The sequence below is a fragment of the Pollicipes pollicipes genome, unplaced genomic scaffold (genome assembly GCF_011947565.3).
Source record: "Pollicipes pollicipes isolate AB1234 unplaced genomic scaffold, Ppol_2.1 Scaffold_7261;HRSCAF=8764_pilon_pilon_pilon, whole genome shotgun sequence".
Taxonomy (NCBI): Eukaryota; Metazoa; Arthropoda; class Thecostraca; order Pollicipedomorpha; family Pollicipedidae; genus Pollicipes; species Pollicipes pollicipes.
Genome location: NW_023597054.1, coordinates 31067180 through 31211358, shown reverse-complemented (window position 1 = coordinate 31211358; position 144179 = coordinate 31067180). Strand labels below are relative to the sequence as shown.

Sequence of the window (144179 nt, the reverse complement as noted above, 5' to 3'; positions counted from 1 at the left end):
CTACCCAACATGCTTGCGTTTCAGTGCCTCGTGCCTTTCACAGTTCTTTGGGAACGACTACCGTACTAAACAATACATCAATACCAATGCAGCAGTATTCTCGGTTTAGTTGCTAGCCTAGCAAATATAGGTAGCCAATTTTCGATCAAAGCGCGCTCGGAGAAATTTTTAAATCGGGGGAGATCTTTACCAGCATAGTAATGTTTTTCATTGATGCCTAGAAAACTGTTAACATTTCAGGCCATGCAGGCGTATATTTGGCTTCTGCCCATGAAAGCTTATCTTTAACCCCACGGGACACTCGACATTTTGTGCAAATTTCGAACTTCTTGACAATGCTACACGATTATCTACGGAAGTCTCCCTGTTCGCACTGCATTCCCGAAGCGTTGAAGCATGTCAGCGCCTTGGGCACGTCGAGAGTGACACTGACAGCTATTGGGTCTTGGACGTTTCAGAGAGCCGGGTCATTTGGCTGGTTATGCAGGCATCCAGCTCGCTCACCTTTTAAAAGATGACTGAGTGGGGGCTGAACGGTCAACGGAGTTTCTCTGCCGATCTACTTGTACACTGCCGTTAACTCACGAAGTTGTCGGAGGCATTTATTTTGTATCATGGAATGCACCCCTGGAAACATGTTCAGAATTCAAAAGAGATAACTGGGCATTCACTTCTAAAGTCAAAGTCAACGTAATCCCTCCAAAGATTTGCATTTGCACACCTTTGTTTTCAGCTAGCGAATGCCGACAATTTATTAAGTTTTGATCGTTTTGGAAAGGAGGCTGGTTAGGAAGCACGTTATATATTTTATCTGTTAATAACAAGAACGTCCAAACAATTTTCGCGCCCTGCAGGGACTTTTCATCCAGTCCGGCAAACTTGGCCAAAAAGGGACAATTTTTTAGTGGAAACATCTAGCACCCTTGGAAGACAAAACGCCTCTTTGCAATGTGAACTGTGAGGGGTTGGGTGTTTCGGTAAAATGGGCTTTGGGCACCCTCAGCTTAAACACCTGCTGGAGCATGTTTCCCTTCACGCTGAGATCGGGTCCGCGATGGGCAGCTTCCCCAGCTTGCTGACAAGATTTGTGAGGTGGGGGCTCGTAATGGCTCTCTGCTGCTAGTCCTCTTTCACTTTGTCCCTTTTTGTGATTTAAAGCCAATTCTTTTCAAGAAATATTTTTGCCCCCATAATTTCACACGGCTCAGAAAGGGCCCTCGCGTATATAATACTTGCTTCTTGTGTTACCAAAGTAAGCGTAGAGGGCCCATGTCTGGTCCGCAAAGTGTCCATCTTAAGTTCAGGGAAGGATCGTTTTGTGTTCACAAAAGGCCCATCTTGGGCTGGAAATTATCCATTTCAAGACGGGATACACTCATGTCACTTGCAGGAACTGTAGAGGCCCCTTTCTGGTCTGGACATGACTCATCGTAAGTTCAAAAAGGGCCCGTCTCAGGTATGGAAAAGGGCCCATCGTAGGCTCAGAGAGGGCACCCTCAAATCTGGAAAATATCCACCATAGATTCAGAAATAGCTCGTCTCAAGCCAGGTTGGGACCAGGCTGAGAAACGGCAAAATCTAGGCTAGGAAAGGGCTATTATTTTGGGCCTGAGTCTCTGGTCTGGAGTTGGCCCATCTTGGCTCAGAAAGCCAGTGGCGGTGTATAGGCGGGCAAACTGTCCCCCATGTATGAGGTAAGGGCCAACATTCTTTCCCCATATTGCAGGTGACCCAAGTGGAGTCTCAGGCGGATTTGTGGAAGAGATTCGTTCACTGTGTGTCATCAAAGTAAGCGTAGAGAGCCCATCTCAGGTCCGCAAAGAATCCATTTCAGGGCAGGGAACCCCTATAACAGTTTAAGGCAAGGGAAGGGCCCCTTCCCGTCCAAAAATAATCAATTTTAGACTCAAAAGGGTCCGTTTCTGATTAGAACAGGCTGATCGCAAACTCAGAAAAGTCCGTCCCAGGTCTTGTTAGAACCCATTGCGAGCACCGAAATGACCCTCTCAGGTCTGGAAGGGCCCATCGTAAACCAAAGACGGCCCTCCTTAAATCTTGCAATGGTACGTTTTAGACTAAGAAAGTGAGCATAAGTCCGGAAAGGGCAATCTAAGCGCTTAAGTTTGAGAAGAGCCTATCTCAGACCCAACAAATTCCATATTATGCAAGTGAAAGGTCAAATATTTGGTACGAAAGGGTGGGGGTGGCAAAAGAAGACCCATCGCAGACTCAGAAAGGCCTTTTTGGTCAGGAAAGGGCTTCTAGTGGTTTTAAAAAGGACCCGCTCAGGTCTGGAAAAGGCCATAGTAGACTCAAAAATAGCGCTTATTAATCATGGACTATCCGTTTTTGGTCGAGAAAGTAAGCATCTATGAGCCGAAGGCACGACCCATTTTTTTGGACTCGGTATGGACCCACGCTCGGTTTCACTCAGAAATGGCCCACGTTAGGTCTGGGAAGCGTCATTTCTTATGCCTAGAAAAGGCACAGGTCAGTCCGGAAGGAATACATTTTTCATCTTAGACCTCAGAACATTCTCTCCCCAGCCTCCAAAGACATGGGAGGGGATGATCCCATCTCATGCCCAGAATGGAGATGGGAGTGGGCCTCATCTTGGACCCAGAATGAGCTATCACTAATCGGGAGGGAACCCACGATGTCACACACACCTACAAAACACATCGGTAGCATAACCGGAGTTTTTTCTGCCACCAATACTTTGATGATTTGGTAGCATTTCGGAGCTCTAAAATCATCTCTTGCTTCTGCTTCTGAAGCAGTAGCGCAGGTAGAGGGGACACAGAGAGCACGTGACTCCCTAGCTTCCGAGGGATTCGGGCCCCTCAGGATCTACGATTAGGGGCCCGAAAGGCCGGCCGGAGGTCGTATTCAGGGAGGATCCCAGCCCATAGGGTCGGGCACTCCAATGCCAGCCAAAGGGCCCTGCGCGCTAATCCAGCGTTCATGAGTCGATAAGGGCCTATACATCGGTCCAGACACCATCAGCAACACGCAGTCGGCTCCGTGTCTCCACACCCGCGTAGTGCCGGTCGGTCCTATCCCTGTCCCTGCCGGTTCCGTCCTGTTGTGTCCCATTCATATTGGTTACATCCCTTGCAGTCCGATGCCATCTCATCGTATCAGGTCCGGTAGTCCGTCAGGTCAGGTCTCAATCACGCTCCTGTCTGGTCCTATCGGGCTCTGTCTAGCTCCGCCTGGTCCCGGGTCTCCTCCGGCTCCATCCGACATCCGGTTCCTCCGGTTCATTAGTTTTAAAACTTTGTGCAAAATCAGTACAAAGTTGCTATAATCCCAAAAGTAAAACCCATATAACCTGAGAAATATGGCTCATGAGTCATAATGCAACGAGTCAGAACTGATCTCCATAACTATCTCAAGCACTTCGCACAGCTGTACAAATGCATCATGATTTTTTTTAAAGAGTGTGAAATCTGCTCTAAGATCTAGGAAACTGCTCTAGAAAGTATTGATTAAAGAATCCAAGAAACATAAGATCTTTCTGTAAAATTAGGATCAGATCCAGGTTCTAAGAAGACATACTGACAACATTTCGAAAAACATCCAAGATCACAGAGGCTCCGTCAACAAAATTTCGAAAACGATCCAGGATCTCAGAGACAGGGGTGAGAAAAGTGCCATTTCTCTCGCCGACGAAATTTGGGACCTTGTAAATTGTCACCTGGAGCCATATCTATCAAACACCGTCGCAGTGTAACTCTAAATGAAATAAACCAAAAAGACAGCAACACGGTTGATACAAAGTGGTATTACCATTAGAAACATTTTCGCTTCGGGAATTCATTTGCACTTAAGTATCATTTGCATGTCATCAAACACTGACTGACGGCTGAAATAAATTACCGAAATTATCAGCATATCCAGCGTACAGGCGAATACTCTATTTGTAACTATGACTGACTATGTGACTATTTGTGACTACTCTATTTGTGACTCTGACTATGGATGTAGTTTCCTATTTCTATTCATCATTTTTAAGAATTATTTTGCATTAATCACTTTTTTAGGGTTCAACCCACCAACTTATTTAAAAAAAACTGCACCTCTGCTCCAGACTGTGAAAAGGAAGTGCATCAAATATGTGCAGAAAACTGTTTAAAGTGCATATCGGAGGAATTCCCAGCTTTTTTCCTGCCCCCCCCCCATCCCTCAAACCTACGTTTTTTTGTGCATAACTGCATCTCTGTAGCCCTACATTTACCGATAACATGGTCCCACAAGCTCTTGACGACAATACCACTTTTGGTTTTGTGACGTCATCGTACAATTAGCTGGAAGCGTTCCCAGCTTTCACCATCTTCGCATAATCATTACCGGTGCAGAACTCACTCTTCCCATCGTGGTCCCAATCACTTAGAGTAAAACCCATGCAATATTGCTACCAACAGACGTAAACCACATTTTTGAACACCTCCTGCACCTTCACATAGTTTTATATGGAATGCAATGACAATAAAAGCTCACGCCTGTCCACCGATCAGAACACTAAATCAGAGGTGCAAAGGGGAATGTAAGAAGCTTACACCAGCGATGCTCGGCCTCTTACCACAAAGTCATTGTTCTTCACAGCATCAAAAAGTCCTGGATGAATCCTTGACATGTGTCGCTCCAACGTCCTCTGTTTACCTCTGACAATTAGCGCATTCTTCTAGCCAGTCAGCTTCTGACGACATGAACACAACCAACAGCATTCCATAGTCTTAGACTGGATCCAGTTCATTACCACGTGATGAGCCTAGTAATATCGTAATAAGCCTAGTTATTTGATGTTTTATGCTGCTTAGTATGTGAAGTGAATCTTGGCAGAAACATCTGTGAAACATCTGATCTGAGGGGCATTGGAAAATCGCTGTGTCACCACCAATCTGTGATCTGTAATTTTTCAGAAATAAATATACATTTACACACATGCATATATATATATATATATATATATATATATATATATATATATATATATATATATATATATATATATATATATTCCCCATCAGAAAATGCCGTCTGCATATGAACCCGTTCTGTCACTTTCCAGGATATCCCGATATGCACACAGCCTACTCACCGGTTATACATGCCCCGCGTATCGTACACACACACACACATATATATATATATATATATATATATATATATATATATATATATGTAGAATCTCTCCCTCTCTCTCCCCCCCTCTCTCTCTCTTTCTCTCCCTCTCTCTCTCTACAACACAATGTATATCGGCAAAATGCTCAGAGCGTTGCTGGAAGCGAAGAGGTCGCGGCTCCCCAAACCGAAATATCATCAGTAAATTCATATTTAGAATAGACTTATGTCGGACGTGCAGACGAAGGTCATTATCATTCCAGCCATGCAGCGCGATCGATCCTTTCAGGCGCACGGCATGGACGTACCAGCCATGAAACATGATTATGCTCGACCTCGGTGCAATATTTCCAAGCATGCGACAAAACGCACACGCTATTCTCAGGCGCACAGCACGAGCATTTTCGCGTATGCACACAGTTGCTCATATGGACGCCGTGCAATCAATCCTAGACCACTGGCAGAACATTATCACCAACACGAATTATGGCCTCGCCGGTGGCCAGGAGCGAGAGAACGATCCTAGTGCGGCACATTCATCACAGTCAGCAACAGGCAACCAGGCAATAATCCCACAGCACGGCTCCCAGGGGCCCGCCCCCTCCCAAATCCGCAGCCGTTTGGCCGTGTGTGGGGAGGAGTGACCTCTGGCGACCCCACCTGTCGCCGCAGGGGAGCGCCTCCTCTCATCAAAGGTCGCGGCTTCGGCTCCGTCGCCGCGTATTGATTGGTCGCCTCGGCCTCGGCCGGCGGCCACCGCTGCCCCCAGTGTGGCGGCGGGGCATGGTCTGCCAGATACCGCCGGCGGCCCACGGCCGGTCGGTTACTTGCTTTTGATCACAGATCGGGTGGTTGGCACAGTTGTGCTTCCGTATCTGACGAGGGCTGCTGTCTTCTATCGCACCTTGCTCCTCTCCGTTCGCATCAGCAATGCGTGTAGTGAACTCGTGCGGCCCTGACGTGACGTGAAAAATGTCTGGCGCCCCAGGTCCGGTCTTGGGCCTCTCAGTTCGCCTCCGTTTCCAGAGTTGGTGCGCAGCGGTGCACTCCCAAAATACGCAGTTACGTCTGCGAACGGTACGCGCGCGAATAAGCCTACCAATTTTTTCGATTCGACCTCGGGGGTGCTGGATGACACACTGAACACGGATATAGATGCACCCTTGCACATGAAAATGATCCAAATTTAACAGAAGTCCAGGAACGAGATAAGCTATCCAGGATTGGGGTCTCAGAGACACTTTGAGTCGCTCCTTTCCAAGCACCACCGTAAACTTAGTGCGACCTTTTTCCGAATAAAGGCATCAAGGCCCCCTTCCCCATAACGCAATAGTTTCCGTGCCTATGAGCGGAATGGACCGAAATAGAAAGCAAATGGGCTTGACTAGCCATATTTTTGCGTTGCAATAGCCAGCAGCTATCTGCTACTGCTAATTTGTGAGGTTAGCCACTGAAACCCAATAGCGAGATAATATGAACAGCACCGTCAGGCCGGGCCCAGGGCCGGTGTGAGGTCGGCCCGTGGTCAGACTGATTAGCGGCAGTCCCCTCCCCCTGCCGTATTACCCTGACCATCGGGGGGGGGGGGGGGGGGGGCGTACCGGGTAATCAGACCACCGCCGTCCCGGCCAGTCTCTAACCAAGTCAGCCATCGCAAATCACGCGGATCTGATCCCAGAGGACATCGTTGGACGCGACCCTGCTACATTCTTGCATCCTGGCATCGATCTGCCACCCAAGGTCAATAGTGTACCAGCTGGCCGAGTTCAAATTAGGCTTGTGAAATGCAGTATCGGATGGGAGTGCCATTTACATGTGCATTTATTGCTTTTCTTGCGAGTAGACCACTTACAGGTCATCGAAACCCAGTTACGATGGCCCTCAGTTATAGCTTACAAAGAGCATAAGGACAAATTCCATTCACGTTAAAGCCATACAGCGCTAACAACAAGACTCAAAGCTGGAACAAAATAGGGAAAGCACCATCAGCGTGGTATCCATGAAAATTCATGTCAGTTCAATCCCTCAAAGTATGGGACCACGACTAGTCGCGGGCTTAATCGTCTACCTTGTCTGTTGCATTCTACTCTCACTGTCGGTACAGCCAACCCCATTCAAGAAGGGTCAAAGTGTCAGTCGCAAAGTTAGCAGAGCTTTTTCGAGCAGCATACCGCGCTGGCAGTAACAGGCACGTAGTTATGACGACGATCCTTGTTTGAAAATAAATGCTCTTATTTCTCAACGCTTACTTCTTTATATTGCCAACTCTGGAACATCTCCAGTAGCTTCCGAGGTGGCATACAAATGGGCGACTAAGGCCCGACCTTCGCACATGCTAGGAAGTGCTTAAGAATGTGCCTTGAACCTCGCCCCCACCAAACTGAGTTGCGTCATTCCAGTACAATGGGTACGTCGCCTCCCGTCTTTGTTTACCAGACGGGAGCGTGGAGAGACCTTCGTCGTGTTTAGGATGGCATGACGCATCCATGCCTGTGCCAATCTGTGACCCCCTTCGGCCGGTCGCCAGCAGGCCGCCATGGTCGGGCAAACGTATCGATTTTTCTTGAAACCAGGCGAATGAAAAGCTAGTCGTCCATCCCGTCCACTCCACCACGTGGGGGACGGCTGATCGCTGATGAGATAGGTCTGCAATCATGGAAGGATCGTCAGGAGCTTTCCAAATATGATACGCTGCAGTTTAGAGGGCAGGATTGCCCTTCATAAGAAATTCCGATGAAGTCGAGATTGCCAGAGATGGAAGTCTAAAACAAACCACAATACTGTGCTCTGTCATAAAATGCTAAGTTTGGGCGGAAAAGTGCTGTGTCCACTCGCAAAACTCCCGTGTCACAATCAAAGCCCCAATTCAAAGTCTGCAAAGCGCAACGACCATAAACAGAAATCAAACTCCACATGTTGCTGAAACTACAACACTCTGCCTGCGGGCAAAACGGTTTGATGACGTCATATGACTGCGGTGCATGTGGCGTGCGGTTCGTCGAGCATCAAAGCCATGCATCTGTTTTTGGCAGATCATTTTTCCTGATCGGCGAGAAAGTTATGTCTCAAAACACGCTCTTTTATTAATTTGGGAGCAAAATCTGAGTCATCGCAAGCCAAACCTCAGAGCTATCGTTGAAAAACGAAGTGAAAAGTGACGCGTCAAGCGCGACGGCACCTTCTTGATTGCCGTTATGTCCCTCAGACGTAAAGCATAAACAATTGCTTCGATACTTTTGCAAAGGATGAAAGGCATGAATTCTTAAACGTGTATGGGGTAGGTTATTTGTCTAACATACGGCTTATAAGTTACTTAATTTTTGCACTTACTGCGAGATGTTTGCAGAGTGTAAGGGGGTACGCAAAGGCTACATTTGCTGCTTCACACAGCGATGAGGTGGATTTGCGAGCGCTACGACCGCGAAGTGAGTTTGTCGGCTCGGCGCTGTAAATCACAGCCCATCTGCAGCGCACCCAAGGCCAGGATGCAAATAGGACTTCCTGAAACCGGTCAACTTGTCCTTGCACGTGCTCAGATTGCGTCACTTTACGGCGCCACCACTGTGTCAGTGATAAGTTCATGACTGTCGTTTTGGGACTGCAAGCCACACCGAAGGGGCACTCGCTGGCGACGCAGTGCTTGGGGTCCCCACTTCGAAGGCGGAGAAGGGTGTCTGAATAACGCCATTCAGATGTTTAGACGCATGACAGTATGGTTTAATAGCAGGCCAAGATGCACCTATAGCTGTAAGATATGCCGACAAAAACACAGAATGATGACATTCTCGCCCGTTGCAGAACTGTGCCAGATGGAGTGCAGCCCGGGACGCTGTTAAATTCAGTCAGGTACACGTAAGTGTTGGTGCCCGTCCGACATAAAACATTCACTCCTCTACTTCCATTTCACTCTCGTTGATAGCTCATTTGATCTGGTACTATATATGCCGCCAGGAACGCAGCCAGAGTCTTGGCAGGGGCGGGGGGAAGGGGGCACAGACCAAGGGCACCCTGATGGTGACCACCCCCAAAATGATCTCCTGATTTGACCCAGTTCATTTCGAGGGACATATTTCTCTTTTCTGCCTTTTTATCTTTAACCCTTTTTACCCGCCCAGGGACCAGAAAACGCACGAGATTATGCAATTATGTTTTAAACCGATAGAACTCAGAGACTTTGTCAGAACTTTATATGGCTTCGACAGCGATTCAGAGTACCCGTGCACCTTGATTCTAGATGAGAAATGGGGTTAAAAATTGGCATCACCACGGTCAACCGATGTTCATCTGGGAGTGTTCAGCCATCAGTCAGAATCGATTAGTGTCAAAATATGCAGCATAGCTTTAAACATGTGCGCTTGCAACTCTTACAAACAGAAACCAGGCGCGTGATGTTTCAGTCTCCTCAGGCCGCGCGGCGTGGGCCCCGCGGCTAACATCGGGAGGCTAGCAACAAGCGGACACAAGTGATGAGTATTTTAAAGAACCTTTGAGTGCTGTAATCAATCATGTGTTTGTAAGGCAATGTCGACGGTCGTTTTACCAGCGCGATTTTCACATCAATAATAGGCACTGAATAACATTTACATTAACGCGAACTGGCGCTGGAATCTGGTGGTGGAACGGATGGTATCTCTATTCCTCATGTTGCTATAACTGTTGATCTAATCAGAGGTCTATCTAAAAATTATGAAGGTGGCATATACGCTCTAATCTTACCTTCAAACGGCAGGAATCGATTTTGAAAGACTTTCGGAAGCGCCATTTCAGGACAGCCGTTCTCGCGTGCCCGGTGCCCGCTGCCTGATGTTATCTGCACCGCCCAATGCCGTTCAATTTTACGGAAACTCCAAACCCGGCCACAGCTATTCTTGCTCGCGCGCAGGCTTCTTGTCGATTGCTGGCACTCAGGCTCAAAACTTCTTATGCAGTTTGTTTCAGAAGTCGATTGTGCAAAAGGGTGGATGCTCTCAGGTGCACATGGGCTGGCCTTTTCTTCATTTTTGACCTTATTTCTATCCACTCTATTGAACACTAATGAGACGCTTTATTTTTTTCCGGGTTAAGGGCCACGTGGTTAGAACACTGGGAGGCGCATTATCGTTCCAGACCGAGGGCTGAAGGGCCATACCATCCCAGCACGGGGTGCCTACTTGCTGTCATTGAAGCGACATGAGCTAGGGTGAACTGGTGGATCCAGAGGCCCTTACAGGGATGCATCATACAATTGTCCCCTAAATAACGCTGGAAACCCCCTGACCAAGATAGTTGACCCCAGCTCAATACAGGAGCCCCCATTGGCGCAACAAGACCCCTTATCGCGGTTGGTGGTCCAATCATTGGCACAGAGGTTCCAGTTCGGCTTAACGGGCCCTTTGCTGAAGTGGGGTAGAGGGCCGTTGTTCTGTACCGGAGGCTCTGACTGACACAGGACCCTTCCATTGTCTTCTTGAGGGCCCTGACCAACGCAAGATACCCCTTACATTTGGGGGCCCAATCCCTGTGCGTGTTCAGGGAATGCTTTCCTGGCCGACTCGGGATCCCCCGCCAACACAGAATCTTCTGTTAGATATCGTGGGCTTCTGATTGATACAAGGCCCCTCAGCTCTTTGGTGGGATGGGGTGGGGTGGCGGCTGTGCCTTCCCTGCCTGCAATACTACGTGGACCTGACCTGCTATTTGGTTTGAAACAATCAGTCTCTTTGGTGGGAGGGGAAGAAAAATAATTGCTTGCTCACGGAAACAGCTGTCGCATCCAAGATTCATCGAATAACAGCATGACCATGGGCGACGCAGGATCATTTAATAACCGTTCTTATATTCATTACCAAGAACCGGCCCAGCTCCGCTTACCTTGCTCGACATGAGAATGCCGACGGCCAGGATATTGAGGATCAGCAGGCTGGCCAGGAAGGCGGCGCTGGCCAGTACGGCCAGCTTGCTTCGACTGACCACGCCGTAGATGAATGTCAGCACGACCAGCACAGTCAGCAGGCCGACGGCTACGATGTTGAGGAAAGCCGAGTTGACCTGCTTCTCCGATTCGAACAGCGGCAGGTGGGTGTACGTGTAGAGGGAGGTGGTGGTGAAGTACTCGGTGGCCGCTTGCAACACCACCCACGCCACAAACGCCGCGTAGAAGAGCGCGCGAAACCAGAGCGGCGGCGCGCTGGCCCGCAACAGGCGCGTCGTCACCGACACGTTGCGGTGCATGGCGGCCCGGGCGGCCGCGCCACCCGCGGCTACCAGCTCAGCCGCGTCAGCTGCCGGCGGTCACCGGCGGCGCACTCAGCATCTTCGAGTGCGGCCGTCCCCGGCCGCCTCGCGCGCCGGCTGGACACGGCGCGGCGCTCGGCGCGAAGGCTGCGGGCCGCGCCGCGCCGGGCGGGTCAGCTTCTGGCGCTCGGCGGCCGCCGTCTGGCTGTGCCCGTGGCCCGTTCGCCGGACGGGACCGGGCCGGGCCGCCGACGCAGCCGCCGCTCACCTGCTGCCGGCGGGCGCACCTTCCGCGGTGGTGGCGTCGGAGCCGGCCAGGCGCCGGCCGCTTGCTGAGGCGGGCCCACCAACGGCGCGGTCCACTGCCGCTGCCGCTCAGGCGCGGGTGGAGGCGTCTGCCGTCGCTTCATGCGGGCGCGGACAGAGTAGTGTGCCGATGCCACACGCAGACGGATTTGCGAGGCAGGACTCTGCGACCATGTAAAAATGAGATCTTTGCCTGGGGCAGGAGATTCGCATAAATACGCCCGTTTTATGACTCTTCAAGTAAGAGTACGTCTGCTCCACTCAGACTACTCGAGGATTACCCGAACTTGCTTTTCTAGAAATGCTCGTATCTCAACGAGTTTCTGAGCTGTTCAAGAAGGTTACCTGACCCTCTTTTTGAATTTGTTTCTAGTGTGTTTGTCTGTACACAAGGTTTAGGCCAGTTAACTCAACGGCCGTCGCCAGCTGCTATGGAGCCCTGATAACGACTGTAGGATGTTTATCAACCGTGTATGCGTCACAACTCGAATTCTCTCCTTAAAATCGCTGAGATCTAAACCTGGATTTTCTTGATTGCGAGACCAGTGCTCAACCAAGCTAACTGGGAAGGACACTTCACTCCAGTGGACAACGGTCGAGGAGCCAACTGGCCGAATCGTTGTGTACGAACTAACACACCAGACAAAGACGATGGTCCGAACAATGATTTCATCCGCGAGATTAACGTCTCGTCTCAATCCCTCTGTAGCGATGTTTATTGGAAGTCATGCGATTTTTGTTGACGGAGCTTGACACAGTACTTCTTTTGCTTGGATTTGTGCGTGTTTTGCGTGATGTCAGATGACCAGCTATAATCTTCACTGCATGATAACCCCCTGACTTTTGCTGTACGGCATGTATTGACAGAGCAAAGCATGTATGCTCGAAAGGAGTGATCCACACGTAGTCGAGGGGAAGTCTGGCATTTTGCAGATTGTCGTGGATATGGTTATGGGTTCCAGATCAATGCTTTCCACACTGACATATTAGCAAAAGATGACATGCAACCATTTCAGAAGTAAATGAATGTGGAACACGCCATTGCCAGAACTAAAAACTAAAAAGTCCAACAATGCAAAAACACTTCAAAAACAATCGACCGGAATACCACTTCTTTGCCGCCATCAATCACTGGTGGTCAGCTACAAGCTGGCTCCGGTGGCGCCGGCAGAGTAGCAGCCAGGGTCGGGTGAAACGTGAAATCCACAGTGTTCGTCTGAGCACTTACACACTCCTGCAGTGGCACTCTGCTTTCTGAAACCCACACCTCTCTTCATTCATCTCCGTCCCCGCCGACGATGACAGGCCCAAACGAGAGCGCCGCCTATAAACTTAGCCGAGCGCGTCGTGACGTGACGAAAATGCCGAAAATTACCATAATCACCGAAAGGTGAGCAAAAACTGCGGACACAGCTCGACAACGGAGTCACACCGAAACGCGATCAGTGTATTTTGGATTAAAAAGAACGGACCATTCCGCTGGCAAGAGCGCAGATAAAAAACACGTATGGCTGGTGACTGGCAGCCGGGAATCGAAGCCATATGGGACCAGACCAACCCGACCAAGGTGAGAGCATGTAAACATACTGGTTATGCATGCGGGTTTCTGTGTGCTGGTGACCCAGCCCTGCCGCGCGCCGTACATGAGTGGATCAATGCAATCACGTACGATTTGATGTTTTTTCAAGATTTATTCTGTTTGTCCTGCATGGTGCAGGGTTTGCCAAAGCGAAATGCACTTTGCGGAGGGAAGGAGGACATCTCTGAGGGAGACCTGCTGAAAATACGAGATCACCGTGGAAATAAAGCAGTCCCGACTGATCCCCGCAGCCTCACCGAGAGCGTTTGGTTCGTCATCACCGTCAACTTGTAGTTCGCAGCTTACGTAGCCTGCTGACTGCAACTTTTGGATCTATATCCAATGTTTGGTTAACCTCATATATCGAACCGGATTTTTACACGGGTGTCTGCGTACATAGACAGATGTCGGAAGAGGTGACTCAAACAAACTTGAACAAAAACACTTATAAAGCATATAATTTGAAGCTTAATGACAATTACAGTAACGAGAAAACACATCGTGCGTGAGAGCCCCTCCTACCGCGATCGTGAATCACATGCTTTCGTATGTACAAAAATACAGCCATACGTTACACAAAGCTAAATAGTAGAAATGTAGAGCTTTTCAAAACACAAACTCTTTGTTATCAATATTCAGATTTTGACAGCTGCCTGCGCATGTGACACGCAAGCTCCTGTGGGCTATGTTAACAAGTGGGATTGCTTGGCAAATAATGTTGCATAATTTCCCGGTGATTTCATTGCTGGCTGATATTGGTTATGGCATCATTTTTTTGTATGAGACGAAAAACGGAAACTCACCCCATCCTGACAGTAACAGCCAAGCACAGAGTATGCTGCCTCGTTTCTTCAAACAGAGACGAAGCTTCACAAAGTGTTTTTTTTTTTGGGGGGGGGGGGCTAAGCAGTAAAAAATGACTCCACTTATCCCCAAATTACGCCAAAACAGGTTTCTCCCCAGATTGAGGCTTACTGTCTTCCCAAAATTTGAGGTACACGTTAGGGGGAGGGGGGCTGAAGCCCACAAACTGAAAAGAGAACCAGACCCTGCCTTTGAATTTCTCATCTCGCCATTGCTCAATGAAATTCGGCTTAGCTGCGAAAATTCGGGTTACTCTTTTTAACTTTTTGGTGGGATGGTCGCATGAAATCGTTCAATTTGTCGCTGTGATTTACTGGTGTGTTATCTTTACATAGGTCATACCATGGGTTGTCTGTCACTATGCCCCTTGCTATAAAAATCGAAATAGGGTTTCGATAATGGTATGTTGTATTTCAAGGCAGTCTGATTGTTGGAATTTTTTCAAATGTATGTGGTACGAAAAACGCATTATCTTGCCTAGCGGTTTTCACGAAAGGTTGCTATGCAACACTTAAAAGTCTAAAAGCCTTCTTACGTTTAATTTCTAACCACCCGCCTTCTATGAGCAATTTTCTGCTAGAAATAATTCGAAGAGATTTAAAAACATGTTTGTAGAGGCGCACAATTTGATAACATGACGGCTAGGTGGCTATAAACATGATCATGCTTTTATCGTCAGGTGCTGTGCCAGATCTTTCATACCAAAATTTTCTAAAATATTTAAAAACGTTTAGCGGTATCTATGACACAGACGCGACAAAACAAACCCCTATATTCTTGTAGCGTACCCGTTCACGGGTATGCAATACTTACATAGGTTTTTTTCATAATCACAAATATTTTGTATCGTACCAACAGAGCTTACAGTGCACACATACTTTAGTAGGATCCAGGATGAAGATCCTTGAATGAAATAATCCCCAAAGCCTACCTGCTTCACGCAGCACCGATGCCAAAATGCACAGCTAGCACCCAACGACGTCGACAGGATTCACATTGCGGCTTGCCAGGCCTAGTAATTTCCTGGAATCGGGTGAACTTAAGGCATGGCTAAAGAAATGTCTGTGAATAGTCGCATTTGATATAGAAAACTTATTCTTAGATACGCGTGGGTTAACTGTACTGAAAACAACATTTTCGTCGTTAGAGTGAGTAGTATGCATTAAAACTTCATAGTAACATAAAACACTTTTCAAAGGTTTTCTGTGCATATGTCCATTGAAAAAACGACTCTGGTTATATCTGCAACCCTACAAGCCCCCTAAGTCTGGCCCACAACCCGGCCAAAAGCACGCGAATTTCTGCCGGATCAGATGTGGCAGGCTTCGGCGTGCCGGAAGATTCGCGCGTCTTCGCTAGACTGAATAGTTCACTTCACACAACATCTGGTTCGGATCCATTGGATGGCCGGAAAACGAGCCGAAATATAAGCACCTTTCATGTTGTATTAAACATGTGGCAACCTGCATTGAGCTGTTAATAACGCCTCTATCGCGAGAAGCCATGACCTCGTTTAACTAAGGCTGGCTAAGGACGCCAAAAACCTAAAAAAAAACTCCGCTAAATATGTGGGGTACTGCTTTTGAGAAGCTCTACCGTGCACCCATCTGTACAGTTTTTGATAGAGAAATGAATCATGGGCACGCGGTAGCTACCTGTCTGAAAATCTTACCCTTGAAGGCCTCTAACGGGATCCTCGCAGCGAACGCCTCTGCCACTTTCCACTGTGCACTGCTTTTTCGGGACGATAACGTGGAACTCCTAGCTTGCAACGCCTTGCCACAGGCTGCTCAAACTCCTGCCTCATCAGCCTTTCATTTGAAACATGTGGCAGCAGCGTGACGTGATTGGGTAAAGCGCGTCTCTGAGAGACCCGACACTGGGTTTGCAATGCTCGTTGCCCGTGGCTGGATGCCCCAGATCCTTACTTCCCGAAGTTCACAATGGAATGCAAATTGGTTCCGGCATTTCGCTAGCGTTAATGCATACGGTACGAGTCCACGCTCAGCATTGCACTCTCAGACTATTCACGTTCGGCGCGTGGGATAACCGTGTCACACGGGTTAAGCGTGAGCAGTGGCGTACGCAGAATCTCCTCACGAAGGAGGACAAGCCACAACTCAAAGATTTTCACCGAAACCCTAGTTTAGCGCGGCACATGTGCGATAAATTTGTTGAATGACATAAAACAATGGCATGCCTGCGTAATATTTACTGATAAAATATATTTATTTATCTACTAGTATTTATATTATTAATACTTGTTAATATTAAAATACTTTATCTGCTTCCTACTCAGTTTTAGTGTCAACAGGTCCATGCACGCATTCTCATGCATGTGAGAAATCTAATAAGTGAAGGGCACGTACCCTCGCGGGCCACATGTGCGCACGCCCCAACGCATATGGCCAATCTGACGACGATTTTATCATAGTTTCAAATTACTTTTAAACTAAAAACTATGAAGGGCGTAGTTAATCGCATTGAGTGGTTTTGACAGCTTGATCATATATTATACGACGGTGTGTCAAATATGATAGGCTGAAGTCGTAGCAGCTTATTTTGATGGCATGGCCCATGGCACACCCACGTTAGGCTCGTCCCGATCTGTGACGTAGCTGTTGAACAATGTCATAGTTTTGCTTACATGAGCAGAGCTCAATGCATTCCTGAACTCATTCTGCTTAACTCCGGGTTGCCAGTGGCTTTGTTTCATGATGAGCGACAAGAGGCCGTGTCCACCGCCGTGGCTGGGGCGACGTGCCCTGCTGTCATGCCCCTACAGACACGTGACACTGAGACTAAACCTCGACAAACCTCCGCTGGCTTGCCATGACCAGTGCACATTGGGTGACTGGCGACTATCAAATTTAACCTGCACCAGGCAAGCATCCATGTCGTTGCATTACACGGCATGAAAGTGATTCCTGACTTGCTTGTTGAAGACTACGAGGACCAATTTTTCCATAAGCCTGAAATTGCTCTTTTTGTTTGATGGGTTCAGGCTTTGGCGTGACCTCCACTAAGGTCGACGTCCTAGCAACCCTGGCACCTTTTGTGCAGATTGGATCCACATTTTTTAGCATATGCCATGACACCGAAATAGAAAATTAGCCCAGTAACCTTTAACGTGAAGCCTTGTCCATGGTTCATACCCACAAGAGGCCTCAGATTGCAGCAAAGCTTTTGAACACAATGCAATCAATGCTAACCAATAGAAAAACACGTACAAGTTGTGGAAGTGGAAGAGGAAGATAGCCTCAACCGCCTTTCATAAAACGATAACCTGGCTTAAAATGCATTCGACAGTAATGGACAGGATGAGTTATTTATTCTTTGCAAGCCTGGTAAACAACTAGAGGCTCTTTGTGTATCGAGGCTCCTCCGAAACAGTCGCTTGCAGCAGGTTGGAAACGAACTGTAAACTGTTGAATGACCAGTCACTTGAATACCAACAAAGTCCAGACTACCGGATATCAGAAATCCTACAGCTATCAGTGACCCGTCCAAGTAGGTCCCTAACAACATAAACGGGTTTAACGATTCTACTAGATGTTTGGGCCATGCCTGCCGGGAGTCAATTTGTAAATTGCCAACAGCGTCAAAGTGCCTCGTCACAGTGGTAATGCCAACAAATCCGGGACCATCCGATAACTTTATGAAGTCATGACTTCTTGTTTACCAAATGGCTTATTAACAGGACATGTTAAATTTAGTTGACAGGTCATAGCTACCAAGCCACCAACCGTAAAGCGAAACCTCGTCGCGTTCTGCGTTTACATCTACGTCACGAAGCCATCACAGCGATATGTCAGGGGTGTTGAGAGGCGCTGGATCAGAACTCATGGATGTGAACAAAGGTGACTATGGATATTGTGTGGTCTTCATTCGAGGGGAGAATCAAAGATCAATGATATTACATCATGGTGGCCGCCCTATAAGCTCGTACATAGGTATAAACAAATGGGCACAATCGCGCTCGAGCGCGCTGCCTGTTCAACGAGATTCGCAGTTCACAGTTAAACTGCACTCTGACATTGTAGCGCTTGCAGTATGTTAGGGCCAACTGTTGCATGGGGTTGCCATCGGATCCATCCATCCATTTTGAAAACGCCGGCCTGGTAAGTTACTGCTGGAGATTCACAAACTCTGTCAAGATTGATGGGGGACGGGAAATGGCGCGTTTCGAAGATTAAAACGGTTATGGGACGTGATGAAGACCCAGCCCACTTGACTTGAAATAAAATCGCGGTGAGTAAAAAGCGTCCTGCGGTATTCATGTGCATGTGAATGCACTGATACGATAGAAATCGGAGACAATGTTTAACCGAACGTGACGTCACCGTAACCCAAAGCTGCATACCAAGATGCACCGCCTACCAAGGCCAGTGTGAGGGTGAAAGGACTCGCCGACGTTTGCCATTGTGCAATGTAGGGACATCCATACATGGCTAACATATTCCCTGTGGCCCTAGTGCCCGTGTTTTGTCACGAATGGAGCGGTGGTACTCACGAGTTACACTTGCAGTGAGGCATTTTCAACTTGAAGTGTCCGGCCCGTTCCGGGCGTCACATTTTCAAGACATCAATATTTTCAAAATCACTTTTGCAAGCTTAGCGCAGTTTTTAGAAACAAGGGGAGCATTCTCTTCAAATATATGCTACACATTGTTTGAGGTACTGTTACTCAACGTGTTTGTTCACACGCAGGTTTCCTTACGTATTGGTATGTGGTGTAACGCCTCCTCCTGCGGCCTCCACCAAAGGTAAACAAAATGGTGGGTTGTAAAGGTTAGTGGCGATGAGGAGTGATGCGCGGGAGTAAAATTCGGAAAATCTGCCGGCAGCCCTCCAACAATGAGATCAAACGTGGCGGGGTGACAGTTATGCCGCATATTTAAGTCAAGTTCACACGTGTCACATTGTAATATGTATTGACACCAAGCAAATATTTGCAGAGCATTGCATCGCAAGTTGTTAAGTGCATTTGCGAGGAACATTATTCACAACGATAAGGCAGTAGTAATAGCCTTATTCATCGGAGAAATACCACGAGAATGGAGATACAGATACGGTGTTATTTCGGCAAGATGCCTCTGCCGAAACCAAGAGCAGAAGTGGATATATTCACTTCTACTTACGTTCCCATAAAGCCATGCTGCCAAAACATCAACGCATCAATATCTCCATTTTCCTGGTTTTTCTCCGAGGAATAAGGCTATTACTACAATCTTATCTATGAGTATTGCATTGTAAAATGTGATATACACGAAATAGCATTACACTGTGCATGCAAATGGAGGCAATAATGACCACAGGTCCCTGAGCCGTCATCTTTGGCTGCCTCCGCCCCGCTGGTTTCCAGCCCGGACTCGAAGCCGCCCCCCCCCCCCCCCCTCTGTCAGCCGGATGTAATATCGGCGATGCGGGCCGATCTCGCCAATGACGTCGCGCCAGTCCCACTGTGCCGTCCGGTGGCCCAAGACGACGACGTAGTTGTCGCTCTGCTCCTCGTCATCCCTGTGTATCGCCATAGGCTCATTTTTGCTAACTGCCAAATGCGTGACGCGGAAGAGACAAAATAATTTCGCCAACCTTAACTCGAATTAGATAGCCTTGCTCGCGCCGCTGCGTGTCGTTTGCTCTAGTTCAGTTCACCTTATTGATATTTTGCGGTGGGTTGGGGCGGTGCTTGTTGGATTTCATTATGTGTTTAAAGATGTTGTGTTTTATGCACGAAAGCTAAAGCAGTGTGTCGGGTACGATGCTGTTTGTGCGTACGGTAGCCATATGTAAACATGTTGGCAATATTAAAGGCCCAGGTTTTTCTCTTTTCGTGATTCTGGTGTAAGATGACATTGGGCCGCCAGTTGTAGCGAGCTGTGAGTGCTTTGGCTGCTGCCTTGCACTTTGCTTGTGCGTGTGTGTGTTGTTTCTATAGCTGCATTTGCAAAGACGTATATGAACCTGGTGGTAAAAAATATACCATATTGTTATTATGTTGTAAAGCTGATGCATCTCTTCAATTGATCCTAGGCACTGCTCAGATAGCTCCTCAGATAGCTCCTCTATTTGTGATTTTGCATGAAAGCATTTCGAGGCATGAAATATTAGTGTGACATTAATGACAGCTAGTAAACCTTAAAATGCTGTGAATATTTGTGGATAGGGTTGGATTGCAATCCCATCTGATTACACGTTATGGTTGTTGGGGGCCGAATCCCAATTCACATCAGTTTTCCATCATCACATCATCTTCCTTAGGTATGGGAGTGCGCGGTCGCCAAATGGCTTTCAGTCAATGCTGTGCGAGCACGATGGCGCAATCAAACCGAGACGGCACTTACTACACAGAGAATTGTGCTCTCTAGAGCAGTCTTTTCCACCTAAAAAGCATCTCAATAGTTAAAAGCGAGCCTGTTTCATCATATCTTGTGTTTTCTTCAATCTCTTTGAATGTTAAACAATCCCTACAAAGGGACATTTGATTCACGGTCTGAACAGCAGGGGCGGGCGTGTTTCGCTGGGCTGGTTTGCGATATACAACCTGGATGAATTGGGAGAACCGCGAGCTTGCATTCGCTAGCCACTTCATCCATCTTAACATGCTTCCTTCCTTTTACGCTTTAGAATCTCCCTTGTATAAAATTTGGAGGTTCAGCAACACCAGTCGGAAGTTTGCCGAGACTGTTGAAGGACGCGCCGTGTGATGCATGGGCTCTATATAACGCATTCCACATAGCATGGCTCTCAAGATCGGCTGATGTTATGGGATACTGTCAAATCTGTCATCAGATTTATCGAGGAAGCATCGTAAAAGGTTATCAACGCTGAGCTGATATATATATATATATATACATATATATATATATATATATATATATATACATATATGTATATATAAATACATATACATATATGCTATATAGGTACCCATAATCTCCCCCTGTCTCACTCTGTCTCTGTCTGCCTCTGTCTGTCTCCCTCTGTCCCTCACTGTCTCTCCGTCACTCTCTCTCTCCTTCTCTCTCTCTCTTTCTCTCCCTCTCTCTCTCTCCCTCTCCCTCTCTCTCTCTCCTTATCAAAGTGCATTTTGCTTATCAATGGGCATGCGGCTTATCAGACTTCGCGTCAAGGAGGCTCCAGAATCAACTTAAGACAAATGGCCATTGTGACTTAAGTGGCCTTCGCTGAAACATGCCTATAAATAACTCGTCGCCTTTAATCACGAATATGTATATAGATATATATATATATATATATATATATATATATATAGATATATATATATATATATAAAGATATTGCACACCCCTGCTCGGTCAGCTCCTCTAGCAGCTCTTCGTCCGACAGCTCAGTCAGCTCCGGGCTGAAAACGACCGCCTGGATGGTGTTCAGGCGGTCTGCGATGGCGATTGTGACCGCTCGCTGCAGAAAGCTGCTCAATTTGAGCAGGGCCTCGGCCTGACGCTCTGAAAAAACCCTCACTAGGAGGACTCCCGAGCGGAGTGGTTTGGCCGCATTCACATCGCCGGCGTGAAACTCAAGTTCCCGACGGATGTCGAAAGGGTTTGTGGCACGGAAACTTTTCCCGTCGACGTCTTTAATGAGCACGAAGCTCTGCCCCTCCGGAGGGAGGTGGAGAGAGGCAAACAAGCCCCTCGCCGAGGGAGGGGGGGGGGGGGAGATGTTGATGGCATCTTTTAATTCTCAGCCTGAACTTAACTTAAACTTAACTTATGAACTAGTTATTATAACGGCTTAAAAACTAAATAATGCAATTTTGGCTTACATTAAGCTTTCGTGAGCACAAATGCGGATCAGTTATCCGCCCCGTCTGTCCTTACACCAGCTGGCAAGTGGCAGCACTTCCCGGCGACAGGAAGGGACAGAGCCTAAATTATGGCGCGGGTAGTAGACGCCGAAGGCGTTTTTACTAATTAATGTTTTCAAATGAAGACAGATAGGAAAAACAATGAATGTTGCCAGGGCAATGTGTGATGGCATCTTAATTACAATACCGCCACCACATTGCCGAAAACGACAAAAAAAACTGGCACAGAACCGGAGCAAAACTGAAACACGACCACCACGAATCACGCCGCAAATCGGAAGATTCAGGGGAATAAAACAGGTGCACCATGCTCGAGTCTTATCGCCAAAACGCCAGACGATACTGGATCTCACTTTTTTACTTACACTGAAATAATGCGGAAGTTATTCCTATTTGCAGTCATGCGTCGCACAGCTAGATGAGGTTACATTTACGCAGTCAAAAACAAGTTTAACCGTGTATTTTGACAACAGTATCTAAAGTTGCATTCCCTGTCTTTTTATCCCAAGTTGTTGTTTTGTTTTTTGTTTTTTGCTGGATGCGAGGGATATCTATTTCACGTTTGGTGGGAAAATTACCTTTGATTCATGCCTGTTGACGACGACATGCTCATTTTTTGGATGGATGAATTGGGAAGGAAAGTGGGCAAGCAACTCATTGTCAGAATGTAAATATTTTTGTTCTGATAAATTCCTGGAAATGAATCAGTTGAAGCAGCAAATTTAATTTGAGGCTGGTGAAACTTAATCTGAGGCTCATACATTTTGTTACCTAACTAGGTTAACAGAGGCTATAATGTTGCCATGGACTTAACCTTTCTAATATTTTCAGGTGGGAGATTGTATTTCGAAATGGTGTGGTGTGCTTTCTACCAACAAAACATACTCCTGCCCCGTTTTTTGTTCGTTTGTTTGTTTGTTATTTTTCCTCTGAAATACAACAACACTCACCAGGTTGAATGGGATTTCTGATAAGTTCAGACAGTAGCTATGCTATGATAAGATAGAGCAGTAGATAATTAGACAATTTATTTTCCTTGGAAGGAATAGGACCCCCTGTTTTCCCTAGAAACTATCTGAGTGTCACTCATTCATATGAAGTTGACGTGATCTTCTCATCACAAAATTTATTTGTGGGGTTCGTGGCTGAGCTATATTCTAGGCATCCAGTATGTGCATTGCTTAGAATCGAAAACACTGTGCTTTATTGGTTTTAATGTTCTTTTCTGAGTCGATATTTATATTGGGCATCTGAGGGACTACCTGGTGATAATTTCCACTTGATATTTTTAATCAGTTCAATACGCGTAAGCTGGCAATTTTGAAAATCCGGCCCAGTCCCAATCCATGTTTTGGTGAAAGTTTCTGATCTGGCCCAATCCGACCGGTGGATTGATCCACAATCCGTGCATTAATTGAATTCGTGAAGCACTCTAGTTGGCTGGAGAGAAGTGTGACGAGGATACCGCTGGGGAACGCTTATCGGTGCGGAAACTAGAGCACTTGACGGATCAGGTCAACCCACTGATTGCGGGTTGATCTAGTATTTTTTTTCGCGTGCTGAGAATAACAATAACGGACGCAAAGTGACGTAAGATTGCCAATATTCACGGAACAAGCTGCTTTCATTGTGTAGATGTGACTTCGTGCAGCTGTATCATAAGCGGTTGCACCGCAGAAAAAACTGTTTTTGTACTTTTCCAGCATGAGTAAAACAGGAAACCTGGTGGAATCTAATATTTTAGCAATAGGGTTAACACGCGCTCGGGTGGGGGGGGGGGGGCAAATTGACCCCCGAACATTTTCCAGAATGGTTTCCGAGCAGCGCGGCGTAGCGGCGCCAAATTTGGTATAGCTGTAGACAATTGAATAGTGAATCGTTTGGCATCAACAACTTAGATGTACCTTGTAATGTCGCTGACCTATGGCAGGTCAAAGTCAGGTCATGGTTTCAGCGAAGTCCACTTCTAGGAAATCGTTCAATCTGATGCAACAATGAAATGTTGGACGAAGCCATACATCTCTGAGATGCTTTCTTAGGAAACACAAATATTGAATGAGCAAATTACGTTGACCTAAAGTCAGGTGAAGTCAAAACCAACCTGTTTCATCTCTCTAGGGCTTGCTGTATAAGATAACTGATAGTGCTCATTTCGAATTTATTGTTAGCAACAAACGCATTATACATCTTCTATGGACTTCTTAGAGAACAAAATAGGTAACTGACCTAAAATGAGCCATGTCAATATTCCATTTTTAGAAACATATTGTTTAACGTTATCTTTGTCGCTTATTCAAGTGCAAAACTCGGAGTAGTTTTGTATGATTTTGGTCACTATAATCTTCAAAAGGTCAAACTAGGTCACCTGACCTTAAGTGAGCGTGTCACCTTTTGCTTAGAAACAGTTATCTAGGTTCTGGGGGCACTTTGAGGACCAACCTTGACTTTGACATTGTTTGACCTTACTTGACCCGAAGGTTATAATCTAGGAACCTAAAAACTTGACCTAAATGAGTTCACGTACGCATTAACACACCCTGTAAATTTCGTGTCTCCAGCTCTCTTAGTTCCTGAGATCCCAGCGGGGTCAAACTGAAACCCCACACTCGAGCGAAGGGTACCCAGCCGGCCACCCGGGCGCGTGTTAAAAAATGACGCAGCTGCTTCATTCTCTTGGATGAAAGAATAGATACCGCAGGCACCTACCAGTACGCAGTCGCGCGCGTGGATTAAAATTTCGACGTGGCAGGCAATCTAGCAGGAAGTAATGGTCGCAGTTAGGGTTGGTTCACCAGATAGTGTATATGGGAGGATGAAAAAACGCATGAAGTATAATATGGAAGGTGGGATGGTCGCTCTAGGTATTCAGAAGGCATCCTAGATGAACGTCGCCCGGAGCTTGTAAATTGGTTATTGCTGAAACTGTTCAGTAGCACGCTTAGGTATGTTGCACCTAGCCTGCAGTTTAGGCTATTGAAAACAGAAATGATTTAGGCCCCTTTTATATGATGGTAATTGTGAATTGTTGGCCAAAATCAATGTGATACGATAAATGATGTCATTAATATTGTTACTTGATGTCCACCCAAAATTGCATTCCGTACAGACAACAAGCTGTATTAAGTATTTTAGGACCCCTACCCTCTGGCAACTGATTTCTTATTATGGAAGTAACTCACTGAACATCAATTCCAACGGAAATCAAGAAGTAAGTAAAATTTAAGATGCTCAAGGAACCAGATTTTAGTGAAAATTTTACGAAGGCCGTTAACGTGGAGGCGGATTGGCACAGATTCAATTGATTTTTTTCTGCTAGGATGGACCGGGTCATATTGGATGGAAAATCCGGCAAAGCAGATTGGTGGACGGATTAAATCTGGACTGGCCAGACTGTACCCTACCGAATCCTGAAAATGTCATCTGTGCCTTAGCAGAAACGTCCTGAATATCTCTGCACCGTGAGCTGGAGCTGACCGTCAGACCACCTTGCTTCGGGTTTTGGGCGCCTCTGATTGACAAAATATGCCCGTTATCACAGAGACCAATCTCGAGTACAGCGCTACTATCTATAATTTTGATAACACGCCAGCCAGGGAAACTGTCCATCACGCTGTTACCTACTTCTGGCATTATGTGCGATGTCCGGGTTAACATGCTGCCAAACCCTTGTGACCGGGACAGAAATGAATGATCGGCTCTCTCTGTCGCACGAGGGGGGGGGGGGGGTCTCCCGCTGGCAAATATGGCGGCTTCTGGTGTGATGTTCTGGACTCTCTTCTTGTTTTCGTCACGAATGCGTGAGCATGTTGTCCCGTCTCTCTTGTGGACTATATAAATGCGTCGATTTCTCATTGTGATACTGGTCGAAACATGCCAATGATTAGCCAGAGATATTTTGTAGTCGGCTTTCACTGTTTTGAGAAACCAAAACGCGAGCGATGTCTTTCATCTAACGGGGGCCGGGCCATCACAAATCGGCGATGGCGCAGTGAGTTGTGAGTTTTTGTTGTCATCGCTCGCAAAGAGGTGAAATGAATGCTGACCAGACATTCGAAACATTTCAACACTCCAGCGCCACTTCCAAATAAACAACCACATATGTGCAGTGTTGATGTGCACTGTAAACATTTGAGTGCCCCGCGCTGTGCCCACGGTGTTGTTAGCGACGCGATCTGTCTGCTGATAAGGGATCAGTCACATCACAAATTATCATCAGTACAAAGGACAAACTTCGTGTCACAATACACGCCTGTTGGCATTTTTTTATTGGCTTGCATACGTCCAGGAAATATGTCACCACGCATTTGATTTACGAGCATCGGACTTTGGAGCAGGACGTGAGGCTTGAGCTGTGGCTACCCACTCCCTCTCAGGTTATGCACAAACTTCGGAGGCTCTCGATGGTTTCAATGCCCTCAAGTTATTAAACACACCTGGTTGCCAACGTCGTCTGATAATTAACTTATGTTTCGCACATGTAATATGTTTCGCACATATTACATGCAGTGCATATTTTGTTCTCGGGCAACTATATTAAGTCAGGAATACTGTCAAGAGGATAACGAGGTCTGACGGTTTCAAACCAATCGACGAGAACTAGGAATCCGGCCTTGTTTTTGCATGAAGACCAATAGAAACTAGCAAACGAACCCTCGTCGTCGCATAACAGTTAACATCATGAGGAGCCAGATCAATGAACTACTGAACCGGGCACTAGAAATCAGGTTCTGCTGTCTCTGAAGACGTCAATTGGAAAACAGTCCGGTATTTTCGGAAGAACCAGTAGCAGCCAGGGACCAGGATCCGGTGCGCGAAGCATAGCCACTGCAATCCAGGAGCCAGGAGCTGATGTTTAAGGAACAACCAGTGAGAACAGGATGCAGGGTTTCGTTACTGTGAGTGAGCCGATGGGAGCCAGAACAGCATGGGAAACCAGGCACAGGTCTGGTTAAATGCATGCAAGCTGTCTGTTGAGTTTTGCTGCCTGCTGGACCAAGCCTGTTATTCATGCTGCTGCGATTCTCAGTCTGCTTTTTCTGGGTACTCTGTCACATCTGTTTGACTGCCTTACAATTTAAATCTAAAATAACGTTTTTAACCCAAATAAATCACGAACATGACAACTGTTGCCCCTTTTTTGCTTTGTCTCCGACCGTTACGCCCTTCGTTAAGGAGCAGCCGTAATAGAATCACCGTCATGGCGTGTTCGCCTTGACGTGCTAACTCCAATACGTTGCGAAATTATTTGAGGCGTAACGAGAAACTTTCTGGCCAGCAGAGGGCAGACAGAAAGACGAGTAAGAAGATATGCCGTGGGACTTCAATCCACTTAACCAAAAAGGCCTTGCTCGGCAGGTTGCGTCCACATCCCTTGCAAGATTTCATTCCTTCACAAACCTTGTGCGATAAGCTAAGTTTGCGTAGGCGACATTTTTCGGTGCCTGATGGCCACGCGGGCCTTCAGTGTCATGATTTCCCACGTGTCGTCAAACAACGTGTGTCGCAAATAACCGATGCTGGTCTTGTCGCTGTTGGATTTGTTGGCTGTATTTCAGGATCACATCGGACTCCTTTTGATGACAGCTGTGCTGCCTTCATTTCCCAGACCTTCTTGTAACTGCGTTACCAGTTGCTGTAGTTGTGGCCGCTATTCTGGCCGCGCCTCGGTTTCCTGCGCCCCAGGCCGCAATAATCGGCTACCGTCCGTACGACCTGAGGGCCGCGGCAGACGCGGCCTAACTCCAGCCGACTGGCAGACCAGCCGCTCCACACTAACACAATTTATCGCACGTCCAGTCCAATAGGCATTTGTTGCAGACATTTTGAAGCCCGCACTGACCGGCGCCGCCTGGAAGGTCGACAGGGGACTTGGTGCTAGGCTGCGGCCATCAAACTCGAAGTAGCGAGGAGTCGTACAACATGCATTGCTGAGCCGGAGCAGAGGTGCAGCAGCAGGTGGGGGCATGAGGCTTTAGGCCCTTTCCCTGGTCCGAATCAACCGCAGTTTTTAGCTTCGTTCATCACGACACTATTGCATTTTTTTCGATCTGGTCTCCTCAACAGGACAATGATGTTTGGCTTGCCTCTCACACCGTAACTACCCTGTGTAACAGCTTGTCGCTTCCAGCTGCAATAATTTGTAGCCACTGTCAGCAGATAACGGGATGGATATGCATAATGCAAAATTACAACGGTTTGCTTGAAAAATGTGGCGTGACGATAAATTCGCACCAATATTTTCGCGCGCCGCTCGCACGACGCACCGAAAAGGAATGCTAAATAAAACGGTTTTAACATTATGCATATTTAGTGTAACAGTCCAGTAAAGCACTTTTACGCGAGGGCACTGTGTCACCAATCTTACATTTTTTAATAGATTTTGTGAGAACACCAGGAAATTGTGGCAGGCTGCTTGATTCAGGCGAATGGTTTGCTCCTGAAACTCCGATAGCTGGATCCGTTAATGTAACGAGATGCTTATGAACCCATAAAAACGCAAATTTGTCGCATACAGCGGCGCACCAACAGACAACACTATAGCGCACACTCCCACCGGACTAAAAATTCGTGTTTGCACGCTAAAAAACCGCGAGCCAAAAATCGCAACACATGAGGGGATAAATAATGCTACGAACTTTACACGAGTGCGGTCGTAAGACACACGGGCTTGAAAGGCTTAACTAAAAAACTCCGGACTGCGAGGACAACTTAAGTCCTTTAGGTGTAAGCCTGTCACCGTCCCCCACAAAAAAAACGTGCCCGCCGGCTATGGTCGCCATAGAAGAACGCTTTCGGCGCCCGAAGGCAGGCGCCTAGAGAGGAGCCTTTTATTTTCGATCAGAAGGGGCACGTACCCCTAGTTCTCTTCACTATTAGCACTACTGCACTACTGAAGCACTATTTGATAAATGACGCAAGATTAAAAACATGACTTGCCTTTCGTCAAATAAAGTGGGCTTAATCGGTTGTGAAAAAATGGGGGAGATTAGGTCGTCGGGCGGTTAGCTTCTCCCCGACAATTTACAAAAATCGACACCCCAGCAAATAGGTTATAGATACTGACTGAACTATATTAAAAAGGTGCGGCCCACTACAGTCCTTGATGACAGAACAGCGCAAAAATTCAAGAAACGGACTGTAGATCGCTGAGGAATGCATGAGGCTGCAATCGTTAGTTCCAAAGGTTGGGTGCAGAAAAAGGTTTTTTGCTAAAGCATGACAGTCTGGTCGGCTCGGCCTGGACCAGGGTGTTCAAGCGAGACATGTTTTCACTGCTTAAGTCACACCGCCTTGGCCTGCGGCCCCGCCCTTCAAATTTCATTGACGTCCTTGGTTGCGAGGTAATTATTTATGCCCATGTCCACATCCGCGGGCAGCCTTTGTAGATTAGGCTGGACCGCCTGCGCCCCCACGGTTAGCGTTCTACGCGGTTGCAATTAACGGCACCGGGACGCCGGGTCCCTAGTGAGCCGCACTCGCCAGTCTTTATAGAGGCTTCGGCGAAGCCCAGATTGGGGTCTCGCCTGGTGCACACCTGCGCCTCGCTCCCGCCGGCCTACACAAGCGTTTTTGTCACCTGCCAGGCGCCGGGCAAGGTGATGGCGGGCCCACTGGCCGCTTGGGTCTATTATAAGTCTATTTTAGTTCGACCCGGAGGATGATTGGCTCTGAGTCGTAGCTGTCCAGTCTTTTCCCCCACCCCCATGCGCACACATCGGTAAAGTGTTTCAACGAGTCTCGCTTCCACCAGGACCTATTGTAATATGAGGCGTGGGTCGGGTACTAGCAGCGGTGACAGTAGTAATATTTGTGTTAGGTAGTTCGTGCCATACCACTCAGAAAAAAAACGGGCCAAGAGCTTGGCAGACCGTACCGGACGACTCTACTATCCCGCACGGCTACCTCATGCTCGTTCTAATCAAACTTCCCCGCCCCGTGCGACTCACGCAATGATGCCAACACACATCGGAAAGGATCGTATGCAAAGGAAATGTGCAGAAGGATTTGTGCGGGGCATTGGCTCCACACGTACACATGCCAGTTTTGCGTTAGCCTAGAATGTTTTCGAAAGTAGTTATTCGTTTAATACGCAATATAACATAGAAATTTCGTTTGTACAGTGTGTTGTACAGATGCACCCACAGCAAATTGGATGCTGCCAGGCCTGCTCCATTGCGCCTGGGTCGTAGGAAATCCAAAACTCACTACATTTGTTTTCAAGAGACTGCCTTACATTTGTATAGGTTTTTAATCTGAGACAGCCATTATCAAGCTCATTCTCTGCTCTTGGCAGTCAACTCCTTTTACAACTTCAAGTCTTCCTGTTTCTGAGCTAGGCGCACGCCAACTTATGCAGACTATTTCGCATCGCCCAGTTTAATGTCACCCAGAGATGTATAACATTATAGAAACGTCACAAAAATTTCGCCTTCTTAATGGTCATAGGGCATATCGTGTTCAAGGTCAAGAGAAATACCGCTGTTGACTTTTCTGTTCTGAAGTACGTCAGCACGAATCGGGGCATCAACAGAGAGCAGTTGACTTTCAACCGGCTTAAAGTGCTAGAGGGAACATTCCATCTTTTTTGTATTATTCTCTTATTGTTAGACCAGACTCATGCGATTTGATCAGTAATGCATGTTTTCTCAAAACCCATCTGAATACTTCAGAATTTGTAGTTCAAGCAGTCGCTCCTGCGGCAGACATTCAGGTGTACTACCTGCTCACCGATATGAAAGTAATACATTTAATTTGCTTTGCTTTTTCTCAACATGTTTGTGTAACAAACGCCACAAAAGCTTGGAACACTGTTAAACAAAAAGATATGTGAGCATGAAGCTGGCACCCCGCGAATTCAACGAAACGTTATACTGTGGTCTGTTTTCTCCCATGTGGTCTTTATGCGTGGACTACACTGGCTCTTTTCGACGCGCGCTTTGGCATTCGGAATGGTAAGGCATCACATGACCCATAGTATCACATGGCCCGCAGTGAAACACTAGTTTAAACTTCAACCAATGCGTTTCTCGGTAGTAGGCCCTTGCCGCCGGCTGGGCCAGACACAAACGTTCACGGCGGCTATCATGACGACGGCGATCGCAGGGGTAAAAATTGTTTTGTCTGTCACCAACACAATTTGAAACCGTCTAAATTGTCCCCTGTTGCCAAACTATTAGAAACCGCTGCAGTTTTGCTCCAAGTGCGATAAACCATAACACAAAGACAAATTGAATGCAATGCGGCATAACTTTCAAGTATTTTGATTTCGGTAGCCCATTTGCACTAAAGTATCACTTGCTGATCATCAAATACTTGACGGCTGAGAATTGCCGCATGCAATGCAACGCGGCATAACTTTTTTTCGTTTTGGTAGTCTATTTGCACGAGAGCATCACTAACCGGCCATTAAACACCAAATGTTGGTCAACAATTAACTAATAAAGTCATCAGATGACGGCATACTTAACCCAGCCAGCCTTGGGGCTTGTTGGGGTCCTATTTGGTGTGGAAATATTTTGCCTCCTAACCAGGGATGTAGTTTCCTGTTTTTAATTATCAGTTTTCATTCAATATTTTTCATTTATCGTCGTTTTTTGTGGTTCAGTCCACCTCCAAACAGATTTTTAGAAACTCTTATCCTGCTCTCAACTCCGAGCAAGTGTGTCGAATCTGGAGAGAAATCGTTTAAAGTGCATTGAACATGAACCGCGCTTTGAGATGCATATCACAGGCAATTGACAGCTCTTTTAGTATGTGACGGACATGAGGCTGGGAATCAAATAACTCAAGAACAGCGTCGCAACACAGAATGCGAGCGTCATTAAAAAAAACAGGCCACCACAGACAAATATGTAATAACATTACGAGAAAGAGCATAAACATGGGCACAGAAGGATCACAGGTAAGCTCACACTGCTTACTTTAACAAACGACCTTGCGAGTTAGTCTGTCTGCTACAGTTGCAATTCAGACAGCCATTCTGACAGCGACAATGATATCACAGGAAACGTTCCATGACATGATTTAACGATGCCATGTTGAGTGACATATTTGCTTTTTACTGCAATGGTGGTATCTTGCATGATGTGTGGCACCTAAGTAAATACCAGTAGTGACCAGTGAGCTTTTCCGCCATATATCAGGCTTGCCTTGATGTCTTCAAACGCAAAGTATTTCCTTTAGTTAACACGTTGCACGATTTACACTGGAAAAAACCCAAGTGTGGTGAGTTTTGTAATCGTCTCCTATTCGCAGCCAATGGGAATCAACATAAAATGTGTAATTGAAGACACAATTTGATGGAGGCACAATCCGCATCACCAACCTCGCTTTAGCCTCGAGATCCCGCTCGTTACAGCCACAGGAGCTGAGCCAGAGCTGGCACCAGCGCCTGCCGGCACCGCATGACCAGACCTCTGCTGTAACCCGCACACGAGCCGTAAGATCTGCCTCGTGAACATGCTGAGGCGTTCGGAGACGACGCCGTCGGCACCGGAGGGGGCCACCCTGTGGGAGATCCTGCAGCGCCATCTGGCCCACAATGCGCACGCCGCCAGCTACGTCTGGAAGTTCGGTGACCGCGAGCTTGACATGGCCAAGACCCTCGAGCAGAACGGGGTAATACGCGTCTCGACCGTCTCCGGCGATGAGGCCACTGAGCTGCCGGGCGGACGCTGACGGCTGGCAGTCTGCGACATGGCTGGGTCCGCCAACGGTGGGGTCAACCAGACGACATGAAACAGACATGGAACCAAATGCACGGTGTCGATGGATCTCAGCTACCAGCTAACACCTAGCATGATGCAACAACACACTGGGTAAGCACGCTTCGCGGTCGGGGGGGGGGGGGGGGGGGAGCTGCGATCGCTCGCCACCGGCTTAAATGTCCACACGAGGGTGAGGCCGAGGGTCGGGGCGTACGGATCCATGATGCATGCGCCTCATCTGGCGAACATTGGTCCGACGTGCCAGCCCGTCGATTGCGTCGTTCTTCATCCAGCGACCGTCGGCGTCCGCCGGCCCGGATATGGCTGCACGGCGCGTGACGTGTGCAGCGCGGCTCGGTGCGTGCAGAGGCCCGCTCTGCGGCAAGTCGGCTGCGAGCACAAGTGGTCCGTCCATGATTCGGATGGGTACGAAGCACTGAGGATAGCTCCAAGAATCTTCGTAAGAAGCGAAACAACGAAAGCGAGCCAAAGTTTGAGTTCATTCGCTAATGTCGGTTGCATGAAAGCATAATTTTACGAATCAACGACATGAACAATATCAATATTTTCACGAAATTGGCGGACCGATTTACCGAAGCAACGTATGCTTCTTTCATGAAAGCAGCAGCACAACAAACAGTTGCCATGGCAACAAACAAGGCACCATCAAACCAAGGAAGGTCATTGTTTTGTGAACAAGACCAACATTCCGCGAGGTTAATAGGGTTAGGCTCAAGTGATAGATATGCACATACATTTACAATAAATGCAGCTCAGTTTGGCAGGGGTTCGGTCCAACTTCTGGGAATCTTGAAGATAAATTGTTGTTTGCCGCCCCCACCTGTCGGAAAAAACAAGACTATGCTGGCTTCCCAGTCGTCCAAGATGCCTTCTCAGTCGTGGAACTATGCCTTCCCAGCAGAGATGATTCTGACTCGCATGAACAACTTAGGACAACGCAGCGATCTACTGAATGGCGTGGGTGAGTTAGCGATACTTGGTACAGAACACTGCAGTTCAACGCATCCGACCCTGACTGGAATATACGGAGGACCTCGTTCGGTGCTGGAGCTCCTCCTTTTTGTCAGCATGAACCCTTGGATTGTCATGTCTCTTAACCGCTGTCGTTGTTGGACGTCCCAACCAGCGCAAGAGGCCCTCTGACATTCGCAGTTCCGTCTCTGTCTCTGTTCTGGAAATATGCCCCTGGCTGACTCGGGATTTTTACCGACACGGGATTCCGTGTTAGGCACCGCTGGCCGCCCCTGACAGACACAGGGGCCATTATTCCCTTCAGCGTCCCCGCCGACAAACGACCTTCAGTGGCATTCGCGGGCCCCGATCTTGTTTCTACTTGGGAAATTTGTTTTGGGGGGCCGGCCTGATACGGGGTCGACTGTTCAGTTTTTATGATTTCCGGCCGACGTTGTGGCCCGCATTGTCCCAGCAGGTCCCCCATTGACGCAAGAGGCCCTCTTACTAACATGCGAGGGCCCGGCACCATAGGCCGGGCCACCAAAGTCACTGAATACAACCTTTAAATAGTCAGACCCTCCAATCGGGTCCTTGATTATCAGGTTACACCCAGCCCATATCTACGGGCTTGGCCATCACTGCACTCGCCGAAAAACTCTTCCGGGAGTAGCTCCTTCAACGCTCACCGGGCTTGGCTCCGGATCCCAGTAACCCTCGGTGAGATCGAACTATTTAAAGCCTGGCTACGCCCATGCCCATATCGAACCACTTGAGAGGGCCAAAGACGAGCAATATAGCCAAAGAGTTCCAAACCAAAATGTTGTTATCCGAAACGAGCAACACACCCCTTGACACTGAAAAGGAACGCGATAGTTTAGTGCCAGTGAGCTGGGACGCCACTGTGCTTTTTTGCTGATAAATTGAAGATAGTCTGTGGTAAGACAGTCTGTAAAGATAATCTGCGGTTGAGGTAACCCATTTTTTTTAAATGCGCTCAGGTGGGAGTCAAATTGACCTCCGAAGGTTTTTCCAAAGTGGTTTCCAAACGGCCCGACGTACCGACGCCAAAGTGTGCATAGCTGTAGACAGACGAATAGCGGATTGTTTAGCACAAAAGTTAGATGTGCCTTGTAAGGCCTCTGATCTACGGCAGGTCAAAGTCAGTCTATAAATTCAGCGAAGTCAATTTCTCGGGAATCGTTTAATCTGATGCAACATCGTAGTGTCAGACGAAGCAATACATCTCTGAGATACTTTCATAGGCAGCACAACAATCTAATGACCCAATTCCATGAACCTAGGGTCAGTTATGAAGGCCAGACCAAGAACAAAACCAACCTGTTTTATTACTCTGGGGCTTGCTGTATATGGTAGTTTTCGGTGCATATTTCGAATTCATTGATAACAGGAACCGCATTATACATCTTCAATGAACTTCTTGAAGATCAAAATAGGTCACTGATCCAAAATGACTCGGGTATATAAATAAATCTTTGCCGCTTATTCAAGTACGAAAATAAAAGCATTCTTATATGATTTTGGTCATTATGACCTTTAAAAGATCAAACAAGGTCACTGACGTCAAAGAGACATGTCACCTTTTGCTTGGAACAGGTATCTAGATTCTGGGGCACCCCGGAGACTAGCTTGAAGTTTGACCTCTTTGACCTAATTTGACCCCAAGATCATGACCTAAGAACTCCAACTTGACCTAAGTAAGCTTACGTTCATGCCATGACAGTCTGTGAGTTTGTGTTTCTAGCTCATTTAGCTCCCGAGATCCCAGATGGTCAAATTGATCCCCCACCCGAGCGAGGGGTACCAGACCAGCCACTCGAGAACGTGTTAATTTGATTTCTTTTTCCTTCAAATGTAAGCCCAGACGCTTTTTCACGCAATTAAATGTAGTATTGACGCCACTGATTCGAGGCTGCAAGATTTCATAGGACAACATTGAGTAACAATTTTTATTTTGGTGCGGCATCAAAAGTGCAGATTATGGATCCAGTTCAGTAACAAATGCAAAATCATGCGGAAAACGAAAATTTGCCGGGGCAGTCTTTAACCTAATTCCGCGGTGAGCAGATTCTTTTTAGTACCCTTAAACCATTACCCCATTTTGGCGATGCATCTTGGAAACATTGCCTCGATCCCTTATTCATATAGCATGAAAGGACCCATTTGCAGATCTGCTATGAAACTTAATTCAGAGACTGTTTTTAAAATGATACAAAAGTTTACATTATGATTGCCTTTTTCACGCACACAAAATGGGCTACATCCACTGAGAAAAAGATATGAGGGGTAGGTCGTCGGAACATTGGCTCCCCCTACCCACTCATAAAAATCAAACCCCTGAAATCAAAGTAACACGGAAGTCAACATTGTCGATAATCGCGAGCGGTGTATTGATGTCAAAATGGCACCCAGTGCTGTAGTGGACTAACATAAATGATTAAATCTAAATGATCCATCACAACCCCACGGGAAATCTTCTTGCGCTACCGAGCATGCGCAGTTGGTTGCGCCCTGAACCGATTGGTGAGCTAGAACATCCACGTACTACGGTGTCCATATATTGATAAACACGGGTTGTATTTTTGTATGGTCAGACGTAACGAGAACAATGGACGACAACGTCAGCCGTATCTGGTTGCCGAGGTGACAGTCAGCAGGGGCAACAGTACAGCTCTCCGCGGCTATAGCTCTGTCAGGTCGTCCGAGTAGTATAGGAAGATGGCCGGCAGGTAGCTGTCCTCGTCCAAGTCCAGCTTGTAAAAATCCTCGCTTTCGTTAGGAATCTGAAATATCGCGGTAAAACCGACGCTGGGGTCTTAACCTCATACACTGACGACATCAAACTGTAACATATTGAAGTAAAGATTGCGTGTTTATTAGCGGTACATGTTACATCCATCGATGGATGGCCAATTCAGGTAATGCTGCACAGTTATCATATTACTTTAACTCCCTTGCAAAAAATGTTGCATGCCATGGCCAAAAATACCCATAAATGTAACACATGTCGGTTTTTTCGCTCCAAACGAACTGACATCATTTCCCCTCCAGTCGAGCGCTTGCCCTGGCAGATGCTTGACCGGCGGTGCCAGCCGTGACATCGCCCCTCAGCCAACTCGATCATGCCAACAGCTCATTGACCCCCACCGTTGGCGGACCCAGCCATGTCGCAGACTGCCAGCCGTCAGCGTCCGCCCCGGCAGCTCAGTGGCCTCATCGCCGGAGACGGTCGAGACGCGTATTACCCCGTTCTGCTCGAGGGTCTTGGCCATGTCAAGCTCGCGGTCACCGAACTTCCAGACGTAGCTGGCGGCGTGCGCGTTGTGCGCCAAGTGGCGCTGCAGGATCTCCCACAGGGTGGCCTCCTCCGGCACCAACAACGTTGTTTCCGTGCGCGTCAGCATGTTCACGAGACGGATCTTGCGACTCCTGTGCGAGGTACAGCAGGGGTCTGCTCAGGCGGTGCCGGCAGACGCTGGGGTCAGCTCTGGCTCAGCTCCTGCGGCTGGATCGAGCGGAATCTCAAAACTCAAATAACATTAGTGCTGCTGATTTTGCCTCTGTCAAATTGTGTGCCATGAATGCTCCACGTTTGAAGGCATTGAGACGAACATGATGCATGATCACAAAAGGTAACTTATCACACTTGGTATTAATTTAGGTGTCAGCTACTGTGCTATATAACACCATTCCGTTGATAAGTAAATATGTTTCTCGATATGCCATCTTTCGATTGCGTCATGAAACGCTTTTATGACGTCAGAGTCCCTGCCAGACTGGCCGTGTGAGAATTGGCTCTGTAACGGACGGGCTGGCCCGCTTGAAGTACTTGAACTCGCCGCAAGGTGGCTTGTTAGTTAGTGCGTGTGAAAACAACGATTATTTTCGATGACCGTCATGTGCGCGTGTTTTGGCCCTTTCTCGAGGTGTTCTTGTATGTTTTGTGATGGCATGCTTTTGCTTAGTTTACATGGCTGCTTGCCTTCTCGACGACTCGACTGTCGAGGTATTCGATTGCTCGCATTGCGTCCGTCATGACTAGTTATACTACCCGAATGCCATCGTGCATCACAAAACGTGGTTCGTGACAGAGACTCGCATTCAACGCGTTCAGCTGGTCAGACACCTGTTGTCAGCTGATACGACGATTTGTGCTGACGTACTTCTGGCACGAATAAGTTAATGGTTATATTGTTCTTGACTTTGAACACAAGATGGCCATTGAGGAAGCAGAATTTGCGGAGCGTTTTTATTACGTCATACATTTCTGAGTCTTTCAAATCAGGTGGCGCGAAACCAACTCCTAAAAACAAGCTCTTGAGTAAAAGACGGGCTAGTTTTTATCTCGTTCTTACTTTCATACCTGACCGTAGGTCAATAGTATTGGTTGTAATATTAAAATCAATAGGTTAATGCCTAAGAAACTATTCCAGAAATGTTTGGCTTCGTCTAATGCTCCGATGTTGCATCACATTGAGCGATTCCCTACGAATGTCCTTTGCTGACAGCCATGGCCTGACTTTGGCCTGTCATGGGTCAGCCACCTAACAAGGTACGCTTTACTTTTGGAGGTTGATTTAACCCCCCTCACCTGAGTGCGCTTTATCTTTGTTTTTTGGGAGTTGATCGCATTTAGAGTTACAGGCAACCATTTCTGATATATTTGGCTCGATGTGATAATTCAGACTGCTACAAATTTCGTCGGTGGCAGAAAAGACATCCTTTTAACCTGCCTAGCTCGGGAACGAGATGCTTTGAAGTTTTAAACAGTGCGTAATTGCGAACTGCAGGCTCTTGAAGGTGGTCCCTGCAGTTCGGACCCCCATAACATGTGGTTCAGTCCTCTTAAATGGATTGCAAAATGATGTGGCGGAGCTGTGTAGCTACAGACCCTTTCCTCGTGTACAGTTTAAGACTTTCGGTTAATTGCGCTTCCAGCTGTTTTTGGCAATAGCAGCCGTAGCACCTACATTTATCACAAGCGAGTCGGGAACAAAAGCCTACACTATGATAGCAATAATCATGGGAAAGCTGCACGTAAAGATAAGGTGGCGTGCCACTCTAAACACCTTGGACTGGCTTGTTGTTAACAACGGCATGAACCAGCCCCGCCCATACCCGGACACTTTGCAGCGCTCTTACATTCTGCGGGATGAATTGCCCTGACTGGCATCATAGCTGGCCACATTTCCACAGCATCTGCACAGTTCATCCCTGGTTTTCGAAGGGAGACTTCCATGTGTGTATGAAACTTCGAGCTGAGATAACCGTCCAGAAGTTCATTTAGCATGGTCCTGGTCTTTTTTATAATTAATTAATTTTTAGAATTAATCTAACCCTCTGGGCTCTGAGTTGACGCCCACAAACTTGTGCTGGCAATCGCGTGCAGACTACTTCAACGTCACGCAGGCATGCATGGTGCCACAAAAACATGACACGACTGCGACCAACACGTTGGCCATGCAGCGCTCAAGGCTAAGAAAATATTGTCATCGAGCTATTTGTCTCTGGCGTACGTCAGCACATTGTGTTGCATCAGCGGACTTAAGTTGGTTCTCGATCAATGAAAAGCGTTTAGAAAAGCTTCGAACGCAAATTGCGTTTTTTATGGTTTTGCGCTATATACTACAGGACCTTGGGCAATAGTACGAGGTATAACGCAAATAACAGTGGGAATGGAATTGCTTAGAGTGTTCCATTTGTATGCGTGGTTTCGAACTGAATAGCCGTTTTAATGATCATTCGGTGCAGTTCACAGACCCGCCTTTCTAAAGACCTGACACTATCTAGTTTCCAAGAGACATGCCCGCGAAGATGTGCGGACTATTTTGCGCGGACTATTTCAAGATCAGTCAGACATGCATGGCGCCATGGAAACGTTGTTTAAACCGACCACCCAACAGGTTTTGCGGCGATCAAGACCAATACAAATATAATCGTCGAGCCGTTCAAATGTAGTAGCTGTAATCACGATTTCCGGGTATGACGGACGTCAATTGGCTCTCAACTAATGTTGAACAGGCTGTGCAAATTTCAGCCGAGAATAACGTTTCGTGATGCTTAATATGAGAAGCTGGATATCATTGCTAGCTATCATGCACATAAGACTTGAAATCGAACAAATTAGGAATAGCGCTGTAATCAAACATGTGGAAACAGGTAAGCATCTCAAACCCACGGATAAGTATGCAAGAACACTACGGGAGCGGGCCGAAATACGAGCACATAACGATGTTTGACTTAGCGCCCTTCCAGTATCGCCACGGCCACCCCTCGGGGAATTTAAGTGCCACAAGTGTGTGCTAGGGTGGCATTTCGCACAGCTAGTTTGACGGCACCCCAACGTCATCCAAACGTTCTATGACACAATTGAACGATGGCCTATTGAGCAACATAGTTCCTAAATAGCGACATTTTGCTGTCGAGAGCGGTATTTCACACTTAGTTTAGTTGCTTAACTTAAAGCCCTCTTAACCAGAAATGACAAATTTAGGGGTATGGGATGAAGGAGAATGGATAACGGTGGAGCACGACAGTATGCGCCTGGGAAGGGGAGGGGGCAAACGCCGGGCCTAAGGCCGGCGGGTACTCGGTCGGGATCCCCCTCCACGGGGCCTCTCGTGACTGGCGCGTGCAGTCTTCCCCGGACAAAAGGAGTGTCGCGAGGATACAGGATTAAGCGAAAAGGAGGACGGTGTCGGATGACCCTTAACATTTACGTAAACCTGTGGTTACAGGTGAGTCTATCGCAAAATGGCTGATGCTTGCCTCAACATCCGCAAATGTGCAACATTTCCTGGAGTAAATAGTTATGGGGTTACAATTATAACAGCTGGTCCGTTCTAGACCGACTGAATGATTTGCTCACATATCTAGACAATAAATCGCATTCGATAGCACTTTTGGCCTAAACGGTACAAAACGGCCGTGGCAGTGCGAGCGTAAGGTTGCAGCGTTTGAACGGAAGCAGGCGAGCCCAGTGTGTAGCATACTAACACCTGCGCTGTTTAGAGAGGGCGTTGGGTTGATCCCAACATTATCGAGCTCACAACTTGCCGCATGTAGACGTTTAGAAGCGAACCGGCCTGTACCCGTCGTCGTCAGGAAGAGGACAAACGGGCACAGACGGCTGCCGCTCTATTTGCGGGCGTCTGTTTGGACCGGCTGTTCCCTGTTGGGCGACTGACCCCTAAACACCCGTCACGGCCTCCCGCTGTTTACTGTCGGCGCGACGACGCAACTGCCTTTAACACGCGCTCGGGGGGGGGGGGAGGGAGGGGGAGGACAATATGACCCTCGAAGGTTTTTTCCGGAATAGTTTCCGAACGGTGCGGCGTGGCCGCGCCAATTTTGCGTAGCTGTGGAAAGTTGGATTGGGGATGATTAAGCACCACAAATTTATATTTACCTTATGCGATCTATACCTTATCACTGACCTACTGCAGGTTAATGTCAGGCCATGGATTCAGGGAAGCCAGTTTCTAGGAAATTGTTCACTCTGGTGCAGCAATTAAGCGTTAGAAGAAGCTATACATCTCTAAGTTTTTTTTAGGCAACAGAACAATTGAATGAACAAATTCCATTGGGCTAGGGACACGTATAAAGGTCAGACCAAGGTCAAAACCGACATGTTTTATTACTCTAGGGCTTGCTGTATGGGATAGTTTCTGGTGCTCATTTTGAATTTATTGATTACAGGAATCGCATTATGCATCTTGCCTTGGCTTCCCAAAAGTCACAATTAGTCACTGATCTGAAATGATCCAGGTCAACAGTTTGTTTTTGGGAGCATACTGCCCAGCGTAATCTTTGTCGCTTGTTCAAATGCAAAACTCAAAGCAGTTTTCGTCCACCATGACCTTCGGAAGCTCAAACAAGGTCACAGGTCTTAAATGATTATGTGACCTTTTGTTTAGAGAAAGTATCTAGGATCTGGGTGCACTTTAAGACCAACCTGAAGTTTGATCTTTTTTGACCTTATCTGATCCAAAGGTCATGACCTAAGAAGTTCAAAATTTGGCCTAAGTGAGCTCACGTACAGGACAATGCACCCTGGAAATTTTGTGTCTTTAGTTTTTATGCTCTCTTAGTTCCTGAGACCTTAGTGGGATCAAATCGTCCCCCCCCCAATCGAGCGAAAGGTATCCAACCAGCCACCCGGGCGCGTGTTACGAAAGAAAAGGTCATTGCTTCGCGTGCCGCAACGTGGGGTCGTTACTGGCTCGAGAGCGTACGAGCGGCGGCGGACGCCTCGGTCTATCAGCTTTCGGCTAGGTAGGTCCAGTTTGTGGGCGAGAGGTCAGTGTACCATTCCACGGTTCAAGCCAACTCGGTACAAGGCGGAGATCTGGCTCACGCAGAATATAGCCTCGGACAGCCATCAGGGTCAGCTTACTGGTGTATCACTCGCTGTTACCGGCCTGCCGGACACAGACAGGGCCACGTGTGACGGCCATGGATCGGGCCGAAACAGGTCCGGAAGACAAGGCTCGTCCAGTGATCACAAGTGGCCCCGTTACCTGTTCGAGAGCACGCCGACGCAGTAGAGCGCCTCGTCACGCCACCACGGTCGCCCAGTGTCGTTCTGCCAGCTGCTGGATGGGTACGGCGGTGGCGTGCCCAGCAGCTGGCCGTGCGGCAGGTACGGACACCACACCTGGGTCGTCGGGTCCACGTGCCGCTTCAGCTGCGGATGCGCGGGGGAGGTCAGGCGCACACAGAGGCTGCACGAAATATGCATGCCAGGTGATTCGCTGAGCCAGTGGTAGAGAGTGACGATTCGCTGAGCCGGTGAAAGGAAGTGACGATTCGCTGAGCCAGTGGTAGGGAGTGACGATTCGCCGAGCCAGTGATAGGGAGTGACGATTCGCTGAGCCAGTGGTAGAGAGTGACAGCTACTCAGCACTATAACGTAAATATCCATGCCAGGTGCTTCGCTGAGCCAGTGGTAGAGAGTGACAGCTACTCAGCACTATAACGTAAATATCCATGCCAGGTGCTTCGCTGAGCCAGTGGTAGAGAGTGACAGCTACTCAGCTCTATAACGTAAATATCTATGCCAGGTGATTCGCTGAGCCGGTGGTAGAGAGTGACGACTACTCAGCTCCACAACGTAAATATCCATGCCAGGTGATTCGCTGAGCCATTGGTAGAGAGTGACAGCTACTCAACTCCACAACGTAAATATTCATGCCAGGTGATTCGCTGAGGCAGTGGTAGACAGTGACAGCGACTCTACAGCGGGTCTACAAACGGGGCGGTGTGGATTCGAGCAGGATTAACGTGCTGGTTTGCGCTGAGCACGCTATTTCTGACCGCCGGGGCTCTTCGGACTTTTTAACGGCGGCTCTGGGAAGCGGTCAATCGCGCCAAACGCTAGTAGAGACGACTGAGCTTAAATGAGACCGCTCCTGACTCATCATTTGCTGAGTTTAGTTCGCCAACAGGCGTAGATTACATTCCGGAAGTTTCCGGCTTGGTTTGGCTGTACTCGTCATCTCCTTCAAGCGTTGCGACGAAAGTAATTTGTCCAACGCTGAACGCCAGGGCCGCCGCCTCCGCCGGGGATTAACGCAGCTCTCCGTGTTCCAACCCCGCGATACCCGTGCCACTGCACCCCGCCCCGCGGGGCGGGCCGCTGTTTGGGTTAGTCTGTGATCACGGCGGCGGGGGGAGGGGGGAGGGGAGGACGATGCCGACCACGGCCGCTCCAACCCGTTCAAGGACTTCGTTGACGTCTTACTCCCATGCTCACATCACGCGTTTTGGGATCGAACCAGTCGGAGATGTCCTTGCCGGCGTGGGCCAGCAACGGTCTGATGTGCGGATCGGCCGCTTGGCGCCGCACCATCGCCGTGACGTCATACACGCGGCCGAGGAACGACACCCAGATATCGTCCGGACGGTTGTGAAGCTTGACCTCGGCTGGCGGGCAGAGGGCAGGAAGGAGCAGGTCAGGTGGTCTGGGGAAGGGCAGAGGTCAGGCGAGCATGGTGGCGTCAGGACAGTTGGACAGGGCTTTGCGATGTCCGTGCGGACGGACATAGGGTAGCGCCCTCAGTTCGGTTGGGCACGCGGTGGCGTTGTCAGACCGGTACATGGAGGGTGGAAAACTAAGACTGGATTGACTGGATGTAGCCTTATCAAATGACCTGGAGGCGTTCATAATGTTCACAGCTCATAATGTCCACAAAATAGTTATGCCTGCGTGCAACAGGGTGAGAAGTTTCGCCCTTTCGCCCTCAGAGAGACGCGTCGCTATGCGCCGTATCGTCATTGCCTCCAATTTTGTGTACAGTCCAGCACCATTGTTGCAGAGTCAATCATCCGCGGCCTCTTCAAGCCCTGCCCTGAATAAACCCGAATGGAAATAGACCAACTCCGAATGAGAGGCCTGAAACAATCGACTGAAATGGAGCCGACTGTTCATATGCCAGCTAAAAGCCAGCGCTAAAGAAAAAGCTCGATCTTGCGCGAAGCCGACGGCCGTGTCCGCGGCTGCTCTGCGGCAGCCACATGACAGGCGTTCAGGGTGGAACTGGCGTGCAGGAAGGGCATGGTGGCATGGAGGCAGGCCGAACACGCGCCGGCGTCAAACCGGTCAGCCAGCAGGTGGAGGTCTGAGTCATGACAGCTGCGCCGTGTATACAGTGCGACTTGGGAAGGTGTAGCTGTGAAAAGATAAATGCTCATCCTAGCTGATGCAGCATGTAGTTAGAACAGTAGGGAACTATTAAACATGCGAGAAAGGTGCACGAATTTGTTTTGCAGTGCCTGAAACGGTCAGCAGCACTCGCTAGCTCCTCTTGTCTGCATGTCCATATTTGGTTGCTTGTTGATATGCTCCATAAATCCTGCTCCTATGCCGAGTCTGACTCATACACATGCTTACGACTCATGCAATAACTTATGCACATTTTGGAGTTGCGTTGCTAGCAATGGATGCAGCAACATAAGCGGTGATAGCAATAGGTACCATCTGTCACTTCCCTTCTAAAGCCCATAAAGGTATCTTGATGCTAAGAAAAGCAACACTATGAACAGCGTAAAAGCCAAGGCCAGAGTCCGTACCTGCTTACAGTCATATGGAGATCTGACGTTTGTCAGAGATCATTTGTATCTCTGCTATTGAAACAAAAAACATATGTGGGTATTCATTACCAGCGCTGTGATTTTGCGTTGGAAGCACATGTATCTGCATGTATAGGCAGAAATGCCTTTAGAGGTCGAGGTGGGGAGCAGGGGCGAGCAGCCCGAGCTTTGGTAAGAGGTGGAGGCATAGTGTTGACAAAAGGTCACTGGTGGTAAAAGCTCCCCGCCGAAAAAGTTACCGGTATGACCCATTTGATTTCAAGGGAACACGATTTCCGCCGTTTTGTGATTACTTTCAACTTCTTTGATTGAAACAGAGAAGCAAACCGAATATGCCTTTCTGTTTGTTTGTTGACGTACATTACCAGAACGAAACATTTGTGTAATGACTACAAGTAGTAGGCCACCGATGTTTTTCATCTAACAATGGTCAAGGAAATCTCTCATAACCAATAAAACCCAGAGGATTAGCCAGATATTGTTCTCAGTTTTACAGATATCTTAAGGACCCGGTGAACGTTGGCTGTAAATTCAAATGGTGTGAAAAATGGAACAATATGGCCAACCCCTGCTCGTCTAGGAATGTTCAGCCCCGTGTCCTAGAATTGCCGACTACGCATGTAAAGCAACACCTGATCAGGAGGAATTTTTTCCTCCTTTTCTCCACATTTGATGATAATTTTTAACTCCTACCTGATATTGCCCAACCACACATATCAAACCCATATTTTTATTTCAGAGGTTTTAATGTGTTATCCAAAACCGAGATCACTGGAAACCATCAAGCATAAACAAGGCTACACAAAACCTGGACACCCATGGCTATAGCCTGCCTCACCTACATCTGAATCATATATATGTATGCACAGAGCAAGGACACCAGGTGCCTTAAAACCCAAAAGCCTCAGCGACTCCAGCCGCTTACATGTATCGAGTTAAGTTCGTTTACAAAATGCATCACAGCCTTCAGCTGTTTGCCAAATGCAAGGTTTTCACGCCTCCCCAGTTTTTTTACGGCCACACCACACAAACGCCACGCCATCAAAGTCTGGTACAAGCGTCCGCAGAGCCTGGTCGATAATTTTACTCCGGGGGTTTCTCTACCCTGAGAAACTTGACCACTAAATTGCACCACTTCCAAAGTGTAGGAGTGCATAGTTCAAGAAACATGTTCTGAATGAAATTTAAAAACTGAATACCAGAATTTGAGCACTCATTTTCACAGATTTTTAGTCAAGCTGGTTGATTGCAAAATTTGGCCAAACGCCTCTAAGTCCCTACACTTATTTAATTAAGTTTGTTTTCTTGGTTTCATACATACAGCTAGTGTGATACAGCTTCAGTTTCCCTTTTTCCGATCATCTTTAAAGACGATATCTATGGCTTCAAATGTTGACCACTTTCTCTGCAAAATGTTCCAACTGCAGACTTGCACATATTTTACAGATAAATTGGATCAATTCGTCGGCAGCCCAAACATGTTTGATGTGCACCCAAGAGAGAACAGCTCATAGGAAATGAAGGCAACAATGTGGAGCACGGAACTTATTTTTACCGCCATTTTTTGCCCTGTCAAACTCCTAGTTAGCCGTTTTTACCTGTGTTCATCGCGGGGCTCAATACTGATATGTCTAAGCCACTCCAGTTTCACTATCCCACCAGGTTACGCTATCCTGCTGCACATAGCCTTGGGATAGACCCGGCACGGCTCATACAGAAGTGTTTGGTAGCGAAATTCCGTTATACGAAGCTGCTCTCTCGTGCGGACCTCCTCTTACTTACTTCGCATTTTAATCTTGTAAGTTGGTGGGCATGATTTGTAGTTATATTTTGTGACTGGGTTGGATGACCCTGTCTGTCAGCAAAACATGCGAAAGATACTGACTGTTTGTGTGGGGGAGCAGAAAGAAGCCTGCCCTTGAAAAGCCAGTAGGCTTCTCCTTATGGCGCAATTAGTTGCTAACGTTACCTGCTTTCATGACATGATTTGTAACCATGTTTATTCACTTTATGTTTAAATCCATCGAGTTTTGGTTCCTAAGACAAATTATGATGCCACAAGACATGATATCAACCTGTTTTGTACCATACCTTGTACCATACCATACCTTGGTCCCAAATTTGTTGAAGTAGTTCCTCATGTCTAGTTTAGCAAGACATTGTCCATAGCTGCATAGTTTGCTGGCTGGTCTGACCGACTGCAATGACTGTACCAACGATATGCACTGTCTTTTTTAACACAGGAATGCTCTAAGCTGCATAGCCATTACAGATGAAGTAGATGCTGATTTTCAGGAAATGGACCATTCCATATCAAATGTGAAGCCAACATTTCAAACATTAAATCCTTAGATATGAATAACCAAACCTTAATGTACACGTTTGTTGCAGCTGTAATGGCAAGCAGCAAAACTGGTTCTGTGGCCATCTATAAGTTATGTTACATTTGGAGGAGAAAGATTGCTTTGGGGAGCATACCCACCTTTGCCCCTGACAGAGGCTAACCGTGACAATCAGAAGTTGTCCAAAGTGATTTCAGGGGTGTCTGGTGTCAACAAGCTGACACACTTTAAATGAACCAAAACAGACGTTGAAACCGGCCAAGATCAGGCTTTGTCGTATTTTTATCACAAGCACTGCTGTCAAGAAATAGGTGAGGTGAGTTGAGGTGGTGTTCAGTACATGGACCACTCTTTTATGCGTTAAAGATCCTATGGAAGGGAAGCGCAAAGTACAGCATTTAGACACTGGTGTTACATAGTTTTCGAAGCTCATGATATCGGTTTTGCATAGTTTTGGTGCTTATTATTACGAAATTGCTGTTTTTTAATGTATTTTGTTTCTCTGTAATTACCCAAGATGTCAACAGCATTCTTGGCATGCTCCTGATATTACATGCATGCCAACTGGAAACGGTCTTGGCTGGGGCATCTCTCATTGACTGATAAGCTCTAACTTTTGTAACTTGAATTTTTCACTCCCGTGCGATCTTTTTGCGATATGACTTTTCACTCCCACCCTAGTTCAAAAGTGACTCCAGTTCACTGCTTCATCCTCTTGTCGTAATCGGTTACTGGAAAAATACGCAGATAGTTTTGAGCATGCGCGTACTCATCTTCAGATTCAGGGGCCATTTGCGCTCGCAAGTTTAGTTCAAGGGCCATTCCGTCCCAGCACGGGGGGCGTACTGACTGCCATTCTCGCAACACGAGGCGGATCTCCTGGTCGATCTGGACGCCCTTTGATGGATGCATTATAAATTGGTCGCTTCCTGAGACGAAAAGGTCTCTGACCGGGCAGTTGGCTCTAGATCGACATAGAAGCCCTCATTGATGCGACAAAATCACTTATCGCCGGTCCATTCATTGGCACAGATATCCCAGTTAGGCTTAACTGGCCCTTAACACGCGCCCGGGGGCCTCCCGGGTGGTTACACGCGAATAAAAAAGGTAAAATGGGCAAGATGGGTAATAACCCGTAAATGGCTCTGGTACACGGCTGACAAGCTTTCTGGGTAAGACATCGGTGACAATCTGCTGACATGGTTATGGTTACAGTTCTGTTGACGTAGGTTATTAACAACAAGACATGGGCACTAATAACCAAGGCAGTTGACATGCCCTTAAAGCTCAGTATTAACGTGGTGAGCGAAAAATGGGCGAAAAATCACCCATAGACTTAACACGGGCGACGCCAATCTCGCGACCACCGGTCGGCAGCCCGACACGCGTCCACCACCGGAGCCATATCTCGATAACCAAGGGTCGTAGCGACATGAAAATTGCATAGCCAGATAGACAATCGCAAGGGCCATAGGATAGCATCCAATTGATAGCGCCACTCCGCATATGGCACGTGCACACGAGGTGAAAATTATAATCTGTCATTTTTGGCCGATTTTTTTGTTTTGGGTCACATCTCGGCACCCAGCGTAGGTAAAGGGGTGCATTCTGTACCCCAACATTCACATTAAAGCAGCCACAATTTCAGTGTGTATTGCGAGTTTGCACGACGCACGGCTGCGCTGCAAATTGAAAGGCAAGTTGCAAGCGGCCAAGTTTTAAAAGTCGGCGCCGAATGCAAGCCACTATCGCCAAAACCGTTTGAAATTGAGTGTTGAAAACTACATCAGTTGTATTGGCCGATTCATTTCACCTTTTCCCATCCTTTTGTTGATTGTGCTGCGCAATGGTTTGCTTGCAAATGAGGATAGACTAATGGGATGCATGACGGCTTTTTACGCCGTGATAAATCGCAGCTGTCCGCGGCCTCCGGCCGCCGTCAGCGGTTGTTTCAACGTCGAAAGGCCGTCGTCACGTGACACTCTAAACCGTGTTCGTGGGGCTCTTTTATGCTCCAAGAGACCCCAAAACATTGGGGACAAGCTCGGAAAGCCGCTACTGATGCCTTTAGCATGCCATGCACAGCTAAAGTCAGCAAAAGCGTATGCATTATTGAGTAGCCTTTCATCGAAAACTCACAAAGTACACGGCTTGTCCGTCGCGAGCAGTGGCATCAGAGACGACTCTGGTGGGTAGCAACGCAACTGGGGTAAAAAAGGAAACGATCTTACCCGAGCACGCTTTGTCTTGTTTGCATACCACTAATGGAATGTATGTTTTGAAGCATTAGACTTTTAAGAAAACGCATGTTAAATAAATACCTTTAACCACGCTCTTATAGCGGGGGCGGAATAGGGTGATGTAGCCTCTCTAAGATTGTTTTGGGGACATCTCTCCGGCATGTCGTGCAATCGCGCCCAAATTTTCTGCAGTCAATGGAGCTTACATTGTGCGTGTTTCGACACAGAAACGTGTTTCTAGCTTTTCTATTGCTGGAGCGGCGGCGGGCTTTGGGCAACACTGCACGTCGATCTATGCTCTCAACGGACGGGCTGGCGGCAACCGACGATGCTACGTAACGCGCGCGGAGGGTTGACGTAACATTAATGCGCGCTTGGGTGGGCGGGGCTCGGCTTGACCACCTTCTAAGGTTTTCTGGAAGGATTTCCGAACAGCGCGGGGTAGCTGCGCCAAACTTTGCACAGCTGTAGAGCATTGAATAGCGGATCTCTGATCCAAAAAATTAGATGCACCTTGCAAGGTTGCCGACCTACGGCAGGTCAAAGTCAGGCCAGGCTGTCACCGAAAGGCATTTCTACATAACTGTTCAATGTGATACAACAGCGGAGTGTTAGACGAAGCCATACATATATAAAATGGTATTTTAGGCAACAAACCAATTGAATTCAGAATTATACCCACTTCCATTGACCTCGAATCGGGTATGAGGGTCAGAACGAGGACAAAACTAACCTGCTTTTTGTTCGGGAGCTTGGTTTATAGGATACTTTTGGTGCTCATCTCAAATGTTTTAATGACAGGGCCCGCAAAACACATCTTTTATGGACTTCTTAAATGTCAGAGTAGGTAACTGACCTAAAATGAGGTCAGACAAGGTTACTGACCTCATTGAGCTTTTGCCTAGAACAGATATCTAGCTTCAAGGTGGTTGCATGAGGACGTCTGGGAGAACTTGAGGCACAAATCTGGTGTCTGACCTTGTTTATTTTTGTTTGACGCCAGAACCATCACCTAGGAATCGAAATTTTAACACCACTGAGTTCACGTAAAGTTTAATGTACCCTGTAAATTTGGTGTCTCTGCCTATCTTAGTTCTTGTGATCTCAGAGGGGCTAATTTGACCCCCGCCCACCCAAGCGAATGGTATACAGCAGGCCACACGGACGCGTGTTAAAGGGAATATTTAACGTTTGAAGATTTCAAAGCAGGCATCAGATATGCTGAAACAAGTCTCCTTATAAATAATGATAGACCTTCAAGTTGAAAAGACTGCCGTAGACAACGCAATTTCTCCGTTTAGTAAATGCATGCATCCATACGTTATTGTTAGAGTATGTCATCGTACTTCGGACAGGATTGGTTCCGCACCACTTGGCGGCTTTATGTTGGAAATCGTGCTTACAAACGCCATATATGAGTGACTCGTTCATTATTTTGTTTTAGCCTTGATCTCCGCATGGCTCATCGAATGGCGGGATTTGAATACTGTTTTTGTGAAGTCATAAGAGTTAAGATGACCTTGATATGTTCTGCCGAGATAAAGGCTTTATTGCTGCTTCATCGATGCCCGGGTGATTGAAACGGTCTGTGCGATATAACCTGCGCATCACTATGGTTGTGTAGCTCAGAAGGTAGAGGGGTATAAGTCTTAAAAAGGGCGTGGCTGTGAACTACGCCGACAGATCTTAAAGATGGTTCTTGTAGTTCAAACCCCCACACAAATGAGGAATACTCTTTAACGGAGAGATATATCATAAATGTTTGCCCAAAACACGTAAAGACAAACCCAATCTTACTTAAAATTGAATATAAAAAACGCTTGTTTAAGTTTTATGTCACCACAAGTCATACCCATGACGTTATGAAGCTGAAAATGCGATTTTCAGGAAAGTTCGACCTTTAAACCGCCATAATCGGTCAATTATTGATCCAACAACGTAAAAGCTGGTACCGATCGTGGGATCTTGTTAAGTCGAATTCACTGTTGTTTTTTTCCGCGAAGCTCTCTCTTTGTTAGTTCCCCCTCAGTCCGCATTATGAAAAACGGCGAATCAGGGCAAGGGTTAAGACGTGAAAGCACCCCTGAGTTGAACTTCTGACACCTTGCACGTCAAGAGTGAATACTTACATGCATGGAAATATCGGGGCCTCTTCGGTAACGAAGCGATATCTTCGCCACTAATATCTTCAGTGCTATCCATTGTCGTCTCGCTCGTCCTGGTGCTTGTGGTAATGTGGTAGGTATCGCCGTTTGCGAACCGATGTGGTTTAATATTTATGCTCAATTAGAACGAGTGTTGCTCAGCAGTCTTGTGCGGCAAGACCAGCGCCATGGTGTCAACACAGGCACCGGCTCATCTCTTTTAGTGAGTTGATCAGTTTCAGGCGCATGGCACAACACAATGTATCAAAGTCGTCTGACTTCAAACAGTCAGGCCATATTTGTTCGGTGTCTATTCAAACTATTTACGGTCGCGGTGGGCTTTCTCAGGTTTCAGTAGTCAATTAAGCACTTTTCCACTTCTTCCTTCTGCTCAGGTTTTTATCACACGTCACTCGTTCAACGCTCTGTTTCAATGCTTCTAGCTTGGTCCGCGCTTCCAGCTTTTCTTCCATGATGGCGTCAAAAACTTTTTAAAACACTCGTGACAAATTGTGCAACGACGTCTCCTGAAACTGTTTTCGAACGCCAAGTTCGCGGTGAGGCATCGAAATATACGCGCCCTGGAAGCATCTTCTGACACTCAGACTTGTGTTCGACTCCTTTTTTAGCCGGTTCAGGCCCGTCTGACAGATTTTGGGATCCCATTCAGCTCATGAACCATAGCCATTCCAATTTTTTGCTTCAGCTCCGCTCACACTCGTTGTTTGCAATGAATCCTTCGACTCATGATTCACGCTGCTTCCAAAATTAAAGATCTGATTGAGTTCTGGATTTTGCCTTATCAGTCGTGAGTCATGCGACCCCTTCATAAATAAATGAATAAATGAATACATATATACACATATATATATATATATATATATATGTATATATATGTATATATATATATATATATATATATATATATATACGTATATCTTGGAAACTCCTCGCAGAATTATTTCTTTTATACATGTTTGATTAAAAATGACGGCTGAATCAGCACTGACGAGCATTTCTATGCATTTTTCGAGTATCCGGACTTTCGGCTTTGCCTTTTCGTTTGTATTTAAGATGGTTCGTGCAAAATCACTCATGTATTCGTCTTATGTTTCGACATCTCACCTCATTGTCGGAGAAAACTAACTGGCACAAGAAATAAGCTTGGGTGTTAAAGGACGAAAATTATGCATTTCAATTGAAAACACATCTTTTGTTACGGAGAGGACAAATAAAGCTTGGCCAATTGAGATAAGACAGAGCCCTGTGATTATTTTGATGCATGTAGAACGCACCCAAAATGGAAACACTACACAGACACTAACACATTGCCACAATCACACCAACGGCACTGACCGCCCATCACCTAATAATTCAAGGTTAGTGCAAAAATTGGTTTGTTTAGGCTTAGAGAAAGTTCGTTAATAAAAACACTTTCAAGTTTATACCTGTGCTTCGATTCTAGGTTTGCTAAGAATGCAATGTACATGTATGATGAGTGCAAGTAACTGAATTAAGAGAAATCAAATATGCGACGTTGACGATGCCTAAAATGATGTTAGGGATATGGGCCTGTACATTTACCGGAGCATTTGTGGCTGCTATTATGTACAGCTGAGACGTCAGGAAAAGTCATCATCGTGCCGAACGCGAACTTTTGTGGTTAAGGTCATTTGGACAGGTAACTCTTGGATGCGAGCAGCGAAATACGATGAGTGACGGAAGTGCTGACGCACGCAAGCACATGTGGGGCTTTTGGCGACAGAGTAAGCTCCTTCTGACATCACGGGAACAGTGAAGCTGTAAAATCTCTCCCATCCACGACTCTCCCAACCAGCGAGGAACGTGTTGTCGGTTGAAGAGGGTTTTATTTTCGCATTGGGTCCTTTCTGGTAGCTTGCTGGCACAAGGACGCCCAAGTTTCGGTGTTAAGGTGTTGAAGGCTACGTCAAACCGCCCGTGGTTCCTACCCGTGGCGGGGGCAATGGGACATTGAAAGAATGTGCTTCCCTTAGGTCCTGAGGGACCCCTGGGTCCGTCAAGACCGACGATTAAGGACACGGAAATCTAGCCGGAGGTCGCATTAGGGATCTCGGCCCTGTGTACCGGGACCGGGATGCCTACGAATGTTGCTCATGCACCGCCAAACAGTCGTCTACGTGTCAGTTTGGGTCTGAAGGCCCATTTCGCAAACAAAGACAAGGCAGGGGCTTGCGCTTTACATGGTTCGGGTTCCGTGAGTCAATGGAGGGGGCGGGGGGGGGGGGGGAGAGAGGCCGGGGTCTGCCAAGAGCCCAGAGTGCCTAACAGAGAGTTGTGTGTTGGCAAAGGGCCCCAAGTTAGCCTAGGGCAGTGTTTGAGAAGGTCTGAAGAGGGGCCTGAAAGGCTCTTCAGGGACCAACGATCAAGGGTTCGATTGGACGGCTGAAGACCCTGAGGGGCTGGCTGTTGGTCATATTTAGGCTGCTGGTTCATAGGGCCGTAACCTCAGGTATCAGTCAGAGGCCCTCTTGCACCGATTGAGAGCCCCCGGGATATGCGGGCCTCTAGTTTGGTCAGAAGCCACCAGCATCGCACATTTGGCTCCGCTTCGGCGTGAGCCCTGGTGGCACATTTCCTAAACAGAGACGGAGCCGGGGTCGGGGTCCACAACTTGCATGGGTTGGGGCCCCTGTAACAATAGGGGCCGTGCGTCGGCTGGAAACCCACAGAAGCTAACAGGAAGTCTTCTGTCGGTAAGGGCTCCTGAGACATGCAGAGGAACATTTCCCGACCAGAGACGACAGGGAATGGATCCCGAATTCCAGAGGGCCTCTTGCGGGTGTCGGGCCATCAGTCAGTGAAAGGAGATACGAGATTTTATGACAACAGTCCGTAAAGGGTGATGGAAGGGCCAGGGGGAGAGGTGCCAGTCATGGTGCCAGGTGCCAGTCAGTACGGAAGGGGGGCGGGACACATATCTTCCGAACAAACAGGATCACCAGCCCATTTTGTTCCGAAGATGTAAATCTACCAGACCTCACGTCTGATAAAGAAAACTCGAAATATGTTGGCTGCATGAGGCCAGCAATGGTCAATGTGTTTATCAGAGTGTGCGCGCATATGTATGCAGTTCTACGCCCCAGTGTACATACCAGGATCACCGCCAGGCTGCCGGTGGGGACCAGTGAAAGTTGAATAAGCCAACAGCAGTTTGAGCAACAACGCCATATGGCTCATGTCTTTAGATGTGGTCAGTAAACCAGCGTCCCCTGTTACAATGAAGGTCGTTGATTGTTTTTTTTTTTGTGTGTGTGTGTGTGTGTGAATTTGTATCATGATCAGTAGCATTGGAAAGGCCAAGAGATTGGCAGCTGAGTGACTTTCTTAAAGGGAATATGACAAACCAAGAAAATTTCTGTAATGTTGGTTAACAAAGAGCAAACAAAAACGTATCATGACAAAAATATTTCTTCAACAACTTAATACGCCCACCGGAAATAATTACACTCATTGGCTTCGTATTTGAACAGTCACTGTAGAATATAGCACTTCCAACAAGGAAGTGCCACCGTACGACAATCCCTTCCCATTTGGTACGAGTTGAGACCAAAACAACATGCAAAATTACAAGAGATTTGGATAATAAAGAAAAAACTATCGTTGAAAAACATCAAATGCACCAGGAGATTATCACGCAACTTTTCACATATTTAAATAAGCTATTGGTGGCAGGTTTAATCTATTGGACACGGGTTAATATAAATCTTATCACGCTGGACACGGGCTCATGCCACTTTGCGGAGCAGTCACAGTGAGAGTTCTGCGGCACACTCGTTTCCCGTGGTGTTCAGACCTGCTTATCATGCCAGTTCGGACTGGTCGAGTAAGCAGCGACAACAGCGACACCAAAACCCCGAACGCCCAGAGTGCGCAACTGTTCATTGCTGCAGTTGCTAAACAATTTTGCCGGTGCATTTCCAAAAGATTTTGGTAGGTGCATATCTGTTGTGGCATTGTGTGTCTTTGATCCATCGTATCGAGCATAACTAGATCGGGGCACCCTATTATCTGTAAAGTGGATAATTGTTTTTTGTACTACTTAGCATGTCTGACAGAAGAGAACTGTCACTGTAGAGTAAAATCTACTGGTCATCCCCTGGGATCAGAAACTGATCCAGATGACATGAAAGTTGAATGTAGTTTGAACTATTCACCCACGCTATGTAGGTGCCAGGACAAGCCTGCCACAGCCCAGTAAACAGTTGAGCATCATCTTAATCTTACGCAACGTTGGAACTAAAACCTTGAGGAAAATTGACTGTTCGCCTAAGTTGCCATCTTGGCAATGCTTGCTTATTACTGCATTCCTCTCTGTTTTCACTGTAGGCTTCAAATTGCAAGTAAAATTGTCCATGCTACAAATACCATTTGAATCATTTCAACATTTGGTTTGGTTTAATCAGTTGAACACGAATGTGTTGATTATGGATTTTTGTTTGCAAATAAAAGTGCTCTTAGGCTGGAAATGTCGCTTCAATAATTTCAACATGGTTTTATCAGCACTTGATGCGTATGACATGGATATATTTTTTACGTAGTGTCCAGTGAAATGCTGTTTTGGTGTTGCATGTAGCATTTTCCCCTGCTTTCAGCCACAAACATTGATATACTATCTGCCCCGAACGTTTGAGAACAGGTGCCGCAGTGTCCTGAAGCCCAGAAACTACCTGGAATTCTGACCTCGTGTTCGACGGTTTTACTGCGTTCGTCACTACCCACTCATGTTTTCTCAGGTGGATGAAACAGCAGTCTGAGGGTCAGCCAGTTCGTCGCTAACTTCCGGCACTTGCACGGGAGGCAGAGGAACATCACAAGGCTGGATCCCAATCCTTTCCGGCTGTGTGTCACAGTTCCAGTCAACGGGGTATCGATGGCACGTGTGACACCGACAACATCGAGATGCTCGACACACTGGCCGATCATGGCTGCCGGTCGGGGCTGCCCGTCGTGGTCGCCAATGCAGTTGACTACGTCACAGTGTTCGTTCGTGTTCCACGTCACCGTGTTCGGAGGGCGCTGGACGGAGAAGGCTGCGGCACCTGCCAGGAAGCACTGGTGAGCCGTCAGGAGTCCATCAACCCCACATCCCTATGTCACCGCCCGTGTCTGAAAGGTCCCGATGGGCTGTTGAATCCCTCCGCAGGAGCAGTCGAGAGGCGGTCCTGAGTGCTGAGGAGGGGCTCCGCCCCTACATCGCGCAGCTGGACGCGGCTTACCATGCAGTGCCCTAGCGGATTCTGGAGAGTGCGTTGGTGTGCTACATCGGGGCCGATGACATGTGAGATCCCGGTCACGACACCTGGCACACTTAAAGCGCTTAGGAACACCAACGCACCGAGCTGAGCAGGATTCTGGTGGTCACTTTCCGACGGGTACGTCTTTATCGCCTGGCGAAGCTGCACAACGCCCGCCCGCAAAGGAACACGATACGCCAAAAAAATCATTAAAGCAGTGCTGTTTCGAGGACAGGCAAGCTGTAAGCGCCGCTATTCTGCCCTCATTTGTCCGGTGGTATAACCAGCAGATACCCTTTCCTACAATTCTCACACCCCTCCGATCACACCCCACCGTTCGGCCGGCGTATTCCCTGCTTCCTGCCCTCTATTATACGTGATCTGGGCTTTCGTGGGAAGAAATGGATGTGCTTTGATTGGCGGTATTGAAATACGTAAATTTGCGTGCGATCTTTGATCAATGTTTGACCAGTTAGCTTTATTATTGGTTGTAATTTAATACATTTACTGTCACTTCACGGAAGCCGTGCGCGCGAATCCCAGACATTATTCTTGGGAGACGTTCCTGGCGCCTCACGACGGTCCGGTCGGCCGGCCCAGTCCGATTGGTCTGATATATTACTCCTGCTATTGCCGTGATAATTATCGTTGTGTAAGTAACTGGCTAGTCTTGAGCGCTCATAAGTATTCATTCTATCTACTAGAAACTGGTCAACCAGCCCCGGACTTGCGCGGCTGCCTGCTCGGGCGCCCAATATATCTAACTGTGAGTGTAATTTTGCCCTTCATCTGTCTGTGAAAGCCGTGAAAATAGCGAAGGCAGAAAGGCAAAAAGGCGACATCACGCTCCGCACGATGCACATTCGGCAGCGTTTCGTACGTCGACGCCACACACGCGACTGCCGACCCGTAGGCACCGGCAGCATCACCGCGGCACCAGGTTCGCCGGCGTCCACCCCACGGTAGTTTCAAATATTGCGTCGCTGGACGCCCACCACGGAATCCGGCACAGCGGTGGGTGAACCCTACGCTACTTGTTACACGAACGCCAGTAGGACGATAGTCCGCCAATGCCTGAGGTGAGCGCGGCGTAACCATCCGGACCAGCGGAGGGGCCGGGACGTTCGTCAGCAGGGGTGGGCCCTCACTCCAAAGGCTTCCCGAACGGATATCGCCCGTACGCATCGGATGCGACAGCAGCCGACTCCTACGGAGTTCTAGAGCGTCATGTAGACAAGAATGCAGCGGCTCTACCATTGCTCAGTGCGAGCACGGCGGACCCGAGCCCCTGCGTTACTGCATTCGGGGTAAGCGACGCTGTCACGTCATCATGGGACTAGGGGCGCGTTCAGCCGGCAGGTAATCTCGGAAAATTATCCGGAGTGTGGGATAATTTCTCGAAATGTCGTTCCGTGCTGCCAACCCGGAAAATTATCGGAAATAATTTTCCACGCCGAGGGAGAATCACGCAACATTTCAGGGCATGGTCGGGGCGGATGATATGTTTTCGCTATGCATAGCTATGACCATTGGCTGTAAATGACGCATGGGAGACGAATGTGGGGGATAATTTCCGGACCGGCCGAACGCAGATGGAGAATCTCCGCGGATGATTATCGGAGAAATGGTTATTCGTTGCAAACTTTTTCCTCGGCCGAAGCGCGCCTAAATCATATGGCACCAAGGGCACGGCGTCGCGGAAACGCTTCTCTTTGCGGGCTGGTTGCAAGAAAAATATTTGCACTAACGGAATTCATTTCGACCTAGCACATTCAATTTAGCTTTTCAACTGGGAAGTGACGCTGATTTGTACCAGAGCTACAATATCATTGCTGAAATGCACTGTCAAACTGCCCCGGCAGAGAGCTGGGACATTCCATCCGCCATTCCAAAGAACTGTATATATGAACATGCAAAGCTGATGTTTGGTTTTCAGGCACATTTGACGTTCGACTTGGTCTTGCGGGGCCAATTAACAACAGAAGACTTCTTGGCAATCACGAGATTTCGTAAAGACAGCTCACTACTTATTTGCTTTTGCGAGGCTTTACCTTTGTTTGCTTGCAAACGTCAGGGAATCCCAGGCAACCCTCCCCAGACAACATTTCTAGCTGGAAAATTACAAAAGATATGAGAAAAAAGCTAACTATAACACAAAACCATCTTCTTTGGACTTTATCTATTGACCATGATCCATGGGTTACTACATCCCCCTAACCATGCATAAAAAATTGGCACTCCTGTCATTATGCCATCATCACAAAAACTACATTGATTTCTGCAATCGACGTAGGCTGCATATAAGGAAGGCTGGCTGCCTTCACAACCTGTACTGAAATGTATACCGTGGTTATGCTAATGGTTCCATACGGGCAATTTTACAATTCAGTGTTAGAAAAAAACAGTAGTGAGATATATCATATTCGCACCCATGCAATCTCATGCTCACAGTGCAAAGAAAATGTGCATATGAATGGGCACTGTAGAGTGAATGGCTTACAGAGCTTTCCTGTTACAGTAGGGTGATATCATCAGGAAACGGCCAAGTTTGTCCTCAAACCCCACCAAATGCCAAACTTTCACTGACCTCAGAGAACAGTTGGACCACAATGCCACAAAACATCACGCTTTTTGAAGTACAACTCTTGGTGAGGAAGGAGACGGCAATAAAACCTGTACCCTCCCCCTCATCATTGTCTACATTTGCCACACCACTGCACTGCTCACTTTCATTGTCTTCCCACGGCCTACATCATTGGCTATCATATAAATTCCAGCAACCAAGATTCATGTTAGCAAAAGGCTGAACTGTGAATAATTGTTTAAATGTCATGAAAGCATTGATGCAATAATTGCATTTCAAGCAGGGGCATTTTAGAAGAGAGGTTTGTGAGCAATGAAATATTATGCAGTGTACCCCCAAAATATGGATGTCTCCTAGATTAGCACACTTTTTCACAAACTTGGGGGGAGGGTTGGAGCCCCGAACTGAATAAAGTCTAAAGATAGTCTAAGTCTAAAAAAAAACGGGATTTGAAAATCTATGTGACTGCTTACTATCCTCAATCAGGACAGGAACAAAAATGGCATATATTGGCATTTCAGAACTATTATCACCTCCTGTTACTCCATTCATTAAGAATGCCATCAGACTTCAACATCAAACCCACGATTCTTTTCAAAGGGAAGAAGGCTGGTCGCTTGGGACCGCTTCAGTGAGTCAACAGCGTTTTCGGTGTCTTGAAAAGATGATTTAGATAATCACAGGTCAGTTTTTACCTCGATCGGATCATCCAGCCGACTTACCCTGAACTTCTCGTCGCTGGGAACAGGATGCTCAAGCGCAGCACCGCCAACGAAATAAGTTAGGTCAAAAATTGAATCCTAGGTAGGTATTCATGACACTGTAATGCGAATGCCACTTGCAAAATTGCAGTGCATTCAGAGTCACCGCCCACCTCATATCGGTCACATCGCAACGATCGAAAAATGTTCCTGCGACCAGATGAATCTCCATATCTAGATTTGTAAGCATTTTATACTGTCTAGTTCGGAACACTAAGGGTCGGCTGTTAAAAACAGCCAATTGGCCGGCCGGCTGGGCCATAGGAAATACACCGCTTTGTCGTCAACCTGTCATAGGGTCCGCCGATCAACTAAAAATCATAGGGTATTTTTGTCGCCGGGTTTGATTAAAACCCAGAAAAGATACCATGGTACTGTAGAGTATGGCAATCTCCATCTTTAGTAATGTTACTAGTATCTACCGACGTTCTCGTAGTGCCAGCCAGAAACCATACCACGGGCTGCCAAACTTGAGTTCCATGCTAATGTCACATCTGCGTAGCTTTTCACAGGGGTCGCGGAAGTCGGTGGCGGGGATTTCTCCATACAGGTAACCCGTTGAACAGTTCAGTACAAGACAACGATGTTTCAGAATCGCTAACACACGACTTTATCTCCTAAAGACCTTCAAAATCCGTTCTAGTTTTAATTTTTGCCTCCATGATCTTACACGACAATCTCGCCCCACACTTTGCTAGGGCTCCGTCAGCATGAGTCTGTGTTTCTTGTATTCGCTGCCAACGGTTGGCCCCTGCTTATCACTGTAGTACATCACACGGGCAGGGCCTAAGAAACTGACATATCAGGCAGACACGCTCGTTCTCCGAAACGGCTCATCTGATCGCCGTAAGACTTTCATCGATTGATTCAGAGCAACGAGGTGAGTCATGTGATGGCGATACAAAAGTTTTGCCCGAGGTCAAACACCTCAGAAACGCAAAGGGAAAATGCTATATGTAAAAGCAGGCAACTCAGATCTCAGGACCTGCAGCACAGATCGCTGTGACTTTTTCACCATGGTATACGCCATATTTGATTCCCTTCAGCAGTTGAAAATTTAGTAAACTTAGATCAGGTCAAAAAACATCAAATTTAAAAATTCCAAAGTTCTTGCTTGCAGACAGCTCTGTTCTCAGTATCTACCACTTTGATTGCTACGAAACCTCACATTTAGTATACCTTAGCATATGGCTTACCTGCAGATAACTCATTCAGAACTTATTGCTCCGCTCGTCTCCAGACCTTCATCATTCGGTGGGACATACCTAACAGCTGCGATGCATGTCACTAAGCCATACGCTACTGCTTTTTTGTAGTGTCCAAACGCTCCATCATTTTTATTTTTATTTTTTGCGGTCGTACACGTTAGAGCAGTAACATTTCTACATATTTTGCGCGCAGAAAGGGTCTTTGTCATATACGGGCCCAGTAACGGACGTGGCCCCGGACCTCCACCTCAGTTAAGGGCCAAATACACCTAACTTGAGTCATCTGCCAATTATTGGACCCCCTGTGTCAGTAAGCGATTATTTGGCGTCAGTGAGACCCCCTGCGTCGATCTGGGATCAACTGCTCCGGTTTGAGTGCCTTCCGCGTCAAGTCGGTATTTAACCCACGACCGGAAAATGCAATGGCCCCTTAGTGTTCTTCTCACAGGGTTCCCTGTCCGCGCAAGGTAAGGAGTCTCCTTAATGTTCAATCCACTGGGCCCCTCGAGCAGGTGCGCAGGTAGAGGCTTGGCAAGTGAGGGGCACGGAGGATTTGTTAATGGGAACATGTTTTCATTGCTGTTTTTATATTTGCCTTCTACAATTGGTATAGAAACCAGGAGCTACCGCGAGATAAATGCTGTCTGATTTTTATGGTAACCAACTAAAGAAATCACGTCGTTAACGGGTGCATGAAATAAATCGCTGGCGCTCCTCATTTTGCTACGCTCCAGTTGACTGTTTCTAAACCGATAGAACTCAGAAGTTTTGCCAAAGTCTTTATCTAGGATATGCAGAGATATCAAGGACCCCGTGAATATAGATCGAAATAGGTGAACAATTTCACCTAACAGAGCCAAGCCATGTGTGTCTGGAAATGTTTAATACTCAGTCCGAATTGATAAATGATGAAAACTTTGTAACGTAGTTTTGAGCATGTGCGCTCGCAATGCCTGCAGCAAAAACCTCGATGCTAGGCGTTGCAGTCTAAATGGGCCGCGAAGCGTTGGCCCTGGACTAGAATAAAACCGTGACCAACGGATGGACGAAAGTGATAACACATTTCAAACAAATACATTTTAACGTCCTAGGACATAAAATGGTATATTTAGATGATAGCCAGTTGCAAAATTTACCTTTGAGACCTTTTAATTGATGAATTAAACGGATTGGTCTTTGCAGCATTTCGAACTAGTGTTGAAATCTGGTCGTAAAACGGAAGCATTATTCCACGACGGTCGCTCTCGCGCGCGCGGCACCGGCCGCCTGGCGCTACTTGCAGTGACCAACGTCGTTTGGCTTTACGAAAACTGCACCCCAGGCAATCGCTGTCCTTTCTTCCGAGATTGCGGGCGCGCGAGCTGGACCTTTTGACAATTTAATTCGCAAGGTGCTTCCGCTGAAGAGAAGAATGAACGTGCTCAGGCAAACATGGGATGGCGTTGCTCGTTTGTAAGCTCATTTCGACCCACTCTTTTCAACACTTTTCTTGGCGTCTTTCTGGACACCAAACTTACCTTTGCCAATCACATAGACCCAACTGCCCCAAAAGCAAACAGGATGGTGGGCCTTCTAATGCGAAGCGTGCAAATGCCGCCGTGCCCTCGTCAACCGCGGCTCAATTACGGGCTTTGCTTTGTGCCTTCAACCTCCAACATTCCTGTGAGATCATCCATAGAGTGCGGTAGCGTTATTTGGAGCGACGCTGCCATTTCCCATCTCGACCGGTTGGAAATACTACATCACCGCTTTCCCATACGGTTGGGTTCGAGTGGCCAGTACTGGTGTCCTCTACTGGATTATGAGGATCTTCTAGTTTTCTTCAAAATAACATGTACCAGGGCACGCTTTGCTCAGTCTGTCGTCTTATTTCTATACAACGTATACCATCACAGGCTTGACTGCGCTCATCTGACATCACTGTTCAGTCTGACTACACCGGTCTGGCGTTCTCGGCATATCGGCCTTTTCCACGAACCATTTGCAACGGTCGACACTTAAAAATGAATTTGTCGCACGACTACCCGCTGTCTGCAATCAATTTTTGCAACATTCTTTCTCAACATACTTCTTTCATTCAACAAAATTATTCCAATCTGATTTGTCTAGGTTCGCCGGCACCCGTGGAACATCCTCTTGATGACTAGATGTCCGACCGCGTGTAATATATATATATATATATATATATATATATATATATATATATATATATATATATGTGTGTGTGTGTGTGTGTGTGTGTGTGTGTGTGTGTGTGTGTGTGTGTGTGTGTGTGTGTGTGTGTGTGTGTGTGTGTGTGTGTGTGTGTGTGTGTGTGTGTGTGTGTGTGTGTGTGTGTGTGTGTGTGTGTGTGTGTGTGTGTGTGTGTGTGTGTGTGTGTGTGTGTGTGTGTGTGTGTGTGTGTGTGTGTGTGTGTGTGTGCTTGGTTATGTTTTTTGTTTGTGCGTGTATCTTATATTTATTGCTCTTAAAATTGGACTGCTTCCATAATTGGGATTTTGCCTGCGGAGTGCTTATGTCTTAAATAAACAATAAACAATAAGCACTAATGAGCGCTATTTCTCTCCGGGAAAGGGGCCCCTTTGAGTAAAACACCAGGGGCACATTATTTTTCCCGGTCATGGGATGAAGGACCATTACTGCCCCGGACAGGCGCAAAAGCCTGCATTGACACAGCAATATTCTTTATTGCCGCAGGTGGTTCAGTGGTAGGTAAAAAGGCTCAAGTTCGGCTTAATGGCACTTGGCTGTAATGGGGTAGAGGGCCCCGTTGGGTGCTGGGGCTGCTTGCTAACATAAGGTTTTCTCGTTATCTCAATATGGGTTTTCATCATAATAATCATATCTCCTTGCATTGTCAGAGGGCCCAACCCGCGTAATGGGCCCTCTGGCATTCTGTTGTCCAGCAATTTGTTGTCAGCAAAAAGATGCGCAATTTTTCCACTGGTCGACGCGGGCCCTTTGCCGACCCAGGACACCTGCTAAGCACTGTAGATCTCTGATCCACGAAGGGGCCCCTCACCATTGCAAGGGTCCCAACCAATTCAAATTGTGGACCCCGGCCTCGTTTTTGGTTGGGAAATAGCCCCCCTAGGGCTGAGACCGACACCGGGCCGACTGTTCGGTGTTGGTGGTATGTGACTAAAAAGGACCTCATTTTCTCCCCAGGGGATCCTCAATCCGTGAAGGAAGCCCTCTGGCTGACAGTTGAGGTTACGGCCCTACGGACCGGGAACCTTAATGGGATCTACTCGTCACATGCATCACTGGTCGTGTGACTTCCGCTTTCCGTTTTGAAACTTCTTTGTTGGAGCATTGGTAGCTGTCACATCCATCAGAGAGCAATACCATGTATGCTTCTCCATAGTGGTTGTGGGGTAGGGGTAAGGGTCGGGCATGCATGGTGCTATGGAGAACCTTCCTTACTTATGAATTGAATGGAAGGACACCAAAATGAGCCATTGAGATTGCATCGATGTAACATGTCAGACCAATGTGAGCTACATAGTTGTAGGAGAGTTGGGACAATGTCAAATATTACTGACAACCACAGCAATCACACGTCTTGTGCTTGATTCAACTGCACATGGACTCCAGTGATTCACGCGAATGGGATGACTGAATTTTGCTCTGTTTCTGTAGCCAACGAGAAGTGGTCCAAATCGTTATTGAGATCGGCGTGATTCGAATCAAAATTAATGTTTCCAATGAAAGAGCATGTCACAGCACTACGAGTTCCAGAGACTGACCGTGTTCAAAGGCTGTGCTGTTGTAAGTTTGGGGATATCGGTGAACTACCCAGAACATAGCGCATATAGAAAACAATTATGTGGCTAAGCTCATGTGCGTAAGTAATATGAACCAGTAACTTAGCCACCAAGTGTGTATCAACGAATGGTAAATTTCATAGGACGAATTAATGTCACCTCGGTATAAATAGTTGCCAAAGCTTCACCTGCTCCGTATGTCTCCTGGAAATGTCTCGAATGCCTGTAAGCAATTTTGAACCCTTTTTCAGGTTACCTCTATCCTATTTATGACTAGATCCAAGTGAGATTCCGCTACGTGCAAAGAAATATGTCGTTCAGCTTATAATTCATTTTCATCTGGAAGTAGACCAGTCGTGCCTCAGAATGTTCAGGGGCAGTTTTTACTTGTTGCTCATTTAACTGATTCAAGACAGAAGAGAAGAAACAATTCTGAGCTTGGATTGTAACGAAATCTTTAGATTCGAATCAAGTTCGATCTACGGAAAGTGTGGGTGACTGATAACTTAATCAGACGTGAAATCGAGCCAAGCGCAAGTTTGTCAGCCAGAACGTGTGAATACTTACAGGCATTTAGATATCGCGGCCTCTTGCTTTCTGCAGAAGTTTCGATGTCAAGTAGAGTGTCGGTTGCATCCCACATCGTCTTTTTCATTCTGACACTTGTATCCGTAGAGCACGTCTTGTTCCTTATGAAACAAGACCTTGTCATTAATCGTTACACTCGCCATTTTTAACTTCAATTTCATGAAAAGAGTAAACATTGGTTCGGCATCATTTAAGTCTAGTTGGTTACCCAGCATTACACAGTTATGTACTGTTCATACAAATTGGTTTCTAAGATTCTAAACAGCTCCTTACTAATCTGAAGTTTCAGTAGCCATCCTTTAATTTTCAGTGTGTCATGCACTTCAGTTGTCATTAGACGTGATTGGGTCATGTACTAAGTGATTTGATGCTTGCAAACAATGGCATGCAGATGGCCAAAAGTTGTTAGTATATTTTCACATAACTGAATTTAGCCAGTTTAAGTGTTGGTTTCACGGGAACTGGTATCAATCTTGTTCTCAGCGTGTCGTAAAACATCTTACAGCTCTCGTGGCAAAATATCTAGCGTTGCCTCCATCACGTTGGTATGGTGTCTGTGTCACAGATCCTTATCTGATCTTACCAAAACGGTTAACATTTACGCCAAACGTCAGCATTTAGACTGTTTTGCAACTCCTGTGGGCATCAGTATGCAGCCTCCAGGAAAACACACGGAGGTCCCAGTACCATCACCATGCCATGGTCTTGACGTGCCAGTGCTGACAGGTCTAACAGCCTTGCTTTAACTACTGCTCCGACCACGCGTAGCAAGCCCAACGCGATTCTTCGAATGGTCAGCCCGTTGGCCCCCGCTTCAACGCCATCTTTAACAGCGACGCTACCACTTCTTATACGTCCGAACCAGGAACACAACAGTCAATCTGGCAGTCGGCCAACATTTTACCCACAAGAACTCTTTACTTTTGTCGCGACATTTGGTCGAAATGTTGGTTAAGCTTGGCTGGCGTGGGGCTTGGGTCAAAAATGTTAGCAAGCAAAGAATTTATGCTTTGCCATGACTTAAGTTTTAGGCCATTCAAAGTCATAGGGCGCTGCGAAACAAAATACAATTTTGAGCAGTCGTATTTTGATTTTATAGCCTGATTCCCAGTGACTATATATGTGGCAAACATGACGCACCAGTGAGCCAGGCTGCACAAATTAAATAACTTTAAGCAAGCATCTCATTGAAAAATCAAGAATAATAGCCTGAGATATCAAACTTTGACCCGATATCGTTGAGCAATAACAAGGTGAGTTATCAATATAGACTCAGTTACACACTGCACTTCCACACTTTGGTTGTTGTTGCAAGGGTGAGGCGTGCTTGTTTTCTTGTTTAATGCGCAAGCCACAGCTCATAATCAATACCAATGATGAATGAAATGAACGACAAACAGTGTGCCTTCCATTGACCTATCCTCACTCGCTTGTCAATACAACTCGCAGTTGCTGGTGTATGACATGCACAGCAGCTGGCAAAATTGAAAAAGTGGTAACGTGGAATTATGATTAATCTAATTTAATCATCATCGATATTTTTGTGCGTAAATAGGTCTGTGTCAAAAATTACAGTTCAACGTCTGACGTCAACCAAACATGCAATATAGATCAAAAACTTGCAGTCAGTAAGCTGTGTGAAATATGAATTTGTTTAATTATTCCATACGTAGAAAATCACCTTCAACATTTAAAAGTTTTTCATTTTTTGTGGCATTGCTAAATGTAAATGATATCACTTGAACAGCAAATATTCTGAGACAAAGCGTTATTGCTGTTCTTGCTCGCATGCCGTGTCACGAACGGCGCGGTGATAGTCGCCGTGCAATAAAGCATGGATACTGGTAACAGGCAAATGTGAATAATCTCAAAGGTGTTATGGGTATTTATTACATGCTGTTGCATGATGCACCCTTTTAAGGAGAGTGAACACCATGTAACAGTCTGCGTTTCGCTCTTAAATGCAGCTGTGACAAGGCGGTCACTGAGACACATTCGGGGTGTATTTGTGCCCGTGCACCGTGCAATGAGCTGAGGATTCCTCCCATGACTTAACATATCCAGCATTTCTTCACTCTGCCAACAGTTGATGCTTGCAGTTTCAGAGAAGACATTGCCTGTGGCTGACTAAATGTGGCACAAAGGCAAAATTTCTGGTATATTTTGATGATGGTCATTTTAAATACAACCCACTTTCTTTCTCATTTATAGTCAAACATTAGGATCACAGCGTTTATGATGTACTTTGCCTTTTTCGGTAGTACCTCAATCACTGCTGTCTAAGCGACGTCACTGGTACTGGCCCGACAGTGCTTTGCATTAGATGAGACTTCTGACATTTTAAGTACACTACGTATGGGTCAAATTTAAAGAATGACAAAATACAGAATGCAGTTTACTTAGTACTTACGGGTTAATGCTGGGTCAGCATCGCAACACAGCGAGCTTTTGTGAGCTGCATTGCTGATTGGTCGGGACAGGTCGGGCTGCGGGCTGACATTTTGGAAAAAGTTGCGTCTCTAGTCCTAACACCCACAGTCGCGCACGCTTCCTCGAAGCGGTTCGCCAATCCCGTAAGCACATCAGACGGTATCATTATTGTTCACGTGGCCAAGCCAGACGCGGCAAATAAACCTCTGAGTTTTATACTGAATGTCATCCATAGAGCTCCCAGGAGCCTTCGTGGACTTTTGGTGCCAGCGACCATCCTATTGTTTTAACGTGTTGGCCTCCCACATAAGTGGCTTATGCCCTCAGCACTTTAGTTTGGAGTTCCACAAAGCATCAGCTGTCCGCTTCCTCTCGCATAACATTTTGGAAACGTACTCGAGTTTGGTTATCGGCACGCATAAGTATATTTGCCTTTTTCCCCAGCTTCACCTTAAATCATTCTCAAGTTAACTTGCACTTGTGGGCAATTATTAGGTTACATTACCCTCAACACCCCATTACTGGTTTCTTGTATCTCTTACCTTATTTATGTCACAGTACTTTACCTTTTTCGAAATCTGCCGGAATCATTTCCGATAATGTCTAAGCGTTTCATACCACACCAGAAAACAGCTTAAATTTTGAAAATTTTTACAGGCATTAATTATTGGCTCGAGGTCTCACGAGTCCAATGAAATAAACGATGATGGAAAAAGAATGCATAGAACTGAGGAAGAACGGTGTTGCCCTATTTACTAGCGTGAATAACATTTAGCAAAGCCTTCTCGTGAACGCCTCCAGGCTTTCCCGGAGAAGCTCAGATTCAACAAATTCAACGAGAACGTCTTGATTCGCTGTATTAGCCAGGAAAAACAAGCGTTGTTGTGCATGTCTTCACCTTAAATCGTCATCTCAGTCTTCTCAATATTTTCAATAATCTACAGTCTTCTCAATCAGCCACAGTCAACATACAGTCTTCTAGTATATTTTATCAAACGGGTAATTATCTTACTGTCCTGTATGTTGCTAGATACAGTGTATAGCGCATATGTCTTCGGTTCATATTGCACGTTATAACTCGATAACAACGTAACCAACGAGCTGTGACTTACGTGCTGTCAACCTTAGTGTACGTTTCGGGAGCCGATCCCCAGACCCTTGGCACGCTCTTTGCTTGTAGCTCAGATGCACGGAAACGATGTACGGTTTCTCATTCACAGAAAATGCGAATTTCAACCCAGCCACCACTGCTTACCATGCGCTGTAACATTAGCCCTGTTGACGTTGGAGAATAAATAGGTTGCCAGGTTGGAACAAGCTCCCATATGGTCATTTGTATCCATCTTGATCATTGAAAGTTCTTCGCTGGTGGTTGGTTAGGTTTAGTTTCAGTTGCCAGGAGGTTGCTGGAAGCTGTGTGTGCACGAGGGTTAAGCAGCAAAAGCGCCACGTTTAGCGTGACGCCGGTTGTTACACTTTTGCCGTTGGTATTGTTGTGGTGTGCCGTAGTATTGCGTAAGTTGTAGCTGAGAACACAAAATTGGCATGAATTTTCCTGAAGGCGGATAAGGTTTTTTTATTATAGGCACTTCAATGTGATGACACAACGCTGCACACCCCGACCCGAGAGCACCACGTTACCAGCACCGCGGATGCACAGAAACAAAAACAGAAAGCCCTACAGCTGGCCAGCTTTGGTGCCTATCTGACAACACTTTCAATTATCTGTGTAAGCAGGACCATCGTGATCGAGCGACCCTATAGAATCGAAAGTCAAGGAATAAATATAAATTGATTGCAATGACTTCAGTGACTGGCGGGTGATTGGAAAGAAGTATTCCCGAAAATAATTTTTCCGACATTATGTTTATGCCATAACGTCATGACACCACTAGTAAATGCTTGCGTGACGTTTTTCCCCTTTACGTATACATTCACTCGCAGTTTGCTTTCCCTTTTTAAAAGTTCGCTTTCTTTGCCTTCGATTAAATTTATGGAGTGGCATGACTGCCCACCATTTAGAAGCGGTCAAATGCGCCAAGCCACACCAAACCACCACCAGGGTCAATGTTAGCGAAACTTCCAAGCGCCTAACCAAAAGGACTGCATTACCCTGAGTTGTTATTTTTAATGCGGTACAATCAAAATATTGTCAAACTAAAGATTTATAAATACTACACAAACTACAAAAGCAGAAAAATCATGTAGCGTGAGCTGACCTGATCCTGATCTGACGTTACACTGACCTGACTCGGCCTCGACTCTCCACCTTTGCGTATCACGTCATGATATGGTTATGGTTTCCAAGAACACGCCTGTGCGTTCGATGTTGGTTTCAAGGCTTTAGGACCACTACTCCGCGTACCGCGTGGCACTGAATTCCAGGTGCACCTTTCGGGATCTGTGGTATCAGCAGCCATCTGGCGGCTGTCGGCTCAGCGATTCCTGAATGTGATTGGCCACGGTTATTGAGTGGCGTTTGAATCTCCCCGATTCCGAATATTGTACACTGAGGTACAAGGAAAGGAGCCACTATGAGCCCTCAGGCGGTCACGAGCGACAAAGTACCCGGGTAATGTCGTGTTCTACCCCAAAGACGGTTAGGTGCATGGCAAAATACTGATACACTGACCTCGGAGGACGAACTTTTAGAGTGCATCCTCCTGCAGGCGATCGCGCATCAAGCAGTTGAGGGACAAGGAAAGAGTTATGAAGTTCAGGGCTGAACTTTTTGTTTTAATTGCTGATTGATACAATGTATTTTAATTGCCCTGTTTCCCCTCAGTTTGAGATGATTGTACCAATGTCATTTATAGTTTCATAGCACCACGCCAATTATTCAAACCAGCGCATCGATGTCTGAAAATTACAGACTCTCAGTACATCAATGAGATACTGATTAAACGGCAGTATCAAACCATCGGTGTGACGCAGCATGAAAACAGACATTTCCTGTAGTGTTCATGCCCACTTCCTGTACTGAAGCCGCCGAGTGTGTTTAGGATCGAAAGACACTACTATTTTAGAACATTTAGTCACTGGTGTGATCAAAGGCAGGTTCTAAAAGTGCGTTGATAATGGAACCCCGTTTAAAACATGTGTCTTTAAGGCAGGCTGAAACGTTTTAAAGGTCAATTCATGCACACATCACTGAAGAGCCATGATGAATCAAGCATACTTGTGGAGGCCTGGAAAGGACAGCTCCAAATTATGGACGAATTAAGCAACGCAAGGCCGAAAGCGAACAAGGTTGCTGATTCTTCTGCCTTAGGAGTGGTAATGGTCGGGCTGAGTCCTGCTTGGACCCGGCATTGTCTCAGGATTCACGGGGTGAGGCGGTGGGCCTTGTCATGTTCAACATTGTCATTCGGCATTACGCTGCTTCAGGCATAAAGTCAAATTTCGGGATTGTTTGGAGGACAAGCTATCTCCCAGTCCTTTCTCAAATACGCCACCTCCAAATGCCATCGGGAAACAGCACCCTAAAATAACATTCATCCATTGCGACTTCGGGCTCCGTCGATTCCCGTTCAGGTAGTGGCCGATATGGACCTCTATTAGACGCAGAACAAGATATTGTTGACTCACGCCAGGGTATCCGCACGATTTCTATTCACGCACTTCTCTCAACCAATAGTCATTGGTCTGGAAACAGCATGCTTGCATTATCCAAGCTATTCATGACATCTCCAAGCTGCCTGACGGGTAGCTCGAAATAATAGCATTGCAGACCAAACAGCCAATCCGGTGTTTTTCGTTTATTGCTGAATTCCAGACACCTTAAATCATGGTGGACAAAGTTTGTGCTACATTCCTGATTTTGGAGAGGGCTTGACAGCTCGAACTGCATGGTCGTCGGCCTCGGAAAAGATCATGCACCAATACGTTCAATGCCAGCAGCGCTCGACCTCCACCAAATTAGTTGGCAACACTAAAGGCCACCTCGTCTTGCTAGTGGTCGCGCTGTCCGAGGCAGACTTCCCTGTATTCCGGGTCAACGGCTTTGAACATTGCTCTCCGGATCACGTCAGCGCCGGAGGGCCGGCTTGCCAGCCGGCCTGTTTGGATGTTCGCCTCGATCCAGCTGATTTGCTTAGTAGATGTTTGCCTCGATCCAGTCGGCGAAAGCTGTGAATGCGGGCGGAAGCGAGCAGTGATTCAGAATGGTGCTCACTTGATGGCAACGTCCTACATGCGTTCGGGCCTGCTGGGTGAGGACGTTATCAAACATTCGTAGACGATTGACAAGGATGGGGCATATCCACATAAAGAATGCTGTTTCGAGCAGATGATAAGATTCGCGAATTTTAAGAGCTGATTAACATGACTCACTTTGGATAAAACTATCGGGAAACTGTTTTGGCGTTGAAACTCTCGCGCAGAGACGATGGGATGGCTCGTCACGCTGCTCTTTTTTGCAAGTGAACTATGCTATATTTTTATGCACAGAAAGTGTAACATGAATAATAATTGTGCAAGAACTACACTGGCGCGATTCACGACAGTCTGACCCCATGTTTTTCGTTTATTCGTCCATATGATCATAGGAATGGGTTGTGTTACCACGTGGCATTTCCCGCACCAATATCAACGTGACAGCTCTCTATCATGCTTCACGACACTGCCCAGTCCTACAGAATGGCCCGAGTGTGCTGACTGTTCCACGAGTTACCCGAATTTGCTGCTGCAGACTAACTTTTGGGGGCCATGGAGTCCACCCGGCCAGGGGAGGTTTGGTCGCTGAGGTCGGCCGCATCAAGCAGCCGCCGGGCGGGCGGCACGAGCGACCACCAGGGAAAGAGCGGCCTGTTTAGAGGTGCGGTGTGGCGGCCCGCGGTTCTACAGACACGGATATGGTCTGGAGTGAAGCCACGTTAATGTGGGTGGTGGCACATTTGGTAGCCGGGAGAGAGCTATAGGGAAGTGTGGCGATGGGACGTGTGCCAGGGCAAACGGTGCCAGTCAATAATTTGTTTATGTTTGTCAGGATGTAAAGGGCACAAGCTTTGGCGAACCTGGATACAGCGGTAAATTACCACGCCCGTATTCTGTATCTTCAAGAGAAATGATTATCGCAAGCACATGAACATGCAAATTTGGTTTCGTGCAGTACTAAGCAACGTTCTGTGCTGCAGAACGATTAAAACGTGGAGGATAGTTACCCTCCAAGTGCGCGTTAACGCCCTGGCAAGACATGAGCTGCACCTTTATACGGGACAAAAGTTTCGTTGACGTCCTGATCAGGGGCGGTACAAAGTGTGCTTTCTGTCACAGACCGAATTTTTGCAGGCGAAATGTTCGCCAGAAGCGTAACGCGATACCACATAACACAATGATAATGAAGCCCATGCCCAGTACCGTCATCAGGAATCATCCTTTCACCGAAAGCCTCATTCATTAGCACAAGCTGCAGTATCACGTACACAACCAAAACGCTTATTTATATCATGAACACAATCAAAACGCTTATTTGTATCATGTACACAACCAAAACGCTTATTTACCCAATTTCCTGTAACTAATGTCAGGATAACTGCTACTCCCAAGAAAGCAGGCGCACTGGCCTTAGGCTATGGGATAATCCACGGCTGTATCTGGTCTCATTGACCGTGAAGAAAACAACGAAGGACCTCGGTAGCCGGGGCAGCTGAATCCATGGCACAAGTCGAGCGGGTGACAGACAGCACCTGGGGATTAAGACCAATGCGCGGGCCTCCGAGAAACCACGCCCGGCTATAAATCACGCGTGCCCTTCGATTCCTATCCAAACCGCCATCAAACTCTCCATCCTATCTTAAACATGCTGCAAGCCTGGCACGACATGTGCGGCCTGGTGGGCGTCTTTCGCTGTGCGCAAGCAACTAAATTGCATTGAAATTTGCTTATGACTTCACAACAGGCCGCTAGTTCTTTCTGAACAACATACTCACCCTGACAGGAGGGGATGAGAGGAGAGGGGCGGTGCGACCCCCACCCCCGTAAGGTGTTGTGGAATGAAATGCGTTACGAATGAAGTCCAGGTAAGGCCATGGAAGCGCGCTATAGCATTTTGTCTCGGCCGTCACCAAAACCGTCTGCCAAAAGCATTTTTGATACCAAGTGTCACGCAAAAAAAAACACATTTTTGTCGCCAGCCTCATCCATCAAGTCGGCAAGTTTTGCCACCCTTGATCCTGATTGCGAAATTCCCATGCGCTCTTTGAAATTTGCGTTATAACGGAACCTAGGGACATCTTTATTCACTTTTCACGACCAGCAACTAACCCCGAAACACGTCAGAAAACCTATCTACGTCAAGAAGCGCAGGAGTTGGCCAGGCTAAAAACCTTTCAGTCATTTCGAAATTGTATTTTGTCCTCACACACCACCTTCGAAAGCGCGGGAAGGACTGGCACACCGGGGGTGCAGTCGCTGAGCGTTTGAGATATGAGGTTCGATTCAACGCGCTGCCGTCCTTCCCCAAGGTGAGAGGGACGCCATATAGGGCGTCGTAAAGCTCCAATGGCAACGACGGCTTGATCAAAAATGGCGTGAGGGAAGCACTTTTCGGGTCTTCGTGGGCACGTTTACTGTCTCCCGACGCGTTAGAGCTAAAGGCCGACCATTGACCATCACCTACTGTATAGGATGACAGCTAGCCGGCAGGCGGAAATGCCGTTTCTCTGCTCACGTCTGCCGGCGTTGCCAGCGACGCCGCGGCCTCGCGATTGTTGGTTCTCTCAGGATGCTTAATGGATGAGATCAAACCGCCCCGGGCACCTGGCCTCTACTTCGGCTCAATACGAGGCAGACACGTGTAGCCAGTGCGGTTTAACCAGGACTGCCATCTAGCGACAGCCGATCTAACTAAGCATTTATCTCATTGCGGCCCGGCGCGGAGCGCGCGACGTTTCGAGAGCGACACAACGGTTGGCGCAAGAGGCACTGATCGTGCCTGCAAGCAGAGGCAGCAGGATGCAGAGATGAAGCTACACCGTCATTGCGAACTCCATTCCACTATATGTTACATGCCAATCGTGTGAACAGAATCGTTCATGGGACAAATGAACGACTGCTCGGTTCCAAAACCCTCGCAAAACACAGCACCGTGACAATTAGCCGATCACATTTGTTTTGACATAACCCACCAACCTTCGGCAAAAGCCCCACGTCCCAACGCCGGCTGGTGTATTAACTACAGTGCCAGGCTACTGTGTGGGCTGTGGGCTGACCGAGCCGGGTGTCGGCGTGGTCTGGTTGTCCCTGCTTGGACCGGTATTAGCCGCGTCACAACGGAGGACTGCTTAACATTTTTACACGTCAACTTGCCCCCAGTAAAATGTCATGCGGGCGCAGTCAACGACCAGGTGTTTAACGAGTAAACAGGCCACCGCTACAAGTGACAAGCGCCGCGTGGGAGCGCGTTTTTAGACACGAGAGGAAATACTGTTAACAGGACACCCTGGCCACAACTACGATGAGTTGTATAGCTTTGCTGCGGCCACACTGGTCGCAAGCGTGTAGGGGGTAAGGCAGCACTCTGCATCCGGCTGGAGACCAATGGGTGGACAGCGAATGGAGAACAATCACGACCATCTGAGCTCTCCTCGCGATCTGAGCTACATGCTAGCTACACCAAAAGCGAAACTAGTGAGCAGCAGTCTATGGAGGGTTAGTTAAATTTCAGCCAGAGGCAGCAGCTACTGTGTATTTTTTACCCTGCAGTGACGTACCATTTTAGTAAAGGTTATAAGCACGTTTCACATTCTACTTAAATATTGTCATTCAACGTAAAAAAATGACAGCAGGAAATGGTGCTCCATTTTCTCTGAGCAACAAAGCCCGCTTTTCCTAGGTCACTGGCCCATTCACCCTCCGAAAATGAAGCTTCCAGAAGAGAAAAAACCGAAGCCAAAAATTAAGCACGCTTAATATTAAGGAGAAATTACAAGTAGAATCAAAATGGAAAAGAACGCTTGAAACTATGTCCTACGACGCAGACATCGCGGCCCAATTTGGAGCACTTTTCCTGGTAGAAACTTACGGCGACATACCATTTTAGGGGCAGGGTAGTCATGTCGGCACACAAAAACCCGGAATGCATCTGTGCGAGCGCAAACAGCCAGCTTTCATAATCACTGCCCGACTACGCAATCTGACGCTAAATCCCATCCCATGTCTGCATGTAAGCGAATGCGTCGTTTAAAGGAATGCTGCACATTTAAACATATTGAAGCTCAAACTCTGTGCTCCTCAACACGTCATTGTTTGATTACATCACACAATACACAACACTGATTGAGAGCCAATTGACTGCAACTGTATCTGGAAATCACGTTCTCGAAAACCACATATGGACCGACTCCACAATTACGTTTTTCTTGGCCATGATTGCCGCAGGGCTGATGAAATGGCGGGATTTAAATGACGTTATTATGGCGTCATGAATGCCTTGGTGACCTTGAAGCAGTCCCCCGAAATATTCGGCACATCTTCGTGGGCGCGCAGCTCGGAAACTAAAGGGGTTTCGGCCTTGAGAAGGGCGGAGCTGTAAAATGTCCCGAATGTACTTCAAGATGGCTTTTTCAGTTCAAAACCCCGTACAAATGTGAAGCACTCCCTTAAATGGCGTCAGAAAATAGCAGGAACATTTCATGATAGATCGAAAAGTGCACGACACCCAGATCTCTCAGATCATGACTTAATTGGGTTATAGGGTAGCCATCAGCGATGAAGTCACATGTGACAGTTTTAAATCTTTCAATTACACTGTTTCTAACTTAAAGAATTCGGCAATTTGTTGCAATTGCAATTTGTTGAGTTGCAAAATAAACTATTTCACTGTGCCTTTTACCTTTCTCCTTCTTACCAAAATGAGCCTCTTTCACTGCGTTCTGTCTTTTTACAAGCTCATAGACAAACCGTGCAGCCTTTCGCCTGGCTCCCGGCGGCAAAGACAAAACGAGGGGGCCAAGCTTGATCCAGGATGGCGGCACTGACCGATCGTATAGAAGTACAGAGTGCAGCGGTTCCAGGTCAGGAGACATTTGAATCAGGACCCAACAATTGCCGTCACTGATGCTGGCTGTTGTCATACCCCCCCCCCCCCCCCCCCCCTCTTCCCGGAGCTTGCCACCGCCTGTGCGGCGGCACGCGCGGGGAATACTGCGTCGGCAGCCGACTCCGGATGGCGTGAATGAAGCGTAAGCCTGTATTGCGGTATTTTTTCCAATCCTTGCCAAGCCGATAACCGCCTTTTACAAATGGCTCATAGGGTTCAATCTACTCTCTTTCGCATGCAAAGGAGAAAAGATTCGAAATTGTGTTGGGAAGTTCTCTGCATGCGCTACTAGTGTTCAAAGTGTAGCAAGCAATGTTGCTTTTTTCAATGACGATTCCAAGCACGACACACACGTAGGCTGAAAGGTTTTTGTAATGTTGTCAGATAAAGCTTTTTACGGATTTCTTCCATCCCAGTGAAAAAATCGCTGTCGAGCGTACCCTTCAACCACACAACCCGAAAGTGCCGGAAGCCGTAACTAAAAACCACTCAATTGAAAGACCTGAAACTGTCAGACGTCTTCAGCACCGCTGACAACCCTAGTGGCCCATTTATCCGTAATGATGTCGATTCAATCCAATCCGAAAGATGAGGCTGCAAAATTGGCCCTTCGATCTGCCTATTTGTCGTGGAATATCCTAGCAAGTGATTTGATGATTGTGCACATGGCATCTAATTATCTTGTAAACTTGGTCTGAATGCTTGTGCGCTTTGAAACATAACATAAACGGTTTAACTAATTGGCAAGAACACGGGCGGGCCTAAGAGAATGAAATGGCAAGTACCTTGATTCCCTAGATGTTCATCTACTCCTGTGTTTTATTGGTAATATAGTTAACAGAGTGTTCAAAAGGCGACCGCAAAGGATATTTTCGCCTCTCTTCCATGTCCCCTTTCGAGTCTCCCCCGATGGCCACTGGCCAGAGACGCGGTCGTTTGCGCCCGGGAAACCTTCCCCTCCCGATGGCCACCGACCAGAAACGCCTGTAAAGACATCCAGGAAGCCCCCCCCCCCCCCCCCCCCCCCACACACACACACTTACCTCGCCCCAATGGCCATTGGTCAGAAGAGACACGTGTGAAGATACGCGGAAAGCCATTCCCTTTCCTATCCCCCCCCCCCCCCCGCCTGAAGGCTACTGACCAGAGCCGCGCGTGTAGCCCCCCCCCCCCCCCCCCTCCCCCGGGTGGCCACCAACCAGAGACGCGTGTGTAGACGCCCGGGAAGTTGGCGTGGCCGCAGCCTCTGCCAAAGCTGACAACGCCTTCCAGCACGAAAGCGCCGTCGGCCCCTGCCACCGCCAGCGGACCACCGCTGTCGCCCTGAAACACGGCCGTCGTCAGCGGTCAACGGTATGCTACTGTTGTCCTGAAACAAGGCCGTAGACGTGTCGCCTGTCGCTCTGGAACACGCCCTAAGCGCGGCCGTCACCGTCAGGGACTAACGCTGCTGCCCTGAAACACGACCGCCGTCAGTCAGCGGTCCGCCGCTGTCGCCCTGAAACGCGGTCGTCATCGGCTGTTGCCAGGGTCCGGAGATTGGTGCGGGCGTCTAGACGGCTGCTAACAGGGTCTTGGGGCGAGCGGACTAAACTCCGGAGGTATATTGCTGCATCGAACAGCAGCTGCTAAACGACGGGACAAGTGACTGTCGGGGGCTCGAGACACGTGAGTCTCTATTTCAGACGTGAGGGTGTGTCATAGTACTTTATTAATAGTACCAACACAAGGAAGAACGCGAGCCTTGTCAATGTCCGGGAGGTAGGATCATTTTGTCGGGGGAGCTGTGCAAAAACAGTGTCTTGGAAAGTTCATCAAACGATTTCCAAGTACGTGCCTTGCTTACAGGTCTATGCAGGTGCTGACAAATTACTTTACTTCGGTTTCTTTAGAGCCAGGCTTTGACCTTATTACAACGTATGCCGTTCTACCGAAGTAAGGTGACAATCGCACACAATCATCGAAAATCAAACCCGCGGCTGTTGCTGATTCTTCGATTAGTTTATAACAAGCTGACAGGTTTGCTAACTGCTCACGGACGGTCATCGTTCGGGTGTAATTCCCAATTTAAAAAAAAAACCGGCGGCCTGAGAATGCCAGTGATAATGCGCAGGGTTCTGGCCATCAGGCGATAGTACAATTAAACCTATGCATCTGCGATGCAATTGCGCATGGAGAGCTATTGCATGGCGTAATCGGACGTCGGATCTGATATCACGGACGAAGCAAAAGCGCACCGTCATGCAATGCTCAACCTCGGCTACACTTAATAACAGTGCATCGCGGTGTGCACGCCGCATGTGGTGAACAAAGAACACGATGCGAAGATATCCACGACGCGCCCCATTCCAGTCAGCGCAGACTCACTGCCGACTCAGTCTCAGCCTCTACTGCCTCACTGCCGAGGTCCACGTGCGGGGCTCCACCCCTCCCCCTCCCCCTCTCCTCCACCCCCTGCGCCGCCCGTGGCCACAGGGTCGATGACCAGATACCTGACAGGTGTCGATCTCGCCGAACTCGAAGCCAGCGCACAGCATGTTGGGCAAGATGGGCACGACATCCTGATAGGCGTAGAAACGGCGCTGGCAGTTGCGGTTGTCGATGATAGGCACCTCGCCTCGCTGCACGACCGTCGGCTGGTCAAAGGCTGCGGACGGGGGCACGTCCATGTGTCATCAAATCCTTCAGATTACTGTGGGTGTAATTGAACATCCTTGGCCTGGGCTTGACGTACTTTTAAAAATGCCTTTTAACATGTTAGGTAACCCAGTCATGGCGTCGGCGGCGTGCAGTAGTGCTGTTATGGGCATTATATTCCGCTGGAGTATCTTTACATACAGCTGGAGTATCATTACATTTACCTGGAGTATTTTACATTCAACTGAAGTATCATTACAATCATCTAGAGTAGCATTAAATTCCACTGAAGTATCATTAAAATCAGCTGGAGTAGCATTACATTCAACTGAAGTATCATTACATCCAGCTGGAGCATCGTTACATTCAGCTGGAGCATCATTACATTCAGCTGGAGTATAATTACATTCGGCTAGAATACCACTGCATTCAGCTGGAGTATCCTCGGTCACTGCGTTGAGCAGGCTAGGATCTGATGATAAACACCCCTGGGCGTAACTCGCGCGGGTGCGCGACGATGAATAGCCGCTCCAGACGCATCACTTCGCAAAATGTACTCCCTCGGACCGTCCCACCCAGCTAGCCCGAGATCCGTAACAGCAGTCAATACTGAGCTGGGTGTCATCAGTGTTTTGTGTCTGTTATCAGTTATATAATTATGGATGTCGTGTACACTAAAACTGTTGTTACTGCCATATCGTGCACAACATTTGCTACCTTACACGAGAAGTGTGCTAATATTTCACTTTCTCTGAGCAGTAATTACAGCCTCCGGGATGTGGAAACCCTTTTGTACCTGATTATACCTCAAACACTGTGATGACAGTTTGCACTTCAAAATGAGATGCAGGTGTAATTTGTCTCTTTTGGCCTGAACTTGATATATTTTACAAAGCCTTTTAACATGTTCGCTAGCCCAATTAGGCCAAACAATGTTGAACGCCAACGTAAAAAAAGCTTCGTTTTGGCGTGTCAAAGTGACGCGACCCCGTTTTGCCGTGGAAAGGCATCTCCGTGTTTGGCCAGACCGGCGTCCCCGTGTTGGCCCAGACCAGCGTCCCTGTGCTGGCCCAGATCAACGCCACCGTGTTGGCCCAGACCAGCGTCCCCGTGTTGGCCCAGACCGGCGTCCCCGTGTTGGCCCAGACCAGCGTCCCTGTGTTGGCCCAGATCAACGTCCCCGTGTAGGCCCGGACCGGCGTCCGCGTGTAGGCCCAGACCGGCGTCCCCGTGTAGGCCCAGACCGGCGTCCCCGTGTTGGCCCCGACCGGCGTCCCCGTGTAAGCCCGAACTGAAATGTCCGTGTTGGCCAGGGCCGGCATCTCGGTGTTGGCCCGGACCGGCGGGTCTTGGCTTGGCTTCGGCCAGCGCCTGCGTGCAGCCCTGACCGGAGTGGCCGGGCTGGGCCGGGCCGGGCGGTGCCGGCCGATACTCACTCTCCTGCTGGATCAAGCCCCAGCCGGCGATGACCGCTGTCTGGCCGACCAAGCAGCTGGCAGGGTCCGTGATGGTACACGTCCTGTGCGGCAGGCAGATCGGCAGCACCGCCGACGACGCGTCGTAGAAAAGGTCCTCCATCGAGGACGAAAGCCTGTGGAGGGCGGGCACACGCGCGGCTCACCGGCACGTGGGGACGCGAGCGAACGTGGCAGCATCGAAACAAGTCTGGACGCGACGGCTCCGGCGCGGGGCCCACCACGCTTCCAATGAGAAAAACGAGTAAGGTGCAAAAGACAGCATCTCCCACCTGAGCTCCCACGGCCACCTCTCTCACCTGAGCAGGGCGATGTCATTACTGGAGATGTAGGGGATGTAGTCCGGGTGGATGATGATTTCGGCCACTTTGAACCGCACTTCAGACGGATCCGCCTCAGTCGTGTGTTTGTTCACCAGAATGTCCAGCTCGTCGGCGTCAAAACTGCGCGGCACGATGCCCACAGCACAGTCAGTGACGAAAAAGCACACGCAAGCCATGCAAACTGACATACGATCACCATGCAAACGGACGTACGATAGTGGACACGCAGCTGCCTTGTCGGCATTTGTTGGCATAGCAATTTTATTATGAATATAACAGCTCGTGAAATGTAACCTTACCAGCTCACTTCAGTGTTTCAGGGAGTCCAGCAGCATGCACGTCCCGTTACCTTGTGGAGAAGCACCCAACCATTACCTGCAGCACCCCCAGCGGCAGGCAGTGGCACTCACATGCGAACGCAGTGGGCTGCTGTCACGACGAAGAACTCGCTGACCACTGTGGCCATGCAGAAGACGAACGGGTCGTCGCGCGCAGTCATAGCCGCCTGCAGCAGATGGACACACGTCAACACTGTGGCCATTTTCGTGCTGGTCGCTGCGTAGTGAGCTTTTTTGAGCAGAGACGCTCTCAGCGGACAAACCTTTACAAGCCGCGCGTCCGGAACGCCAGACAGCGGAGCAGCCGGCTCTCTCCTTATCACTAAGAAAGAACATTGTCCGAGACTTGCTTTTTTAAGTGAGCATACCTTATTCTGATGATAATCGATCTACAGTACACTGGGAGGTGCTGGATAAGCGACGTTCTAAAAAAAAGAAAACATTGGCTAATGCCTATGTTGACAACAATGGACGTTTCGAAGCTGAGTTCATGTTCACGACTGGCCATGAGTTCAGCTGGTATAATAAAGGTAGATTAATACCGGAATGAGACCTTCCAACTTTTAATGTCGGAAAACCAAGAGCCTGCTTCCCACGTAATATTAAGTTCTATCGTTTTACTCCCACGCAGCACACGACCTACGCTACCCGCCGGCCGAGCTGTGCGAGCGCAGCGCTGGCCCGCGGAGTCCCACGCAGCATGTGGCCGTACGCTTCCGGCCGGCCGAGCTGTGCGAGCGCAGCGGGCCCGCGGAGTCCCACGCAGCATGTGGCCGTACGCTTCCGGCCGGCCGAGCTGTGCGAGCGCAGCGCGGGCCCGCGGAGTCCCACGCAGCATGTGGCCGTACGCTTCCGGCCGGCTGAGCCGTGCGAGCGCAGCGCGGGCCCGGGCTCCGCTGCAGTCCGGCCTCGCCCACTTACCAGCCAGGGGTACTCCCCGGGCAGGGCGTCCGTGCCGCCCGTGATGCGGCTTCCGGTGCCAGAGATGCCACACGCGACGCTCCGGGGCTGCAGGAAGCCGCTCAAGCCATCTGTCTCAGAGGGGGGCGCGTCGGATTGTCAGAGTCTTAAGCCGGCCTCAGGCACAGCTGCCTCACCGCCCACTGGCTGATGCACGGCAGCCTCAGGCACAGCTGTCTCACCGCCCACTAGCTGATGCACGGCAGCCTCAGGCACAGCTGTCTCACCGCCCACTAGCTGATGCACGGCAGCCTCAGGCACAGCTGTCTCACCGCCCACTAGCTGATACACGGGGTTTGCATGCACACTGATATGATGACTGACATTTCTGTATGCATTTGTTGCTTTCATGGCACAACCCTGGCAGGTGACGTCAGTTCACTTCCACGGAATCTACCACCAACACCATTCCAGATAATGTCCATCGACGCTGTCCACCGCCATTCCAGATAATGTTCACTCCGTAAACGGACTCTTGGGGTAGCACCGGAGGGGGATTTTGCATCGGTTTTCACTAGACGTGGTAAAATCAATGCCCAAGATCAGAGAGCCTATTAGGGCACCGACAAACCAGCTGGTAACTTCTCTGGCTCAATCTCCATAAATCCCCCTCGGCGACCCGTATCCAGTTTCGCAAATTTGTGCAGCCTGTTTAATTCAGTTAATTAACACTGTCTGATTAGCACCACATGGGAAACATTCCGGGCTGCTCAGTGCTACATTTTTGCGGTTTCCCGCGCGAAAAAAACCGTCATCAGTGGTGCAGTTTCCTGCTCAGCTGGAAGGCTCATCCAAATCTGAGAAAAAAATACATAATATTTAAGAAGGCCGCTATGGGTTCGTTTTAGGTGAATTTCGGTGATGATCTTGTCCTGCCCAATTCCTCCCGCAGATCAACTGAGAAACTACGCCCCCGATCCTATTCCCCCTTGATTCGTATATGGCTTTCTACATTTTAAGTTACGAGTTCTTATTTACAAAAATCGACCTTCGATATGCCAACAGGTAATGGTTGAACAATTCCATCATGGTGGCATCTATGTTCGCCAAGCTTGACATGCCAAGCTGTGCACATGGTCATGAGTAAATAAGTTTAGGCAAAAAAGGCACTCAAAAGTAATCGTTTGTTGTAATGGTAAGTTTCCACGCCTCAGGTGGTGCCTATGGTCAAGACTGAATCAAAAAAGCTAAACAAAACATTAAAAGGGATGTTCCACATTTCATAGTACTGGAGCAAGCATCATATGGGATGAATAAGCTCACTTATAACTATTGGTATACTTTTAAGTGGAGATGCTGCTCCACACAACACAGTTTCTCTGTTTAGTAACCATGCTCCTCAATACGTCATTGTTTGATTACGTCATCGTGTCATCCTGAACATTGACTGAGAGCCAATTGTCGGCCGTTATATCTGGAAATCGTACTCACAAGCGCCAGACATGAACAGCTCGATAATTATACTTTCCTTAGCTGTGATCGCCGCATGACCAATAGAAAGGCAACATTTGAATGACGCCATTATGGCGCAATGGATGCCAGCGTGACCTCCAAATAAGACTCCCGAAGTAGTGTACACATCTTAGTGGGCGTGTAGCTCAAAAACTAGGAAGCAAGGCTGGATCAGAGTGTTAATCAGGATCGAGATATTGTGTATTTAATCAAATCGGGATTATGATGAGAATCTTCAAAACTTTACGAAGGGCAGGGCTGTGATATGTACTGAATAATCTTTACGACGGCTGTTTCTGTCCAAACCCCGCGCAAATTTGGGGCACTCCCTTTACGAAACTGAAATGCGCAACCTTTGACCACCTTGTTTTGCTCAAAGTTGTCAGTCCGCGCGCAGCCTCATACATACATACGCGCAGCCTCAAGCATCGAGTTTTGTTAACATAGCCGATGCCTGCATACAGACGTCGCTTAACCAGTACCTCCTGACATACCGAAGTTCAGTTATTGACAGCATACGATCTCCCAACTTATAATCCGTAAAAGACCGTTGGCTTAAGATCGTTCTTGCTTACATCAAGTAAAACTGCATTAAGTAAAATTAAAAAAGTAAGAATTAAATAAAAAGTTGGTACCTTACATTGATGAGCGCATCAGTAGACAGGAGTTCAGGAATAGAAGGGGGGGGGGGTCAGGGGTCAGGTGGTCTCAGCCCCAATTGCAAGAACATGTAGCAATGCTGCTATGAATGTTGACGAAATAAGTAGCTCAGAACGGCTGCCCGTCCTCCAACCTGGGAAAGATTCCGTAGCACATTTCAGTATGCATGGTCCCTGTCGTTCGACAGCACGCGTTGTACTGCAGTCGCACGGTGCGACCGCAGTGGACTTGGCTCAGTTATCGCCGGTGACTGCGTAGTCGTGTGGATGCACAGTTCGGGTTCTGTAGCCGATTTTCGCTACCGCTGACCAATTGCAGTAGTGTTCGTCTGCGACGCTCTGTGACATGGTAGTCAGGTCTAGTGGTGACTAGGCCCAATGCCCGATTGGATCATTGTGAACACTGAGAAACGCAACATAGCGCGATCAGTTGTGGATCTTTTCACACGCAGGATGCGCACTTACTGCCTGTCATTATGGCCATGTTCCAGAACCTGTTACGGTGCCTAGAGTGTATGTAGCCGTCCCATCAACTGGGTTCAGCATAGTTTTCTACAGCCACTACATAATTCTTTTACCAAAAAATTGCTCCCACCTAAGCGTGTAATTTTGCAACGCACTATCATCTTAAGACACTTGATTTTATGAATCTTGGTTGGAGGAGTTTCAAAAGCGGTCAGCAGTCATGCGACTGCCTCAACACCTCTTATTTAAATATATAATCTGAACCTTTTGAATGAGTGGATTTCTGGGATCAGAGCTCACACTAAGCAGTGCTTGCTCTGCAAGCCCTAACCCCCACTTTCCGATTGCATAATTCCAGGTTAACGGCAGATCTTGATGGCAGAAAGTTTATGGTGCCGCAATATTTGGCTCGGTTCGCTCTGCTCTCTACCACTACCTGACATTTCGCGTGGCCGCTCGCGCCACCGCCAATAGGCTATACCTGTCAATGGGAAATAGCGAGTGCCAGAACCAACTCCAACCCATCCCGGCACGGTTGGGTTGATCAAAAGGCAGGCGCTTTGACGAACTGAGCCATCGTGACGGACAAAGTGATACAGGGTCAGTTAGACACTTGATACTTGCCACGCAGCAGTTCAGCACACCCACCTTTGTAACATTCTCACAGCTTACAACGAAGACGAAATCATTGGCTGCATATTTTCCATTTCATCTGGACGGGAGGGAAACCTTTGTTCCCAAATTGGGCACCAGCCCCCCCCCCCCATCCCCAGTTTGAAATGAAGCTAGGGGCAAAATCTGGGAGTAGCCCATTTGTTGGAAAATCTTGGGGGCAGGCTCTGTTGTTTTTCAGCGCTCTGCTCCCCCCCCCCCCCCCTCTGCAACTTAACAGCGGCATAGTCTTGCAAAACTATGCCCTTGTTGCAGGCACACCATCCTGCATCGTGCCAACTTGTGAAGAACGTCAGCAACGGTCTAAGGGCTGCTTAATTTGATATTTTCGGTTAAATGCAAGAGAAGAGGATTGGTGATAATCTGTATGTAGTTCACATTTTACAGGTTACGACACTACCTTGTAGACAATTTGGGAAGACACATTTACGATTTACAAAGCTGTTGCTACGTTAAGCTTATTTATTGAAAATCAAATCTAACTCGGACATCAAATCTGACTGTAGGACTGTGAAAATCAAAGTACTGTAACTGAAAATCACCTGGTCATGTGGTGCGGTCCAGGCTCTCAGATACGTAAGCCTAACTGTTAGCACTTGGTCTTGACACAGCGCTCAGTTTTTCTCAGGAACTAAATACACAAGGACATGGCCGGGATCTTGTTTCTCACTTTCGTTATCTGTATCACACAGGCATTTAACATACCCAAACTTTGTGATGTCAACAAATGACAGCCACAAATTCGGGTGGAACCAACGACTCTTGTTAATATAAGATTGCCTAACAAGTCTGTCTCAACCACGTACGACCAAAAACAATATGCACACATGCATTCATACGCTTACCTCATTTACTCCTCATACAATATTGATATATACTCACCACGAATGACGCTACCATTTAAACGTTAAACAGCTCTGTTGAAAGGTCGCTCTAGAAGTGAGATAAAGCTTCGAAGGCGCTTCGAATTGGGAGCGGCATGACTGCAATGTCAAATTCTCCTTGTGTTGATATTCCGTCTTATGCTGTCTTTGTAAACAATTATAAATGCTCTTGAGTGGCAAATAAATGATAACGATTTAACCGCACTCACAATATTGTTATTCTGCCTCAGTTGCTAACTACTCCGCTATTATGCGGAGGACCGTTGCGCTTACCCTGCGGAGGCCCGGCCAGGTCCTGAATGGCGTTGGATGCCTTCGAGTATGCATTCTGGATGGAGGGTGGGGTCAAGACCGTTCTCAGCGGCTGGATGCCACGGTACCGAACCCCCTGAAAGGATTGAGACACGCATGACTTGTGCAAATGTTGGCAACGCGGACGAACGTACTCAAAAGTTTGGTTCAGGATAACACTCTTTTCTTCTCCCAATCTGACAGTTACGAACGCGGATTCATGCTTTTTGGAATGCTCACGTTCGTCTGTATCTAGAAGCGTGAGCTTATGCTGTGTTGCATTTAATATCGTTTACTTCGTATTCCACCTTCTTTGTTTATCCCTATTTGTGTTGCGCCTTGGAGGCATTGGCTACAACCAGGATGGATCCACTACCTTCAAGCCTCATGCCCATTGTCTGTGACGTGGTCTTACAGCGGAAATATCCAGATTGTTTTATGGCAGGAGGTACAATTCGAAAACGCACGTAAGAAAGCGAAGGCGAAAGCGGGTAAAGACATCCGACGTCACAAAGCACAAGCACAAAGGGACTACCGTTGAACGGCAGAGCACAACAATACGCCTAATTCCATTTTAGTTGATATTTCTCTGATTCACTTTTGTGGGTGTCACTTTCAGCAATGACATATCATGGTACAAGCGACAGGTTTCACACGGCTATTTGGAGAAAACTTTTCTAACAGCCGTTTCCAACAATATGGAAGCTACCAAAATAATGGTGCAGTACAGCAGGAAGCCTGAAATGGAGAGTCAGTCAAGTAACTAAAATCGCTACACATCTAGACTAACCTCAGAGGAAATTCGTTGCCCGAGTACGGACAAGACCAGCTACCTCACGGGTATTTTGCGTCCTTGTAGATCGATATCATCATGAATTTTAAATGCTCAAGAACGCATGTGTATTTCTGGAAATCAGCAACTTGAAACAAAATTCAATAACACAAATGGTTGACTATCAATTTTCAGAAAATGAAATAGCATCGAATACTCTTCATTAACAGAACGCAAACAATTTCAAAAATGTCCAACCGAGTCCTTTTCTTACCACAACCAACTGAAACTGATTCAGGGAAAACTCGAGACCGGTCTTATTCTCAATCACGCCAAAGAAGCCACCGGTATTCGCATGTAAGCGGACGTGCGTGAGAGGCGCGTCTCACCTGAACAGAAGCGCAGAGGAGCAGAGCTGCGCAGAAGTACCACATCACGCCTCTGGTGCCGAGCGGGGACTGGCCTCGCTGCCGCGCCGCCTCCGAGGCGCGCGTGCAGGGGTTGATGACACCAGTTTTCCACGCACCGGTCTGCCCCCCCCCCCCCCCCCTCCCCCCCCCCACACTCTCAGCGGGAACCTGCCGCGCGGTTCGCCGCCGATCCAGCGGGCGATACCTCGGCGCGGTAAGGCGTTCGTGCGCGGTGATATACCGGAAGAGTTCAGGGCGGTGTTCCCAGTTCTACAAAAGTGTGGCTCATGGCGTGGCTTCCTGAAGATGTCTGCCCTTGAAGCTGGTGTGGAACGCTCAGCCGGAGATAAATGCTGCGTTTTTCTGATCATGTAAGTTATAATGGCGCCTCATTTCCTGAACTGGTTGCATTTGCCCTTGAACTCGGATTTAGCGTCCAGTGCCAGGGCCCTTGCTGAATCGAGGAAAGGAGCGCCCTCCCAGCATGTTTAATGTGTGGACATAGGTGACGTGGTAGTGTGGCTGGGCGATGTGATGACTTGCATCGAGCAGCGGAAACGCTGCACAGATCGTGGGTGTTTTTTAAAGCCGGGCGGTAAAATAAATGTGACCACCACAAATTCGCGGTGTTTGCTTGAAATCTTCGCGCAGGCGGGAGCATCCGTCCTCATCTCCGAAGCCTTGAAACCTATGGCATACGGGCAACGGTGATCGATCTATAAATGAACAACGATATATTGTAACGCGAAACACGCACAACATCGCAAATGAAAGCTTGTGATCATAACGTTCTTTGTTGTTTGAGATAAAATGTGGAATGGCAGTGGCGGACACAGGACATCGTCCATCTCCTTCCCCTAGATCCGCCTCTGCCACATCCTTCGTCGGTCCGCAGTTTTTGTGCACTGAACATCGAACTAATGGGCGACTAGCATGACACGAGCAAGCCGTTCATGATTTCTTTACGGAAAGAGGCATCGATTCATCGTGACATACCCTCCCTGCAAAGCCTTGGCATGCAGATTCGGCAATTTATTCTTTGACACGCGCTCGGGCGGCCGGCTGGATACCCTTTGCCCGGTTGGGGAATCAATTTGAACCTCTGTGATCTCAGGAATTAAGAGGGCTAGACGCAACCAATTTCACAGGAGGTTTTAGCCTGTACGTGAACTCCCTTAGGGCAAATTTTGAGGTTCCTAGGTCATGATCTTCGTGTCAAATAAGATCAAACAATGTCAAACTCCAAGTTGGTCCTTAAAGTGTCCCCAGAACCTAGAACCTACCTGTTCCAAGCAAAAGTTCACCTGCTCATTTGGGAGAAGTGACCTTGTTTGACCCTTTGAAAGCCATGGTCACCGAAATTATACAAGACTGCTTTGAGTTTTGCATTTGAATAACCGGCAAAGATTACGCTAGGTAGTATGTTCTTAAAAACGAAATCTTGATTCCGTTGTTCCATCAGCTTGAACGATTCCCTAGAAATTGACTTCCCCGAATTCGTGGACTGACTTTTACCTGCCGTAGGTCAGCGAGCTTACAAGGTACATCTAACTTTTTAATACCACACAATCCGCCATTCAACTGCCGACAGCTATGCTAAACTTGGCGCGGCTACGCGGTGCCGTTCGGAAACCATTCCGGAAAAACCCTCGGGGGTTCATTTGACCCTACCGGAGCGCGTGTTAACATATGCTGGGCGGATGGGTTTCGTGATGCACAATTTACTTCTAGTGATGAGCTTTTCATTTATCATTACACATTTCTTTTGCTTTCGCTCCTCCTCATCGGTGTCTGAGATTCCTTTTATTTGGGCGGGCGGGGGGAAGGGGGGGGGGGTGATGTCACTATTTACAAGGCCATGGATACAGTATATAATTGCTAACGTGTTAACCGTCACAAAAGTGGTTTGAAACACACCACATTTGACTGCTTACTAACTGTTCTGGCATTCCTCCTTCTTTTTTAGGCTTCGATTACCGTCCTGCTGGTCTGGTACCCTGACTATGTACAAGTATATCCTAATTGCCCACTTCCTCACCATCCACTGTCCACTGAAAACCGTATGGTAATAGAGTGATAGTTACTCGTGATCGTTAGCAACGCCTGCTTTATTTGAAACTGTAGAAAACACAGCTCAGGTGCCGAATGACCTAGAGGAACTCCTCTCAGCCTAGCTGTAAAGATTACACCACACACCGACGAAACCACGTTGCCACGATTTGAATTCAGTAGAAGTTGAAGGCGCCTATTTTTCACAGCGTAGCGTGGAGTTGAAGGGGACTGGGTCTGTCAGCAAGTTTTCTTAGTGAAGATACCTAGAACAATCAAGATGTATACGATGGGCGCTTCTCGACCCCCTAAAAATCCTGAATTCACGACGTATGTCTCCTTTTTGCCGCAGCTCTTCCAAAAAGGATGCACCGCAATGCGGCAACCATTATTTTATTGTTGGGCCAGTGTTGGGACCAAATCCGCCGGATTACTGCTTCTCAGCAAACTCCGAAATTAGGAGATACCCAATAAATTGGAAACATACCAAAACGTACTACAACCAAAATGAGTAGTTGAACTGCACGTACAAACGACCCGTTCAATTAAGCTACCGATGACGTTTGGGAAGCCAATCTCTATCAACGACTAGGCAATGATGTAAAGCGCTACGCGAACCATGAGTGTCAGCGGGATGCCGGAGACCAGCAATATCAAGCAGTAGCAACATTAATATTTGGTCTGGTTCGTTGGTGGGACTGTGTTTCCTTCTTCTGGTAACTCCGTCAGTGCTTGGCGGACGGAGATACGCTTTGGGCTGAACTGAAAGCCAGATAATAACCACTGCACTGATCCGCGGTTTTGATAATACGGACTGATGTGGGGGAAGGGGGAGGGGCGATTGGACTCGCGCCGTTCTCGACATAAAAGATGCCTTCAACGAAACGAGTGGTGGAAGCACACCAATGGCAGAATGACACTTCTGCCATTCTAATTTCGTTTATAAAAACGAAATTAAATTCGTTTTGATATGGGCATGTTACCGAAATATCAACGCATTTGTATTTCCATTCTCCTGGTTTTTCCCCGAAGTATAACGGTATCACTGTTGTCTTTTCTATGGTAAGGAATAAAGTTTTAGATAACTAAAAGGTTTTAGTTGGTAGAATGTACTTGAATACAAAAATCAGCAAGGTGCACATTTTAGATCTGCCTTCCTTTTTCTGACTGCAAACCATGCCAGCTCCTTGCCCTAATAAGGAGATCCAACCACGCCCCCCCCCCTTCCTCCTTAAAGTGTCTTGAGGACATTTCTGTGGGAGATTTTGCAATCGCAACTTGCAACCCAAATTTTTAGTAGCCTATGGGACATTCATTGTGCGTGTTTTGACATAAGAAATGTGCTTCTAGCTATTTTGGCCACGGAACAGTAGCGGTTTTTGAGGAATACTGCTCGGCAATCTACTGCCGGCATGGGTGGCAGACGACAACTGACAAAGTCGCGGAACGCGCGCGAACGGCATTGCTACAGTAGCTGAGTCATGTGTTATCAATCCTTACTCAAAGCACATAAAAATATACACTATTGTACTCAATGAACTCAATGGAACAAGGAACACGCCTGTTTAAGCACCGTGTCGCCACAAGGCATGGTCTTGTAGGCATGATGTAAAGTTAAAAAAGAAGATTTTCAGGAAAATTCGACCCTTGAATTCCATCTATAGTTATGAGTGTGGAAACACGAGGGGTAGCTTCGAAACCCCGCCTGCCAGTCAGCGTTGTGAAAAACGATGAATCAGGGTGAGGGTTACAGAGACAGGTCAGATCAATTGTATTTTGTGCGAGACAGCCGTAAGTTATTTTTTTACCTCTGATGCAAGCCTCAGAAATGATAAAATAACGTCACTTATAACTTTTCATATGCTCTAAAGGAGAAATTATTACACTGGACAAAAGAGCGTCTCCTTTTCGTTAACATGCCCCACAATGTGTCATTGTTTGACTGCGTAATCGCACGCTGCGCGACAAGCATTGAGAGCCAGTTGACGGCCGTCATATTTAAAAAATATCGTTCACGAACGCTAGAAATGCCAAATGGACAATTATATTTTTACTGTCCTTAATGGTCCCATGATTCATGAAATGGTAGGATTTGAATGACTTTTTTATGACGTCAGGGGTGCCCGTGTGACCTTGAAATAGCCCCCCGAAGCAGTTTTCCCATCTTAACGGGCGTGCATCTTAGAAACTAGAGGGGTTTAGGTCTTAAGACAGACAGGGTTGTGGACTGCAACGAATGATCTTCAAGACGACTATTTCAGTTAAAAATCCCATACAAATGTGGAACAGTCCCTTAACGCAATTCGCCCCTTTCAAAAAGAAAACAGTTTATCTACTCACATTTGCCGAAAAGTTAGCTACACAATACTTGCTTTGAGCAGATTAGGTCCAATGATGCGTTGTTGGTCATGATGTGTGCAGGTGTGTCACACTAAGGAGCATGATATTGGGGAGTGGCGCGACCACGCCACGTGTTCCCCGTGTTTCCGTTCATTTTATGTGCACTGTGGTCGGTTCGTCGGGAACAACGTGACAGAACAAAAGCTTTTTGGAAATGGCTTCGCCGTCGTGAGCGAGCCTTAGTAGAGCTTTTGCGCCGACAGATTTGAACCTCCAATATGTCAGGAGGCACTGATTTAACAACGCTGCCGGTGCCCTGGGTGACGTCGGCTGACCATCATAAAGCTCTGCATGAGCATACCAGTTGACTATGGTCAATACAGACCACATTTTCTTGATAACTTCTTTTTACCGGTGCCTCTTGGCGCATTAGAAGTAGATAAATGTGCCAGCATAATAACAATGAACTCTTAGTGCCCCCCCCCCCAAACAGGAGCCTGGGGCATTTCTTGCGTCTCTATCAGTAACATGGTTTTATGGCAAAGTATTTTCATTCCTCCCGCGTGTTTGGGACATGTTTTTCAATAATTATGACTAAGGAGATTAGCATGAATGATTTGATGTAGTCAACATTCATAATGTGCGAAGGCGCACACCATGGCGCATCAATGCAAAAAAAACGTGGTGGATGGTGTGGGGAGGGGGGAGATTGTGACCAGACCAGCACTGCGTCCCTGTTTTTTGTCGCGTGCCCCATTTCTCTTTTCCTTGCCAGAAATCATTCTGTGTAATATTGTGTAAATGGGGCGATTGGATTGGGCCATTTACTCATTTATGCTCTCAGATTGATTGATTGATTCACTCATGTGCCTTGCCTAAGGTCATTTCAGTCAACCAGACAACTCATACTACACTTGTGCGGTGCACACATGATTATGTCTCGGATGCTGATGTGACGTCTTTAACCATGTGCATTGCTGTCAATCGTCGAGGTGTTTCCCAATATCAGCAGCGCTCGGCGTTTAGCCGTTTGTCTAGACAAAACAGCAGACTTCTTTTTTATTTCATTCATGACCCCATGACATCAATACGTTTTTACGTAAGTTGTTAAGTGCATTTGCGAGGAGCATTATTCACGTAGATGAGACGGTAGTAATAGCCTTGTTCCTCGAAGAAAAACCAGGAGAACGGAATATAGATGCGTTGATATTTCGGCAGCATGCCTATATCGAAACAAAGAGAAGAAGTGAGCATGAAAAATTCAGTGCATCTACATTTTCATTCTCCTGGTTTCTCTCCAAGGAATAACGCTTTTAGTACTATTTTATCGATACCTTTTATCAACGCTTTTAAATACGCAGAGAATTTATTTAAAACCAGCAAACAGTAACAAGGTCACTTGTCCTATGACGCAAACAGAAGTTTACGTACACACAGCATTACAACGCAGAACGGATTTATCACTAGTATGACTTTAGAAATGCAGCCTAGTCTTAAGCAATGCGGCATTTTTTAACATAATTCCAAATAGACATCTATTAATTCATCTGCCATGTTCATATGAACACCAAATATTCTTAAGACAGATCAAATGCACCAAACCCTGTTCTGCTTTGACACCTGTACTGCCCTGCCTCGAATCGGACACCAAACCGCATCCGATTTACTTTTTCGTAGAGAAATCAAACGACATGAGACAAATATGTGTAGATCAGTGACCTGTATTCTTAATATTCACTATGTCGAGACATACAAACCCGTGCAGCGGTGCTGAGATGTTCCTAGGAGAGGAAAATCAAGGCGCATTTTCAAACGTGTAGACATTTATAAAAGCTCAAGGAATATTATGAAACGTTCAATCACGCTTTTGGATTTATTTTGATCTCAAAAACAAAACTAAGCATTCTGAAATGTTGAATCACTGATGGTAGCGCCAAACTGGTGTAAGTCACGTTTTTTTACGCTAGCTCACGAGTAACACATCTTCTCACGAACTGCAAAGGCACGGTCAGGACCCGCAAAGGTCGGTTACCGGCCCCCGCCCGCAGCAATGACCACACCGCCGCACCATACACACCAAGTTCACATTCAACATCAGGTGAGTTGAGATCTTCGCTCACAGGGCCTTACGGCAATAGTCATTCATCTCACAAGCGTCGCAACAAATAGACAAATGTCTGATCTCTGGGGTGATCTGAAGTGGGCGAAGCGAGGTGGTCTTTCTCTTACAGAACTGTTTCTTCACCACGTCACGCAAGATTCACCATGTTTATAGCATGCTGTTGTCCCGGATCCAGTCAAAATATTCTGCAACCAAAGACAAATGTTAGGAGCTTGGTGGTGGAATTTCGCAACAAAATTTTAACTGTTAGCCACCATGTATCTCTTTCTGCGTAATTTTCTGCGCAACGTCAGTGACGATACCTTCCTCAAAGCTGCGTGATTTATAAATAGCCCTCTATCTAAAAAGATGATGTGCAAGGAAAAAAAAGCAGCGAATGCAATCTCCAACAACTCGTGATGGAGCATAATTATTTTGTGTGTACTATGTAGGGTAAATGACAAAGTTCCCAGTCTGTAGCCCGAACAGGCGCTACAACATGGACAGTGTATCACATGCCAGGTGAAAACAAACGCAAGCGCACGTACTCAAGACTCAGCATGGAAGATGTGACAGTAGCGCAAGAAAGTTCGCAGCCCTTGGGCAGGCTGGGTGACGAGCCTATGTAGGTTTGAAGAGCCGCACAAGTACTTGTAAATCAGCTTCGTAAAACTGCGACAATCACTCTGAATAGGCGCTACCACAAGTTGCTAGCCCCGCCATTTGAACACCAGGGCGAACGCGAGGTCATGCAGAGCGCTGCTCTTCGATACAGACCTGACACGCGCGTGTAGATTCCAGGATAGCCGGCCAGCGCGCAGCCCTTGCCGGAGCTGACGACACCGACGAGCGTGTGGATTTCGTCGGCATCGGATCTGATCATCATCGGACCGCCGCTGTCGCCCTGCGGATCCAGCGGGCTCACATTCACGGCTCGACTCTGATCATCATCGGACCGCCACTGTCGCCCTGCGGATCCAGCGGGCTCACCCTCATGGCTCGACTCTGATCATCATCGGACCGCCACTGCCGCCCTGCGGATCCAGCGGGCTCACACTCACGACTCGACTCTGATCATCATCGGATCGCCACTGTCGCCGTGCGGATCCAGTGGGCTCACACTCACGGCTCGATTCTGATCATCATCGGACCGCCACTGTCGCCCTGCGGATCCAGCAGGCTCACATTCACGGCTCGACTCTGATCATCATCGGGCCGCCACTGTCGCCCTGCGGATCCATCGGGCTCACACTCATGGCTCGACTCTGATCATCATCGGACCGCCCCTGTCGCCTTGCGGATCCAGCGGGCTCACACTCACGGGCCAACTCGACGATGAGCGGCGAGTGTGAGGCCAGCGAAGCAGCGCCCTCACCGGATGCTGATTTATTTAGGCGCCTAATTTACTCACAGCTCTACAAAACGGACAACTTTTCTCCTGCTAGTCGATACTGGCGATTATAATGTATGGGCTTAAAGTGAGCGCGAAACAAGCGATAGGCTGGGAAATAAGAAGGCAACAAAGGCGTGGGAACAGGGCTACGGGGCGTGAGAGAGCGATTGGGTCCTTGCTTCACTCATGGTACAGGCGGAACGTCAAGTCTGTGGTAATTCGTGACACAAGTTGCGGAAGATTGTGTTCCTCTTAGTCTATGGGACGTTCTCACTTCATGTAATGCTCTTTAACACCTCATTTGCAAAGATGTAGCCAAATTGAGATGGCAACCATGGAGCCCGGTCAGCTACGACAATACAGATAGACTACGCATATCTGTAAACTCAACCTGAACGCGTCTGCGCATACCACGTGACATCTATACAGCCAGAGAACGCCCGGGCTGCCCGACCGACGTAATCCGGTGGACTCTGTGCTCCTTCCCCCCCCCCCCCCCACACACACACACTACGGCGTAGCGGTGACCGACCTGGCATGTGTCCTTGCCGCCTTTCTCCAGGCCGGCGCAGATCATGTTGTCGGTGATGTTGTAGGGCTCGCCGACGTAGTCCCGGTTGCACTGCTCGTTGGTGAGCACGGGCAGCTCCACCTGGAGCGCGATGTCTGGATAGTCGAGCGTGTCCTGGCGCAGCAGGCCCCAGCCGGCGATGAGTGCGGTGCGATCGACCAGGCAGGCCGCGCCGCTGCCGCCGCCGCAAGCCCGCTCCGGCAGACAGACGGGCCGCACCCGGCCGTCGGCGCGCCAGATCAGATCGCGCAGCGACTCCTTCAGCCTGCGGCAGCCAAACAGACCGTACAGTTACAGCCACCGGCCGGTTGCAGCGTGTCGCTAAAGCGATGTCATCGAAGCGACAGGTGTCTTTGTGCTGTGATCTACCGACTCCACAGCATGTAGCATGTCTCCGTTTCCGGGTGCCGGACAATTGTGACGTTCCACCGGCGTTAAAATGCACACGTTATTGTGAATTTACGTTATGGTTGTGTTTTTTTATTTTTAGAATCAGCATAAGAATACGTTGAACTTGATCTATCACTCCTTACCCATGCATCGCGTAACCTTATCATTCATTTTTCATCATTCCTCGTGACAGCTACGTGGGCGACGATAAAGCGTTATTGTGCTGACTAGTTAAATGGGAACTTGCATTCAAAATCGATAACAAAATCAGCTTCGTGATCTACCAAACATTCTCACATTATTAGACAGGGCGGAGTGAACGCCATCCCGCCGGTGATAGGCGTAGCGACTCACTCTAGCAGTCCAATATCGCTGTCCGATTTGATCTTGTTGTAGTCGGGATGATTGATGATCCGTTTGACATAAAATCGGATCTGATCCGGGTCTTTGTAACGCTGGAATTTCCTGACCAGCACACTGATGCTTCTCGCCTCGCGGCTGGCGAAAGAGAAGAGGGTAACGTGATGAGAGTGAGCAGACGTGACGCGTTGCTATCTCGCGGCTGGCGAAAGAGAAGAGGGTAACGTGATGAGAGTGAGCAGAGGTGACGCGTTGCTATCTCGCGGCTGGCGAAAGAGAAGAGGGCAACGTGATGAGAGTGAGCAGAGGTGACGCGTAGCTGCTTCAGAGCTGGAGAAAGGGAAGGAGGTAACGTGATGAGAGTGAGCAGAGGTGACGCTTCTCGCCTCGTGGCTGGCGAAAGAGAAGGGGGTAACGTGATGAGAGTGAGCAGACGTGACGCGTTGCTGCCTCGCGGCTAGCGAAAGGGAAGGGAATAACGTGATGAGAGTGAGCAGAGGTGACGCGTAGCTGCTTCACGGCTGGCGAAGGGGAAGGTGGTAACGTGATGAGAGTGAGCAGAGGTAACGCGTAGTTGCCTCACGGCTGGCGAAAGAGAAGAAGGTAACATGGTGAGAGTGAGCAGAGATGACGCGTAGCTGCCTCGCGGCTGGAGAAACTGGAGGGGGTAACGTAGCAAGCGTGAGCGTATGCACCGGGATGGGTCGAATGATGAGCTGGCTTGTGTTTACACTTGTGAGCAAAAGCCGACCATCGGCTGGCTAACAATGCTTGAGGCCAGTGCGTGCCTGACAAGGTACAGCGTCCTTGTCCGGGATATCGTTTCTTATTCAGTAAGTTGGTCCAACACCCAACTTTGAGACGAAAGTGAGCAGAATCCAGAAATAATTCCATTTTTTGTTGCATTTTCAGGCAACATTAAGCCATCTTTTGCTGTTGAACTAGGAAAGATGCCAATTTCAGATTTTTCACACTTTAGGTTAAGTTTTCCCCTAACTTCCGTTGCGAATTACACCCTTGGTCACCGTGTGGTGCACGGGTACCAAGCTGGGATCCCGCACGGAGCCCAAGCAGCGGAGATCAAGCTGGCGAGCTGGTTGCAAAAAGCATGGAGACCACAGGAAATTTGTCCTCCTGGCCTGACAATTGGCATTAACTCTTTTGCAATACCACGTAATAAATGGGCAGATGAAACTGTTTCTTTCCAAGTAGCTCGCAGGGTTCTTAATCATCGTCAAAGTTTTTGAGTTTTCCTGGCTCATGTAACCCATAACTCGTTAAGGGCGGATACAGGTTTTCGTCAAGGGGAAGGGGGCACGCAAGATTGTGCCTCCCTCTCCCCCCCCCCTGAGTTTAGTGCCCCGCCAAAACCACTTCGCACTCCGACAATGAAAATTCAAGATTTTTATGATATCATTTTTCATATGGGAACCCATCTTACTATGCTCAGCTCTAGAAAACTGGGCATGTTACGCATGTGCATGCATATGGTTTGTTTATTTCCTCCAGATCGTCATGAATCCTGTCATTTAGTGGTCAAGTTTTTATTTTTTTTGGGGGAAGAGCATTATAAAATAACTTAAAGTTGGCTGCTAAATGCCATTAAAATCGAGAACGAGGCTGCCTCCTAGCTTAATTACAGCTAGCCGGCTGTTGGATGTGATCAGCTGATGGCTAATGCTTAGTGCAGAGTTTGTCTTTTGTTTGCTGTATAGTATATCTGCTACCTACCTGCTGCTAAATGCTGATAAATGCCATCAAAATAAATATGAGCCTGGTTCCTAGCTTATTTACAGATAGCCGATTGGTTCATGTGATCAGCTGTTGGCAGGTGACTGATGCAGAGTTTTTTTCAATTTGTTATGAAGGAGTACCAAATATGTTAGCATTCAAAATGCATTCAGAACGTGACGAGCAAGTGTAGGCTAGTGTCACACATTCAACAGCCAAGGGAACTGACATTTAGAACGTCGGCGACACGCAAAATTACCTTCGACAATTGCGCGTAAAAAATTAATCGGCTAAATATTGCAGAAAAACTGGCTGAATAAGCTATTGGCGCATATTCCACTGCCGCGCTAAGGCTAAGGCACCAAGGCCAATAGGAACGGAATATCAGCGATCATAGGTGACGCGGGAGGCCAACAAAGAGGGTGCCGTCAACGAGTATAGGGTCCTCAGAGCAAGCGAGAAGAACCCAAGACAAAGGTGATAGCCCCTGAACGATCGGTAGTGCCCCGGCAGGCTGCCATAGGGTCCAGTCCAGAACACGGGGCCCTCTGTGCAAAGGGAACTTACACAAGACCAATGTGCGTCAATAAATTACCCTTTGCAGTCAAGAGTGTTCGGGCAGGTTAAAAGAAGAGGCCCCGATAGAAGTGAAGGGTCCTCAGCAAATGAGATCAAGTGGAAAGAACGCTAAATCAATTTAGAGGGCCCTGAGCATCGAGCGGCTTGGTGCCTTACCTTGTATGGGCCTCAGAAACAGCGCAAGGCCCTCCGAGCAAATAGCGAGAACCCGAGACTAAAATTAAAGGTCTCAGAGAGTGTCCCGGCATATGAGGCCTCGGCAAAGGCGTAAGGAGTCTTTCAGGCAAATGGGAAGAACCCGTGGAGGTCCCTGATCGATCAAGAGTGCCCTGGCATGTTAGCAGATAGTGTCCCAATGGCAGCGTAGAGCGCTCCGAGAAAATGCAATGTGATTACGAGCAACGCGGAAGGCTCCTTAGCAATCGGATTGACTCGGCGAGCAGGCATATAGGGCCCCGGCAGCAGCGTGACGTCTCTGGAGAGCGTAATCAGCCTCCAAATAGTTCCCAATCACCGACCTCTTAATCAGCGAATAATTAACTTTGTCTGCCCACGTGCTCTTCACTTTCACTTGCGGCTGTTCTTGGTCGCCCGGAGGGCCAAAAGACGTCCAATTCTGTGGTGTTTGTGTTCGAAAACTGCATCCATTCGGCCGGTCATGGGCCGCTCGAGGCGTGTTGGCCCCCTCGGGGTGCAAGGGGGGGCATGGTTCCGTGCCTCCCACCCCCACCCTCTGGATCCAGCACTGTCCGAGCAGCTTAATCGACGGGTCCCCAACAAGAACATAGGGCCATCCATTCGAATAAGAAGCGCCCAAGACACAATATGGATGACTCAGGGATGATCGAGTGTGCCCGACTAGGTTAACAGATGGGACTCCCCGACAAGAGCGCAGGGCCCTCCATTCAAATAGCGAATCCCCACGAAACAACGTGGAGGGCCCCTGAACGATCCAGTGCGCCCGAGCAGATTAACGGACGGGAACTCCGACAAGAGTGTGTGGCCTCATTCACATAGAAAGTACCCAAGACTCAATGCGGTCCCGACAAAAGCTTTGGGCGCCACATTCAAATACCAGGACCCTATGTGCAAGGCCCCCGAACAATCCACTGTGCCCGGGGAGGTTAACAGATGGGGCGCCGACAGGGTCGTAAGGCCCTACATTCAAATGAAAAGTGCCCAAAACCCAGTGTGGAGGGCCCCCGAACGATCGAGTGGGTCGGAGGAGGTTAACAGGCAAGAGCGTAGGGTCCTCCATAGTAATAGGAAGCACCGAAGACCCAATGTAGAAAGCCCCCGATCCCCCGAGTGTGCCGAACAGCTTATCAGAGAGAGCCCCCCCCCCCCCCCGACAATAGCGTAGGGCCCTGCAATGAAATAAAAAGTACTCAAAACCCAGTTTGGAGGGCCCAAACAATCTGGTGTATCCAAGCAGGCTGCCAGATGACCCCCGACAGGAGTGCAGGGTCGTATATTCATATAACCCAACCCAATGTGCAGGGTACCCGAGCAACTCAGCTTGCCCGAACAGATGGGGCCCTCGACAAGTTCGTTGGGCCTTCCATTCAAATAGGAAATGTTCAGGATCCAATTTGGAGAGCTCCGAACAACTGAGTGTGCCCAACCAGGTTAACAGATGGTCCCCGGCAAGGGCGTAGGGCCCGAAGCAAGTGACAGAGAATTGGAAGGGCGCTTAGACCAATGCAGACGGCCATGCGCATACCGTAAGTGCGTTGGTAGGTTAACTGAGGTCAGCGTCAACGGCTCTTGAACAACCGAGAATACCCCGGCTGGATGCCACATAGGGTCTCGTTTATGGCCCACAGAGCCTTTCTGGTGTATGGAAAGAATCTGTGGAAGGGCCCTTAATTGACAAGAGTGCCCCGGTACGCTAGCAAAAAGGGCCCAGCAACAGTGCAGGGCCCTCCGGAACAAATGCAAAGAAGTCAAGGGTAACGTAGAAGGCTCCTTAATAATCAGCTTGACCCGGCAATTGGATCCCGGAAACAGCGTCGAGCCTCTGGACAGCGCAATGAGCCTTAAAGCCTCCCAACCGCCACCCCCTCAATCAGTGAAGAATAATTTTTGTCCGTCTGTGGACACTTCACTTTCGCTTGCGACTGTTCTTGGTCGCCTAGAAGCCCAATTGTTCGATTTTGTTATGTTTCGTGTTCGACAACTGCCTCCCGTCGGCCGGCTATGGGCCCCTTCGGAGCCCATGGGCTCCTTCAAGGCCCAAGGGAGGCTGGCCTTGTGTCCCCTCTGGATCCACCCCTGTAACTCATCTGGATGGAACGAGCAACAAATTTGCTTATGTTCATCAGCGAAGTGGTAACGTTCTATCTGCTTGAAGACGCGACTATCTGATTTCATCAGAGTGAAGGTCACGTTTCCAAGCGCAGCGCCACATCAGCAACTCACGTTCTAACGGACTGCTACAAATGAAAAACAAATAGCCAAATCAACGCAAGGATTACCTGAAGCTAAGCATGCCTTCGCAATGGCGGATTTCTGATCTCAACAATCCAGCGCAGGCTGGCGGCCAATGAGGTTACTTTATATACCTTGGGGGACGTGAGACACCACCAAATTTAAACTTGAGCATGTGGCTGCGGTGAGGCGACCACGACATTAAAAAAGGGGAAATTTACTGTTCTGGGCTCCAAATCATTGTTGTGAAGCATTAGACACGCGGGCAATAGCCATCGAGATCATGCGCGCTGAACTGCACCACATGTTCTGCATGCTTTGCTTCACTCGTGCATCTTAGGGGAAATCGAATGGTCACCTTCTGACGCAGTGCGCAGCTGTCAGGATGAAGCGTTCGTTGATGATGCTGCCGCCGCAGAACGGGCCTCTGCCGATTAAACTGGTCACACCCACCTGGAAAATCAGACACCAGGGGCTAGACGCACCAGATGAACGCTAATCAGTGCTAACGAAATTCCGGTCACTCGCGGTGTGCGCAATCAAGCACGTTAACGAAACATTTAACTCGTCCCACCGCAATGTCCAAACACATCATCCAGTCCTGAAGTTGGGAATGCAGCTCCCGTACACTCACCATCCATGGAAACGCCTTCTCCACCTGGGCTTCCACCTACAATCCGAATGTTCTTTTGGATCTTGCCGCAGATGGGGTCGTTGATGTTCACCACTCTGGAGCCAATATCCTCCGGCCTAGTCCCGGTGGTCACTGGCTTGGATATCGAGCTAATCGGTCTGCTCGCGGGTTTGCCCACTTCAGGCTCAGGCTTGGCTGACCCTGGCTGGGTCACTGGTGTCGGCCTTCCCGACCCTGGTTGGTTCACGGGCTTGGGCTTGTCCGCATCCGGCTGGGTCACAGGTTTAGGTTTAGCAGGCGCCGGCTGCGTTACGGGTTTGGGCTTGGTCGGCTCCGGCGTCGTGACGGGCTTGGGTTGCGGCGGTGCGGGAGACACTTGACCTGGTGGCGGACGGCCCGCCCCAGCTACGGCCTGCACTGAACAACGCAGACGGCCGCTCGACCTGGAGCGGAGCTCGATCATGATCCGGCGCTGATAGACATCTGGCGGCGAGTCGGCGGAGCTGTAGTACGTCCGCCTGCCACTATCCGACTTACGTAGCACCACTCGGTCGCCGTCACCCAGTTCATAGACGTCACAGGTCATTTGCAGAGATGCGCCGGCGTCGACCGCCTGCCGCACGCAAAGACAAGTCAGATATCTGTCACAATCGGTGTATTTCAGTTCTCCATTTCGGTTGCTTATTTGAATACCACGAGTGCCTGCCCCGCGATAAAGTGGAGGAAGCGTGCTGCCGGGGCTGTTGCAGTTATTGGGCGCAAATAACCAATGTAAATGGCGTGCCCTTGAAACTCCATGACTGTTACAGCTGGTGGAATACGCCTGGAGCTTGTTTTACCCCCAGGAGAGCTCAGCAGGGTGTAGCTAAGAAGGGAGGCGGGGGTCTCCCCCATTAAGATCTGTTTTGTATTTTAACCGGCTCCATACAGAACGTAATACAAACTAGGTGTCATGCGTATTCACTGAGCTCCGCCCCCGCCATGCTTCGGAAAATTCAGGATGCGGTCCTGGAGCTTAGTGTTCTCTTCGACAAATTAAGGATCAATCATATATCTACAAAGGATAAGATCCGATTCACGCAGGCAGTACTCCTACCGTCAAGCCGGTAGCTAATTACCCGCCTAATTATCGGTCAGCCTGGTCCTGCAAGCGCAACACTGGGTGTAGGTAAATACAGTGAGGAGATCAAGGCCAGATATGGCTGGCACAGGTAATTGTCAGGCGATTTAACTAGAGCATTTCAGAGTGTTAGGCCAGCCTTGCATAAAATTGTACTGCTGGTGCACCCATGCTGCAACCTACCGTGAATATCCAAGTCTTCCACTGGACCGGAGGATATTGGTCCGGGAAGTTGAGAGACGTGAAGGTGACCGTGACCCCCGTGGACAACTCGAACTTTCCATAATCGCCCACTGGAATATGCCGAAAGAATACGGTGTCAGCGTGTCGTCAGCATGCCAAGCAGCAATAAGGCACACAGTTTGCATGACCCTTGCCGGACGATAGCGTATGGGCATGGCCGGCCCACGCCACTTGGGCAGCACGTAAAACAGAATAACGGAAAAAGCTTGGCACCCAACGAATACGAGAAGCACCGCGAAGTGTCGCAACGCAACAACAACTGTCAGTTTAAAGGCGACAAAGCACGGACTGTATTCATGTTCATGGTAGAACACCGCTGACATTTCAGAAAAAACTCTGCGAAGCAGAGGTCAGATAGCTGAAAAAACAACAGCCCAGTCGCACCCACACCCGCGTGTCTTGAATCCCGGTCGCTCCCACACCCGCGTGTGTTGGATCCCAGTCGCTCCCACACCCACGTGTCTTGAATCCCAGTCGCTCCCACACCCACGTGTCTTGAGTCCCAGTCGCTCCCGCACCCACGTGTCTTGATTCCCAGTCGCTCCCACACCCACGTATCTTGAATCCCAGTCGCTCCCACACCCACGTGCCTTGGGTCCCAGTCGCTCCCACACCCACCTGTCTTGGATCCCAGTCGCTCCCACACCCACGTGTCTTCAATCCCAGTCGCTCTCACACCCACGTGTGTTGGATCCCAGGCACACCCACACCCACAAGTGTCTCTGATCGACAATGCTGATCTGTACCGATCGGCTGTCCGGTGACGGCGCCGGTCCTAACCCGCCGGGGCACCGCTCACCGAGCCGTGTACCGACGTAAGCTCACCGCGTCCGCCGGTCACTCACCCTGGGCGTCACTGTCGAAACGCTGCGCGGGCAGCCGCTGCAGCTGGTACGGCGTGACCCAGTGCCGCGCGGAGCTGGCCGCCCGCCCCAGCTGCTTGCCGAGCAGCGGCAACTCCGTCAGCAGCAGCTCCCCGGGCACGTCCAGACTGCGCTCCGACAGCAGTGATGAGCGGGGCAGCAGTGGCGTCAGTTCGTCCCACCGCTCGACGCTGAGCTCGTTCCACTGCTTCAGGCTCACCTTCTGGCCCAGCGTCTGTGGACGAGCGTCAAACGTCAGGCGGCCGCAATTGGGGACGCGCGCTCCATGACAGTGGTGCAACGGAACCAGGCTGGCGGAGAGTGCGCCATCGTCGGTTGGACGGATTACAGCTCATGAGGCGGGCAGGTGAAATGCCTTTGAAACCCTTACACTGACTGGATTAAGCATCGACTTATTATTGAGGAGATTCCATTGTGAATATATATATATATATATATATATATATATATACATATATATATATATATATATCCATACATGGAATTGCATCGATATATGTGTATGTATACCAATGCATGAAATCATAGATTGATATATATATATATATATATATATATATATATATATATATATATATATCATTACCACCATATCATATCATTGCCACCGGTACTTAGCATAAAACAAACTGTATGATTCAAGTTATGTCTAAAATTTCGGAAGGCTTTCCGAATTCTTGTTTCTTGTTTCAGAATGCTGAGGACACCAAGAACCACCGCGCAGACGCACACATATACGTGCACAGAAGCACCCTGACACAGAACTCCAAAACTCGTAAGGACTAGCGGTTGTCTGATGACGCCTTATGAGATCAGTTACTAAGCTGAACATACTCATCTGGTTTGGACTTCGCATGCATGAAATAGGCCCGGAAATGGCATGCTCCTTTGTCAACATCATGCTTTGAATCACACATCACCTCACATGAACTTGCAATTCGGCGTGGGTCAGTGGCCTGCTATGACCTTTCGAGACAAAGTGTGATGCGCATAACTTAAATGTGAGGTGACAAACAATTCAGATAAAACAGGGGTACATCCTTTTAAACTACACCACTGGAGCGCACGCTACCAAATACCGCAGAAAAAGTCAGCTTAGTTAGGCCACCGGCGAATGATGACCTTTTTGGGTAAAAAAGATTCAAGTGAGCGTACTACATCGTAAAGCCAGAACGTAATAAGCAAACACATTATGTGATGAATATGATAGCTAAAAATCGTGCTGAGTGGTCGGAGGCCTGTGATGGATTCGATCAGGGATCTGCGCTGACCGTGTTGGGTAAAAGTGGTATTTACTGCGGAGTGAGGCCTGGAACGGCAGAAATGAGCACAATGACGAACAGCACTATTAAAACAATGGTACGTAAGACTGAAACCTAAAGGTCGTCACATGTCAGTGAGCCGTCAGTGACCCAACGCCTTCAAATTATCCCTTCCAGGGCAAAGAATAATGCAAAATATAACAAGATGTAAAATAAAGAAATAACAGTTGGATAGAAAAAATGATCAGAATGCAAGATGAGCCTGCTAGAACGGAAGAACCTATTTTTGCAATAGATTATATTTTGTTCAGCATGTCTTGTTTTAAAGACTTCTAAGGTCTAAACCTGACGGGCCTTGACTCAATTAACATCTCCGCAGTCGGTGAGGCATATAGTACCACAAATGCCGCAGGCCAACACAGTCCGTTTTGCAGCTATATGTCAAAAAGGATCATAGGGGGGGGGGGGGGGGCGGTTGGATATGCATCCCTCCGTTCCAGCAACGTGAGTGCTTGAGACCTAAACTACAATGTGTGTACAAGCGTCTGAGTTGTCAGGAAATACGCCACCTTTAATGACATTTCAGTCTAGATCGCCAGGTTCTACAACGCTCACAAATATATCTTTACGCAATGCCCATCAGAAATGCAAAGCCGTGCTCTATTTGCTGGATCTAGGGGTCGAAGGCCTATGATTACCTCGTTGCGGTTTATCTTTAGTATGATTCCATTCTCTGACAAAGTTAAATCACTGAATGCATCATCCCGGCTGGATTTATAGAATGAAAGACGCAAGATAGAAGAATTCCACTGAGTGCAATACAATGCGACGTAACGAACAGGCGACACTTTCCAGAAATGATCGGGAAACTCTAATAGTAATTTTGAATTTTTAGACGGCTCTTTCCATGGTCGTCACTTGTCGAACGCCGTTGATTCATAAATCATTGGAGTCTCAGGGCACCCGAGTCATGCAAAGTGACGCACATCGACGCCAGTCCTCTTCCATCGAAACCTTGCCTTTTCTTGCGCTGTCTGATAAAAACGAAGCTGGGAGAATAACTATTGCGGTACTACATTTAGTCATATTTTGCTCATCGAGTGCGGCCAAGGGGGAGCCCACTCTAAAAGCAAAAACACCACTGCACTTTTTACTTCATCATCTTGAACTTCATGCCAAAAGCCCGCCAGCGCGCTTGAATAGAGATGAGGTTACCAGTACCCATGCCACCGCTTTCCACCATTATCGGCCAGAGCTGCATAGTAAATCGGACTTCATGGCACTTAAGTTGTCAACACACGTCTGATGCCTGCAGCATGGGCAAGTCCGCTTTCCCTGAGGCTTGTGAGCGTCTTGCTCTAACGGCATATGTTCAGTGACCCCAGATAACCTGTAACAGGCGTTAGGACAACTTAGGCGTTACAGTGACCTGTAACGCCTAAGTTGTCAAGAATGGCATATAAACGTGATTCAGCGCGTAAGTGAGACTAGCATGCGTACAAAGTACGACATGTCATGGCCTTTTTGAAACGGACCAAGTAAAAGCAATGTTTCTCATCTGTGGTTTCTCCATTGATTAACGCCGGATGTCCAATGGGAGCCAAATAATGCTTACAGCTGAAATTTAGGCCGTGTTATATCCTCGCAGACCATAATAGTTTTAGTTCTTTTCCTCTCTTATGGGGCGAATATTGAAAATACTAGGGGATGAGCATGGCTAGTGCGACGAAATCTAAGCCGAGCTTTTGCTTACAAGTCTGCTGACTTGCAAATCTTACACGTATGATGAAGTATGTTCGCACTGAAGCTACTTCGTGAGCAGTTTAAGCAGAGACGTGTGCGTAAATAGCCGTGTCGCATGAGGTTGCCTGAACGGCGCGGCCTGCACCAGAGGTAGCCTTTCTGAAAGTTATTGTCCAAAGTCCCGTCCAAAGCCCAAGGATGACGTAACGATAAGGAAAGCGTCGAAAAACGTTTTAAAAATCAGGCTGCGTAACAATTTCTAATTTTACAAAAAGCAATTTTTGGTTATAAATGCGGCGTGCGTAAAACAAGGACCTAAAACCGGCGCGAACTGCAAATGTTGGAAAAATCGGCGCTCGTGTCTGTGATCTCAATCTATATGTTGCATAGCGTAAGCAATGTGTAGCAGTGTATGCGATGATGGTTTATATTCCGTCTTCCAAAAATAACACCTCCTGGCATACTCTATCAACAAGCGTTTATGTCTCAGAATCAACTTATTTTGAGAACGGGCAGCATTAAACAAGTTGAGCTGTAAACAAATTAGTGACGCGACAGAATGATATCGGCCGCCTTTTAATTCCAAAGGGATTTGCCCGTGTCCGTGCAACTTCCAAATGAGATACTGGCAATTTGTGGTCTTAAAAAAATTAAATGCAATCAGCGCCTCTAGTCTGCGCTTTGCACGTGAACGAGCACGCCATCAGAGCCACCGCAGCGAGAGTACCGACTGACGTCATCCAGTGCCCAGGGGCCTCCACTGAATGGGTGCGTGAGTCACGTGGCATGACCCAGGTGACCCAAGCTGACTGTAAGTGGGTCACCTGTCATGGTCCGGAGGGTCAGGCTAGTTCTGTGAGCATGCATCGATGTCCCTTCTCAAATAACCGCGACTTGTGCGTGGGTGAGTGCACGCAACGTGTTACTGAGCAGTCACGTGACACCGGCGAGCGTCTCTCGGCGGCGACCGGCAGTGGCTGGTCGTCTGCGAGCGTGTCTGCAGCTCCGGGAGAGAGCCGGCCGGCGAAAGCAGCGACGCGTCCGGTGACGGACGCCCGTGCCGTCTGTCAGCGCGCCGGTGCACCCGTCCCGCCGGCGCGATCGCGATCAGGCGGTCAGCGCGCCGACGCCGCTGTGGCGCGCGGCTCAACGGTGACGGACGCCCGTGCCGTCTGTCAGCGTGCCGGTGCACCCGTCCCGCCGGCGCGACCGCGATCAGGCGGTCAGCGCGCCGGCGCCGCTGCGGCGCGCGGGCCACCGCGACCCCCCGAAGGGTGCCGCCGACCGCGGCCGACGTCCGGAGCTGGTTCGGAGGGAATCCAGCCACAGCAGGCGCTCTTCGCCGGGTCGTGCAGAGGTCACCGCCACTGAGCCGTCTGGCTGGCATTCCGTGCCGTCACTGCAGGTGCGGAGCGGCGGAGACGAGCCAGCCAAGTCGGTCCGCCGGGCGCCGTGCTCCGAGCTTATCACGCCGCTGGTTAGGCGGATACGTGGCTAATGCAGGCACAGACTGCACCGGTATGACCCCTAGATGTACGACAACTTCTGCGGAAGGGTTTTCCGTGTACTTGGTGCAACATTGCACTCCATGTTTTTCAAACAGTGGTGCTTGTGCTCACTTGTAGCTATTGGTATACTCGTAAGTACAATAGGCTGCTTAGGATAACATCATTCTCTGTTCAGTGAATATGCTCCTCAATACGTCATTATTCTATTACATGATGCTATCTTGCTCAACATTGCTTGAGAGCTAATTGAAGGCCGTCACATCTGAAAATCGCGCTCACGGACGTCCGATGTGAACCGCTCAACAATCATACTTTGTTTGGCCTTGATCGCTGTATGGCCAACGGAATAGCAGAATTTTAATGACGTTATTATGGCGTCATGGATGCTTGGGTGACATCGAAATCGTCTCCTCGAAAAAGGATGCGCATCTTGCGGGCGTGTAGCTCGGAGTCTAAACAGTTTTAAGTCTTAAAAAGGGCAGGGATGTGAGCATCACCAAATGATCGCTGATTCATTTGATTGAAGATAGCTATGGAAGATAGAGAGATAGATATATGAAGACATCAGAAGATGACTACTTGATTCAAGATGGCTATTTCAGCCCAAAACCCCATACAAATGCGGAACACTCCCTTTAAAGGGAATGTTCCATATTTGAAGACATTAAGGCATGCATTAGGTGTAGTGAATAAGCGCACTTATAACTGTTGGTACACTATTAACTAGAATAGACAGCTCTGCACAACATAGTTTCTCTTTGGAGTAAATATGCTACTCAATACGCCATCGTGCCTTGCACAACATTGATAGCCAATTGACAGCCGTTATATCTGGGAATGGTGCTTCATCAACGCCAGATATAAACGGCTTCACAAGGTATCTTTCTTGACCTTAATTGCCGCATGGCTAATAACAGAGTGGCTAGATTTGAATGACGGTAAGATGGCATCATGGGTGCCTGGGTGACATTGAAATAGCCTGCACGAAATGTTCTGCACACCTTCTCAGGCGTGTAACTCAGAAACTAGAGGAGCTTAGGTCCTAAGATGAACAGGACTATGAAATGCATCGAATGGGGGAGCACTCCCTTTAGTGTTCGATTGATTTTGCAACTTAGGTGCTTCTTCGGTGATACCAGGTGTTCTTGGTTCTTTTTTTTTTGAATACTTGAAATCTCGGACCATGTAAATGAACTCAGATTTATATTTTTCGTATTCTTCGTATTATCACATACTATTGCACAAAGCACCTGACGCAAATCGTCAAGATTTGTGATTTTGTAATACATTCAGAGAACAAACTCTCCAAACCATGTGTGCATATTCTCCGTACATTTAGCTCACTTTAGTGTTCAATGAGTTGAATTCGGCTCGCGTGGAAAGGCATGACTTTCGTTAAGACTTCCTGTTGTTGATCACTTGGCACGATATTCGTCAGCGCCTTAATCTAACGAAAGCGCTATCCCTAGCTGCGATCGTTAGGATGACCACCCAGACGGCACAAGTAAATATTCTCAAATCGCACATCAGCGGAATATGGGCGTCAGATAAGCCGACAAATTGCACGTCAGGGAAATGGAACTATAGGAACATAGGAAATACATAGGTAGGAGGTACATAGGAAATGATGCGGTCAATCCAGCACGCCCAGAGGCAAGTGCACTTAACTCATCTTCTTCATCTGCACTGGCCCGACACGCAGACCCCGCTGACGCGGTCGCCAGGTCAGTGACATCCGTCCCTACCTGGGCGGTCAGCAGCAGCGGGAAGAGGAGAGCAGCCGCCGGCGCCGTTGACGCCATGTCAGCTCACGTGCGGCGGTGGTGCGGGCGATGCCGAACGGCGACCCGACCCGACTGAGGCCGCCCGCCCGCCCGCCGTCGCAGACGGGTTCTGCTCGGTCAGTCCCCCCCCCCCCCCCCACACACACACCTGACCAGACGGCTAGACGGGCTTGGCAGAGGCGGCGAGGTGAACTCGGCCAGAGCCGGCCCGGGGCGTCTGCAGCGATCGCGAAGCTCTCCGTACGTACACCCGGCTAGAGGTGACCACGGAGACGAGGTCGCTACCGGGGCCTGCCGCCCCACACGTGGGGTGCTTAGCTCAGGACTCAGGGGAGGGGGGGGGGGGGCACAGCCGATGTACGAGAGGCTCAGAGCGGGGGCCACGTGGCGCGGAGCAGGTGCCTGCTTCTCATTCGTCCGCGGTCGTCCGATGTCAGACCATGGTTGTTGACCTCTCCCGGCGGGGGGGGGGGGGGGAGGGGGAGGGGAGGGTTTCCGCGGGGAGTAAGCGGATGCGGCGAACTCGTTATGCCACAGCCACAGGACACGTGCACCGCGGTAGCTCTCAACGACTCCCTCCTCGGCACATGCCTGATTGGATTGGCTGTGTGCACGACTGCACAAGAGGGTCATAAAAATGTGTCGTGACATTTTACTTCGATTTTAACTGGCATATCATTAAAAGGGCACAAATGATGTTCTTGTCTAGCGAAGTTGATCATTGACAGCGAGCCAAGACCCACAAAGACACGCCATAGACCGCACAAATGCAGCTATCAATGTTAGCGCTCTTCTGAGAGCGAGATCCAGAACAGTTTAGTAGCACTCAGCGCTCTTTGAGGTCATGTCTGCGGGCGTGAAAGACTCACCGTGTCTGGTTCCAACACGCTGTCTGTAGCCGAATGCAAACAATATTTCACGGTATCATTTACCAAGACGCAGCATGAAACATGCTTATATCACTTTCAGGAGATAGGGTGCGGAAGCTGAAATGGGATGAGTGCTGACGCTGTAAGAGCAATTACTCTTGTCCACCAAATCCTAGCATGCATATGCAACTTCAATACGTGTTTCTACTGTGCTGAAATGCTATTGGTCGAAGCAGCGCCTCTATACTTGTGATGTCCTGTCATGTGATGTGATGGTCTTCTTGTGATGTCAGCACAGTTAGCGTAGGACTTTTTACGAGCGCATCAGCCAATGCGGCCTTGGTGCAGTGGTGACGACAGAGCCTTCATCGTCGCAGCTCTGCGGTGACAGTTCGTACAGATGGCGATGACAGTTCCGATGACAGCTCCGATGGCAGCTTCGGATGACAGCTCCGATGACAGGTCAGACGACAATTGCTATCACACGCAGCACCAAAGAATTTTAAGTGAAAATCGCGGCAATCTGTGTCATTTGCATTTCATTGTCACTGTTTTTCCTCCAGTCAAAGTCAAATTCTGAGATAAACCTTGCGCCCTGAAAATGGAGATCACAATTCTTTGTTATGCTATGGTGTTGAACATGCGATGAAGTCCAGTTCATCTCCTCAGGTCAAAAGCCAAACGCGATGAAAAATAGTGAAATTGAATGCAGCCGCCCATACTGTGGAGCGTGCACCGAGCTCTGTTTCACCGGATCATATTTTCTCAAGGCCTCAGGTCAGGAAAAGACGTGAGCAACCGTAAACGCATAGATAATAGCTAAATAGGCACCACTAAATACAACAGACAGACACCTAAAGGCATGGCCAAATACCACCTGCGTAGCATCGCAACCACCCTATCATTGCGGTATCCCGTGAAGCATACCACAATGCTCACCGTGCATTCAATGTTTTTATCCAAGTATAAGGGATTGACCTCGAAATCTGAAGTATCCATAGCACATTGACGCAATAATCAAAATCGTCGGAACTAATATGTGCTGATGTGGATATAACGAACTGGGTGATTTGGGGCGATTTTACTGTACTTTAATGTAACTACCTCAAGGTTTCTTTTGGACCACGGGGCCGGAGCAAATATTCCTGTATCCCCAAAGTCATTGAAAGCAAAGGCTTGGAATCGATGCAATCGTCCGTGCACTGGCTGAAAGCATGCACAATTCAGACACCCAAATATCGTCCGTAACTACTAAACGTCCGTAACATTGTCCGTGGACCAAGAGTGACACGAGGTCAGCTCTCGCAATGAAGTCCAGTCGTGAAGCACAGTCAGCCAGTGTGGCTTACCGGTAGAGATACCATTCTATGGATATAAAATGGATTTAGTCTACTTTTAACAAGACAGCAGTAGTGAGGTTTAAAACCATTGAACTTGACTGTTCTGCATCGTTATTGGTGACGTCAAAGTTAGGGGTAGTCCATAAATTGTGCCGGCTATTTCCAACCCCCTGTCCTCCCTCTTCACGCACTGATTACGCTGCCTCCTCCTGTCTACGCTTTGATAAGCGTTATGTCTCAAAAGTAATTCTATTTGACCCGTGATTAGACTAGAGATGTAAAGCGAATAATTGACGTGTTTCTTGTCGTAAGAGGAAACCAGTGGTGCCCGGAGCATTCCACGATAAATCTACAAGTGCCGTAAAACCTCATACCTCGTATTTTGACTTCATTGGGCTACGGGGGTTGTCATCAGCACTGAAATCGTTTGTTTCGTTTGCAGTTGCACCGTTTGCGTCCCCCAGTTGCACCGTTTCGCAGTAACAGCTTCCGACAATTTCGAGTTGCGTGGTTGCGAAGCTACCCCTTAAAATCATAAAAAGTCCATAATACTCTTATGCCCCCTTGAAAGCTTCATTGCACTATAAAAAAACAATCGGGGCATTATGAGCTTTTGCAAGCCACGAAGAGTCATTTTCCTGCGTCATATTGACCATTTTTCTTATTTGCATCTGAAAGAGAGTAGTTGGTCCCAGATTCCACACCTTAAAGGTGGTTGTCAGCTTGGAAAGACATGGCTCATGCACCGACGAATCATGCGTGACGCACGAAAACTGGGAGCGCGGCGCGGCGCCGCGGACAGCTGCCTCTCTCGTGGACTGTCGGGGCTGGGGTAAATGGTGCAGGAGAGGATGGGGATGTGGGTGCGTACTGCAGGGGTAGTGTCGTCTCTTGTTCATGTGGGAGGACTCAGGTCAGACAAAGGCCCAGTGATAGCTTTGGGCCAGTGTCTGTTGTGCGGCTGGGGCGCGTGGGTGACCTGGCAGCGTGTCTGGCCACAGTGAGACACTCAAACGATGCCGGTTGTGCCGACCCATTTGGGAAGCACAACACGGGAGACAGTGTTTAGGGAGTTTAATGACCGCAACAAAGAAACTGGCCTATGGTGTCTAAGTCACTTCGTTGCAACTGTCGCGTCAAACTTACCAAAGATCCTGGAGGACTTCCTGGGGAAAATAACCCGGAACCTCCTGTGTAGCCAGAATGCAAGTTATCCAGCTTTAGTCCCCAGGACGACGTTTAACGACCTTCGACTGCCACGAGCTGCACATAGCCGTGTAACATGTTAAAGTCGCTTTGGAGGGTCTTGAACAAACGCCAGTGCATCGGAGTCAGTGCCCGTTCTTTTTTAAATGCTGTGTGGTTCATCGCGTATCCATTCATCTTCATTTTTTTCGAAAACCGTTAATCGGGTCTGCAATAATCTTCTTCTCCTGCAAGAACTGTGAGAAGTGAAACAGTGCCTACACGTTTACGCGCAATGATGACGGATACTTATGTGGAGGTCTTAGCCTGCATATTGGGCAAAAAGTATAAGTACAAGGATATTTTCATGTATCACCTCCCTCTCCAGAATGTTTTTTTCCGAACTCACAAGCTTGCTTTCGCTGTAGAAGGCTTAGCTATATCACAGAGGCAGACGAAAGGCGCAGATAAGATGGAGAAGGCAAGGACGAGACCAAGACTGGAAAAGGAAAACGATTTAGAAAAGTAAATTGCTTGTGCGCAATCAAGTATCGTTCTAAGAAAGCGATGACCGTGAGGCCAACAAACGTACGGATATAAAGTTGAGTACTTCGTGCAAATAATCACAGTTTGTTACGGCGTGAACAAGTTAAAGCTGGTCAACTTATAAAACCATGAAACGTGGTGCAAAATCAGATTTGTAGTGCATGTTTCAAGTGACTTTACCAAGTTTTAGGCATTGTTTCATCGGGCGTTTCAGATACGGGGCATAATGAATGCGCTGAAGGAAGAACTCCGGCGGATTGGTGACCATCAGCGCCGCATACGGATCCTGACGTTGTCCCCGCTTACGACAGAGAGAACCGCCTGTTTTCCGAGACGACGCAGTACATGGTACGCTGTGGCCTTAAACTCGAAGAAGAGCACGAAGTTGTCCTAGAAATGTTTCTCTATTCGAAGAAGAGGAAGAATATCTGAACAGGAAAGCCAAATGATTATCTCGCTTAACGAATCAGATGTAAATCAGGTGCAGTTGATAGAATATGTCCCGGAAAGAAAGGCTGTGTGGCTGTAAGAGATAAATGGCGCTAAGGCGAAAAACCAAAAACGACTAGCAAAAAGCAAACTGCACGCGATTTATGAACTGCTGAAGGGAGACGAGAGCAACCCACGAGTCGGACTTTCCGAGATCCGCCAGTCTTGGTCCGAAACGCTGTGTCCTGACGGGTAAGGCGGTACTCACGCGGTCTGCGTGTACTGTGATCACTAGAATGCGTAGCTGATGACTGGACCTCTTGGTCTGCGAGATGTCACTTACAATGACCTACTGAGTCATGTCGTACGTGATGTTCATAGGGATTCATGCATGATGCGCGATCCATCATGCCACAGTCAATATTTATGGCGCAATGACGATTGCAAGCACGACACACACGTAGTCTGGAAAGTTTTTGAATTCTTTTTAAACATGGCCTGTGCAGTTTTCTTCCACCTCAGCGAAAAAAATACCCTGGACGCAGCCGTTCAACCACACAATGCGAAAATTCCGGAGTCTTTCGCTCCGATACTGATACTGATATTTCAAGTGAGATACATAGGAATGTTACAGGCGCTTTTACCGCCGCTAACAGTCCCTGTGACCCATTTGTATCAAAACCCGAGAGATGAGGGTGTACGACTGACCTTCTTACCTGTTGATTGGTCGTTGAATGCCCTACCTGGCTTATAGGGTTCATTTATTTTGACATATTTTTAGCACAATTTGCAGCCACACCTGAGCGTAACTTAACCCTGTCCAAAGCTCCTCCTTACTTCGTTGCCAAACTTCCGTTGCGCTCCATCAAATTTCACCCCCGCCCCCCCCCCCCCATTCGCAATGCAATTTATGGACGAACCTTTAGCATTTGCAAGTGCATCATTTTCTGGGCTGAAGTAATTGGGGCTATCGAACACAGCTTGAGTTGGCAAAATTTGCCCGTAGGTTCCAGTGATGGAGGGGAGGGGGAGGGGTCAGGTAAGCACATACCAGATTTAGCATCCTACGTCAACATGGTGACTGCTCACTTGCATTATGCAGTGTTGCTATTTGGAATAAACTGGAACTACGACATAAGACAGTTTATCAGGCAGGCAAAACATCATGAGACTCAATCTTTGCAATGACGCCGAACATGCAGTGCATATCACAATACTACACATGCACTAAGTACGCGCCATGAATTAGTGTTGTGAACGTTGCTATGCGATGACCAAACCTGCGCGCGCGGGGTTTGTGAAAGCGAGCTGTTCTGGTCTTATCAAGACATGACGCGATTTGGCACAAAGGAACAGGATACCAATTTTTCAAGTATCGTGCTGGAGGGATTAGCCACCGAGCGGGGTTTGCTGAACCCGGAACGACCCAGCCGTTGTGGTGGAGAGGCATGGACTTAGGGCTCGTTAAGTTATTCACGACCTCACGACTTAGCGGTGCTGCAATGCTTCCAACGATTGTGACCCAATCACTGACTACGGTCTGTTCACACGTCGTGCTGCAGGCAGTCGTAATGCTCTTGTTCAGACTTGTTTGGTCTTTGTCGCAAGATGATTCAAAGGCGATGAGCCTTTCTTTAAAGGGCGCATGTCCTCAGCAACGTGCTTTGACTCGATGGCGCTTGTCACTTGACTTAACCTGACCCGAACTCTTACACCAGAAAGACCACTTCAGACTATTCGCTCAGTCTTACATCGCGTCTTGATAAAACCTGACAAAGCCCCGGGCACTCCATGAAGCAGCTATCGGCAATAAAGGAATACTATGCGTTGTAACTTGTTTGAACCAGTCAGAAACACACCGACGCAAATAAGGAACGTCTCGGAGGAAGACTCTGCCGGAAGACAGCGGTCGCAAACGAACGAGATCGATCACGGATCAGGTCACGACAGCGACCCCAGAGAGCTGCCAACGCAAACGATTCCCGTCGCAGGCGACGCCAGCCGGCAATAGACCGCGGACGTCGGCGTTGGTTGGACGAACTGCAAATGGAACACGAAAGGCGTGATATTAGTTCTTCGGCATTTGCACTGGCCATGGAGGCATCTGACCGAAACCGCAATTAAACCAGGCAAAAATGTCCACCCCTTTTTCGATGGAGTGGCAGGAAGCATTTGTTATGCAGCATGTGTTTAAGTTTGTTGTCACCGAAAGTTTACCGCGATTGAACTAATCTCAAGCTCACGCCGTTCGTTGAGATGTGGAGGCGTCCTTATTGCACGCCTCCCCATTTGGATAAGCCGACAGGCGCGCTCGGAAATTGGCTAATCCGGTTTACTGCATGCAGGGTTCACCAATTCCACGGCGCGGAAGGTCTGAACGATCCACGACTACTGATCTAACGAAGACCAGTCACAGGGTCCACAGTGCTTGCGTAGCAGGTCAAGGGTTACAGGACCGAATGCTGCCGCCAGTGCCAGAGCTGGTCTCAGGCTGGTGCGAAACGAAGCAAATCACCATTGCATGACAGTAGCCAGATCAAGCTATTTAATCTCAGTGTGTTATACACCTGCCTATTTGCCGACAGCATACATTTGGCGCTTGTACAGCAAACAAACCCTAGCCCTTTTGTTTGAAAACAAATTTCTTCAACAGCACGTGCTTGCTATGCATCTGTTCATCTCTTTTTTACAAGGTGGACAAACGTACAAGATACGGTGCGCACACGTATATTGCCACCATAACATTGTAGCTCTTGCTCAGATTATCTTTTTCAGAAAGCACTCCCATCACATCCCAGGAACGGCGTTCATATCAATGCATCCACGTTCCCTAAAGTTGTTGGCTGGCCGTGGCTGTTGCCGTGCATGCAGTCGTCACTATGGCTTTTGAGCCATCCGTAGATACCGAAAATAAGAACGGTCTGAGGTTCATTTCCAGCTATGCAAAATAGCACTTTGAAGCCCACGTGCAAATAGTGTCTCTATGAAGTTCGTTACAATTAGACGTTCACACAGACAGTGCGTCCCCTTGAAGGCCATGCGCCAGCGTCTCGCAGACGTCCCTTCTGCAGGAAATCGTGCCCGTATTTCCATGCTGCCTCCTCGGAGGCCGGGTACACCGGCCTGTAAGCTGTCGCTGCATTCTGTTGACTGCTGTTGCCCCCTCGGAGACAGCCGACTGCCGACTGTGAGACTGCAGAGATCTGCAGCACTGGGTTGATGGGTACTCAGGATGTGGAGACCTGCAGCACTGAGTTGATACTGTCCAGTCTGTACAGTCCAGCCACTCTCTGACACAACTAAACTCCTTCAACACACACACACGCACGCCTTCGGCAGACAAACCAACTTAATGTTAATAACTCATAATATGAAATTCATTCGGACTTCAACCACATTGCCTCACTAGCTGAATGCCATTCCTGCCGTCATATTACTCGAATCAAACGCAAACAGCACAGTGGCATGCCTTGACACGCCCGAGGTCAAGAAGCCTGGCAGAGCCGCGACCGGCTCGGACGATACAGTCGTGGGAGACGCCAGGCCGCTGGCGCTATTCCGGGGAACGTCGTGTCGCCGTGTAAGCCAAGCGAGAGATGCACTACAGCCCGAAGGCTGGGCCCGGCGCTGCCCGGAGCAGGGCTGGAGCTGGACCTGGCGCTGGCCGCAGCGGAGCCGGAGCTGGACCTGGTGTTGCCCGAAACGGAGCTGGAGCTGGACCCGGTGCTGCCCGGAGCGGAGCTGGAAATGAACCTGGTGCTGTCCGGAGCGGATCTTGAGCTGGACCTGGTGCTGCCTGGAGCAGGGCTGGAGCTGGCCGTGCAGCAGGGCGCGGTGTGCAGCCGGGCATACAGCTACCGGAACTGGGCTGGGGCTGGGGCTGGGGCTGGAGCTGAGCTGCAGCTGATCAGAAGTTGAACTGGAGGTAAGCATAAGCTGAGCTAGAGCTGAGCAGTAGCTGAGCTGAAGCTGAGCTGGAGCTGAGCTGGAGCTGAGCTGAAGCTGAGCTGGGGCTGAGCTGGAACTGAGCTGAAGCTGAGCAGGAGCTGAGCTGGTGCTGAGAAGGAGCTGAACTGGAGCTGAGTAGGAACTGAGCTGGAACTGAGTTGGAGCTACAGCTGGAGCTGTGTTGTAAACTGGATATGTTGCTGGGCTGGCACAACCGCTGTAGTTTGACTCGGTGCCACTCGGAGAGCCAGTTCAGTGCGGCGCTATCTTGGAGAACTGCTCGTGCATCCTGCGGAATTCCTGCAGCTCCTGGGAGCTCCCGCCTGGCATCGAGCTGGACCGCTTCCGCCTGAAACCGAACAGCAGATGCTTACGTACAGAAGGTGCCGTAGCAGTGGGACGAAGTGATCTTCCCTCAGGCGTGTTCGTCTTGAATGCCTTTGAAAGCTAACGCCCTTACCTTTGGTGCACCGAAAACCCGCGAAACTAGCGTAGAATCACAATAAAAATGGCTACACAAATGTGTGCACAGTTAACACCGTGTACATGCACAAGCTGTGACAAATTTAGTTTTAACCCCGACAGTGGGACATCCCTATAAGACATGCCGGGTTTCTTGTAGACGTCGGTGGAAGAAAAACAGGTTTGACGGTTAGTCGCCCCGAGACGCCTTTAAATCACATCAAAGATGATTGGCGTTACAGGCCGTGGGGCCCGCCGTCTGACCTGCGCTGGGGGCTGCGTGTAACAACGTGCTCCTGGCCAGGGGCACAGGGCTGGCCCGGTTCGACTGGCCCCACCACCGCCACCTTCATCTCGGTCAGACTCTGGAAACCGCGCGCTGAGGTCAACGACTGTGGTGCAGGCGTGACGGGATGGAGTCCCCCTTGTGTGTGCAGGCGTGACGGGATGGAGTCCCCCTTGTGTGTGCAGGCGTGACGGGATGGAGTCAGGCGTGTGTGTGCAGGCGTGACGGGATGGAGTCCCTCTTGTGTGTGCAAGCGTGACGGGATGGAGTCCCTCCTGTGTGTGTAGACGTGACGGGATGGAGTCCCTCCTGTGTGTGCAGGCGTGACGGGATGGAGTCCCTCCTGTGTGTACAGGCGTGACGGGATGGAGACCCTAGAGGAGATGGATGCACTACACCTCACCGTGCCTTTATGCTACAATGATGCAGCATACAGGCATGGTGTCATACGTCGTATAAAGACTTGTACGTCATATATAAAGACTTAACACGTCATATATAAAGACTTAACACGTCATATATAAAGACTTAACACGTCATATATAAAGACTTAACGCGCTATATCACGTCATATAAAGACTCAACATTCACGTGTAGATTGGTCAGCGTATATATGCTGAATAACGTACGATTACGCAAATACAAGAAAAGGCATTTCGTTGTCAACTTGTAAATGACCTCTATAATGTTACCGCCTACACAGCGTTACACACACACACACAAACACAGCGTTACACACAGCCTACACAGCGCTTCACCCGGTGGCTTCCCCGGGGACCGTCAGGTGTCTTGTGGTCCTGAGAAGCCGACTGTAGGATGTTTGGCATATGACAATCATGCATTGCAGTCCTCAGAGTTTCTGGCAGCTGCATCCAGAACGTCCTTAGGTATTTTCAGGTGCATGGCTTGACAACGTGCGGAGAATTTACCGGCCCGATTGCTGCGTAAACGACGCAGCAATTGATAAATGCCGTAGCCCAATTAATTCTCCATCTGTCCAGCACCTGGTCCTAAATTTTACGAAAGTTATCGTCTTGATTTTCTCTCAGTGCATCTCTTTCGCGGTCTTGTATTCAGACTGTGTCAACCAGATTCAACTTAAACAATTAATGTAACTATGTTGTGTTTTTCAGCGTTGCTTCTTGTTCATTAGTTGATGCTTAACTTTATTAAATATTCTGCTTCTTAGTGCAAGAAGAAGGCAAAGAACGGCAAATAAAAAGCGCTTAAAGTGTATCATCCACTTGACAATCATTATTCTCAGGATATGGCAATACGGCATTACGTCACGACATGGGCACGGTCCAATCTGCCAGGCGTCTCTGAGCGGAGCCGCGGCCGTGGCCGTGGACAGGTGGCGCTGCGCGCGCGCCAGCTCACCGGCGGCCTGCGGGCCAGCTCGCGCAGCTGGACGTCTCGGAAGAACTCGAGCCGCGGCAGCATGTCTAGGCTGGGATGGCGACCCCCAGGCGAGTCGAATATGAACTCCATTACAGGCCCCAGCTGAGGCAGACGAGGCGTCAGTTAACGGTGGGATGAGGTCTAAAACTGGGACCGAAACACACTGTAAACCAAAACTGTAAACTTTGACCAATCTGCTCGCATTGTTCGACTGTATCCCACGTCTCCCGCTGATGACCTTGGCATGGGACCCACATCTCCACCTGAGGTGAAATCAGACCCGTGTGTGAGCACCCATGACTTGGGACCCAGTTACCGCGTCAGTGACCTGGGAGCGTGTCTCGTGGTCCAGCAGCGCCATCTCTGCCGGCGTGGGCCCACGAGGCCCCGTCTGCCGGCCAGACGCCATCTGGTAGATGAGCGCACCCACGGCCAGCTCGTCCGAAGGCGGTGCCGGTCCAAGCCACGCGCACGGCTCGTACTCCAGCAGCGCCGCTTCCAGGTCTGCCAGCCTGCCGGGACAATGGTCAGGCCAGCCGGTTAACACAGAACAGGTCGCACAGCGCGGCCCCGGGATGTAGGCTGGCACGGTGCAGGTCGCACGGCGCGGCCCTAGGATGTAGGCTGGCACAGTACAGGTATTACAGCGGGGCCCCGGAATGTAGGCCGGAATTTACGTTGACAGTTATGCACGTGTTTTGATGAAAATTGGTGAAACACTCATTGCATTGTCCACGCAAAAACACCAACACACACCCGCGCTGAAAAAGCACAGGATTACGTGAGCTAAATACCCCAAACATTCCTGTATCTTTACGTTCCCTTTCTAGGTCCCTCCGTCGCCGGTCCCAATGAGCGCACAGTCTCACCACGGTCGCCGGCGACTTGCCGCGCTGCCTACCCGTCAGTCCCCTCCCCTCTCCGGGGCAAGACGGTGTCGCCCCCATCCTCGCCAAGCTGACCTGGCCACGCCGTTCTGCACCATGATGTTGCCGGCGTGCAGGTGGCCGAAGGTGGCGGCGAAGCCGGTCCTGCGCAGGTGCAGCAGTGCCTCCACTAGCTGCAGAGAGAGCCGGCGCACCTGCGAGAGCGGCAGCCGCAGCCGCTCCGTGTCGACCGCCTCGTACTTGTCGCTCCAGTCGCGGTCCCAGGCCGTCTGCGGGCCGCGGTGGGGTGGGGTCGGCCGGGGAGGCGCCGGTGGCGCTGGCGGCACGCGGGCCGCATGGCGCTGAGGCCTCTGGCGCCGGGCCGCTGGCGCTGAGGCCTCTGGCGCCGGGCCGCTGGCGCTGGGGCGTCAGCGAGGTGACAGCTGGGCTTGACGAGGGACTTTGGACGCAAGGTTTGCATCGATTCGGCTCGGCGCCGGTTCTGCAGGATGTGAAACTCCGGCAAACACTGTTGTTCCGAACTTCAGATTCTGATGTGTGGAATCGGCAAGTTACGAATTTTTTTTAGTTACAGAGCTATTTTCCTACCAGATACCTTTCAAATTGCCACAAGTAAGCTAAAAAATATCTCTGCCCCAAACTGTTGCCATTTACGGCCTTCACCTGTGAAGAAACGCGTTTATAGCTGTCAGACTTGTCAAACATCACAAAGACACATGCTTGCTGAGCAAACCAATCGATTCAGAATTCGTCTCATGGATGCAGCCTCCCTGGGCACACTGTTATCCCGTATGTTCCATGCGTCCCCACCGGCGAATACTCCAATGTGTTCGAGTGCTCAAGGTACGTCAGCGATAAGAAAAGTAGAGTAGAGCCGGCTGGGCCAAACCTTTGTAATTGCGACAGCGCATCCCTTTGAACATCTTGGGAGCGCCCGCATGGATAATGTCGATTCTCCCCTTGTCGTCTGCTAAACGATATGTCTGCCATTTATGCTTTTAGTCAAATCCAGATAAATTACAATTCAAGGAGCTCTTCTAATCCTAGGGGTGAGTGCGGTATCTGGTATGAATATAGCTGCTAGCGGCAACTTTTTTATAAATTCATCCCGAATGGTTTGTATGGGTGACTTCGGATTCAGAGTACCTGCTAAGCATAACTTATTGCGTGTACCCCGAACCCGCCACCCAAGCGTGCCGTCCAGTCCAACAGCTAATTTTGCCTCCTCCCTTTCGCCAGACAGGAATGTGGAGGGTTTTACGTGTCGCACAACGCTCCGACACGGCCGCCTCGGGTCTGGGTTGAACCTCGTTGGCCAGTTGCCAGCTGGCCTTTCCATTTCAGTCGGGTCAAACAATGCGCTCATTCTGGGACTCGTACCCAGTGCCGCTGGTTTACGAGTCTAGCATCTTTCCCCAAGACCACGGAGACGGCATGATGTAACGTAATGTAATGTAAATGTAAAACTTGATGCAATGCTTACGGTTAAGATGCCAACCTGCACAGGGGGAATGTTTTTAACGTGTCTCCGGGTATATCTTCGTATCTTCCATACGCGACCTGAGATGGCGAACGAAATACAAAAGAAAAATCCTGCCACCTGATAGGCCACAGCTGCTGGATAAACAAATACCCAACAAAGAGCCATTATGATTGTAGTGACAGATCAGTGATCGCGCTATTTTGTGAATGTTTTCACATTTCACTATTTGACTCGTATACATAACAATTTTTTAGTCATTTAGTTAATTCCTAATATAATGGTATCTCAATGGCGGCTTCTAGGGCTCACGTCTATCTTACAAATAACATCGACGGCTCGGCTCCTGACGCAACCACAGTCAGTCACCACTAAGTCTTTCACACAAAACAAAATATAGCAAAACGGCATAAAGCAGCAAAGCAAATCTAGACTCTAACATGGCTGGATACAGCACGTCAGCCCGATGTATGCTGGCGTCGGATTTGGAGGTTTTTCGCGCAGCACGCCGGATATAAAATGACAGATTATTTAAGCTTGGTGACTTTTCCTGACTTTTCAAGACGTGGTACCGGCAGCTTTAGGGACTGGGCCCCCTGGTGTCGTCATCGGACCGGCCCCAAATGAAGTGTCGGGTTGCGTCGCGTGGTCGCCAGACCCGCTATTCATGTGACGCGCCGGTCTCTGCGGGGCTCACCAGCAGGCCCTCCCGAGATGAGGTGCCGACCTATCTGGGGCGCCACCAGCCCACATGTGGCTGCGGCTGCTGATCGGCGGTGAGGTAGCGCGCTGCCCGGGGCCGCCTAATCGATACCGCGCGCGGGTGATGTGATCTGTGCTGGTCTCGGCAGCCAGCCACCGCTGCTGACTGGCCTCAACTGGGCGTCAATTGTTCCTCCGTTCTCCCGCAGGCCTCACGCGGGACGGCGACAGAATGTGTGAGCTCCAGAATGGAACCGCATGTGGTAGGCGCGTTTACAAGCATTGTGTGACAACCAGATGGTCGATGTTCGATGTTCTTTCACGCACATCTACCCTCAGATCAAAAAAGTTTTGCTTTTCGGCAAATATGGTGCGGCCTTGTAAATGATTTATTGGCCGTGAGCTCATATGAAGACTTACCGAAAAACGAGATTTCACCGCCGGCCTTGTGAATGCCTTGTTGTCTGTCAGCTCATCCGAAGACTTACCGAAAAAATCAAGCAAGGCTTAGCGTAACACCCAAAAATGGAGAGTGCTCACAATTATTACAGCCAACACAACTATTGCAGACACACGAACTAAGGATTATTAAAACGCGCTCGGGTGGGGGTCAGATCAATCCCCGGAGGTTTTTCCGGAATGGTTTCCGAACGACGCGGTGTAGACGCGCTAAATGTTGAATGCTATAGGCAATTGAATAGCGGGTCGCCTGACGCCATAAATTCGGATGTATCTTGTAAGGTCGCTGACCTATGGCAGGTCAAAGTCAGGCCATGGTTTCGGCAAAGGCAACTTCTAGAGAATCGCTCAATTCTGATCCAACAACGGAGTGTTACGGACGGACAACGGACGAAGACGAACAACAACGGACGAAGTCATACATCTCTGAGATACTTTCTTAGGCAGCACAACAATTGAATGAACAAATTGCATTGACCTAGGGTCAGGTTCATAGGTCAGACCAAGGTGACAACTAACGTGTTTTAGTACTCTAAGGCTTGCCGTATGGGGCAGTTTCTTGTGCTCACTTCAAATTTATTGACAACAGGGACCACATAACACAACTGCCATGGACTTCTTAAGGGTGAAAATAGGTCACTGACCTAAAATGACCCGGGTCAACATTTTGTTTTTAGGAGCATCCTGCCTAACGTAATCTTTATCGCTTATCCAAATCTAAAACTCAAAGCAGTCTCGTATTAGTTTGGTCACCATGACCTTCAAGAGGTCAAACAAGGTCACTGACCTTTAATGAGCATGCGACCTTTTGCTTAGAACAGTTATCTAGGTTCTAGGGCCCTTTGGAGACCAACATGGAATCTGACCTTGTTTGACCTGATTTGGCCCGAAGGTCATGACCTAGGCACCTCAAACATTGACCTAAGTGAGTTCGCACACAGGTGAACACAGGCTGTGAATTTGGTGTCTAGCTCTCTCAGTTCCTGAGATCTCAGGGGAATTAAATTTCCCCCCCCCCCCACCCCCACACACACCCGAGCGAAGGGTATCCAACCGGCCATCTGGGTGTGTGTTAACATTTCTACAACCCGAAAAAGTCAAAAATCAGCCAGCCAATAAAAAACGATTTGAGTGCTTATGGAGTGCCTGCCTGCCTGCCCTTTGAACCTGTGCCTGAGTGCCTGCCTGTCTGTCTGTCTGTCTGTGGAGCTGGTGAAGGCACCAATCCACGTTCAAAGTCTCGACCAATGTACCGCCTGCCGTTCATATGTTTGCTTCGACGCTGCGCGGCGCAACGTTGCTCTAGTAATCATCGTGCGAGCCGGGAATATCGGGATTTACCAAAGTGGTGCCGAATGCAACGCGCTGTCGTCAAAACCATTGCCAGAATCGTACCGAATTTACATCACTGCAATTATTTATTGGCTGTCTTGTTCGCCAGTCTATTAATTTCTTTACACCCTTTCGTTCAAACATCAAGTTAACCAAAATGTTAACGAATGATCTTTTTCGCGACAACACGCCACTGATCGATCGCCCCGTCGCCGTTGCCGAGTATTTCAAGCAAGACGCGGAGAGCGCACGTGCTGTGATAGCCGACGGTCTGCGCTATTTCATTCATCTCCCGTGCACTCATTCGTTGGCGGGCGGAAGAGTAGAGTCACGGTAACACAGCATGCATCAGTACAGCCATCTGCAGATCATTCCATAGATCAGACATGGTAATGACAATGTGACATTAGAAGGCAATGTCATGCTTTCAATTACACAGCTGAATTCAAAATATTGTTCATAGAGTGAAAGTTAACGTTCAAAGGTTGTGGCCATAAGATTCATTGGGGTTACTGTTTAAGGAAGAACGATTGATGGTTACCCGCTGCCACGGGTAATTAGCACGAATAGTGTTTTTAGGGCTTGCAATGTAGAACAACTGTAGAGAACGAATGAAAGCACGAAAGGTCACAACAACATTCATAAGTGTGAACTGAAATATGACGAATATGACGCTAGTATCGGGGTTCAACATTTTATTGAAGCGCCTGCAATGCGTGGCTAGGCTCAAAACGCAACAGGCATTTGGAGAGCAGCGATTGGAAGCTGAACATTTGTTGACTTCGAATTGGAAAGCAGGCGTATGATAGCTACAGCTCTGCGCCTGGGATAACGCCTCACAGCTGTTGTGTGCCGCTGTGGCTCAGTATTTTACAGCTGGCCGCAAGATTATGGGCTATCGCACCGGTGCACGCTTGCCAAGCATTTGACTCATGTTGTAACATGCGCGTGGGTGAAGGGTCAATTTGACACCCTGAAGGTTTTTCCAGAATGGTTTCCGGAAAGCGCGGCGTAGCGGCGCCAAATTTTGCACAGCTGTAGACAATTGAATAGCAAATTGCTTGTTATAAAAATATAGACGTATCTTGTGAAGCTGCTGACCCACAGCAGGTCCAGGTCAGGCCATGCATTCAGCGAAGTCAATTTCTAGAGAATCGTAAGTATGATGCAACAACGGGATGTTAGACGAAGCCATGCATCTCGGAGATAGGTTCTTGGGCAACACAGCAATTGAATAAACATATTCCACTAACCGAGGGTCAGGTATGAAGGTCAGATCAAGGTCAAAAACCACCTGCTTTACTTCTCTGGAACTTGTCGTATGGGGTAGTTTCTGGTGCTCATTTCGAATTTATTGACAACGGGAACCGGATTATACATCCTCCATAGATTCCTTAAAGGCCGGAATAGGTATCTGACCCGAAATGACTCAGGCCAATTTTGTTTTTAGAAGCATACTGCCTAGCGTCATCTTTGTCGCTTATTCAAATGCAAAGCTCAAAGCGGTCTTGTAAAATTTTGGTCATCACGACCTGCGAAAAGTTAACACGCGCTCGATTGGGGGTCAAATGGACCCCCCAAAGGTTTTCCAGAATGATTTCCGAACAGCGTGGCGTAGCCGCGCCAAATTTTGGATGGCTGTAGACAATTCAATAGCGGACCGTTTGACATAAAAAATAAATTATATGTACAATGTTAGGTCGCTGACCTATGGTAGGTCAAAGTCAGGCCATGGTTTCAGCGAAGGCAATTTCTAGGGAGTCGTCCAATCTGATGCAATAACGGAGACTTTGACGAAGCCATACAGCTCTGAGATGCTTTCATAGACACCCCAAATATTGAATGACCAAATTTCGTTGACCTAAGGTCAGGTATAAAGGTCAGACCAAGGTCAAAACAAACCTGATTTATTACACTAGGGCTTGCTGTATGGGATGGTTTGTGGTGCCTATTTCAAATTTACTGACAACATGAACCGCATAATACATCTTCCATTGAATTTCTAGAGGCCAAAAAAGGTTATTGACCTAAGATGACCCGGTCCGACATTTTGTTTAGTAACATACTGTCTAGCGTAATCTTTGTCGCTTATTCAAATGCAAAACTCAGAGCAGTCTTGTATGGTTTTGGTCACCATGATCTTAAAAAGGTCAAACAAGGTCACTGACCTGAAGTGGGTTTGTGACCTTTTGTTTAGGAACAGTTGCCTGGGTTTTGGGGGCAATTTAGAGACCAACCTGGAATTTGACATTGTTTGACCTTATTTGACCTTAAGGTCACGACGTAGGAAACTCAAATTTTGACCTAAGCAAGTTCACGTACAGGTCAAGACATTCTGTAAATACGGTGTCTCTAGCTCTCTTAGTAACTGAGATCTCAGGGGGTCAAATTGAACCCCCCACACCCGAGCGAAGGGTGTCTAGCCGGCCACCCGGGCGCATATTAAACCAAGTCAGTGAACTAAATGAACACCAGTTACCTTTTGCTTAGAACGCGTATCTAAATCCTGGGGCACTTTGAAGACGAATCCATAGTTTGACCTAGTTTGGCCCAAAGGTCATGACCTAGGAACCCCAAACATTGGCCCAAGTGAATTCACGTTCAGGCCAATACCCCTGTGAATTTGGTGTCTCTAGGCCTCTCAGTTTCTGAGATCTTTGGGGTGTAAAATTGACCCCCACCCTAGCAAAGGGTATTCAGCCGGCCACCTGGGCGCGTGTAATGGACTTGTGGTCCTGGTTGGAAGTCCATGCTAGTACGACCAGCGCTTAAGACCCCATATGCGTTGCTGGGGTAGGATTTGTCATTAATGTATGAATGGCCGAATGGGAAAAGCACACGGAAGAACCAAGTATGCAGGGCGTCCTGTATCCTGTGCCCAGAGATCCTAGAATTGCTGCAAATTCGTAAAATTTGCGCTAGACTGAACGTGCAACTTCATCATGAGACCTGGTTTTAGCCACAATTTGTGTTATACATGTTCCCGAGGTTCAGACGGTGTTCGCTGGGGCTGATTATCGCGGCAGGAATGCCTTATTTAATACTGCGTGATACTTTTTAAATTCCTGCTTGGCCGCCTGTTGTTACACATTTTACGTTGAGCTGTATACGGAGTCTTGGGAGCTTGGATGATACATTTTTAAAAATCTTTTCGTGACAATGTCTGCACAGACTGGGAGCATTTTCTGCAGTTACCTGTCCTATTTTGCAAGTGTAATATTTTGCTGAATTTTTCTGAACACAGAGCACAGATGAGCACAGAGCAAAAAGTTGAGTACCACCAATAAAATTAATATTTACCACCGCAACGTTGTTTAATCAGCACCTATGGTATATTGCAAGTAGCCAATTCAACACAAGAGCTTTGAGCTCATTATGAGCTGGACGGCTCCATTTTCAAACAGTTTCTACTTACGCGTTGCCTTTACGAAGGTACTTTCTGTCACATCAAAAACGATCAACTCCGACATTTCTGGTGTTGTCAGAGGCGTTTCTAAATAGCAATCTCGTTTGCAGTTTATGCACTTCTATTTCACGTTTCTCACAGTCACGCAATTAGGGTCAGATTTTGGTGTCTCATACAGCCGTAAACTAGACCGGCGTGTAATTTTGGCATCCATTTCGTGCTAGGCTTTCTTCGGTAAGCTATTTTCCCATGCTCCATGCTCTTGTAACACACACCCAACACTCTCTGCGAAAGCGTGCTCGGATGTCAGACGGCGGCTGGCGCTCTGATGTGCTACAGGCGTCGGGCTACCGGACGTGCGCAGCATCCGGATGTCAGACGGCGGCTGGCGCTCTGATGTGCTGCAGGCGTCGGGCTACCGGGCGTGCGCCACGTCCAGACGTCAGTCTGTGGCTGGCGCTCTGATGTGCCGCAGGCGTCGGGCTACCGGGCGTGCGCCACATCCAGACGTCAGTCTGTGGCTGGCGCTCTGATGTGCCGCAGGCGTCGGGCTACCGGGCGTGCGCTACATCCAGACGTCAGTCTGTGGCTGGCGCTCTGATGTGCCGCAGGCGTCGGGCTACCGGGCGTGCGCCACATCCAGACGTCAGTCTGTGGCTGGCGCTCTGATGTGCCGCAGGCGTCGGGCTACCGGGCGTGCGCTACATCCAGACGTCAGTCTGTGGCTGGCGCTCTGATGTGCCGCAGGCGTCGGGCTACCGGGCGTGCGCTACATCCAGACGTCAGTCTGTGGCTGGCGCTCTGATGTGCCGCAGGCGTCGGGCTACCGGGTGTGCGCCACATCCAGACGACAGACTGTGGCTGGCGCTCTGATGTGCCGCAGGCGTCGGGCTACCGGGCGTGCGCCATATCCAGACGTCAGACTGTGGTTCGTCTGCCGAGCTCGACGCAGTGCAGGCTGGAGATCATGCAAGGGCATTAAGTTTGGTTCTAAATTAGTGCTTCAATACTCTCCGTACAGAATATTCAGGAAGTAGAATTGACACTGAAAAATGAAATACTCTAGAAAGCTGCTTTTATCAGCTGTAGCATGTTTAGGTTCGGATGAGATCCTTCAGGAAATGATTACATATTATCAAACAGATGAACTGCCATGCACGTTAGTGCGCATACACTCACTTTAGAAACATAGATGCCATGTTTGGCACACTTGAACGGCTGTGCACCAGATTTGCTTGTGCGCTTATCTTCAGTCTTGGCAGTAGTTATTTTTGACATGCAAGTTAGGCGTATGCACGTGACATCTACGCAAGCTTACGTGGCACTTGGACAGTTGAATACATCTGGCGACAGGACTGTATTGTGTCTTTACGGTGCACTTATGCTTCGTTCCTGGTAACGTTGTCTACAACCACGCCCCTTTCCCATGTTTACGTTTGGGGCCGGCCTTAGGGGAATCATACTGGGCGACATGCGGGCACAATTTGCAGTCAGCGTGGCGGGGAGGGACAAGACATGCGTTACGACAGTGGATTTGAGTACCAGCAATTCTGCCACCTTTCGACAGGGGAGCCTCCCCATACCCATGCCTTCCAAATGGCTGCCAAGAGAAGGGAGGCTGAGCTCCCAGGGGAAATGAAGCTCGGAAGCCAGCCAAAAAGTGACGGAACGTGGGAACATATAGCCCGCTACATCGCTTTTATATCGGCGCAATTTCCGTCCACGTGCTACATGTGGGACACCGTCGCAAAGCCCAAGACAAATCAACACTTTGTGATAACACTCGTCAGTCATAATGTCGTCAGCCTTGCGGTTATCTTCATCTGCGTTGATTATGAACCAGTGTTTACGTCCGCACACAGAAGACCTTCTACAGACTTCGTTCAATACTTGGTAGGGGTGGTGCGTGCCTGGGTCAAGAATAAGCTTTAAGTGTCGAGAAGCAATCTAAGGGTTGATATTGTCACTGGTCAGCTATCCCCGCGTTCATGAGCATTTGAGAGCTGGATTATGCAGGCTGTGGAAATATTTTTAACCTACATAAAAGAGCAATTAAGATCAGCTCATTTACATGATTATGGCTTGAACGCTTAATCGGCAAAGCATTTACAGCTGGATATCAACGCCTGATCTCTGAAATGCTTAACGTGTTTTGTTAGCAAAACGGCCGGCGAGATGGACAGAGCAGGCGGCCCACGTGCAAGGAAAGTTTCCAGCCACCGGTAGCAGAGTAACTTGATTTCCTGACATATTCTTACTCAAATCGAAGGGATATTATCACGCGCCCGGTCGCTGGTTCAAACCTTTCGCTTTGGTGAGGCTTAATTTGACCCGCTGAGATCTCAAAAACAGGACAGCTAGAGACAAGATATTGGCAGGGCGGGATGGCCTGTATGCTAATTCACCTGTGTCAAACATTTAGGTTCCTAAATCATAAACACCGCATCGGATAAGTTCAAACAATGTGAACCTCCAGATTGTTACTCGCAAAGCGCCCCCGAACCTCCCCATACAACTTCTTTGAACCCAAATACCTGTTCCACGCAAAAGGTCACTGGTGTTCAATCAAGGTTAGCGACCTCGTTTGAGATTGAGAAGGTCTTGGCTACTAAAATCCTAGGACATTTTTTTATTTTCTGCATTTGGCTGGGTGTCATGGGTCACACTAGGCGGTATGATTCTAAACGTAAAATGTTTACCTGGTTCATTTTAGGTCAGTGACCAACTTTTATCTTTAAGAAGCTCATCGAAGATACCTGATGCGGTCCCCGTTATCAAAAATTCCAACTTAGCAACTGAATCTGCTTCATACAGCAAGCTCCCGAGCAAGAAAGTCGGTTGGTTTAAGCCTAGATCTGACCTTACTATCTGACCCGAGGTCAGTCAGCTATGCTGTAGTCCTATGCTATGCTGTAGTCCTAAATTGAATTGCTTAATTGCTTAAGAAACTATCTCGGAAAATGCGTGGCCTCGTCTAACACTCCGTTGCCGCAACAGACTGAACTTTTCCCTAGAAACTGTTTCCGCTAACAGTTGTGCCCTAACTTTGCCTTGCCGTAGGTCAGCGGTCTTACAGGGTTCATGCAATTTTTATACAAAAATATGTGCTATTTAATTGCCTACAACCATGCAAAGTTTGGCGCGACCACGTTGCGCCGTCCGGAAACTTTTCTGTAAAAACCTATGGGGATAATTGACACGCCACCCGGACGCGTGTCAATTATCATCAGCCTTCGATAACCATATGTCCTTGGTCCCCAGGCATATGGTTGCTTGACCATCTTGGCCCAACGTGACAAAAAATTGCACTTCCGCTGCGGCTTATGATACGGCCACAGCTGATTCTAACCGAAGTTAAAAGTGACGAACAACTGTTCATTTCAGCGATATATCAATGTAAGTAGTGAGCAGTTTAAGCTGCATACTGACATTACCGTCTAATACGCGTGCTGCGCTTGAATGGCTGCAAATGACTGATGGTCGAATAGCTTGCCCTCCCCCCCCCCCCCCCCCCCCCTGATGACCGGGACCTACAAATACGGCTGAAGCGATTTTCTCAACGCAGGTAGACGGTCATGATGCGCTTGACATTGCACGTGACTGGCGGTGATGTAACGTTCTCGGTAGGACGTCGGGCTTCAGTTGGGAGCTTGAGTTCGATTCCCGGCTGCTGCCTGTTCGCTGTGAGCCTGTATGATGACGCATGGCCTCGATCTACTTCTTCAGAAGACGAGCGCGGCTGGCTCATCTTGTGCATGATGATCCGGGGACTCAGCGGTGTCCGCAGCTCACCTTGTGCATGATGTCTCGCAGACTGCCCGAGGGGCCACGGGGGGTGATGATGATAACCACCGGGTAACCCTGGGGTAGCTCGATCAGGTCGGCGTCCAACACGGGGAGCAGGTACGGGTGCTTGGCGCTCATCAACCGTTCCTTCAGAAGCTGAGGATAACCATGACAGTTAGCAATGAGGCATCAGAAACCAGCAACGATGAATCATCGAAGTGGGAGGGTCAAGCATATTTAGTTTTGTTTTGGAGGATAACTGATCTTTTAGCTTAAAATAATTGGACACTTAAAACAAAAAACACAGATCTTTGTAGTCATAACACTTCGAAGTGAGCTCGATAGCGAGCTGTAGCGCTACGCAGTGGAGCCATTGTACGTTAGTAAGAAAAACCGCGATTACTCATGATAGCGATTCAGTGTTATGTAGGCTAAAAATGGCCGCTGACTCAGCAGCGACGAGCTTTTTTAGACATCGTCCGAGTTTCCGGGCTTTTGACTTGGCATTGTCGTTTGGATCAAAGGTAGGTCGTGCGATGTCACTCCTCTACACGTCAATCTGTATATTCTCAGGCTTCGGGATATTATCTCATTGTCGCAGAGGTCTAAACGGCACACGAAATAAGTTTTAAGTTTCTAAGACTGAAAATTGTGCATCACCATCTGAAAAACACCGTTTCAGCAGGTAAAAGACAAATGAAGCATGGCCAATAAAAGAAGGACAAAATCCTATCAACACTTTTATTCATATGATGTAACCTATAATGGAAACACTACAAAGACACGAATACATTGCTACAAACACATATATGGTGCTTGCCGCCCACCGCCTGATATCTCAAGGGCTGAGCAATGATTTGTTAGTGTGTTAATGACTGGAGGGAGCTCGTTTATAAATATGCTTTCCCCAAATTTGCAGGCGTCTTCTAGCGTTGCACGTCTGAAGAATGCCAGGGTTCTCCGTCAGCTGCTGACGTGTCAATGTCTTGTCATAATCTATCGCATGTGCTCCAGATGTGCCCCGTCACGTATGTGCATTGTCAGGCGTCGCGAGCGCGTCATTGCGGTTACATCAATGTGGTGTATGGAACGAAGGTTTCACCCTTTGATATTACATTTGAATTTATACACTACATTGGTGCATTCTAGTTTGCCAGGCTTGTCTCAGCTGTTTCTCATAAGAAAGTTAGAGATTTTCGTGCCGTCATAATCAATTATATTGTTTATTTGGTGGTCGTTCTGGCCTTTTACGCGTCGCGAGTTGATTTCCCGCAGAGCTTTTCGTCTTGTTTGCAGGCAGATGCTATTTGATTTTAATAATACAGTTGGGCGGTTGGTTGCTTGTCTTCTCCCGGATTTTATGGGAGTGTGTTTTCATATGACGTATTTCGTTTTCGACGTCAGGATTTGAAAGACTTATTCACCAGGATCTGTCTGATTCGTACCAATTCCGAATTAAGTCCTGTCCAATCAGAGCAATGATTGAATGCAAATCCAAGAAATAACTTTATGACGCTTAAGTTTTAGCGACGAGGGCACTCACTGTCAGCTTTTAAGCACCGTCCGCTATTAGCCTACTTGCATTGTACAATGCAAAATGCCGGTGTACAAATGGTCGTCAATCCTGAGTTAACGGTAATTTGTGATCAAACATGCCTAAAAGAAAGGATTTTGCCAAGATATGGCTCTCTCTCTCTCTCTCTCTCTCTCTCTCTCTCTCTCTCTCTCTCTCTCTCTCTCTCTCTCTCTCTCTCTTCTCTCTCTCTCTCTCTCTCTCTCTCTCTCTATATATATATATATATATATATATATATATATATATGTATATATATATATATGTGTATATATATATACATATATATACATATATATATATACACACATATATATATATATATATATATATGTATATATATATATTTATATATATATGTATATATATATATATATATATATATATATATATATATATATATATATATATATGTATAAATGTAGCCCGATCACCGCCGTAAGCCCCCAGGTGAGCGGGCAGCACATCATATACGTCACAGGTGGCTGCAGGCCTGGTTACGGGTGCAGTACGTGGGCATAAAACACGTACGTAAAATACACAAAACCGAAAATTCCCTGAGCTCAGTGAAATCAAAAATCTTTATGTCTACCCACCAACTAGCCAACACTTTCAATGGCATTATTGAAATGTACACAACCGCAGAGTATAGCCTAAAAGCAGCAGTATGGTCATTTAAACTACCGCATGTAGAACCACACTGGCATATTTGTTTCAGTGGACGTAACAATTTGTAAACAACGTGCCTGTTCACGAAACAATCCAGGTTAAACTGGACTGTGCCCTTTATCACCGAACTTTGCCACCACCGAGGCTGTCACGATCATTTCTTACAAAAACGCCCCATTGCTTCACCACAAGGGTACCATCCCGTCGTCTAAACGGAAAATTACACGGTGAAATAGATGGTGCCGCAGTGGGGTCACCGCGCGGATATTTGTTTTCAAATGTGCACACGTGCTGACTGCAGAACCATATCCTCAAAACCTGAACCGTAAACCACATATGTACTACAGATATGCCAGAGACGAGGCCCATCTTGAGAGGTGCAAGAATTTGGAAATATGACACCTACCAATGCAGAAATATCTATTCTCTTCATATTATGTCACAAGTATAGGGCACTTCTGATTTAGAATTGAAGACCTTGCGGTGCTGTTCACAATCCTGCCGTTCTTAAGATATAAACCTATCTACTTTCTGAGCTACACACCCACAAATATGTGGAAAGGTATATCGGGGAGGGTATTTCAAAGTCACCTTGGCCTTCATGATGTCATAACAACGTCATTCAAATGCTGCCATTTTATAAGGCACACAGCGATCAAGGCCAAAAATGCAACTGCCAAAACGTTCATATCTGGCGTTCGTGAGCGCGATTTCCAGACATAATGGCTGTTGATTGGCTGTCAATCAATGTTGTGTAAGGTACGACCACGTAATCAAACCATGACGCACTGAGGAGCACATTTACCAAACAGATGCTTGTGCTGCATAGAGCAGTCTGCTCCATGTAAAACGTAGACCAAAAGTTATAAGTGAGCTTGTTTCATCATATCTGGTGCTTGTTTCAGTGTCTTCAAATTTCAAACATTCCCTTTAATCACGGCTCTACAAACAGCGTAGTTGATTGTGCCCCTATTCGAAACGCAGGTATCAAAACACATTCGAAACACCTAGTCTTCAGCCTTCTAATCGTGCATGACTGCAACAACGTGTTCCACTTCGTCTCCCCCGTTCCCTCGGAGGTATGAACCTCAAGCAATTGCTCGATACCATCGCCAAGGATAGCCATTCAGAGACTTTTAACATCCATCCCAGAAAAGTGCCCTATCGTTTTCCCGTTCCAGTGGACCACTAGGGTCATTAAGGAGGTAGAGTTTCTTGGAGCCATTCCACTTGGTATGGTGATGCTTTATAAACTGCCAGCGAAGCTGAGGATCGACTTGTCGCCAGATCGGAAATACCACGGCTCCGGCTTCATGCTGTGGATCCAGTTGCACACGTGACATCTGATAGTCCACATGGTGGTATGTCCACATGATAGTCTGATAGTCTGATAGACATCTGATAGCCCACATGATAGTCCACATGATGCAACGCAGCAGTATGGCTGGTATCCATGGACCGGGCTTCGTCTTCGTCCTTTGTACTGAGGATCTCCGCCCCATGTGTTCCACTTCTTGGAAAACTCAACGATACCATCTCCTCCAGACTGTTCTCCGTCTCACTCGTCTCCCGTTGCTTCAGTGCCTGAACTGTTCGCTTTCCGCTGTCATTCCATTGTATAGAGCATTATCGTCCGAGCTCACGGCACCCTGACGCCTGTCCTTCTCTAAGGGTGTAATTTCTGTCACAGACGAAATTTGGAACAACCTAATTGTCACCTGAAGCCAAATCGATTGAAAACCATCGCAATATAACTATGAATGCGATAAACCACACAAAACACAGATAAATGAAGTGCAATGAGTCATAAACATCATGAATGTTTTATTTGTGAAAAATCCGTTTGCACGAACGTATCATAAGCCGGCGCTAATGTTGGAGTATTCAGCTTGCTAAATTTGTTGTTATTGTTTCGATTGCGCTTTGTGCGGCCCTATCCAAGTATATCACTAATTGTTGTGCAGTGTAGGAATCTAGCAAAAGCCCTGAAGGAAAGCATCTCAAGACTTTTCAGATTTTAAGACACTGCGTCTACACGGTCTTTGCCCGGCAAACTTCTTTGCGAATATTGAATGCTGCCCCTTGATTTTGTAAGACTTTCTAACAATTCTGCGGGTTTTTATTTTGTTTTTTGTTATTTTAAGCGTATTCTATCAATCAACGATGTTCAGGATGGCTTACACCACAAAACTCTATCGCATCCAGACGAAGCATGACTAATGGCTCCCATATGTGATCAGCACGTTCTCCGTCTGAAACCGCGCACTCACGTTGCTCGTCCGGAACACACACCTTTGCCCTGCTCGACTGCTGGAGCAGAGGTGGACGGTGCGTCACCGACGTGATGGTCAGCAGCCGCTCAGTTTTCACGAGCAGGTCCTGCACGAGGAACCAGTGCTTGTTGCTGCGGCAGCCTGAGGGCGCACATAAATGGTCATCATCATCAGCTGAGATCCTTTTCCCCAACCGGCACAGAACGGACGCATCAACGCTGCCAGTAAATTTGTAATTACGTGTGAAGCCTTGGGTCAAGGTACACCGAGGCGTGTACAGACGTCATTGTCCATGTCACGGCCATCTCCGTTGTAAACTGTAAACTCAAAACTGTAAACTGTAAACTGTAAACTGTAAACATCTCCGTTGTAAACTGCATTCGTCCGTGAAGTTGCGTTAGCAGCTATTGCGCAGATCTACTTTTCAAAGGTATTTTAGTTGATAAATGACATCACCACCCATTAAGAAAGAAATGAAATGGGCGTTCGGTGTTGAAGGAGCTCCATCACTTACCTCAATCACACTGTAACTCAACCACACCGCACCTCAACGCGTCGTTGCACTTCCTCGCCGGCCGCCACTTACCGAGATCGTTGAGCGGCTGCACCAGCTGGTATCGGTCGGACCTGGCGAGGTACTGGCGGCACAGGCTGCCAGCCACCTGGCTGGCGACCTCCGAGCGCTGCTGCTCCGGTGCAGAGAGCACGGACGAGTGCGTCACGTCTGCCGTCGCGCCCCTGCAACGGCGGCGAAACAGTGTCGGTCTCGGTGGTACGCTGCAGCAGAGGAACGGGTTAAGCTGCTCACTATTATAGAGACCGCTCCCGCTGGTGGGGATCTGTTCTTGGTCTCACGAATCTGCCCCTGATCATCAGGTACTCGCTTCTGATCAGTATGGGTCCTCTTCGTCAGCGGGCGGCCGCCCCTTAATAGTATTAATTGGCACTTCATAAGCCCGGTTATGATTCTCATCAGGAGCATAGTTTCGTAAAATAGGTTAGAGAGGGGGACGAGCTGTGAAAAAAAATGGCAAAACTGACCTCAAAATACGCCAACCAACCAATTTCTTTCCGTTTTGTCCCATTTCATTTCAAAGTTGTTGGGAGGTGGCGGGCGGTGGAGCCCCGACACTAGATAGGACAATACGCCCTTCCTTACTTTCACTGGGGATTCGCTTCCCATCGGTGGGAATCTATTCCCGACTATCATGGGCCCCATCCATGACCCATGATCAATGAAGATCTGTTCGTGGTCAGCGCAAGCCCATATTCCTGAATGCCACTTGAGGCGCTAATACAGACCCCATTAACCTCATGCAGACTCCATTAACCTATTACACACGCGTGCGTCTCTCACAACTGACGGTCGCCCGGCCTTGCGCGTTTCAAAACTGCAGGAGCAAACCAGCAGATGTGAGCAGAGTAACCACCAGCATGCTGCAGGACGGCGCAGCTCGTTGCCCTTGGCGATGAGGGCCTACGCGAAGCATAAAGCGGACGCGTCTATGCCCCACTCAGCTGTGCATATGTGGGACTGGTCTCTGGAGATGCATATCTTCCCAGTGCATGCCATGCCCGAACCGTCACATTACCCTCCGTATGTCATCGGTGAAAGTGCCGCCGCTGGCAGACGCGGAAGACCCCCTCCGGCCCATATGCAGATTGTCACTGCATTGCGTAAGGCCCGGCGCGTCCGTCTCGTCTGATCGCACGTGCAGCGGTCTTGGCCGTCGCCGTACTATGCGACCCCAGAGCGCCTTACTTTATGTATTTTTTTAGGGTTTGAGACCCCCCCCCCTCATGCTCAATTGAAGCTCTTGATGCGAGGGAACACCTAATGCACCAATGTTTTTCTGAAGCTCTAGTGCACCAGATACCTGAGCACATCACCAGTAATGTCATGGTCATTTTGTATCAAGTTGCATTCTGTAGGTACCTAGCGATTTTATCATGCGAACTCTCCACATGCTAGGGCGGTTCGCAAACAATGAGAAGCTTTTCATGAGGCAACCGAACTGGAGGACACAAAATGGACTGCAATATGTGGCACCCTTTCGAAGAACAGCAAAAAGTTGACTGGCGTTTTCCTAGACAATGGCGAGTTCCTTGTCGCGCAATCGTGACTGTAGCGGCCTTTGACTGCCAACGCAATGATAAAACGCGAGCAATGACATTGGTAGTCAGAGATTCCACGTCCGCCGAAGGTGTTTACCGTCAACGGCGCTCCATATGGCCCCCTGGCGGTTCAGCATGCGTGACAGCTGAGCCTGCCGTTGGTGGTGCCGTTGTCCTAGCGATCCTGTCGACGGCGGATGCTTCCCATCTTAAGGCTGGATGCGGTCTCAAGCTCGTAATGGTGTGCTGGCTTGTCTACGTGTACGTGGCTCTTGAGGCTACCTCACAGTACGAGGTCCAGTGGCGACGGGCCAAGCAAGTGCAAAGCCACGGCACACCACGGTGGCAACAGGTCAGGCGGGTGCGAAGCCGCCGCACACCAGTCTTCAGCTGGCATACATTTCAGGGAAATGCTCCTCCAACCAATCCAGTGAAGCCCGTGACGTAAGCGACATCATCCCGTCTTGCTGAAGGCATCGCTGGTTCCGATCAATGCTGTGAAGTGGACGCAGGGCCGCCCACGAGGATGCCAGAGCAGTAGCGATGTAGCACTCCGAGGTGCTGTTGACAGTCATTATGACCGTCATTAACCGTATGACAGTGATTATGACATAATGACCGTTCTGGCGAGTGTTACTGCTTTTCATCACATTTTGCCGTTAAATGGTGATTCCAATGTCCCGCAGGGAGGTACATTTGTCACTGTTGAGTAAAACGTGGGTCAGCTTTTACCTGGGTATAAACGGTACTTTCACACGGCGACAGTATGTTTGTTCCATCTTTCTATTTTTTTGTAAACCTAATGCCGTGCTATTGTTAAACCGACATTTTACGGCATAATTAGGAGTGTGCCCTCAGGGCATCATTTCGCACAGAACAGAAGGGATATTTTAGCACCATAACATTCACACAACTGCGGATCAGTGTTTTCTTAGTAGCCTCGGTGTGAGCTGAATCTTAATGCATTATGGTGGGGGCAGTCATTGTTATTTTTGAGACATGGTCCAAATTTTCTGATTGGATGCGTTTCCGTGGTTAACGCAAACGCTACGCACCGATTGCTGCGTGAGCCCAGGATCCATCATCCGATCGTAAAATTCTGGGTCAACGACAGAATTTTGCAGCGCAATGTTGCTGCATGGCTGGGCACGGGCCACCCTGGTCTCTAACGTTACCTCACCGTCAACGCGGCGCGGCCCAGTCAGGGGCGAAAAGCGAAAGCCTGAAGCGACCTAAGCCCACTCCGCCTCAGGCGGGTGAATCAGAAGACAGGCGCTCCAACCAACTGAGCTATCAGGACGGGCTAGAGTGCATTTCGGAGCAGGACGGTTTAAAGTACAATTTTGCGGTGTAACTTGTACTTGGCTGTACCACACAAAAATGGTTCGGAGGCTTGGAACTATCACTTTTTGTCCGGTGAGCTCCAGAGCGAAAAGAATGCTGTAGTGGTCGACTTTTCCAAAGAAATCGGACCAGGAGCACGGCTCCGAACGTCGTTTCTTCGAAATAACGAATATTTTATTGCCATCGCTGCTTATGTCAAGGGACGACGAACTGTTGAAGCTGTACTACACGACGACCGTGGTCGCCAGTCGGGGTTCGCCAGGTGACGGCCGCGGCATTGGGCCACGCTCCAATCATGCATTCCTATCACTCTCCTTCGAAAGCTGGAAAGGCCTATGGCATCCGGCCTTGTATACTATACGGGCGCCATACTTTCGTTTACGGCGCAAAGCAGCTCTGTGGCCGTGAGCTCTCTATAATGCTCCATAACTTTCCTTCTGACCACCACAATAAACATCCTGACTTCGTCATAGTCAAAGTTTTAGCGCATACCGGCATTCCTAATAACGAGGCAAAGCACCAGCGGTTTTGCTCCGTACGAAAGCAATTGAAAACCTGTTTTTATAACTGTGTTTTCACCCTGATTTGTATGACCAGGATATCCCATGAATTTTTCATTTGAAATTGCGCCACAAGCTGTACATAGTCAAAAAACTATCTATTAATGTATGCTGGTTGCGTTACACGATTCAACGGGACAAATGAGTTGGATATGGAATAACTTAACTTTATTTGCCCCCCCCCCCGCGTCGCTATCAGAACCTGTTGAAACATTTCTTTTTGGTTGTTCATTGAGATGTGGATTTATAACTGGAAAGTTCATATCGGATGTTTTTATCTCCGTCCCAGGCAGTTATAGTTGAAGTTTTCATCGAAAAAATGCTGCTTTTTCAAAATCAGTCCAGCAGTTCCAGAGATTCTGGGGTTCCTTCGTCCTCGCCTCGAGTAGGAACAAAGCGGACACCTCCCGGAATAGGGCTGCTGGAGGGAAACAACTCTGGCCGACTGGAGAGCTCGGTCGTGCCATCTGGTGTGGCGTCTCTATTCATTAGCCCATCTCCCGTCGGTCCTTCCCTAACAAATGTCACCACCTAAACAGACTGACCAATACAAAATAAATGCGATTACGTCGCACTCCGATTCAAACTGGAGCCGTTTCCGGGGCAACCAAAGACAAACAATAATATAAGGCCTAGTTTGGTGCATGACAACAGTCAAGCTGCTTGACGCTAAGCTCTGAACATGCTGACACTCTGCTGAAATACATCTCAACGTAATTGCCCGGACAGGGTGTACAAGATCTGATAAGGCTACATGCAGTGGCAATGTTATGCTTAGGACGGCTTAATATGCACAAAAAGACCGCCCTTTTACGAGGCCAGCGCTGTATGATGGCTTCCGCAGAGGGACTCAGAGCGACGCACCCAGAGCGGCATGCAACATTCCTTGGCTGTGGTACGGATTCTCCGGCCCTGGCGCTCGACATTGGCTGCCCCCCCCCCTCACCCACATCCAATCAGCACGCTCCAGGAGACCCTGTCGTCTGGGGGGAGTACACTCGGAGAGTCGGACCGCGTGGGAGCTGCCCTCTGACCACGACCGCGTGTGAGCCGCCCACTGCCCCGGGTCACCCGGCCCGCGACACCAATCAGCACGCTCCAGGAGACCCTGTTATCTGATGGGAGGACACTCGGAGAGTCGGACCACGTGGGAGCTGCCCTCTGATCACGACTGCGTGTGAGCCGCCCGCTGCCCCGGATCACCCGGCCCGCGACACCAATATCGCAAGGTAGCCTCTCCCACATCAGACCGAGGCTGCCTCTTGATATTACTGGTGTGAGGCCCGCTCGTATGGCTGTGGCTGTTTATTTTTGCGTCGTTATCGATGAGCAGAGTACAAATGCGACTCCCGCAGGCTCGTGCCCTGCAGTACCCAGGATGGGACGAGCGAAGATAGTGCCGCGGAGCCGGAACCGAATGACCACCACTGGGCGGGCGGAATCGGTGTCGAAGTGCTGGATGAGCCTCAGTATCCGGTGTATGTCGATGTCAGCGTAGACTTGTGACACGGATGTTTACCGAATGGTCATTGAATAGCTCGAGGCATCGGAGAATCACAATTTTGCATTTGCCA

General features: G+C 48.4%; 4 protein-coding genes across 5 annotated transcripts in view; all 4 read right to left on the bottom strand.

Annotated features, from left to right (window-relative positions):
• Positions 1-36179: 36179 nt before the first annotated feature.
• Positions 36180-66074, bottom strand: LOC119112741 (cytochrome b5 domain-containing protein 1). 2 transcript variants are annotated; one of them, XM_037237018.1, is made up of 6 exons: positions 65897-66074; positions 65603-65724; positions 43377-43546; positions 42142-42308; positions 36868-37051; positions 36180-36405 (listed from the first exon to the last, which is right to left on the bottom strand). In XM_037237018.1, exons 2-6 carry the CDS (start codon positions 65688-65690, stop codon positions 36304-36306), a joined length of 711 nt encoding a protein of 236 aa, XP_037092913.1. In that variant the 5' UTR covers positions 65691-65724; positions 65897-66074; the 3' UTR covers positions 36180-36303. The 2 variants fall into 2 exon arrangements, with proteins under 2 accessions (XP_037092913.1, XP_037092914.1); XM_037237019.1 differs by lacking the exons at positions 65603-65724; positions 65897-66074 and adding an exon at positions 51425-52028.
• Positions 66075-71823: 5749 nt separating this feature from the next.
• LOC119112961 (trypsin-1) lies at positions 71824-88465 on the bottom strand. The gene is made up of 9 exons (XM_037237262.1): positions 88411-88465; positions 87232-87346; positions 82788-82897; positions 81939-82033; positions 81505-81648; positions 81167-81321; positions 79586-79740; positions 78293-78416; positions 71824-72181 (listed from the first exon to the last, which is right to left on the bottom strand). The coding sequence occupies exons 1-9, from the start codon at positions 88453-88455 to the stop codon at positions 72147-72149; spliced, it is 978 nt and encodes a 325-aa protein (XP_037093157.1). The 5' UTR covers positions 88456-88465; the 3' UTR covers positions 71824-72146.
• Positions 88466-93872: 5407 nt separating this feature from the next.
• Positions 93873-111571, bottom strand: LOC119112966 (trypsin II-P29). The gene is made up of 9 exons (XM_037237270.1): positions 111515-111571; positions 105218-105470; positions 104313-104422; positions 103010-103622; positions 102734-102828; positions 97630-97773; positions 96847-97150; positions 95699-95825; positions 93873-95127 (listed from the first exon to the last, which is right to left on the bottom strand). The coding sequence occupies exons 4-9, from the start codon at positions 103010-103012 to the stop codon at positions 95090-95092; spliced, it is 711 nt and encodes a 236-aa protein (XP_037093165.1). The 5' UTR covers positions 103013-103622; positions 104313-104422; positions 105218-105470; positions 111515-111571; the 3' UTR covers positions 93873-95089.
• An 8385-nt stretch (positions 111572-119956) lies between these two features.
• The window catches only part of Slob (Slowpoke binding protein), a 41309-nt gene continuing 17086 nt past the window's right edge, over positions 119957-144179 (bottom strand). Inside the window, exons 2-9 of the mRNA XM_037236579.1 lie at positions 139173-139324; positions 138606-138727; positions 134078-134227; positions 122982-123175; positions 122348-122531; positions 121999-122121; positions 120597-120697; positions 119957-120219 (exon numbers count right to left, since the gene is read on the bottom strand). Of these exons, the coding sequence (XP_037092474.1) occupies positions 120123-120219; positions 120597-120697; positions 121999-122121; positions 122348-122531; positions 122982-123175; positions 134078-134227; positions 138606-138727; positions 139173-139324 (1123 nt within the window). The 3' untranslated portion in view covers positions 119957-120122. The remainder of the gene's footprint in view (positions 120220-120596; positions 120698-121998; positions 122122-122347; positions 122532-122981; positions 123176-134077; positions 134228-138605; positions 138728-139172; positions 139325-144179) is intronic.

What these genes read in the sequence shown, in the direction of transcription:
- LOC119112741 (XM_037237018.1), bottom strand. Translation starts at nt 65,690, where the DNA reads ATGAAAAAGACGATGTGGGATGCAACCGACACTCTACTTGACATCGAA. An exon ending in GTCGGCGTGCTCTCGAACAG is followed by an intron (nt 37,052 to 42,141) that starts GTAACGGGGCCA and finishes TACCTCGCACAG; the next exon opens with GAGTCGCAAGATCCGTCTCG. An exon ending in AGACCCTCGAGCAGAACGGG is followed by an intron (nt 36,406 to 36,867) that starts GTAATACGCGTC and finishes GCGATATTTCAG; the next exon opens with ATTCCTAACGAAAGCGAGGA.
- LOC119112961 (XM_037237262.1), bottom strand. Translation starts at nt 88,455, where the DNA reads ATGTGGTACTTCTGCGCAGCTCTGCTCCTCTGCGCTTCTGTTCAG. An exon ending in CCGGGGAGTACCCCTGGCTG is followed by an intron (nt 82,034 to 82,787) that starts GTAAGTGGGCGA and finishes CATCTGCTGCAG; the next exon opens with GCGGCTATGACTGCGCGCGA. An exon ending in GCGAGATCGACACCTGTCAG is followed by an intron (nt 78,417 to 79,585) that starts GTATCTGGTCAT and finishes GCCGTGTTTCAG; the next exon opens with GGCGACAGCGGTGGTCCGCT.
- LOC119112966 (XM_037237270.1), bottom strand. An exon ending in GCTGCGCACTGCGTCAGAAG is followed by an intron (nt 97,774 to 102,733) that starts GTGACCATTCGA and finishes CTCTTTCGCCAG; the next exon opens with CCGCGAGGCGAGAAGCATCA. An exon ending in AGCGATATTGGACTGCTAGA is followed by an intron (nt 97,151 to 97,629) that starts GTGAGTCGCTAC and finishes TGGCTGCCGCAG; the next exon opens with GCTGAAGGAGTCGCTGCGCG.